This window comes from Gallinula chloropus (assembly GCF_964237585.1).
Source record: "Gallinula chloropus genome assembly, chromosome: 20".
In the NCBI taxonomy this organism is placed as follows: domain Eukaryota; kingdom Metazoa; phylum Chordata; class Aves; order Gruiformes; family Rallidae; genus Gallinula; species Gallinula chloropus.
This window is the reverse complement of record NC_140105.1, coordinates 4,519,797-4,655,552: the sequence shown is the minus strand read 5'-3', so window position 1 is coordinate 4,655,552 and position 135,756 is coordinate 4,519,797. Positions and strand designations below refer to the sequence as shown.

The 135,756-nt window shown below is 56.1% G+C and overlaps 12 protein-coding genes and 1 long non-coding RNA gene across 13 annotated transcripts; 7 read left to right on the top strand and 6 right to left on the bottom strand.

The window, feature by feature from the left end:
- Positions 1-16,436: 16,436 nt before the first annotated feature.
- On the top strand, positions 16,437-18,819 carry LOC311199481 (CMRF35-like molecule 2; the record flags this gene model as incomplete). Its single annotated transcript, XM_084273583.1, has 4 exons — positions 16,437-16,470; positions 17,506-17,841; positions 18,261-18,348; positions 18,579-18,819. 4 exons carry the CDS (start codon positions 16,437-16,439, stop codon positions 18,817-18,819), a joined length of 699 nt encoding a protein of 232 aa, XP_084129709.1.
- Positions 18,820-21,401: 2,582 nt separating this feature from the next.
- Positions 21,402-22,766, top strand: LOC311199606 (uncharacterized protein; the record flags this gene model as incomplete). Its single annotated transcript, XM_084273727.1, has 2 exons — positions 21,402-22,196; positions 22,383-22,766. 2 exons carry the CDS (start codon positions 21,402-21,404, stop codon positions 22,764-22,766), a joined length of 1,179 nt encoding a protein of 392 aa, XP_084129853.1.
- A 5,120-nt stretch (positions 22,767-27,886) lies between these two features.
- On the top strand, positions 27,887-28,723 carry LOC311199605 (CMRF35-like molecule 2; the record flags this gene model as incomplete). Its single annotated transcript, XM_084273726.1, has 3 exons — positions 27,887-27,926; positions 28,041-28,226; positions 28,632-28,723. The coding sequence occupies 3 exons, from the start codon at positions 27,887-27,889 to the stop codon at positions 28,721-28,723; spliced, it is 318 nt and encodes a 105-aa protein (XP_084129852.1).
- Positions 28,724-29,057: 334 nt separating this feature from the next.
- LOC311199603 (CMRF35-like molecule 9) lies at positions 29,058-33,204 on the top strand (the record flags this gene model as incomplete). The annotated part of the gene is made up of 6 exons (XM_084273724.1): positions 29,058-29,562; positions 30,316-30,457; positions 31,230-31,336; positions 31,848-31,900; positions 32,470-32,601; positions 32,894-33,204. 6 exons carry the CDS (start codon positions 29,058-29,060, stop codon positions 33,014-33,016), a joined length of 1,062 nt encoding a protein of 353 aa, XP_084129850.1. The 3' UTR covers positions 33,017-33,204.
- Positions 33,205-38,363: 5,159 nt separating this feature from the next.
- On the top strand, positions 38,364-51,798 carry XYLT2 (xylosyltransferase 2; the record flags this gene model as incomplete). Its single annotated transcript, XM_084273579.1, has 11 exons — positions 38,364-38,498; positions 44,545-45,016; positions 45,481-45,656; positions 45,932-46,134; positions 46,547-46,627; positions 46,783-46,999; positions 47,395-47,571; positions 48,442-48,704; positions 48,818-49,013; positions 49,449-49,782; positions 50,119-51,798. The coding sequence occupies 11 exons, from the start codon at positions 38,364-38,366 to the stop codon at positions 50,439-50,441; spliced, it is 2,577 nt and encodes an 858-aa protein (XP_084129705.1). The 3' UTR covers positions 50,442-51,798.
- Positions 51,799-58,783: 6,985 nt separating this feature from the next.
- Positions 58,784-62,788, bottom strand: MRPL27 (mitochondrial ribosomal protein L27). The gene is made up of 4 exons (XM_084273587.1): positions 62,751-62,788; positions 60,447-60,569; positions 59,665-59,732; positions 58,784-59,221 (listed from the first exon to the last, which is right to left on the bottom strand). Exons 1-4 carry the CDS (start codon positions 62,773-62,775, stop codon positions 59,015-59,017), a joined length of 423 nt encoding a protein of 140 aa, XP_084129713.1. The 5' UTR covers positions 62,776-62,788; the 3' UTR covers positions 58,784-59,014.
- A 6,338-nt stretch (positions 62,789-69,126) lies between these two features.
- Positions 69,127-73,644, bottom strand: LRRC59 (leucine rich repeat containing 59). The gene is made up of 7 exons (XM_084273582.1): positions 73,470-73,644; positions 73,042-73,101; positions 72,392-72,550; positions 71,988-72,092; positions 71,063-71,135; positions 70,450-70,623; positions 69,127-69,925 (listed from the first exon to the last, which is right to left on the bottom strand). Exons 1-7 carry the CDS (start codon positions 73,572-73,574, stop codon positions 69,681-69,683), a joined length of 921 nt encoding a protein of 306 aa, XP_084129708.1. The 5' UTR covers positions 73,575-73,644; the 3' UTR covers positions 69,127-69,680.
- Positions 73,645-78,076: 4,432 nt separating this feature from the next.
- Positions 78,077-115,307, top strand: ACSF2 (acyl-CoA synthetase family member 2; the record flags this gene model as incomplete). Its single annotated transcript, XM_084273580.1, has 16 exons — positions 78,077-78,165; positions 83,388-83,583; positions 84,461-84,589; positions 85,571-85,624; positions 89,117-89,235; positions 89,443-89,605; positions 90,039-90,134; positions 91,016-91,164; positions 91,761-91,852; positions 93,473-93,549; positions 112,208-112,315; positions 112,458-112,609; positions 112,951-113,092; positions 114,620-114,730; positions 114,918-114,986; positions 115,093-115,307. 16 exons carry the CDS (start codon positions 78,077-78,079, stop codon positions 115,141-115,143), a joined length of 1,797 nt encoding a protein of 598 aa, XP_084129706.1. The 3' UTR covers positions 115,144-115,307.
- CHAD (chondroadherin) lies at positions 94,797-103,041 on the bottom strand. The gene is made up of 4 exons (XM_084273581.1): positions 102,253-103,041; positions 98,655-98,818; positions 97,788-97,933; positions 94,797-95,779 (listed from the first exon to the last, which is right to left on the bottom strand). The coding sequence occupies exons 1-3, from the start codon at positions 103,030-103,032 to the stop codon at positions 97,792-97,794; spliced, it is 1,086 nt and encodes a 361-aa protein (XP_084129707.1). The 5' UTR covers positions 103,033-103,041; the 3' UTR covers positions 94,797-95,779; positions 97,788-97,791.
- Positions 115,308-115,754: 447 nt separating the features above from the next.
- LOC311199486 lies at positions 115,755-116,902 on the bottom strand. Its single transcript, XR_014617766.1, has 3 exons — positions 116,824-116,902; positions 116,510-116,575; positions 115,755-116,144 (listed from the first exon to the last, which is right to left on the bottom strand). It is a non-coding gene; the product is annotated as an uncharacterized lncRNA (long non-coding RNA).
- Positions 116,903-121,573: 4,671 nt separating this feature from the next.
- On the bottom strand, positions 121,574-124,889 carry LOC311199602 (tektin-3-like; the record flags this gene model as incomplete). The annotated part of the gene is made up of 7 exons (XM_084273723.1): positions 121,574-121,820; positions 121,964-122,118; positions 122,367-122,589; positions 122,811-122,954; positions 123,102-123,172; positions 123,494-123,577; positions 124,074-124,889. 7 exons carry the CDS (start codon positions 124,887-124,889, stop codon positions 121,574-121,576), a joined length of 1,740 nt encoding a protein of 579 aa, XP_084129849.1.
- Positions 124,890-125,746: 857 nt separating this feature from the next.
- LOC311199482 (Golgi apparatus membrane protein TVP23 homolog B-like) lies at positions 125,747-129,232 on the bottom strand. The gene is made up of 7 exons (XM_084273584.1): positions 129,209-129,232; positions 128,570-128,652; positions 128,120-128,264; positions 127,581-127,670; positions 127,035-127,166; positions 126,819-126,947; positions 125,747-126,309 (listed from the first exon to the last, which is right to left on the bottom strand). The coding sequence occupies exons 1-7, from the start codon at positions 129,218-129,220 to the stop codon at positions 126,277-126,279; spliced, it is 624 nt and encodes a 207-aa protein (XP_084129710.1). The 5' UTR covers positions 129,221-129,232; the 3' UTR covers positions 125,747-126,276.
- On the top strand, positions 129,219-134,781 carry LOC311199601 (tektin-3-like; the record flags this gene model as incomplete). The annotated part of the gene is made up of 8 exons (XM_084273722.1): positions 129,219-129,456; positions 131,371-132,095; positions 132,592-132,675; positions 133,183-133,253; positions 133,401-133,544; positions 133,766-133,988; positions 134,237-134,391; positions 134,535-134,781. 8 exons carry the CDS (start codon positions 129,219-129,221, stop codon positions 134,779-134,781), a joined length of 1,887 nt encoding a protein of 628 aa, XP_084129848.1.
- Positions 134,782-135,756: the final 975 nt, after the last annotated feature.

Sequence of the window (135,756 nt, the reverse complement as noted above, 5' to 3'; positions counted from 1 at the left end):
GCCTCACATCCCTGGAACAAGATCAGGCTCGTTTCTGCACGACAAGCAACTCATCCATGAGCGGCAGCAAAATACCAAGGGAAAGAGCAGAGAGCATGGGACAGGGATGGTTATTAGCCTGGAAAGCTCTTCTACCCAGAGACTTTCCCACCAATGTCATTCCTTGACTGCAGCAGCTCATTGCTGGAGAGGAAAGAGTTAAGGCTTTGCGAAGCATCAAACTTTCTTGAGTCATCCCCAGAGGCATGTCCTACGTACTCAGTGTACTACAGCAATGAGAGTCACTCGTAATTGATATTTTCCTGCTAATCAAGGGCTGGGCACGCTGCCCTGAGTGGAGCAGGATGTAAGAGAGACTGGTGTTTGTAAAGAGGGATCCACACAGCCCCAGCCCTTTCCCCCGCACCCCAGGGGTGTGGGTCCTGCACAGTCACACTGGGGACTGCAGGAAAACACCACGAGGACAGCAAGGAGGAGTTGCAGGGCGGCGTTTGTGAGGAGCAAAAGCTCTGCCCCAGCACAGCCGGAGCCACGCAGGTCTTGCAGGGACAGCGGCAGGTCCGGCCGTGCTCCGCACAGCACAGAGTTACAAAACACAGTCCCCAGGGCCCCGCAGGAGAGAAGGATTTTAAAGCAAGGAGAGCAGGGACAGGCATCTCTTGGGACACAGCTTTTTCATGCCGGGTAAGCACCAGCTCCTTAGGCTGACTCTGGTAATCAGAACCCCGGGGTGTATTTCCCCACCCCATCCCCATCCCCGTCCCCCTGAGCAGGCACAGGGCAGCAGGAGCGGCTGAACGCTGGCTGCGGGCTGTGCTGCGGGGCTGGCGCTTTTCCAGCTCGCTTTGCTTTGGAAACACGGCCGATCCTGCTGCCCTCCTCCTCACCGGCCCCCCGGGAAGTGGCGGGGACCATGGCCGGGACCGAGCCCCGCAGGGTGCCCGGCCGCGGCAGGCACGGGGGAAGGGGGGGGGGGGAGCGGATAGGGGATGGCGAACGGGCCCCGCCGGGGGATGAAGAGCGCGGTGGGAGGAGGACAGAGTTTGCCGCGGAAGATCAAGCCGGAGCCCCGCGCCGGCAGTTGCTCTCCCGCCTCCCCGGCCCCTCGCCCCCCCCTCTGCGCACTTTGCAGCCCCCTCCCCAGTTCCCCCTCTCCCCGAGCACCGCCGCTGCCCCAGCCCTACCTTGTGCAGCAGGGTCTCGTTGTAGCCAGCCCCCCCTTCCATGGCCGGGGCGCATGGGCCGGCTCCGGCCGCCGGGGAACCGGGCCGGGCCGCTCCTGCAGCACCGCGGACAGCGGCAGCGCCGTCTTCAGCACCGCGCACAGCGACCAGCCCCGTTCAGCTCGGTCCGGCCGCGTTCAGCTCTTCCCGGCGCCGTTCAGCTCGGCCCGGCCCGGTTCAGCTCGGCCCGGCCCGCTCCGGGGCAGCGCCGGGCAGCGGTACCCGGTACCCGGTGCCCGTCCCCCCGCAGGATTCTCCCGCCCGCAGGACGGGGCGGGGGGAGGAAAGGCTGGTCCCGCCCGGGGGCGGGGAGGCCGCGCAGCTCCCCTCCGCAGGCGGGACCGCGGCAGCTCCCACCCCCTCCCAGTGATGGAGCTTCCCCCCCCCCGCTCCGCAAAAGCCTGCGGGCTCCCTGCCCCCGGTGCCGGGCGGGACCGGTGCCGGGTAAGCGGGGCTGGCAGGCAGCCCTGGGCACAGGTTCCTGCTGCCGGCTCCCGTCACTCGCCCAGCACGCAGCCGGGGCCGCTGTGCCCCTCGAGCACGCCCGGCTCGTTGGCACTTCCCTTGGGGAGCCCCAAGCCCCTGGTGGGGGCTGACACCCACCCCCGCTGTCAGCAGCTGCTGGGAGTCCGTGGGCAAAGCCCAGAGCTGGGCTCAGCAGGGCTGGCGATGTGTCACCCTAGGGACGGGCAGTGGCTTCTCCAGGCCACGGCAGCTTCTCTGCAAGGCCGGTGCTCGCCTGAGCCTGCCCGCCCGGCGGGTCCCCTTCGGGAAGCCGCTGCCCCCAGAGCCGGGTGAGGAGCCTGCCCGGAGTGGGAGACAAGCTGTGCTTGCAAACAGGGGAATCCCTGCCTAAACCTGGGGCTGAGAGTCAGGATCTCCTTGAGATGCTTCTATTTACAGCCCCCTGTAGAGCAATCTGGTGCTGTTGATTAGGCTTCAAAGAAGTTGATCTTTACTGAGTTTATTGACCAGAGACTCTATTCAACCTCCCTTTCCCTCCTCCCAGATCGGCAGACGGCCCCAAGCCAGAGGAACAGACCATGTTTTCAAGAGCCATCTGCCCCTGCCCGATTGCTGTTTGACTGCCTGGGCCTGACGTTGCTAATTATATCTGCTCGTTACTTCCTCTGACAGCAGAGATGGTCCTGCTGGGCCAGATGATCAGTCTTGGCAACAGCAGCCAGAAATAAAAACTAAAAATCACCCAGAGGGGCAGGGACTATTCAGGCCAAGAAGGTAAACTCAGGCTTGACACAGACCATCCTGCAGCCAGACACAGTCAGTCTCAAGTGCTGGAAGAAGAGCACCAGCACAAAAGTAAATACTGTCATAGGCTACATCATCTGGGGCAGATAATTTGTCAATGGCAAGGCCAGCATCATGGTGCAACACAGTGCACACCCCCCACACCAGGTAGGGCTGGGAAGAGGAAGTTTTAATAAGTCAGAACTAATGAGATTATGACTGAGAAAGTTATCTATATATATATTTAGCTATAAGAGTATCAACTTCAACAAAGCCAGGGCAACTCTGTCCTCTTCAATACATCTAGAGCTTGGCAAAAAGCCCATGGGTGTCAGGAAAACCCTCTCCATGGGTGTACCAGAGCTGTATCAGCCCCTTGAGGGCACAGACACACCTCAAGCCCATGCTCAGCCTTGTTCTGCCCCAGCACCCACACAGGATGGGGGTACAGCCCCAGCACAAGCTGCCTGCTGGGTTACACAGGTCCTGAAACCCCAGGTCTGCTGCAGGCACCAGGCAGCTCCACCTTGGGCACCCAGCCTTTGCTGGGTGAGATGAACCTCACCCCCAGTGAAGAGAAGCCCCCAGTGCACTGCCAGGTCCAAGACTCCAGCCCTGCTTACCTCTGCACAGGGATTCCCAGTACATCCCTGCTGCAGGAGAAGCTCTGAGACACCCTCCAACATTCAGCTCCAGCAACATTCATCTCCCTCTCCCAAAGGAGAGCAGCAAGGAGCTGCTGCTGAGCAAGGAGAGCCTCATGAAGCCAGACTCTCCTTCCTGCTGCAGGTGCTGGCATTGCACCAGAGACACACTTGGCCCCACAGGCTCAAGAAGAAGACAGCTTCCTATCCATCCTGGTATCACCAACATAATGCAGCCTAATGAGACAACACAGATAGCTGGCACAGACAGGCACCAGCACAGCCTGGCACCTCTCCCAGGGCTCTGGGGGACCTGACCCCTTACAGGTCAGTGGTAGGTGCAGATTGATCAGAACCCAGCAGCCTAACACTGGCATCATCCCCTTCCCTGCCCATTTTCCCCCACCATCCAAACCAAACCCCTGCCTCCCTCCCCTGCCAGCCCCCAGCAGTTGATAGCCCTGAGCCATCGCTGACCAGCTGAAATCAGTGCAGAGCAATGAAATCAGAGGAAATGACCCACAAATGGGCAGGAGTGATTGCAAATGAAGCTGCAATTTAGCCTTATTGTTTGATCTGGTTTGCTGGTAGACTGCATCTCTGTCAGTTTAATTCCTTGCCTGTTTGCCTTGGGAAGTACAGCTGTAAGTGCAGAGGATTTACAGCAGCTCAGGAGTCTCTTCTTCCTTACTCCTGCTTCTCTACTAAATCAGAAGGAGGGAAGGTTTAGATGAGATATTAGGGGAAAGATCTTTACTGAGAGAGCAGTGAGTGGCTGGAACAGGCTGCCCAGAGAGGGGGTGGATGCCCCATCCCTGCAGATGTTCAAGACCAGGTTGGCTGGGGCCCTGGGCAACCTTGTGTAGCTCCAGGCCTGGAGGTTGGTGGCCCTGCCTGTGGCAGGGGGGTTGGAGCTCTGTGATCCTTGGGCTCCCTTCCAACCCAGACCAGTCTGTGATTCTATAATTCTTTCAGCCCAGTCCCATTAACCTGCTGTAATATCCCTCTGATCTGCCCTTAGAACACTTGGGGGGGGGGGGGGGGGAGGGGCGGATATCTGAGCCCCCCCAAACTCATCCTCTGAATCTGTTAAATTTCACTTTCTTAATTTCACCATAATACCTGGCCCCTGCCTTAACCCTTTCTGGCTGAGAGTCCAGCCCAAGGCACAGCCTGGAGTAACCCCTCCTCCACCACCAAGTCCACAAGGATTTTTCTCTCTTACCAGCTTTGCTAAGTCAGGAGATCTGGGAAGGATCTGGGTTATCCTGGTTATCTGAGATGGCAGGGAAGGGAGAGATGAGGCAGTGTGGGCACAGCCAGCCAGCACTAAAGGAGCTGTGTTGGCAGTTGTTGTGCTCAGCCTCATCTCCTAAGGGCATTTGCACCAAAGCTTCTCAGGAAAGCACAGTCTGAAACACCCAGATTGATTTTCAGAGGTCCCAGGTTAAATAACAGCATTAGGGGTTGGAAATGTGGTGAAGCCCAGAGCAGAGGATGGCCCTGGACAGGCGGTGGGTAGTGAGGTGGGATGGGAGCTGGAGAGGGTCTGTAGGTGCAGGGCTGTGCACAGAGTGGGTACACACACTGACTGACTCAGTTACTGCCTGTCCCACAGGGACTTTGAGCCTCTTTTGTTACAGCCACCACCAGACACCAAATCCCGAGCCAGAGTCTCACCAGAGCAAAAGCCACATCTCATCAGGTTGGTGCCGGTGCTGGGCAGGGGCTGCAGCAGTGCGGGTGTCAGCTCACCTCCTGCTGCCCTGTGCCCATCACCAGCCACCGCTCTGCTGCTGCCAGGGCAGCTCTGCCCCCTGCCAGGGCTGTGCAGACACACACAGGACCTTGCTCCAGCCCCAAGGGTCACTGACACAAAATGACAAGCTGGTTTGCTCCTGTCAGGATGCATCAGTGAGGTGCTGAGAAGTGCTCCAGCAGTGCTGCTTCCTGTGCAGAGCAGCCTCACCTTGTGTCTCCCGAGCCACTTGCTGCCAAAAGAGATGGGATATTGGCTCAAGAACAGGGCAGGACCCAGCTCTGGGCAGTCAGGACCCAGCTCTGGGCAGGCAGGACCCGGTTCTCCCATCAGACCCCCTAGCCCTGCCCATGGCAGGGAGGGCAACGTCTCTCCAGCCACAGCCACCCCACAGAGATGCTGGTGCCGAGCCTGGAACCTTCCACTACCTTTCCCTGCAGCTTCCTCAGCAAGTGGCTGTGTTGATCCATCCCCCCTCCCAGGGTGTCTGCAGCACCCCAGCACCCATGCCTGTGCCTGGGATGGAGGGTGCCAGGGTAGGGCTCTGTGCAGGGCTCCCTCTGTTTCTGTAGGGGACCAGGCAGTGTGGATCCATACTCTGTGGCAGTGGTTTGACCCAACTGCTCTGCTTCCTTTCTGGTTTCATCACTTCCCACCTGACACTCGCTTTAACTGCGATAAGAATCGCAGCCCCTCTTGTGACAGAACCTCTCACGTGAGAGCTCTGGGGCTCCTTGATTCTGCCTGCTCCCCTCTTGCTCTTCTTCAGGAGCACCACGGGCTGCCCAGTTGGTTTGGGGCCAAGGTGTTGAGCTGGAGCCACTCCCTTTGCAACCTCAACCCCCCCATCAATACCCCCAAGCCTGCATCCCTGCTGCAGCCAGGGAGGACCCTTCACCCAGCCTCTACAAGGAGAAATATCAGGGTAAAAGCCCATCTTGCAGCATTGGTGCTGGACAGCTGTAAATACCTGCAGGGTCTTCAGGGCAGGAAAAACACGTGTCTTCAGCAAAAGTGGTGAGTTGGGAGCTCTCTGGAGGGTGACACAGTCCTGGACCCTGTGGTGATGGGAAGGGTCTGGTCCTGGTCTGTGCCAGGGGTCCCAATCTCTACCCTGGGCTTGGAAGCTATTCATCCTGCCCAGAAACCACACCTGAAACAGCAAAAGGGAAGAGGAAGTGATCCCTCTTATCTGATGCTCAGTAGTACGGATGTGGCTGGGAAATCGCCCACAGCCTTTCTACCCAAGCAGCTCTTCAAAGTAGTTCTGGCTGCTTCTGGGTAACTGAGCTGCTCCTGTAATCCCCAGCCAGCAAAGGCCTTTGTAGGGTCCTTCCCCACACACATTCCAGCTGGAGCCTCCACCTCTAAGCCCCTTCTCCCAGCCCTCCTCCTGCTGCAAGGGAAGGGTGGGAAGGGCTCACTGTGCATTGCTGGGCAGTGGTAGGGATGCTCCTTTGCTTACAGGGTAACCTGGGACCCACCTCTCCTGTCTGGTGGGTTCCTGGGTGGGCTGACACCTTCTTGTTTGTTTCTTTCTTCAAAGAGCTGCTGTATCCCACAGCTCAGCACTGCCCTGTGTTATCAGCTCTCATGTACCACCATCAGGACACCATCACTGGGAGAGCTGGTACGTGACATCCTGCTGGGGAGTGGCTCTCTCACCCCAGCGCCTGCACCCTCGGTCACACCAGGGCTGGTTCTGGGCAGCACAGGCCCCAGGACAGATGGAAACCAAAGCCCAGCTCCTCCAGCTGCTGCCCCTCCTGCACACAGCCCAGAGAAGCCCAACACACGTGTACCAGCCGGAGCAGAGCACAGGTCAGTGCTCTGGAGTGGTTTGGCCATCCTCAGCACCTTTCTCCTTCTTGGCATCAGGTTTCCCCCCTTCAGAAGCTGAACTTAATTCTTCACCAGTCCTGAAACAAACAGAAAGTGAAAGCTGAGTGCAGCCCCTCAAGGTTTTTACCCAAGCTGTCCCTGCTTCCAGCCCCCTTCTCAGTTCACTGGCTGCTGGAGCTGCTGGTGAGGGCAAAGTCATGACTCGGGGTGAGCAAGTTTGGAAAGAAGTGGTGGGTGTGGGTCTCCCTGGCTAAGAGAAGCAGCAGGACGTGGTACCCCAAGCTAGAGAAGTGAGGCAGCATCCACCCCCACCGTTGAGGGCAGGAAGCTGTGGACCAGCACCGCGGTGACGGGCTCCTGCCAGGGAAGTTCTGGCACCACCACTGCCAGACATACAGCTCTGGGGAGCTGAGCCTGCAGCCACCCAGCCAGCAGGATGGGGGAAAGGCTCCTGCTCTGGACCTTGATTCTTCTCCCAGGTGAGAGCGGGATCTTCTTGTCTTGGTGGGTGTGGGTACGGGCTCCCCAGGGCTGTGCTGACCTTCCAAACCCCACAGCCTCACCCAGCAGTGACAGAAACATCCCAGGGATAAATTTCTTGCCTACTTTTCCCTCTGCCAAGACATGTTTAATTATTTCAATCCCAGGCAGAGGTTGGCAACATTCCCCAACTCATGGATCCCTAAAAACACCCCGTGGGAGGCTGCAGGCAGCCTGCAAATCCTGAGACCCCTCCGTGCCCTGAGAGCAGCTGGCAGGGCGGGCAGGGTGGGCAGGGTGGGCAGGATGGGCTTGCTGCCTTCTGCTTGCTGCAGAGATGACCTTCAGAGAAACCCAAATGCTTTGAGGTGGGCAGCAGTGTCCCGGGGGGGGGGGGGGGGATAGGCTTGGGGGAAGAGCAGACGGGATGTTCCCCAGGGGTTTGGGGTGGGGGGGTTGCAGAGCAGGAGGGATGCTTGACATTTCTTCCCATCTTTTAAACCTGGCCGTGGGAAACTCTGGGGGAGGACTGCCCTGCCCAGAGCTTGAAGGGGGCAGTTCTCCTTGGGGAATCCCCCAGCAGAAGCAGAAGTGGCTTTCTAGGCACTGAGGTTTCACATGAAGGCAAAGAGAGACCGAGCAGTTCCCCCTGAGGTGCCCTCCCTCCCTGGCCCCTGGCCCCACACAGCCTCACCCCACCCCAAGCCCAGACCCCTGGGCTGCAGCTCCACTCACTATGGGAGAGGTTTTCCAGGGGGGAGCACGAAGCAGCTCGTGTGGCAGGGGCAGCAGGCTGAGGATGGGCAGGGGGCTTGTGTGAGGGCTTGTACTTGCCCACAGGCTGGCATGGCCTCTGTCCCTGCAGGATGCTGGGCTCTGCAGGGCCCTGAAGAGGTGAGCGGTGTCCTGGGGGGCTCTGTGAAGGTACCCTGCAAGTACGAGCCGAAGCTGGTGGATGCCAATAAGTACTGGTGCAAGGGCAGCACCTGGTATTTCTGCTCCATCCTGGTTGAGACCCTGGCCCCTGGAAAAGAGGTGTGGGGGGACAGGGTGTCCCTGCGAGATGTCCCTGCTGAGCACCGGTTCGTGGTGACCATGGAGAACCTGACAGCGGAGGACGGGGGTCAGTACTGGTGTGGGATCCAGGTGACAGGCTATGACCCCATGTTCCTTCTCACGGTGTCTGTTCTCCCAGGTAAGTGAGTGGGGTGGCTGTTCTGTTCTGAGGTGGGAAGGGCAGAGGGAATGGAGAGGGAGGATGGGGAGAGACGGGAATGGAAGAAATCCCCCTCCCAGCTGCCTTCATCTTCCCCCTTCATCCTTCCCCCTGCTCCTCCCTTACTCCCACAGGGCACACAGCCCCCCTGGGGCCATTCTTCTTGTTTCCCAGCCACCCCCCAACACCTCCCCACCAGCAGCCCCTGGTCCCCAACCTCAGCTGCAGCACAGGATGAGGTAACCCACACCACGGCGCTTTCCTTCCCATCTGTTTACACTGCAGTGACCAAGACAACACGTTACAGCCCCCACACGACACAGGGGGAAGAGGCCACATCTGATCCCACCTTACCATGGACTCCATCGACTCCCCCAGTGCTGGAAAACACTGTGTCCATTCCTGAAGTCAGCAGCCTGTCAACTCAGTGAGTGCCAGGGCCACCGGGGAAGAAAGGGACTGTCCCCAGTGCAAGGACCAGGCAGCCAAGGGTGCAGGGGCCAGTTTCAGCCTACCCACAGGGTTTTGGGGCCAGCAGGGTATCTCTGGAGAAAGCAAAATATGATGCTAAGGGGGCTGCTGTATCCTCACGTGCCATAGGGCTGCAGTGGTTGGGACCTCAGGGTCTTTGTCCAGCTCCCACAGGGACCCCAGCACCCCAGGCAGGGGTGTGCTGCATCTGGGCACTTGTCCTCACAGGTTGGGGAGGAATCTGTGCAACTTGCTCATGCCAAATTGTCCAGACGTTGTGTCTACCACACACGCCTGGATCCCTGGCCAGGAAACCTGGGAGAAATCCTTGGAACATCTTTTCCAGTCCCTGGAGTGTCATTCCTCCTGGGGTTCTGGTAGATACAGGCACAAAAGCCCTCCCTGAGGCACAGGGCTGCAGAGCAGGTAGCACAGAATGATGGCAAGGCCCTTTTCTCCTGTCCTAGCACCCAAAACCTGCTTGTCTCAGTCCTGACTCTCTCCACTACGCTGTTGGGCATCATGATGATCATCAGACACAGGATGAGAAAAGCATCACTGGAGAAGAGCAGAGGTACAAGTGAGCTGGGGGCCCAAGCTGTGGTCCTTGTCTGCAGGGTGGCTGCAGGGGTCCCCTTGCAGGGGTCCCTGTGCTGCTCCCCAGCACCCGTCTCCCCACCCCAGCACCCCATGGGCTGCCCACCTGCTCCCATCCCAGGGGTGAACAGGGCTTGGGGCCAAAGGGGCTGAGCCCTCCCCAGGCCTCCAACCCATTGAGCCCCATGGTCCTGGGTGCTCTTACAAAGTCGGGCCAGACCTAAGGATATACAGGAGCCAATGTGTGCCCCCATGGGGAGGGGCTCAGGACCCCCCAGAACAGTCCCCTTCAGCAAAGGGAGCTCTGTCTTGGTCTGAGCCACGTCTCTTGCTCTTCCCCCAGGAGCCTGGATCATGAAGAAGAAGGGGGACAAGGACCTCCAGGCACCCAGAGTGGGAGGGAGGCTGGGACAGGGGTCTGCTGATGGATCCACTGCCCTCAACACATCTCATCCCCCCAAGGTGCCTGCAAGCCATGAGCAAGCAGACACTTCCAGCAGCATCTATATGAACTGCCAGCAGGAGCTCTGCTCACCTGAGGAGCACTACAAGAACATCCCAGCCAAGTGCCAGGTAACCAGCAGCTTCTGGGGTGCACAACAAGTTACTCCATGGGTGCTCCCAGCCCCACAGCAGGGAGGTAGCTGCCCTGCTTTGGGGTCACACTCCTTTCCCCATACCAGCCTTCCCCTCCCCTTTAACAGCCTCTCCCAGGCAGCAGCTCACTAACACTGTAGGAGCAGGCACTGTGTAGACATGGACCTTCAGTGCTCAGCCCAGGCAGACCTGCAAAGGGCCCCAAATCTTTGCATTTCTTCCCCATTTCAGGACTTTGAAAAGGGAGACAAAGTTTTGGTTCCCAGAGCTGCAGAACAGATCTACATGAACACCTTGACCTTCAGTGCCAGAAAGCCCCACGTCCAGTAACAGGCATCCCCTGCAGCTCTCCTGGCATCCAGGGGCTGGTTCTTCACTGCTGCCCCAGCTCTCTCTGCTTCTCCTGTTGCAATTCCCTCCACCCCACAGAACCAACTCCCACCACATGAGACCAGGGACCCCGATGTGCCACAGGGTCCTGCAGTGTGGCATGCCACCAGGCCAGCAGTGCTGTTTATCCCCACCCTGCTGTGAGGTTATTAAATTAGTTGAGACCAGAAGATTTGGGATGTGTTTAAAATATCCCTTGATCAGGGCTTAAAAACACAGCATCCTTGGTCCAGGCTGTGGAGGACCAGGGGATGCTGTGCCATGGCAGCCCCTTCTCATCCTCCTCAGTTCTCATGCTCAGCAATAAGGAGTCTATAGGGAGGAAGGGGAGGACAGTGTCCTGTCAGAGACGTGACCTCTGTCCTGTCCCTGGCCCCCGTGACTTGATGTGCTGTGTCTGCTGTGGTCACCCCTGTTCTCACTCAGACCTCAGACTTCTGTTTACCTGGTGTCTTGTTCCTTTCCCTCCCGGTCATTGCACAGAGCAAAGGGGCTGAAGGGCAGGGTGGGCTGGCTGGAGGGTCCTAAGGAGCCTGGCTTAGGGGGTCCCACCCTGTTTCCCCCAGCCCAGCCTCCTGTGCAGATGTCAGGATCTCAGCTGCATGTCCCAGAGAGAGCTACCCACCCTATTCATCATCTCCCCAAATATAATCACCCTGCAGTGAAACAGAAACCTCCTCAGCAGGTTTAGAAAGGGGAAGAAAACTCACAAGGATGGGGAGAAAAAGAATTGGGGAGATGCTGCACAAGGGGCTTGTGGACAGCAAGCAGCAGCCTGGGCAGTGGGCAGCCAAGCTGGGGGGAAGCTCAGCTCCATCCCTGCCCTGCCACGGGCCAGAGGAGTTCCTCTGGGTGCTGCTTGCTCCTGAGGGGAACCCAAGCTTCAATTGCCTGCAAGAAGCTTTGGTGCCAAATGGGGACTGGGAGAATCACGGGGTTCCCTGCCTGGGCCACCTCCAGCAACGTATCCCTGCTCCTCATCTTCCCCTGAGCCCCTGGGATTCAACAGCCAGAGGAGGAGGAGGAAGCCCCACATCATCCCAAACACTCTGTCCCCACCACTGGCAGAGCTGAGCCCCAGCTACCCAGCCACATCCCTCTGCACTGTACATCCCTCAGTGCCAGGCAATGTCCAGATCACTCCTGCTGCCACTCAAACCACCCAGTGCTGCAGACCCCAGCAGAGCCCAGGGCCAGGGACCCACACACCTGAGAGCTGGCATGTCCCTGAGCTGAAACACAGCCCTGGGGCTGAGCTGAGCCACCCCCAGCACCCAGGAGGCTGCACCCATCCAGGCATCACTCCTTAGCCTGACCGAGGGGCAGCACCAGGACACGCAGCCTCCAGCACCACCAGGCATGCGAGGTGGGCTCTGCAAAGGTCAAGCAGAGATGAAAGCTTCTGTGCTTAGCTTTGCCTTGTTTTGGCATTGAATCAGCTTCCAACACCAAAACAGGGCAGAGCATCAAAGCTCTGCTCAGCTTGTGTCCTCCAGCATCCCCCTGCAGCAACCGTTTGGGGTGAAGAACCCTACACCTTCCATCCAAGTGGGGTGTATGGCATTCTACATCCCATTTCAGCAGCTGCCCACCTCCCCCTGAACCCCCCCTACCCTGCCCCAGCGTGCTTCAGATGTGTCAGCCTGCAGAGAGCATCTCAGCAGACCTTCCCCTGTGGCAGAACGCTCCCAGCCACACGGCAGAGCCCGCCGGGTAAAAATAACCCAGCAGCAGAGCAGCACCTCACCACCACCACCTCCTGCACAAGCAACAGAGCAGTGACAGCAGCCAGGAGCTCCCATCAGCTCAGCATCCCCCCTGCTTGCTGCCCTGCACAGGACCATGGGGATATTGCCAAGCTGGGCCTGGCTCCTTCTCCCAGGTGAGGACGGGTTCCAGCTGCGCCGGTGATGCTCTGGGTCCCACTGGCACCAAAGGGGCACAGGCTCCATGGTGGGCACTGGCTGAGCCAAAGCCTCCCATCACCATGGCCTCATGGCTGGGGATAAAAGCTGGCAGATGGGGACTCTCCCCAAGTGCTGCTTCCCAAAGGGAGCAGAGATGGGGCTGAGGGGCAGGCTGACTTTGCAGCCCTGTTTCTCTCCAGCGTTGCTATGGGCTTCCTTGCAGTTTGCCAGGCTCTGGTTGTCCCCAGGGAGGTGAGTGGCCAGGTGGGACAGGTGATTTCCCTCAACTGCTGGTACCCCCGGGGCTATGAGGGTTACAGTAAGTACTGGTGCCGGGGGGCCAGCCGGGACTCCTGCACCAAGGTGGTGGAGACAGCGGGCTGGGAAGTGCCCCAGCAGCACAGACGGGTCTCCATCCAGGACAACCACATCTTCTGCATGGTCCTGATCACCATGAAGAACCTCTCTGAGGCAGATGCTGGGAGCTACTGGTGCGGTGTTGATAGGACAGGCTGGGACCTGATGGCACCAGTGACAGTGAGGGTGGTCCCAGGTAAGCACTGGTGTCTGGCTGGCTAGAGGTTTTACTGGCCAGGACCTTTTTGGGTGGCTGGGGAGGGGGCAACAGTATGGGAAAGAGCCCTTGGGACCCAGTGTAATGAGTTTAGTTTCTGATTATTTTTTCCTCCGATGTCCCTCATAGTCTTAGCCTGACAGTGGGTGCAGCTGGAGCAGAGGAGATTCCATGTGAACATAAGGGGAAACTTAGTCACTGTGAGGGTGACAGAGCCCTGGAACAGGCTGCCCAGAGAGGCTGTGGAGTCTCCATCTCTGGAGACATCCAAACCCACCGGGATGTGTTCCTGTGTGACCTAACCTAGGTGATGCTGCTCTGGCAGGGGGATTGGATTAGATGATCTTTTGAGGTCCCTTCCAGCCCGAAACATCCTGTGATTCTGTGATAAATCAGTGACAGAGGCTGGGAGGGGACACTTTGCTTTCTCCTGGGGATGCTGGCAGATGCAGGCAGAGTGTGCAGGACCCCAGTGCCCACAGCTGGTTCTGGGGCTCCCAGCACCTGTGATGGTGCAGGTAAGACAGCGGAGCTGCCGGTTACAGGCAGCAGTGACCACTAACTCTGACCACAGTGCTGAGGCCAAAAATACCCCTGGCAGCCAAATGATGTGAGATCTGAGTTTCTAGACAAGAGAAAAGGGGTAGATCTGGCTCCCACCAGCCCTGGAGAAGCCTCTGAAGTGGGTATGGTGAAGTCTCACCATAGGGATACACAGCCCAGAGAGGTGAGGGGGGCAGCTGGGCAGGCAGGTGCAGGCAGGGTGCTTCCCACAGGGATGGGGCATGTGCTGGAGGGGACATGGGCAAGTATTTGACTGCTGCTGGAGGAGACACAGGGAACACACAGGCATCCCCAGCCCCCAGTTCCCACCCAGACCTATTTTTATGGAGCCATATCATCTACTCTGGCAGCTCCCTCAACCACCCACACCACCTGGACCTCCACCACCATGACAGAGCATCCCACCACCAACAGCACCACTGCTGAGGGGTGAGCATGGGGCCCTGGGGCACAGGGTGGGCACAGGGTGGGCAGAGGGAAGGGCAGCAGCTCTCATGCCACGGGCAGCAGTGGGTGCCCCTGTGCAAAGGGGCTCACAAGGACGTGCAGGGTCTTCACCCCTCAGCCTGGGCTCTTGGGGGTGATGCAGTAGGGTCTGCAGCCATTGCCCAAGCTTTGTGTCCCCCTCTGTGGCTGGCTGAGGAGGGTCTGTGGGAGGGCACCACCACCCAGGGCACTGCAAAGGCAAAGCCCCAGCCTTGGGAGGGAGAGAACAAGCCCTGCTCCTCTCCTCTCAGCCTCAGCATGGGTGGCCCTGCCCTGAGCATCCTGGTGCCCAGCACAGTCATGGTCTCCCTCCTGGTTGCCATCAGCATCGCCGGGCTCCTCTATACCCTGTGCAGGAGGAGAGAAGGTAACAGTGCCTGCATGTGCCCCATCCCATGCACACCCTGCCCCAGGACCTGAGGGACAAACCCACCCTGGGTGCAAGGCTGAGGGGAGCTCCCCCCTCCCAGAAACACGGAAAACATCCCCCCATGTCTCTTCTTTCTGGCATGATTCCCCCTCACACCAAAGTCCCCACTGCCCCCCGTGAGCCAGACACTGCTGTGGAGCCAGACACTGCTGTGGAGCCAGACACTGCTGTGGAGCCAGACCACAGCCCTGTCTACAACAACGAGCTGGAGCTGCTGAAGGTGAGTCCCTGGTGTGGGCAGCACAGGCAGCGTGGGCACAGCCACACACAGTGCAGTTGATGCCCCTGGGCAGCCCCCAGCTGTGGCCCAGGGCTGTGGAGACACGCTGTCCCTCACCAGGGTGGCTACGGTGACATGGAGCAGGACCCCAAGCTGGAGGACAGTGGTCTCTACGCAAACACCCTGTGGCAGGGAGAGGTGACAGGGACACCCGGACAACATTTCCTGGGAGAAGAGGCTGCCTACTTGTCCTAGTGGAGCTTCCCTCATGGGGCCACCCCCACCCATGTCCTTCTGATCACCCCCAGGGACATCCTTGCTGTGGCAGAGGAGGCAAAGGAGCGTTGCAGGAGGCTGCTGCTGTTGGCAGTGTGACAGTCCCAGCCCACACTGCTGGAGCTCAAGGTCCCACTGGCAATGCTGAGTGGCCCATGGGACCCCCAGGGCCCCCTGCCCCTGCATTGTTTTGGCAGACTGACCCACACCTCTCAGCTGGACAGGACACACACCCCTGGTTCCTGTGCAGGCTGAGGGGAGGGATGGTTTCCCAGCTCAGCAGCAAACAGATGGCTTTGGGTCCCAATAAATCCAATCAAGAAACTCCTCTGGGGACACTTGGTGTGGAGGGGAGAGGGGACAGTCTGGTGTGCCCACAGAGCCGCTCTGCTGCTTCATCCTCTTTTGGGGGTCTCGAGGGCACCCCGGTACTGCTGGGGCTGAGTTAGCAGGGGCAATGGGAACCACCACTCAATGCAAGGAAGGCTGGAGAGGCTGGGGTGTGCCTGGAACCCTGGCTGCCCAACCTTTCCTGGAAAGCTTATCTCCAGAAAGCAGATTTACAATCTCCAGCCACTTCTTGTATTTAGACCTTGGTGGTATTTGCAGCAGCTCAGCCCGTGGCTGGTCACCCAGCTCCCAGGGAATGAGTGAGGTTACCTGATGATCAGCAGGAAAATACAGAGCTGCTTCTCCCCATGATGAGGGGACAGGGACGGGACAGCACAGGGGGAAGGAGCAATCTCTGGCAGGGCCAAGGGTTTGTGCTTTTTACTCATTCCAAGGGGCACTGAGGAAGGAAGCAATCTGCAAGGCAGCTGCCAGGGAGGCAGCTTTGCTCTCTGTGTCTGGGCTCCTGCAGCTTTCAGTGAAAACGCCTAATTTCAGGAGGAAAAGAGTGTTGTCACTCAACCCCCAGAGCTGTGCTAAAAAAAGGCGGTTGGGAGGGGGAAATGAGACACTTTCTGCTTGAGAAATCAAACAGAGCAGCCCAGCTCACACTGGCAGCTTGCTTGGGAGCTGGGGAGCAGCACTGATCATCCTGCTCCAGCATCCCGGTCCAGCATCCCTACTGGCCCATCCACAGGGTCTGACCTGCATTCTCATTATCCTGATCTCTGGATACCTGCTTTGTCCTGTTTCCCCTGCAAAGCCCCTTTGGGCTCTGTGCTTGGGGAAGGAGCTGCATTCCCTGCTGGGATGGGCATCACAGAGGGGGAACCCATCGCATTTAGGCATTTTGCTGGGCATCTGTTTCAGAGCAAAACTGGACAGTGCCTCTCAGGAGCCACCCCCAGGGTGAGTCATGGTTCCCTGGTAAAGGGGAAGAAGTAACTGTGTTTAAAAAAGACACTGAGGGTGTGTGGGTAAGCAGTGCCCAAGGAATCAACAGGAGAAGGACGCTTGAGCAGCTCCTGGGGCACTTGGTGCATGTGAACCAGGCTCCATCCCACAGGGTTCTTCATGAGTAACCACAGGGCAAGCAGCACATCTGGACTGAGGAGCTATAAAATGAGGATTTTGCTGGTTTGGACCTTTTTCCCAGGTAAGACCCAGGAGCACAGCTCAGGCAGCTCCCCTGCCCCAGGCTCTGCAGAGCTGTAAGGCCACAGCAAGAGCCCAGCTGATACCATCTCCTCCTTGTGGCCAGTAGATGACTACGGGGGTGATCTCTGGGGTGTCTTTGAAATTGCTGTCCTGTGTACCCTGGCAATAAGGCTTCCTGCTCACTTAATAACATGCATGCTTGATGGGGGAGTGGGGGGTTAATGACTGGGGACATCTCATCTGGTGGGTGACAGGGTGGCCATGAGCCAGCAGTGTGCCCTGGGGGCTGAGAGAGCCAGTGGGATCCTGGGGGGCATCAGGAGGAGTGTGGCCAGCAGGTCACAGGAGGGGAACCTCCCCCTCTGCTCTGCCCTGGTCAGGCCCCACCTGGAGTGTTGTGTCCAGTTCTGGGCTCCCTGGGATAAAAAAGACAGGGATCTCCTGGAGAGAGGCCAGAGGAGGCTACAAGGATGATGAAGGGCCTGGAGCATCTCCCCTGTGAGGAAAGGCTGAGTGAGCTGGGGCTGTTCAGCCTGGAGAAAAGAAGACTAAGGGGGGACCTTGTTAATGTTTATAAATATCTGAAGTGTGGGATGCAGGGGGAAATGGGCAGCCCCTTTTCAGTGTCTGTGGGGACAGGACAAGGGGCAATGGCCTCAAGTTGGAGCACAGGGAGTTCCACACCAACATGGGGAAGAACTTTTCCCCAGTGAGGGTGAGGGAGCCCTGGGACAGGCTGCCCAGGGGGTGTGGAGTCTCCTTCTCTGGGGATATTCCAGACCCATCTGGACACCGACCTGTGCAATATGAGCTGGGGAGCTGCTTTGGCAGGGGGGTTGGACCCCATGATCTCTGGAGGTCCCTTCCCACCCCTGTCATTCTGTGATTCTATGATCTCAGCACCACTCCCTGGCACAGCAGGTCCATGGACACAGCATCCCTTGGGACAGGGTGCCCCTGAGCTCCTGGGGCTTGCTGGTTACCCAAGGTGATGCTGGGATGGGCTCATAGCATCTCTCCCTGTCCTCTGCAGGCAGCTGGGCTGTGACAGGCCCCAGACAGGTGATGGCTGAGCAGGGAGGCTCGCTGGGAGTGTCCTGCAGCTACAAGCCAGCCTACAAGCCCTACTCCAAGTACTGGTGCCGCCAAAGCTTCCTCTGGTTTTGCTTCACCTACATGGCCCAAACCAACGGCTCGGAGGTGACGGTGACACAGGGCAGGGTGTCCCTCACGGATGACCACACAACACACTCGTTCACAGTGATGATGGGCAATGTCATGCCGGAGGATGAGGGCTGGTACTCCTGTGGGATGAGGAGGAGCCTGTGGTTCAATCTGTTTCACACCACCAAGGTGATGGTCTCTGCAGGTAAAGGCAAAGAGGGGGTGTGTGATGGAGCCTGGCACTTGGGTCACAGCTCTGGGGACAGGGCCTTCCCAGACAGGGGAACACAGGGGTTGTCAAAGTGAGAACAAGCTCCTTCTGGGCAGTGAGACCCACTGGAAACTGCCCCAGCACAAATTTGGATGAAGGATGGAGGAGTCTGTACAGAGCTCTGTGCAGAGGAGAGACTCTCCCTCCCTGCTGCAAGGAGAATGGAGTTCCCAGCCCCTCACAATTAACCCCCCCTTTTCCTTCCTCCTCATCCCTAATGCCCATAGACCCCCCCAACTCCACTTCCCACACCTCCACGGTCGATATCTCAGGGCAGAGACCCCCTGAGCAGAGGGCAGGAAAGGGGGGTGTGGGGATTTCCACTTTGCTCTGGCTCTCTGTTTACTTTACAGATGCTTCAACCACAACCAAGGGCAGGAACGTGAGTTCAACAGCCAACAATCCCCTGTGCCCCACGGGCTGGAAGAACCCTCCAGTGCTGTGAGTCAGGGCATGGGGCCTGGGCGAGCCCCCAAGAGCATCTTTCAGCCTAAAACACCTTTTCCCCTGCATGCATCCCCCAGCCCTAGTTCCCCCCCATGGCTGCAGCTGCCCCACGGAGGATCCCGGGGGCACACGGGGTGGCTGGCAGACACGCAGGTGCCCCAGTCCCCATCCTCATTGCTCAGAGCCTACTCAAGCTCTAGCACATTCCCCTTTCTCCTGCCCAGGTCCCAGCTCAACGTCACCCACCTGCTGCTCTGCCTCAGTGTGAAGGTGCCCTTGGCGCTGGCCCTGGTGTGCCGGGCTGCCTGGGTGAGGAGCCAACGCAGGAGCCACGGCCGGGAAAACCTGCAGCTCTTGGAGGTGGCCGGCAGCACTGGGGCACCGGGCCTGCCCCGCACCCCAGAGCCACAGGAACACCCTCCTGCTCCCCTGCCTCCCACCCTGCTGGGGCTGCAGCACCCATAAGGGCCACCCTGTGCCAGGAGCTGCTCTGCTCTGGGTGCTTCTCCAGCATGGCCCCTCCTGGCAGCCCCACTGTGCTGGGAGGAGGGGGTTGAGGCCTGTCTCTGCTGAGCTGGAGCAACCAGCTGAAGACAATTTTGCAATAAAGCCTGAGAATCCTGCAAGTGCCTCTCTGTCTGTCTGTCCATCTGTCTGCTTCCTCTTTGGGCTGCCAGCCCTGCCCTGGTCACTGGCAGCTGCTGATGCTGCTGTGAGGAGCTGTGTGGGGACATGCTGCGGTGTGGCTGGGAGGGACATGTGGTCCCAGGGGCCACACGAGCACCTACCTGCTCCTCCAAGGCCCAGCTGAGCCCCAGTGCAGGGAGAGGAGCCATCAGCCCTGCCAGCCCAGCTCGATGTAACCAAGTGCCCATCTCCAGCTGAGTGACAGTCAGGGAACGGTGTCCTACAAGTGTCTCCCACACACAGCACCTTTCCTCCCCCAGCCTGAGAGCAAAGCTCCCACTGCACCCACCCAGCGTGGGGTCCTGTTCTTGTTGCTCCTATCATTTTCCAAGTTCTTCATCTCCAAAAACCAGGCACATGCACACTGCTGAAACGCTGCTCCTTATGGGTCCTTGTGTGCCACGGGGCAGCTGGCATCAGCAGCCACACTGGGGAGAGCACTGTGGCCACCTCCATCCTTCTGGGGGCTGCGCCGTGTCACACATTTCATGGCACAACCACCTCCAACAGCATCACCCCAGAAAGCTTTGGAGGAGAGTTGCTTCTTTCCAGCTCTGCCTAAGAAACCCAAATGCCCGAGGTCAGGAGCAGGGACGAACCAGGAACTCACAACCAGCTCCAGCCCCACGTGGCAAAGCCTCCACTGCAGACACAGAGGTTTGGCTGTGAAGGAGGGGTTGAGCTGGGGAGCCCAGCCACAGGCCCTGCATCTCGCTCACTCTGCAGCCTTGATTCTGATGACAGGGGCTGGGATGCTGCAGGGAGCACAGTGACCAGGGCTGGGCTTCCTCCCACTGCGGTGCAAACCCTTGGTTTGCTGTCTGGTGAGTTTGAAGGGCCTTATTTTCCTGGGCCTGGCTGGTGCCACCGCCTGGGTGACCACTTGGAATGAGAGAAACTGCAGGGTGGGGATACTGGAGGAGCCAGTGAGACCTCCCCAGAGTGCCCCTCCTGAGGACAGCTCCTGGCTGGCACTGTCAAGTGGGCACAGCCCTGCCCCCAGAGACACCATGTATGGTGGAAGGAAGTCAGTTGAGACCAGAGGAAGCCAGAAAGCCCAAGGTCTTGCTACACCTCCAGCAGAAAAAAAATACTGATACAGGGGGAAGAGAAAGCAAAAGCCCAGAGACACAACGAAGAAGGAGCGTGAGGAGCAGGAGGGCTACTGTGACAGGCGTTCCAGGCCGGCCGGTGCATGCAGCTCCTGACGCTGCTCGCCTGGGCGCTGCTGCCAGGTAGGGCTGAGGGGACCGCAGGGGCTCAAACCCCACGCTGGACCTGCCCACGGGGCAGGAGGTGTCAGTGTGGCTGGGGGAGAGTCACTGCTGCCGGTCCGTGTGTCTCCACAGGCTGCTGGGCGGTGACGGGACCCGGCACCGTGCGGGGATCCCTCGGGGGGTCCCTCTCGCTGAACTGCACGTACGAGGCCGGATACGAGAAGGATCCGAAATTCTGGTGCACACCGGGAAAGGCTTTTACCTGTGGCACTGACATCGTTATCACCTCGGAGCGGCAGCCCGAGGTGCGGTGGGGCCGATTCTTCATCAGGGACGATCGGCAGCACCGGGTGATCACGGTGACGGTGGAGCCCCTGGGCATGCAGGATGCGGGCACCTTCCGCTGCGGGGTGCGAAGGGAATACTGGCCTGACAAGACTGCCGATGTGGAGGTGATTGTATTGGAGCCCCCAGGTCCGTCAAAGCTCGTTCCTTCCCACGCGGCAACAGTGGCCACCACGTCGAGGGACCAAGGTACAGGACGAGATGGTGCCCTGGGTATTGGGGTGTCGGGGGACAAGGGCGGGTCAGTGCCCCCAGGCACCCACTACATCTGTCTCCTCTTTGCATTTGCAGCCACGACCCTCATCCCGGTCACCGCCCTCCCTGCGACCACCCTCCGACCGGTCGCGGCGGCGGCGGACGCTGCGCTAGTAGCCTGGCGCTACTTCCCGGCGCTGGCCGGGCTGCAGGTGCTGGCGCTGCTGGCCATGAGCGCAGCCGTGCTCTGGCTCAGCCTGCGGGGCTGAGCCCCGGCGGGGATCCCACGGCCGCGGCCGGTGCCGCTCCGCACCGGGACGCCCCGGCCCCGACGGCGAAAGGGCTGGGGGGGAAGGGGGGCGGGACGGGGCGTCCTAGTAGGCGGTCCCGGCGCCGAAGGCGTCTGCAATAAAGCTTCTTGAACACCGCTCCGCAGCTCCGAGTCTTCTTTCTACCAGCCCCGGGGTCGAGCAACAAAGGGGACCCCGTGCACCGCCCCGATGGGCCGGGCGTGGGCGTGGGGGCGGCCCCGGGGGCGGGTCGGACCCTGCGAAGGGGAACCGGGCGCGGCCAGACGCCGAGCTGCGCCGTCCCGGAGGCGCCATGCAGCTCCTGCCGCTGCTCGCCTGGGCGCTGCTGCCAGGTAAGGCCGGGCCGGAGCCCCCGCGTCCCGGCGCAGCTGCGGGGGGCGGCCCCGACGGGCGGGGCGGGAGCGGCGGCGGTAGCAGCGTCATTGCCGCGGCTCCGAGTGTCTCCGCAGGCTGCTGGGCGGTGACGGGACCCGGGACCGTGTGGGGACCCCTCGGGGGGTCCCTCTCGCTGAACTGCACGTACGAGGCCGGATACGAGAGGGATCCGAAATTCTGGTGCACACCGGGAAAGGTTCTTTTTACCTGTGGCACTGACATCGTTATCACCTCGGAGCGGCAGCCCGAGGTGCGGCGGGGCCGATTCTTCATCAGGGACGATCGGCAGCACCGGGTGATCACGGTGACGGTGGAGCCCCTGGGCATGCGGGATGCGGGCACCTTCCACTGCGGGGTGAGAAGGGAATATCGCCTTGACAAGAGTGCCGCTGTGGAGGTGATGGTATTGAAGCCCCCAGATCAGTCACCTCTCCTTCTTCCCAATGCAAGAACAGTGACCACCACGTCGAGGGACCAGAACCGTGTTACAGGACGAGACGGTGCCCTGGCCACGGGGCTGTCGGGGGACAAGGGCGGGTCAGTGCCCCCAGGCACCCACTACATCTCTCCCCTCTTTGCATGTGCAGCCACGACCCTCATCCCGGTCACCGCCCTCCCTGCGACCACCCTCCGACCGGCCGTGGCGGCGACGGGCGCCCCGCGGCAGCGCCCCGGCGCCTGGCGCTCCTTCCCGGCGCTGGCCGGGCTGCAGGTGCTGGCGCTGCTGGCCATGAGCGCAGCCGTCCCCCAGCCCTAGTTCCCCCCCATGGCTGCAGCTGCCCCACGGAGGATCCCGGGGGCACACGGGGTGGCTGGCAGACACGCAGGTGCCCCAGTCCCCATCCTCATTGCTCAGAGCCTACTCAAGCTCTAGCACATTCCCCTTTCTCCTGCCCAGGTCCCAGCTCAACGTCACCCACCTGCTGCTCTGCCTCAGTGTGAAGGTGCCCTTGGCGCTGGCCCTGGTGTGCCGGGCTGCCTGGGTGAGGAGCCAACGCAGGAGCCACAGCCGGGAAAACCTGCAGCTCCTGGAGGTGGCCGGCAGCACTGGGGCACCGGGCCTGCCCCGCACCCCAGAGCCACAGGAACACCCTCCTGCTCCCCTGCCTCCCACCCTGCTGGGGCTGCAGCACCCATAAGGGCCACCCTGTGCCAGGATCTGCTCCGTTCTGGGCGCTTCTTCCCCTCGGCCCCTCCTGGCAGCCCCACTGTGCTGGGAGGAGGGGGTTGTGGCCTTTCTCTGCTGAGCTGGAGCAACCAGCTGAAGACAATTTTGCAATAAAGCCTGAGAATCCTGCAGGTGCCTCTCTGTTTGTCTGAGTATCCTGCAGGTGCCTCTCTGTTTGTCTGTCTGTCCATCTGCCTGCTTCCTCTTTGGGCTGCCAGCCCTGCCCTGGTCACTGGCAGCTGCTGATGCTGCTGTGAGGAGCTGTGTGGGGACATGCTGCGGTGTGGCTGGGAGGAACATGTGGTCCCAGGGGCCACTCGAGCACCTACCTGCTCCTCCAAGGCCCAGCTGAGCCCCAGTGCAGGGAGAGGAGCCATCAGCCCTGCCAGCCCAGCTCGATGTAACCAAGTGCCCATCTCCAGCTGAGTGACAGTCAGGGAACGGTGTCCTACAAGTGTCTCCCACACACAGCACCTTTCCTCCCCCAGCCTGAGAGCAAAGCTCCCACTGCACCCACCCAGCGTGGGGTCCTGTTCTTGTTGCTCCTATCATTTTCCAAGTTCTTCATCTCCAAAAACCAGGCACATGCACACTGCTGAAACGCTGCTCCTTATGGGTCCTTGTGTGCCACGGGGCAGCTGGCATCAGCAGCCACACTGGGGAGAGCACTGTGGCCACCTCCATCCTTCTGGGGGCTGCGCCGTGTCCCGCATTTCATGGCACAACCACCTCCAACAGCATCTCCCCAGAAAGCTTTGGAGGAGAGATGCTTCTTTCCAGCTCTGCCTAAGAAACCCAAATGCCCGAGGTCAGGTGCAGGGACGAACCAGGAACTCACAACCAGCTCCAGCCCCACGTGGCAAAGCCTCCACTGCAGACACAGTGGTTTGGCTGTGAAGGAGGGGTTGAGCTGGGGAGCCCAGCCACAGGCCCTGCATCTCGCTCACTCTGCAGCCAAGATTCTGATGACAGGGGCTGGGATGCTGCAGGGAGCACAGTGACCAGGGCTGGGCTTCCTCCCACTGCGGTGCAAACCCTTGGTTTGTTGTCTGGTGAGTGTGAAGGGCCTTATTTTCCTGGGCCTGGCTGGTGCCACCCCCTGGGTGACCACTTGTAATGAAAGAAACTGCAGGGTGGGGATACTGGAGGAGCCAGTGAGATCTCCCCAGAGTGCCCCTCCTGAGGACAGCTCCTGGCTGGCACTGTCAAGTGGGGACAGCCCTGCCCCCAGAGACACCATGTATGGTGATAGGAAGTCAGCTGAGACCAGAGGAAGCCAGAAAGCCTAGGGTCTTGCTACACCTCCAGCAGAAAAAAATTGATAATACAGGGGGAAGAGAAAGCAAAAGCCCAGAGACACAACGAAGAAGGAGCGTGAGGAGCAGGAGGGCAACTGTGACAGGCGTTCCAGGCCGGCCGGTGCATGCAGCTCCTGACGCTGCTCGCCTGGGCGCTGCTGCCAGGTAGGGCTGAGGGGACCGCAGGGGCTCAAACCCCACGCTGGACCTGCCCACGGGGCAGGAGGTGTCAGTGTGGCTGGGGGAGAGTCACTGCTGCCGGTCCGTGTGTCTCCGCAGGCTGCTGGGCGGTGACGGGACCCGGCACCGTGTGGGGATCCCTCGGGGGGTCCCTCTCGCTGAACTGCACGTATGAGGCCGGATACGAGAAGGATCCGAAATTCTGGTGCACACCGGGAAAGGTTTTAACCTGTGTCTCTGACATCGTTATCACCTTGGAGCAGCAGCCCGAGGTGCGGCGGGACCGATTCTTCATCAGGGACGATCGGCAGCACCGGGTGATCACGGTGACGGTGGAGCCCCTGGGCATGGAGGATGCGGGCACCTTCCACTGCGGGGTGAGAACGGGCAGATTCCGGTCTGATGAGAGTGCGGCTGTGGAGGTGATTGTATTGGAGCCCCCAGGTCCGTCAAAGCTCGTTCCTTCCCACGCGGCAACAGTGGCCACCACGTCGAGGGACCAAGGTACAGGACGAGATGATACTCTGGGTATTGGGGTGTCGGGGGACAAGGGCGGGTCAGTGCCCGCAGGCACCCGCTGCATCTGTCTCCTCTTTGCATTTGCAGCCACGACCCTCATCCCGGTCACCGCCCTCCCTGCGACCACCCCCCGACCGGCCGTGGCGGCGGCGGACGCTGCGCTAGTAGCCTGGCGCTACTTCCCGGCGCTGGCCGGGCTGCAGGTGCTGGCGCTGCTGGCCATGAGCGCAGCCGTGCTCTGGCTCAGCCTGCGGGGCTGAGCCCCGGCGGGGACCCCACGGCCGCGGCCGGTGCCGCTCCGCACCGGGACGCCCCGGCCCCGACGGCGAGAGGGCCTGAGGGGAAGGGGGGCGGGACGGGGCGTCCTAGTAGCCGGTCCCGGCGCCGGAGGCGTCTGCAATAAAGCTTCTTGGACACCGCTCCGCAGCTCCGAGTCTTCTTTCTACCAACCCCGGGGTCGGCCAACAAAGGGGACCCCGTGCACCGCCCCGATGGGCCGGGCGTGGGCGTGGGGGCGGCCCCGGGGGCGGGTCGGACCCTGCGAAGGGGAACCGGGCGCGGCCAGACGCCGAGCTGCGCCGTCCCGGAGGCGCCATGCAGCTCCTGCCGCTGCTCGCCTGGGCGCTGCTGCCAGGTAAGGCCGGGCCGGAGCCCCCGCGTCCCGGCGCAGCTGCGGGGGGCGGCCCCGACGGGCGGGGCGGGAGCGGCGGCGGTAGCAGCGTCACTGCCGCGGCTCCGTGTGTCTCCGCAGGCTGCTGGGCGGTGACGGGACCCGGCACCGTGCGGGGATTCCTCGGGGGGTCCCTCTCGCTGAACTGCACGTACGAGGCCGGATACGAGAGGAAACCGAAATTCTGGTGCAGACCGGCAAAGGTTGTTTTAACCTGTGTCACTGACATCGTTGTCACCTCGGAGCGGCAGCCCGAGGTGCGGCGGGGCCGATTCTTCATCAGGGACGATCGGCAGCACCGGGTGATCAAGGTGACGGTGGAGCCCCTGGGCATGGAGGATGCGGGCACCTTCCGCTGCGGGGTGAGAAGGGAATACCGGCTTGACAAGAGTGCCGCTGTGGAGGTGATGGTATTGAAGCCCCCAGATCAGTCACCTCTCCTTCTTCCCAACGCAAGAACAGTGACCACCACGTCGAGGGACCAGAACCGTGTTACATGACGAGACAGTGCCCTGGCCACGGGGGTGTCGGGGGACAAGGGCGGGTCAGTGCCCGCAGGAACCCACCACATCTCTCCCCTCTTTGCATGTGCAGCCACGACCCTCATCCCGGTCACCGCCCTCCCTGCGACCACCCCCCGACCGGCCGTGGCGGCGGCGGGCGCCCCGCGGCAGCGCCCCGGCGCCTGGCGCTCCTTCCCGGCGCTGGCCGGGCTGCAGGTGCTGGCGCTGCTGGCCATGAGCGCAGCCGTCCCCCAGCCCTAGTTCCCCCCCATGGCTGCAGCTGCCCCACGGAGGATCCCGGGGGCACACGGGGTGGCTGGCAGACACGCAGGTGCCCCAGTCCCCATCCGCATTGCTCAGAGCCTACTCAAGCTCTAGCACATTCCCCTTTCTCCTGCCCAGGTCCCAGCTCAACGTCACCCACCTGCTGCTCTGCCTCAGTGTGAAGGTGCCCTTGGCGCTGGCCCTGGTGTGCCGGGCTGCCTGGGTGAGGAGCCAACGCAGGAGCCACAGCCGGGAAAACCTGCAGCTCCTGGAGGTGGCCGGCAGCACTGGGGCACCGGGCCTGCCCCGCACCCCAGAGCCACAGGAACACCCTCCTGCTCCCCTGCCTCCCACCCTGCTGGGGCTGCAGCACCCATAAGGGCCACCCTGTGCCAGGAGCTGCTCTGTTCTGGGTGCTTCTTCCACTTGGACCCTCCTGGCAGCCCCACTGTGCTGGGAGGAGGGGGTTGAGGCCTGTCTCTGCTGAGCTGGAGCAACCAGCTGAAGACAATTTTGCAATAAAGCCTGAGAATCCTGCAGGTGCCTCTCTGTTTGTCTGTCTGTCCATCTGCCTGCTTCCTCTTTGGGCTGCCAGCCCTGCCCTGGTCACTGGCAGCTGCTGATGCTGCTGTGAGGAGCTGTGTGGGGACATGCTGCGGTGTGGCTGGGAGGGACATGTGGTCCCAGGGGCCACACAAGCACCTACCTGCTCCTCCAAGGCCCAGCTGAGCCCCAGTGCAGGGAGAGGAGCCGTCAGCCCTGCCAGCCCAGCTCGATGTAACCAAGTGCCCATCTCCAGCTGAGTGACAGTCAGGGAACGGTGTCCTACAAGTGTCTCCCACACACAGCACCTTTCCTCCCCCAGCCTGAGAGCAAAGCTCCCACTGCACCCACCCTGCGTGGGGTCCTGTTCTTGTTGCTCCTATCATTTTCCAAGTTCTTCATCTCCAAAAACCAGGCACATGCACACTGCTGAAACGCTGCTCCTTATGGGTCCTTGTGTGCCACGGGGCAGCTGGCATCAGCAGCCACACTGGGGAGAGCACTGTGGCCACCTCCATCCTTCTGGGGGCTGCGCCGTGTCCCGCATTTCATGGCACAACCAGCTCCAACAGCATCACCCCAGAAAGCTTTGGAGGAGAGTTGCTTCTTTCCAGCTCTGCCTAAGAAACCCAAATGCCCGAGGTCAGGTGCAGGGACGAACCAGGAACTCACAACCAGCTCCAGCCCCACGTGGCAAAGCCTCCACTGCAGACACAGTGGTTTGGCTGTGAAGGAGGGGTTGAGCTGGGGAGCCCAGCCACAGGCCCTGCATCTCGCTCACTCTGCAGCCAGGATTCTGATGACAGGGGCTGGGATGCTGCAGGGAGCACAGTGACCAGGGCTGGGCTTCCTCCCACTGCGATGCAAACCCTTGGTTTGTTGTCTGGTGAGTTTGAAGGGCCTTATTTTCCTGGGCCTGGCTGGTGCCACTGCCTGGGTGACCACTTGGAATGAGAGAAACTGCAGGGTGGGGATACTGGAGGAGCCAGTGAGACCTCCCCAGAGTGCCCCTTCTGAGGACAGCTCCTGGCTGGCACTGTCAAGTGGGGACAGCCCTGCCCCCAGAGACACCATGTATGGTGATAGGAAGTCAGCTGAGACCAGAGGAAGCAAGAAAGCCCAAGGTCTGGCTACACCTCCAGCATAAAAAAAATACTGATACAGAGGGAAGAGAAAGCAAAAGCCCAGAGACACAACGAAGAAGGAGCGTGAGGAGCAGGAGGGCTACTGTGACAGGCGTTCCAGGCCGGCCGGTGCATGCAGCTCTTGACGCTGCTCGCCTGGGCGCTGCTGCCAGGTAGGGCTGAGGGGACCGCAGGGGCTCAAACCCCACGCTGGACCTGCCCACGGGGCAGGAGGTGTCAGTGTGGCTGGGGGAGAGTCACTGCTGCCGGTCCGTGTGTCTCCACAGGCTGCTGGGCGGTGACGGGACCCGGCACCGTGTGGGGATTCCTCGGGGGGTCCCTCTCGCTGAACTGCACATACGAGGCCGGATATGAGAGGTATCCGAAATTCTGGTGCACACCAAGAAAGGTTACTTTTACCTGTGGCACTGACATCGTTATCACCTCGGAGCGGCACCCGGAGGTGCGGCGGGGCCGATTCTTCATCAGGGACGATCGGCAGCACCGGGTGATCACGGTGACGGTGGAGCCCCTGGGCATGCGGGATGCGGGCACCTTCCTCTGCGGGGTGAGAACGGGCACATTCCGGTCTGATGAGACTGCCGACGTGGAGGTGATTGTATTGGAGCCCCCAGGTCCGTCAAAGCTCGTTCCTCTCCCCGCGGCAACAGTGGCCACCACGTCGAGGGACGAAGGTACAGGACGAGATGATACCCTGGGTATTGGGGTGTCGGGGGACAAGGGCGGGTCAGTGCCCGCAGGCACCCGCTGCATCTCTCCCCTCTTTGCATTTGCAGCCACGACCCTCATCCCGGTCACCGCCCTCCCTGCGACCACCCCCCGACCGGCCGTGGCGGCGGCGGACGCTGCGCTAGTAGCCTGGCGCTACTTCCCGGCGCTGGCCGGGCTGCAGGTGCTGGCGCTGCTGGCCATGAGCGCAGCCGTGCTCTGGCTCAGCCTGCGGGGCTGAGCCACGGCGGGGATCCCACGGCCGCGGCCGGTGCCGCTCCGCACCGGGACGCCCCGGCCCCGACGGCCAGGGAGCTGGGGGGGAAGGGGGGCGGGACGGGGCGTCCTAGTAGGCGGTCCCGGCGCCGGAGGCGTCTGCAATAAAGCTTCTTGGACACCGCTCCGCAGCTCCGAGTCTTCTTTCTACCAGCCCCGGGGTCGGCCAACAAAGGGGACCCCGTGCACCGCCCCGATGGGCCGGGCGTGGGCGTGGGGGCGGCCCCGGGGGCGGGTCGGACCCTGCGAAGGGGAACCGGGCGCAGCCAGACGCCGAGCTGCGCCGTGCCGGAGGCGCCATGCAGCTCCTGCCGCTGCTCGCCTGGGCGCTGCTGCCAGGTAAGGCCGGGCCGGAGCCCCCGCGTCCCGGCGCAGCTGCGGGGGGCGGCCCCGACGGGCGGGGCGGGAGCGGCGGCGGTAGCAGCGTCACTGCCGCGGCTCCGTGTGTCTCCGCAGGCTGCTGGGCGGTGACGGGACCCGGCACCGTGCGGGGATTCCTCGGGGGGTCCCTCTCGCTGAACTGCACGTACGAGGCCGGATATGAGAGGGATCCGAAATTCTGGTGCACACCGAGAAAGTTTGTCCGTATCTGTGGCACTGACATCGTTATCACCTCGGAGCGGCAGCCCGAGGTGCGGCGGGGCCGATTCTTCATCAGGGACGATCGGCAGCACCGGGTGATCACGGTGACGGTGGAGCCCCTGGGCATGGAGGATGCGGGCACCTTCCGCTGCGGGGTGAGAACGGGCAGATTCGAGTTTGATGAGAGTGCCGCTGTGGAGGTGATTGTATTGGAGCCCCCAGGTCAGTATTTGTTGCTTTCCCAGGTTCCTTCATGTGTCCCCCTGCCATTCCTTGGAGGAGGGGCTGCAGGGTAGGGCAGCTTGGAGGAGGTGGTTTCCCAGGCACCGTGGGGCAGCCCCAGGATGTCACTAAGGCTCAGCAGGGTGCTGCCTTCACCCATTCCCCACACCTAGATTTCACCACAGCCCCTTCTTGGTACCCCAGAGTCATTCATCGCTGGGACACACCAACCTGATCTCCATGTCCCATTTCCCCCATAATCAGAATCTGCTAGCCCTGTCTTTGCTCTCCTTGCCTTATTTCATAACACCAGCATGTTCCTTCCCCCCTGTGCCGCCCCATTTCCTGCTATGGGGCAGTCAGTGTCTGTGGGCACCAGGCCCTGGGCTTAGGGAATGTCCCTTCCTGTCACCTTCCTGGAGGGACCAGCCCCTACGGTGAGACACATGTGGCTGTTGTGTTGGTGCTGGGCTGGGCTGGAGTGCCCAGACCCCCTTCCTGCAGCAGGAACTCTGCTGCGTGTGTGTGTGTGTGTGGTCTGGGGGAGGACCGGGACTGCAAAGAACCTCCCAGGCAGAGGCAGGGGATTGCAGCCCCCCCACCTAGAGCAGCGTGCTCTGGACCTGGCAGAGGGGACCCAGAGTCTCCTGGCATGACAGAAAGGGGATCAGTTCTGGCTCACTGCAACACCTGTAGAAATTTTTCCCTGCAGAGGCAAGGACCCTTACCAAGCTTCTCCTCTTTTTGCTGCAGGTCCCTCCAAATCATCAACGTCCCAAGCCACAACCCTTACTCCCTCTAGCTCTATATCAGCCCCCATACAGACAACTACCCAGGGAAAAAGTGTGCAACCGAGTTCAGATTTCTCCAACCAGAAAGACTCCAGGTCTTCAGAGTGAGTAACAGCCCATCATCCAGAGCAGCCACCTCCATCATGAGCTCCCTCCCTGCAGCTCTTCACATCTCCCCTTTGGGATCCTGCATTAGCCTTTAGAGAGCAGCATTTCATCCTCTCAGCCTGGAAAATAATCGCAGCAGCCCTGGCAGCTTGGCCCTGCTTGTTCCTGGTCTCACAGCTTAAGCAAGGCACAAGTTACCGCCATGTAAGAAGCGGTTTCTGACTGTAGTGCTGAGCCCATTTCCTTCCCCAAAACTCAGCGGGACTGTTCACTTGTGGGAAATGAAGGGCTGAGCTGGGTCCTGGTCTGCTTTCTAGTCACATGCAGCCCCACAGAGATATCTCACAAAGCTGAGACCGGACCAACAGAGCTTCCTCCATCCTCTTCCTCCTCACTGTGTCGCAGGAAGTGGGCAAAGCTGAGGCTTCCCATCAGCACGCTCAAGGGGTGCTGACACACCAAGTGTGCCAGATTCCCGTTACAACGGTGGCAGCTAATAGTGGAGCTACATCAGAGCTAAATTAGGCGCAGGACCCGATCCTTACAACAGTTGAAGACGCAGCAGCTCTCAGAGCCGTTTGCTTCTGCACTTTTTGGTTTGCTTTGCCCATGCCCAGCTTGCAGCTTGACAACCCCCCACCTGCCCCCCTTCCTCTCAGGGCAAACCCCATCATGCCCAGCCCCTGCCTGCGGGCACTCTCCGTGCTGGTTCCTCCCCAGCCTGCTGCTGAGGAGCCAGGTAAGAACAGCAGCTCTTTTTTCTTGCAGCTGGAACAAGGTTGAGTTCATCCTCGCTTTAGCCATCGCAGCGGTTCTTCTTATCCTTGCAGTTGCTGCTGCCTTTCTGGTAAAGCTGTTCAGGAAGAGGAAGAAGGGTAAGCAAAGCTGTCACTGTCACGCACACGCTGGTTCTGCACCAGAACCTGGGTTCTGCTGTGTTTAGTGTTTCCTCTATATTTCTATTTCTTTTCCTCCCCCGTTCCCTTCCCTGAGTCATCCAAATCCTGGGTCTGTCACTGAAACCTCAACCAAGGAGGCCTCCTTGGGAGTGGGACTGTCCCACAGGTCTGATCCCAGCAGATCTCGGGATGGGTGCTGCCTGGCACAGCACCCACTCGGGTTTGCCCAGGCAGTTGGCTTCCCCAGAGGTTTTTGGTTGCACTGGGCTTGTTGTGACATTGAAGGCGAGTGTGAAGGACAAGGAGGGACAGAAAGGGGAAGTCAGTCACCAGGTGGGACCTGGTTTTATTTGAGGAACTGCTCCAGATTAGACAGCTGATGGGGTAGCAGGTTCCCTTCCTGCTTTACAGGGAGATTCACAGGTTTTTAATACATTTCTTTTCCTCTGGCTTCGCTCCCATCTAACCATGTCCGTGCTCTCTGCAGCCCTCTCCGGAGCAGCCGTAGAGATGGACAGGATACGCAGCATGTCACGTACAGTAAGGCAAACCTCATTAGGACTTGGGATGGTGAGCCCTGAGCTCACCCAGGGAGGGGAAATGTTACAGCCCACGCTGGGAGAATGAGCTGCCTGATCCATTTGCCTTCAGCTAGGTTCTTCACCCTTTTGGGTGGGGAGGGATCCTTCAGGCTTCGTTCACCAACAAGAAGACCTGACCAGGGATTTTGTGTGACTATCACAGAATATTCCTGGGAAGGGAATTTAGGATTGAGCTGAGAGGTTTCTCTTCAAGCCTCTCCAAGCAGGGCACCTGCTTCTCTGGGCATCGGGAACCTCCAGCAAAACTCACAACTGCAGGCAGCTGTGGAGCAGCTGCTCTTGGGAAGCATTCTCCAATGTTTTCTGCCAGTTTATGGGTAGGGGCTGGTGTCACTAGCCAACTTTCCCCTGGGAAATGTCAAGCCAACCCTTGATGTGGGTTAAATTTCCTCCCCATGCTTTTGGAGCCGTCGCAGCTCTCATCAGGGAAGATGTTCCCATCCCTATGGGCTGGAGGCAGGGCAGTGACAGGAAGTTAAGAGTTCATCCCTCTCCTTCATGTGCTAGGGAGAGGACACCTTGAACTACGCCAACATTAACACGGGCACAGCTGAGAGCCACTTGTACAGCAATGCTGGGACTTTCCACTGCTTGGCAGACAACGCTACAGAATACACTGAGGTCAAGCAGAGCAATAAGGTAGGAGGATGCAAAGCTTGGGTGGAAAGATGAGGTGGGGGGGGTGGGGGACAGTGTGGGATGGGATGGGATGGGATGGGATGGGATGGGATGGGATGGGATGGGATGGGATGGGATGGGAGGGAATGAGTGGGTAGGGAGGGAGCTGCAAAGGCATGTACCAAGCTGGGGTGCAAATGACCCTGGATAATGTGGGTGACCTCTACGGTCTCCACGGCTGCTCCTGGGTGCTTAAAGCAGCTGAAAGAGGTTCCAGCAGACAGTGTTGGTGTTTGTCCTCCTCCCTTCCCAGCGTTCAGAAGACATGACACGTGCCACCGTGAAGCAGCACGGGCTGGAAAATCAGATCTACGCCAACGTGAGCTCAGCCCCAGCACCCAGAGAAGCACTCTACAGTACAGTGCAGAGCGTGTGAGCCGGCCCCCTGCGCTGCTCCAGCTGCTGGCACTGCTGGCTTTCTGCTCAGCCAAGGAGCTGGCTTGGGAGCAGAGCTGCTACTCTTGTAGGCTCAGACGTTTCTTTGGAGCAGCCTCACAGAAGATGAGGTTGAGCAGGAGGTGTGGAGTGGGAGGAAGATGAAATCGTCCCTCTGCGTTTGGAGGCTTCACCCCTATACCAATGGTGCTGGGAATAAAAAAAACCACTCAGTAGCACAGGCAAGAGACTGGCCAGGCAGGGTGGGGAAGAGCCTGGCAGTGGGTGAGGGTGGGCTGGGGGGTGGTGGGTGAACTGCCTGGCTCTGTCCACCCAGTGCCCGCTCTGCTTATCCCTTTTGGCTGCATTATTCACGTGGGCTGAAGCTCCGAGCCCCAGCCTGACTTGTTTTCATGCTGATGCCAGGCAGCGCTGGCAGCTCCTGAGAAGAGTGACAGGGAGAAATGTTGTATCCAAACACCTTGGTTACAGCCAGATATAACCTGGATGAGGTGCCTTAGGGTCTCGGTGCAAAGGAGACAACAGAGGTGCTCCCATCCCTCCTGCATGGGAAGTGGCTCCCCCACCCCCCCCCCCCCCATTCTCCCAGAGCCCCCAGGGACCTTTGCTTCTGCTCTCCCCCCTCCACCACCCCCAAGCCCCCCGGGCTGGGAGCACACAGGTGGGCTGGCTCATGACCCTGCTCACCCTCTTCTCTGCTGATAACTTACTCTCTGACCCCAGTAAACAGGTCTGGTGTGAAGTGCTGCTCTGTTAGCAGCGAGCAGCCAAGCATGCAATAGAACCTAACCCTGTGTCTGGCTGCACTTGCACAGCGATTTTTCCACCCTAAAGGGTTCATTGCACTTCTTTAAGGGACCCACTTCTTTAAGGGCAGCGACTCTGGACTCTGCTGCTCCAGTGTGAACCCTCAGCCCCACCCCACGGTGCTCCCCACGGGACATCCCACGGGCTGTGTGTTAGGGAATGCTTTTTCCCTCTGCATGCTGGTACCCTCCTCCATACATATTCCCTCAGCTCCTGCCCAGCGCCGGTCAATTCATCCATCCATCCCCCAATAAACCAGCTCAAGGGGTGGGCATCTATTGGTGAGGCTGTAGAGTGTATTTTCCAGACTTCATTTGGAGAGAATTTTGTTAACTTTGTTAAGTGCTGCAAAGCTTTGTTTGGTATTTTTGTACTTATTTTGTTCAAGAAGCCGTGGGGAGCATCCCTGTTCTGTCAAAACCAGACAGCTGGAAGTAAATGTCTCTGGGTGACAGTTGTGGTTGTTCCTATGTAAGTTTATATTCCTGTGTAAAGTAAAATTCCTCCTGTGTTTGGTTGGGTGCTGGGATCCATCCTTTCCCACCCTGCATGGGGCTGGGCACCAGAGGAGGGAGCACACAGGGAACAAATTGGTGGCAGCACAGACAAACATCACTTGATGATGAGCATCCAGATGGATTCCAGCCACTGCTGGGAAAACAGGGAAAGCAAACCCACCCACACACACCCACACGGACCAACTTCTGCCACAAACTTCATGTGGAACAGGGGGAAAAGAAAGGGGAAAAAAATCCCATATTGCTCCTCCTGCTCCAACGTTTATTACTAGAGATGATAGGAATCAGGAGGAGGAATCAGTTGGGGGGTTTTTTAGGTAACAGGGTCCCTTCGTGCCGTATCTGGAGGTAGTTTTCAGGCTTTAAAAAAAGGAACTAAATGGTTTCCTCAAATTAACCCCCTGCCAGGGTGCTGAGGCAGAAATAGCTGCCAGCTGCATGATGTGGCCATGCAAAGGGCACAGGGTACGGGTCCCTTGGGGTGTGCAGCACCTTCCGCACGAGCCGTTTTAAGCACTGAAGCTGATGACTTTCAGGCTTCCTTGGGTAACTTCAGGAGCACAAGAAATGTGCCTTTTCTCCAGAAATGACAGAAATGACACCTGGCAGTGAAACCTTCGTGCTTTCGGCACTGGAAGAGCTGACCCACGATGGAAAAGGGGCTGGGAGCAGAAAACCTGAGCTCTTCCACACATGTGGTCCCATGCAAGTGGTTTTGCCCAAAGAGAGGAGATTTCCCATGCCACAGGACTCCGGGCACTGTAGCTCAGAGCAGCTGGGCTGGTGTCAAGGATGGGGGTACCGATTTGCTTTGTGAGGGCAGCTCTGCCCCAAAAATCATGACCTGCAGGACTCAGCTCAAAGTGGTTTTGCCCTTTACATGACCAAGCCACGTGTTTTCCTGCCTGAAGCTCACCTTTGTGTTGGAGCAAGCAGTGCTGAGGGAGCAGTGCTGGGGCAGAGCTCACCCCGTGCTCGTCCCATCCCCAGCACTGGGATGCGATGGGTGCACGGGGCTGTCTCCCAAGCAGGCTGGCTGCTTGCTGCCTGCATGGAGGTCCCCCTTCATGCATGGTGAGCCTTTTCCTGCTGGCATGGAGATGCTGAGGAGGTCCTGCCACTCTTGGCCTTTACAGGCATGGACTAAACTGCACCTGTACAAGGGGGAAGCCCTGTCTGGAGCTCAGCAGGCTGCACAGAGCCCTCCTGCAGCCCGGGGAGTCCTGAGTTATCTAAACTGCTTGCCCTTAAAACCCTTAGGGCCCACAAGCATTCCTTGCCCTGTATCTGCAGAATCTCCCCAGGAAATGACAGAGCTGCCAGAGTTGCTATCATCACCCCCACACTGCTTCCGATTTCCCCTGCTGAAACAATTCCACCCCCCCACCCTCCCCGGCTCCCCAGCAGCTGTTAGAGGGGGTGAGGTTGGCTGGCAGAGCCGTGGCTTTGGTGGTGATGGTCTGCCCCTGCCATACCTTCATTGCAGGTGCTCCCTGCCATCTGGGCAGTTCTTGCTTTGACCATTGTACAGGAATAGGATGGTTTGGGCTGGAAGAGACCTTTAAATCTCATCTAGACCAACCTCCTGCAATGAGCAGGGACATATTCAGCTAGATCAGGTCTATCAGGGACCTGTCCAATCCAATTGTGGATGTCTCCAGGGATGGGGCATGTACCACCTCCCTGGGCAACCTGTGCTGGTGTTTCCCCAGCCTTATTGTAAAAAAACCTTCCTTTTATCTGGTCTAAATCTATACTCTCTGAATTTAAAACTGTTCCAGTGGTCCTGGGGCAGCAGCAAACTTGGTACTCACCCCTGGGCTCCCAAAAAGTCTCCTCTGTCAGGGCAGGGGGGCAGTACCTGTTGCTGCTGAGAGCTTCCTGAGCAGCATTGCACCCAGCAAGGGCACCAGACCCTGTACCCAGCCCCACACCTGGCTGCAGGGGAACCAGGGAACTCAGCACCTGCGGCTGGAGCAGAGCAGACTCTTCCACGGGAAGCACCCAGCACCTCCACACGCGTGGATGTGCCTCCATGCACACATGGACACACGCCTGTGCACACCCCCTACGTTCACAGGCATGTGCCCAGGCACCAGTTCACACACAGCCCTATACCCCAGGGCACGTGTGGGAACATGCTCACATACACACCCCTGCGCACACACAGGTGTGGACACAAACACCCCGAAACAGGTGCATGCACACACCCCCAGGCAGCCCTGCACACCCCGGTCCCTGTGAGCGTGTACGTGGCACATCGACCCGCAGCCGTGCACAGCAGTGTGCACACACGTGTGGACACCCAGTGGGCACAGGCACACACTGCAGCACACCCCGCTCACACGCACAGCCCCGCACGCACAGGCACACGCGTGCCCCGGTGTGCACGTCTAGGGCCATGTGCACACCCCGCCGCTCACAAGCACAGGCACACCCAAGGCCACACGTGCACACCCGGCGCGCTCCAAAGCCTGTGTAAGAGTATGCACACACACACAGAGGCGTACACCTACCTGCATGGGTATGCTCATGGAATCATGGAATCATGGAATGGTCTGGGTTGGGAGGGACCCCAAGGGTCACGGAGCTCCAACCCCCCTGCCACAGGCAGGGACACCAACCTCCAGGCCTGGAGCTACACAAGGCTGCCCAGGGCTCCAGCCAACCTGGCCCTGAACACCCCCAGGGATGGGGAATCCACCCCCTCTCTGGGCAGCCACGTGCGTGTGTGTGCACATGTCCATGCATGCACGTGCACCTGCACGCTGGGGATGTTGGGGTGTGCTTGAGTGTGTCTGTGGTTGGGAGTGATGATGATCTCAGTGAGATCATGGACTTGATCTCCAAGGTCTTTTCCAACCTTGTGATTCCATGAGCCACCCAGAGGGATCTTGACAGGCTGGAAAGATGGGCCCGGGTGAACCTAATGAGGTGCAACACTCAAAGTGTGAGGGCTGGCCTTTGGGCCAGAGGAATCCCAGACATATTTACAGACTGGGAGAAGAGCTCCTGGAGAGCAGCCCTGCTGAGAAGGACCTGGGGGTTCTGGTGGATGAGAAACTTAACATGAGCCAGCAGTGGCTCTTGCAGCTTGGAAGAGCAATGGGATCCTGGGCTCCATCAGCAGAGGGGTGGCAGCAGGGACAGGGAGGGGATTGTCCCTCTCTGCTCTGCCCTCATGAGGCCCCAGCTGGAGTCCTGTGTCCAGAGCTGGGGCCCAACACAAGATGTGGGACTGCTGGAGAGGGGTCAGAGGAGCCACGGAGATGATCAGAGGGCTGGAGCACCTCCCCTGTGGAGAGAGGCTGAGGGAGCTGGGCTGGGTCAGCCTGGAGAAGAGAAGGCTGTGGGGGGACCTCATTGCAGCCTCCCAGTCCCTGAAGGGAGCGGAGAAACAGGAGGGGAATCAGCTTTTGAAAAGGATAGACAATGGCAGGACAAGGGGGATGGAGTGAAGCTGAAGGAGGGAAGGGTTAGATTGGATATTAGGGGGAAGTTCTTTGCAGAGAGAGTGGTGAGGGGCTGGAACAGGCTGCCCAGAGAGGGGGTGGGTGCCCTGTCCCTGGGGGTGTTCAGGGCCAGGCTGGATGGGGCCCTGGGCAACCTTGTGTAGCTCCAGGCCTGGAGGTTGGTGTCCCTGCCTGTGGCAGGGGGGTCGGAGCTCTGTGACCCTCGGGGTCCCTTCCCGCCCAGCCCGCTCTGTGCCTCCGCGGTTGGCTCTGTGCCCACACACGCAGGATCACGCGCACCCCCCGGGACACGCACCCGCAGGGACTCACACCCAGCCCAGCCCGATGCCCGCACCCGGGGGCACACCCTCCCGCCATCACCCCCCATAATCCCAACCGGGACCCGGGCCCCGCTCCTCCCCTCCCTCCCTCCCTCCCCGTTCCCGCCCCCTCACCCCCCCCGCCCCCCCCCCGCGGGCCCCGGCGGCGCGTGCGCGCGGGAGGCGCGCGCCGGCGCAGCCCGCCCTGCCGCGGCGGAGCCGCCGTGACGATGGTGGCCAGCGGGCGGGCGCGGAAGCTGGCGCGGCGGTACCGGCTGGCGGTGGCCACGGCCCTCGCCATCCTCCTGCTCCAGGGGCTCGTCCTCTGGACCTCCGCCGGCCTCGACGAGGAAGGACCGGCCGAGGTGCGCCGCGGGGGAAGGCCGGGCCGCCGGCTCGGGGCCTGCCGAGGGGGGCGGTGAGGGGCGGGGTGAGGGGGGAAGGGGAGCGGTGAGGGGGCTGGGGGGGGTGCAGGGAATGGAGGGGATGCTGAGGGGGCTTGGGGGGGGGGATGAGGAGGCTGGAAGGATGCAGGGACTCGGGGTGGTGAGGGGGCTGGGGGGATGAGGCGGCTGGGAGGCGGTGAGGGGCCTTGGGGGATACAGGCGCTGGGGAGGTACAGGGACTGGGGGCGATGGTGAGGGGGGTGGAAGGATACAGGGACTGGGGGGGGCGTGGGGGCTGGGGATGGTGAGGGGGCTGGGGATGGTGAGGGGGCTGCAAGGATACAGGGACTGAGGGGGGGCGTGGGGGCTGGGGATGGTGAGGGGGCTGGGGATGGTGAGGGGGCTGGAAGGATACAGGGACTGGGGGGGGCATGGGGGCTGGGGATGGTGAGGGGGCTGGAAGGATACAGGGACTGGGGGGGCATGGGGGCTGGGGATGGTGAGGGGGCTGGAAGGATATGGGGGCTGGGGATGGTGAGGGGGCCGGGGGGTACAGGGGCTGAGGCGGTACAAGTACTGGGGGGCATTTGGGGGGATGAGGGGGCTGGGGTGTGTTCAGTGGGCTTGGGGGTTACAGTGACTGCAGGGGGATTACAGGGAGTGGGGAGCGGTGAGGGGCTTGAGGTGGGCGTGGGGGGTCATAGGAGGGGGCTGGGAGGGGTGTCTTTAGGGGGAGGAGGCCCTTGGGGTGAGGGTCATTGCTGGGGATGGCATCTGTGGGGGGGCTGGTGTGTCCCCTAGTACTGGAGCTGGGAGGGGATGTGAAAGGGGTGCCCTCCCCCCAGGGTGTCTGTGTGGGGCTGGTCAGGCCCTGTCCCAGGCTGGGGCCCTGGGGCTGGAGCCCCTCAGGTGGCTGTGGGGTGGGCAGTGGGCTGTAGCCTGTGAGGGGGCTCCAGCTGCAGCAGAGTGGGGTCATGGCACCTGAGAAAGGGGCTGTGTGGCCCAGGGGGTGTCAGCTGGCATGGGGTGGGGGGCATGGGAAGCTCGATGGGTGTCTTGTGCTTCTCTGATATTTGGGGGTCGTTGTGGGACGCTGGGGTCAGGGCCACTCAAGCCAGAGAGTATGAAAACATCAGTAACTAAGAGAGCTGGGGAGAGCGTGCTCCGGACAGGGAGTTTGTGGCATCTCCTGCTTAGCTGGCCTGGTCAGGGATATCCCTGTGGAGTGTGAGGGCACAAGGTCCTTTTGCAGTCACTGGTTGTCTTTATACCCAAACACTCTGCTGAGGCCAAAGGTGTCACCTCTTTATGTGTGGGGAAACTGAGGCAGGGGATGGTAAAGGTGTTTGTCCAAGGTCATGCATGGAGCAGGTGTTGAGGAGGACCCAGGCCTCTGGAGAGCACTAGAACACTGCTTCTGACTTCTAACAAAGCTGTTGGCCTCTGGGTTGATTATTTGAATGTATTTATTTGTTGTGAGCTGCCCAGCCTGTGCCCAGGCCCACTGCACCTGGGTGAGCCAGTGGCTGAAGCTGGTTTCTCCAAGAGCACTGGGGAAGGTCTGAGAGTCTCTGCGTGGTGAAGACTTGCTTGGTGAACATCTGTGTGGCATCAAAGCCCCTCACCTTGGGCAGGACTCTGGTGCTCCAGAAGCTGTGGAGACCCTCTGTGGGCTGCCGACAAGCCCTGGGGTGATGGTGAAGCCAGGTTTGGCAGAAGGAGGGCAGCACGTGGCAAGAGCTGGGGCTGTGCAGGCGTGGGGTGAGCATGGTAGCTGGGACAGAGCCAGTGGCTGTGAGGTGGGGAATCTCTAGAGGGGTGAGTATTTCCCCATCCCATCATGGGGTGCCTCCCTGGTGTGGACGATGACCCTGCCTGTGGCCAGCAGGTCTTTTCACAGGGCTAGGAAGTTTTCTGTGAGAGCAAAGAGGTGAGAAGGGGAATTGGGCAGCCCCTTGCAGGGGGGAAGGTCTCCAAGGCAGATTAATTTCCAGCCCCAGGCCTCATGTAGGGTGTTGGGAATGGCCATGAGCACTCTCATGTGCTGCCATATATCCAAACAGAACCAGGGAATAAATGCAGCAAGGAGAGGGGCCATGGAGTTGCTTGCTATTTGGAGGCACTGGGATTGTGAGAGCAGAGCAACCTGGCAGCCAAGAGTGGCTGGCTGCCCCTGTCCCATGACCTTGAGCACATCCCTTTACCTGCCCTGGCTTCCCCTTCCCTCTCTGCGCTGTCCCACGTTGCTGCTCTCTGCTTTTCTCTTCCCTTGCCCTGCCTGGTTTTAGTGGGTCTTTCCCAAAACCTGGCTGAGCAGCTGACAGGTTTATCCATGGGTTCCATCGTCTGGAAGGGGAATGGTCCAACACCAGCAGCCCCAACTCCAGGGCTTGGGAACAGACAAACCACTTCAGGTGGTTGCAAGGGCAATCCTGAACTTTATGGGACAGCCCAAACCCATTAGCAAGCTGGGAGAAGTCCAGTTAACCTTTTAATTCTCATGAAATGGTGAAGCTCTTGTGTTCTGTGCCCCCCTGCAGCTTCTGATTTTGGCCAGACCTGGAGGAGCCACCGTTTCCCAGGGGTATTTCTGGTAAAGCTGGAGGAACCCTCCCAGGGGAGCCTGACCTTGCAGGCACGGGAGGATTTGGGGAACCTTGGGATCTCTTAATCACTTGAGTAAATGGCTCCTTCCCACTAATGTACAGAGCTCTCACCCAGCTTGTCCCCAACCACGAGCCCTCTGTGGCTCACTGGAGGGAGCTAAAGGGAGACTTTAGTCCTGCAAAGGCTACAGAGTGTCTGGAGCTGGGTGATCTCACTTTCCCCTCCAGACCAGAGCCTTTGGCTGGGGCATCTGCAGCACTTGGAGGCTGTACTGCAGCCCTGTGCTCCAGGCTGGCAGCTGCCTGCACTGCCTGGGTATCCTGAAAGGGCCTCTCTGATCTCTGTTGGTGGCAGCTCCTTTTTCTGTCCTGCTCAGCTCTTCAAAGCTTTCTGGTTTCCTTTTCTTCCCTTCTTAGGGAAGAGCTTCCCCTGCCTGGCAGGCTCCATCCCCTGAGCTGAGCAGACCCTGAAGAAGGCTCTCTGCCCTTCCCTGGAGCAGGTTGTGAACCCAGCCCATCCCAGCAGCACTCACCTCTGCAAAGGGCTGCAGCCACGTGCGAGCCAGAGTGCTCCTTGAGAAGGCTGTGCTGCTTGGATCATGTCATTTCTCTTTGGAAGCCCAGGGTTGGGGTTCTCCAGGCTCCCTTTACTCCCTGAGCAGATGCTTCCTGGCCTGCAGGCCAGCAGAGGTTGGATCAGTGTCTACCACTGAGTTTCCTACCTCCAGGAGTCCGAATTACCTTGTTCCCCTGGGCTCAAACACCACAATCCTTGTCCAGACTGACTGATTGGAGAGGACATTCCCCTTGGTGCCTAACCCTTTGCTGACAGCATCCACGCTCTAGACAGCACAAGCCTGTCTGTGCACAAAGGTGGGACCCATGGGTGCTTCACCCTGAGGGGACAGAACATCCTGCCACTGTCATGGTGGCACCAGCAGCTCCTGAGCAAGCATGAGAGCTTCCCAGGGTGCTTTGTCTGTGGTGGAGCTGGCACCAGGAGTGTGCAAACCACAGTGTCCTCGTGGGCAGAGAGGAAGATCTGTCAGCTGGGAGAAGTGTTCCAGCCCAGTCACATCTCTTCCCCCTGCTTCATCTCCTGTCTTCCTCCTTCCAGGCAGGAGGTGGCACCTGTCTGGGGCCTGTGTGTTGCTGTCCTCCATGTGCTGCAGCTGCCAGAGAAGCTTCCTATGAAACATCTTTTCTTGCACCTCTGCTAGGAGTCCCTGATTTTTATTTCTCCCCCCAAAAAGCTTGTTTTTAGGGCTCTGTCTCCAGCCATTTTCACTGTGAGGTTTAAAGCTCTGCTGCTGCCCTTAGCAATCGAGTGTCCAGGTTGCTCTGGTGACTTGGGAGCATTTTGGCACTGATTTTGCCTGATGAATGCTCCTGTGTGGCAGACACCAGAGTCAGACAGTCAGAGGGGGAGTCCTGCAGGACCCCAGATGCTGTTAGCCCTGCTCCTTGCAGTGGCAGAACTTTGGACCTGTGCTGGGGTTAGGGTGCAGGTAAATACCCTGCCCACAGCCCGTGGCACTGTCGGACTGGTGGTGTCACTTCAGGGGAGGCAGGACAGGAGAAGTGACCTTCAGCTGGTGCCTGGAGTCATCTGAGTGTGCTGGAAGGAGAGGGGTGGGGAGGGAAAATCCTGTGCACGAGTCCTAAATACAGCAGAGCAACGTGGCCAGAGCCATTCCCTGCCCGTCTGGGGTGGAGGGATCATTCTGCTGTGGTGCAGTAATTAGAAGCCATTGGGTTAGTTAACTGCCAGCTCTGGAAAGGCTGGTGATGCTTCCAACAGCATCCCTACTGAGGAAAGCAGCTGGGTGTGCCTGTGAGCTGGAAGCAGGGCTCCTTTTTTTGGGGTGGGGGGGTGAGCAGCACCGTTGACCCAAGATGGGGAGCAGAGCAGGGAGCAGAGCCAGCAGGTCTCTTCCACGGGCTCAGACCCATCCCGGCAGGAAGAGATTTGCTTGTTGCCTCCTGTGATGCTGGGCAGAGAAGGCAGGTTTATAACTGGAACAGATGGTCCTGCCTGGTGACTAATGAAGGGCTTGCTGCCTGTCTCGGGCCGCCTGTGACGCCTGTCTGGGAGGAAGGGGCTCAGCTGATCCACGCCAGCCCCTCGGAAGTCAGATGGTGTCTTGGCCCCTTCCTGGCTAGCCATGGTTTGCAGGCTGTGCCACCGAAACGTGGGTCCTGCAGGGACACTGGAGCAGGCAGACCGTGCCGGATGCTTTCCAGCCTTTGCACAGTGTGGTTTCTCCTGGCTGCGACCTTGCCAGCAGCTACGCCCACAGCAGGGCTTGTGCAGGGGGTTGTTTTGGTCCCTCTGTCCTTGTGAGGCCTCTGCCTGTCCTCGGAAGATGCTGCTGCCCAGGAATAGCCCCTGGTGTGCCTTGCTGCCTCCTGTGGTGCCTGGCACAGAGGCTGGATGGGCAGGGTTTTGGGGTGCTGTGAGACAGCCCTGGGAGGCCTGGCTGGGGCAGGCAGCTGCTTTGATGCCTGTTGGCTGGGAGCACCTGTGATGGGCTGGGGACACCCGTGGGCACCACGGGCTGGGAAAGTTCTTTCCCACAAGCGTGGCTCTTGCAGGCATCCAAACTTCCCAGCTCTCTGCTCTCCCCAAGGCTGGCTGGTTTCTGCTCATCAGCCAGCCTGGCAGAGGTAACGAAGTGTAATTAACTGCTCCCTTTACACATCCGCTTGGCTCGGCAGGAGGGTTTGTTAAAGGGATTTCTAGAGAAGCTGGCAATTGCAGTGCCTGCTTCAGCCCAGTGCAGGGAACTGGGGCCTTGGGAAAGGAGTGTGAGCAGGACCTTGTTCAGTGCCTCTCCAGTGCTTTCAGCCCCAGAGAGCACAGTGGTGGGGCCCCAGCTCCCAGGTGGGTGTGCTGGGCTTGGGCTCACAGCATGATCTTGGCAGGGAGGACCCCATACGTCTGCCTCCTGGTAAAATAACCACTGCCAGCCAGAGCAGCCCTAGGCTTGTCTCCACTGTCTGGGGGTGCCTGTGCTCATGCAGGACCCCAGAGGGTGGCTGGTGCAGACACAATCAACCTTGGCCAGTTGGTCTCGCAGAGAGCAAGACCCTCTTTGTGTCTCTGGGTGCTGTGATGGCAGGGTCTGCAAATTGGGGTCTCCCTTGCTGCCATATGGGGGGCTGTCCCCATGAGGATGGTGTAGAGCTGTGCAGGGAGGTGCTGTGGGATCTCAAGTGGCGGAGGGGTAGTGTCCTGTCCTCGGCTGCAGTGTCTGCTCCTGGATCACCTGCTGTTTTGTAGCACTGAGCAACACGGGGACAGAGGGAGCATTGAGCTCTGGGAACAGGGGATTCCCTGGGGGATATGTTGGCAGAGCTGGGGGGGGAGCAGGCCTGAGTTAACGCTGTCTGTCCTCTCCTCTGCATCCACCTCTCAGGAGCGGCAGAAAAAGGCCAGGCTGCCTGAGAGCAGCGACGGCTCCAAGGACACGGACAGCTCTGCCGGGCGCCGGGGCAGCGCCAGCCGGAGGCACGGGCGATGGCGGGGACGGCCGGACAGCCCCGGGGCGCTGGTGTCCAAGGTGGTGAGAGCCGTCACGGCGAGGCACAAGCCAGGACGGAGGCTGCCGGCAGCACCGGACTCTTCCAGCCGGAGGAACCTGACGGAGCTGCGCGGGGAGGCCCAGCTCTCCATCTTCCAGCAGGGCGACACGGGCAGCGTGGAGGGGGCTCCCCAGCCCACCGAGAACAGCTTCACCCCCAAGTGTGAGATCACAGGCAAAGACGCCCTCTCGGCGCTGGCTCGTGCCAGCAGCAAGCAGTGCCAACAGGAGATCGCCAACGTGGTGTGCCTGCACCGGGCTGGCAGCCTCATGCCCCAGGCTGTGCCTCGCCACTGCCAGCTCTCGGGTGAGCCCCTGCGCACCGGGAATATCCCATCCAGGCACAGGAGCCACCTTCCTTATGTCACCAAACTGTCCCATCTGGCAAAAAGCAGCCTCAGTCTGTCACCGATTCCCAGATTACTGCTGTCGCTGTAATCCAATCAAAGCTGCGCCAGCCTCCTTGAGATGGGCTGTTCATCCCAACCTGCAATGCCTGCAGAAGTCAGAGCCAGGCCCAGCTGCATCTCCTGTTTCGAGGGACCAAAGGAGGGCACCCCCTCCTCTCCCAAAGCAGCCCTGGAGATTTAACTCAAAGGGCTGTGTGTATCACCGTGCCCTGGCACTGCAGCGTGATGCAGTGTGCCCCAGGCTGAGCTCTTACCTGCTGTCATCCCCTGCCTTACTTGGGTCTCCCTGGTTTATCAGGAGCTCTGGGGTGGTGGGTGCCAAAGCCGGGGGTGGCTGACAGCCCTTTCCTTCCCTGCACAGGCAAAGTCAGCCCTGTCATCCAGTGGGATGAGAGTCGGCTGCAGCAGGCACCCCCCAGCAAGCCTGTGCGCATCGCCTACATGCTGGTTGTGCACGGCAGGGCCATTCGCCAGCTAAAGCGGCTCATCAAGGCAGTGTATCACCAGCAGCACTTCTTCTACATCCATGTCGACAAGGTATGTGGCAGGGCTGAGGTGAAGGGATGCTGACGGTGCCCAGATCAGTCACTGGGACAGGGTGCAGAGCTGCAGCTTGGGTGGAGGAAGGGGCTGGGTAGGATTTGCCCTCATTGCCACCCTTATTTCTGCAACCTTGGGGAAGCAGAATTTATTCCCCCTGTCCAGAGCAGCCTTGTCTTGCTGTCCTCCTCCCTGTGGAGGCTGCTGTGAGGGCTGGGCAGGGCCCTGGGAAGACAAGCTGCCTGCTGATGGTGAGCCATGTTCCCTGGCAGCGCTCCAACTACCTCCATCATGAGGCAGTGGAGCTGGCCCGACACTACCCCAACATCCGCGTGACGCCCTGGCGCATGGTGACCATCTGGGGAGGTGCCAGCCTGCTGAAGATGTACCTGCGTAGCATGAAGGACTTGCTGGAACTGGCTGAGTGGCCCTGGGACTTCTTCATCAACCTCAGTGCCACTGACTACCCCACAAGGTGAGGACCAGGTCGGAGAGGATGTTGGAGATGTTTAGGCTGCACGATGCTGCAGCAGCCTTGAGGGGTGCAGGGAGAAGGAGTGAGCTGAGGGAAGATGGGGCTGGAGATTTCCCCCATGTGCTGGCAGTGATGCTCCAGGGCCAGGCTGGTCCCATCTCTGCAGAGGAGCCCAGCCAATACCTTGAAGGCTGTTTTCTCCTGTGGTTTGGGTGTTGCAGGTGAATGGGCATGTGAGGCGCCAGACTGCAGAGAGGCTGCGTCTGTGGCTCCCCAGCCATGGGACCAGACTTTGAGTCAGCACCCACCAAGCAGCTCTAGGCTCCTTGTGTCTCATGGCTCTTGCAGCATAAATGTTTACTGGGCTACTTCACTCCAGGGGCCATTAATACTTGGCTAATTTGTATCTCAGGACAAACGAGGAGCTGGTGATGTTCCTGTCCAAATACCGAGATAAGAACTTCCTCAAGTCCCATGGCAGAGACAACGCCAGGTAATCCCAGCTCGGGGCAGAGCTGAGCTGGAGTAACAGAAAAAAGAGGGATTTCAGGAAAGAACTGAAGCAGTTGGGGTAGGGGGACAATGTTCTGGCTACAGTTGCACCCAGCAAAGTGGATGACTGCCCTAACCCCTCATCCCTGCACCCAGGTTTATCAAGAAGCAGGGCCTGGACCGCCTGTTCCATGAGTGTGACTCCCACATGTGGCGGCTGGGCGAGCGCCACATCCCCGAGGGCATCGTGGTGGACGGGGGCTCCGACTGGTTCTCGCTGACACGCAGCTTCGTGGAGTACGTGGTCTACACCGAGGACCAGCTGGTGTCCCAGCTGCGCCAGTTCTACACCTACACGCTGCTGCCAGCCGAGGTGGGTGCTGGCTGTGGGGCAGGGGCTGGGTCTTCTTCCCACTGTCCCGCTCCATCCCTGCCTGCGAAGGGCACGGGTGGTTCTGTGCAGGCAGCTTTGTGCCTCCCCTTTGTCCAGACCCAGGTTGAAAAGAGAGGAGCAGATAGGCCAAGGGTCTTGTTTATACCCAGCCCTGCTTTAGGTCCAGGTGTCCCTCTGGGCTCAATAAGAACTGATGGGGAGGGCACAACCTGGTCCCTTACATGTTGCCCTGTGCTGGGGACCAGGATAGGTGTCTGTTTGGGAGCTATCGAAACCTGTCCTGTTCCTTGGTGGAGGTTGTGTGTGGGGGGGATCTCCTTTAACCACCCATCCTCCATCCCCCCTGGGTCTCCTGTCCCACCTCTGCCCTGCAGTCCTTCTTCCACACGGTCCTGGAGAACAGTCACGCCTGCGAGACGCTGGTCGATAACAACCTCCGAGTGACCAACTGGAACCGGAAGCTGGGCTGTAAGTGCCAATATAAACACATAGTCGACTGGTGCGGGTGCTCCCCAAATGACTTCAAACCCCAGGACTTCCTCCGGCTACAGGTGAAAAAGATCCTCCTTTCTCCTCCTGCTCTCTCCCCTCCTCCCTGTCTCTCTCTTCTCTGAGTCCCGCTGTGGGTGCACCCATGGGTGCTGTGCACGCCCCCACAAGCCTCACCCCAGCCTGAAAGGGGCAGGAGTGGGGCTGGCTCCCCAGCTGCCGTGGGGCTCGGCACAGACATGTCTGTGAACGCCCAGGCGGTGTGGTTACACTGACTGTTCTGCCCAGCAGCCAGGCTTTTGCTTGCAATGCTGCTCCTCTTCCCAGACTCTCCCATTTTCCTGCTCTTTCCCTGCGGACCTGTTGGGCAAACACCTCGTCAGTGAAACCACTCCAGAGCACTGTCCTCTTCAGCAGGACATAATGCCCTATGACAAACCTGCCTTTCATTCTCTTGAGTGTGAAGGGCCAAACACCAAACGAGAGAGGTTTGGAGGAGATGCACCCAGCCCTGAAAAGAGAACCTGGCAGGGTTTTCAGGCAGTCCTGGGCTTGATCCTGCAAGCTGTGCCACGTGGCTGGGGCTCCGCAGTGGCTCTGCGGGGTGGGGGCCCATCTGAATAGAGATTACAGGGAAGGAGCTGGATGACACATATGGCTGCTGCTGAGCACGGAAAGGGGGAGGCAGTGGGAGAGCTGGGAACCCATCTGCATTACCAGTAACTGCACTGTGTGCTCCCACTGATCCTACCATAGAGGATCCCACGTAGAGGCTGGCTGTGCTTTGCTGCTCTTTAGCCTGTGCTGTCAAAGGGGGCGGGATGGATCCCAGCATGTTTCTTCCTGGTCTGTCTGTTTCCCAGCTGCCCTGCTGAGGTGGGAGGGCAGAGGGGCTGCAGTCAACGCTGTTAGAAATCCCTGTGCTCTTCCAGCAACTGTCCAGACCGACCTTCTTCGCCCGCAAGTTTGAGTCGACGGTGAATCAGGAGGTGCTGGAGATCCTGGACACCCACCTGTATGGCAGCTACCCCCCCAACACCCCAGCCCTGAAGGCATACTGGGAGAACGTCTACGACCGTGTCGATGGGCTCAGTGGCCTCAGCGATGTCACCCTCACCTTCTACACAGCCTTCTCCAGGCTGGGACTCCACAAAGCCGCGTCCATGCCAGCAGCAAAGGCTGACAAGCTCTGCAGGTGGGGTATTGGCTGCGGGCTGGAGCCAGGCTCCGAGGGGTGGCCTGTGTCTCCTGCTGGGAGGATGCTGATACTCAGATATGGAACCTCTCCATCTGTCTGTCTCTCTCCAGATTTGAGCCACAGGGCTTCCCTTCCAGTGTGCACTTATATTTCTATGACGACCGTTTCCAGGGTTACCTGGTGATGCAGGAAGTGCAGAATTTGGCAACTGGGCGGGCAGAGTCCCTGGAGGTGTGGATGATGCCCCAAGGAGCTCTGAAGCTGGCAGGTCATGGAGGACAGGCAAATCGCTTACAAAACCTTGAGGTAAATGTGGAAAGGTTGCATCACTGCACCCACTTCCCTCCACAGCTTTCCCACAATGAGTTGCACTTTCTCTTTTCCTCCACCCACACGCTGTGGGGACAGGGAGCATGTCATATCTGACCTCAGCCTTTGGTCTGAGCATTTGTGTGTGGAGCATGACAGTGAGCTGTCATGTAAGGGAAAGCCTGAAAGGGATCTTCTGGAGGAAGCTGAAGCTGTGGTGCCTGGTGCTTGCAGCTGCAGGGGACACAGGCACAGTTGGCACTGGCATGGTGCAGGCAGGAGGGCAGCAGAAGGGGGGTGTGTGTGTGTGTGTGTGTTGCTTTGTGCTCCAAAGCTTGTGCCTTCCCTGGTTTGGTGAGGTGAAATGCACAGCCTGAGCCTATAGCATCTCAGTGCCCAGCATCCCGCTGCTCATGCCTCTTGTCCCTTCAGGTGGGCACAGAGTGGGACCCCAAGGAAAGGCTCTTCCGGAATTTTGGAGGCTTGATGGGGCCTTTTGATGAGCCAGTGGCCATGCAGAAGTGGTCCCGGGGCCCCAACCTGACCGCCACGGTGGTTTGGATCGACCCCACTTACGTCATCGCCGCCTCCTACGACATCACGGTGGATGCCGAGGCAGAGTTCACCCAGTACAAGCCCCCCCTCAACCGGCCCCTGCGCCCTGGTGTCTGGACAATCCGCCTGCTCCAGTTCTGGGAGCCCCTGGGGGAGAACCAGTTCCTGGTGGTGCCCCAAACCTTCAACCGCAAGCAGCCTCTCAGGAAAGGTGAGAGGAGGTTGGGGGTGGATGGAGGGGGTCTCCTTGCGGGCACTCTGAGTCGCTTCCCCCTGGTGCTGGCCTCTCTGGGCTGCAGGTGGTGGCAGGGCAGGAGCTGTCCTTCCCCCCTGGTGTCCCCTTGTGCCCTCAGACCAGCCCAGGACAGCTGCTGAGGGCTGGTTTGTAGCTCAGATCCATTGCTCTGCCCTGCAGCTGCACCCCTCTCCTTGGGCTGGGACTGTGAAGGGCCGGGATGCTGAGCCCTACAGGGAGGGAGGCGTTAGGAGGGGCAGGGTGCTGGAATGTTGCTGTGCTGCTGATCCTTTCTCTCTCTCTCCTGCCCAGATGACAGTGGCTGGCTGCACGGTGGGCCCCCCCGCAATGAGTACATGGAGCAGAGCTTCCAGGGCTTGGGGGGGATCCTCAACCTGCCGCGCTCCGAGGAGGCGGAGGAGGACGCGGTGCGGAAGGCGCAGCTGACGGGCAAGGCGCTGGAGGACTGGGCGGATGGTGCCATCAGCACCTTCTGGTCTGTGGCAGGTGTCTGCATCGGCAGCCCGTCTGCCTGCACCTCCCTGGAGACCTGCAGCAAGACCTCCTGGAGCTCCCTCTCCCCGGACCCCAAATCAGAACTGGGGCCCGTCAAACCTGACGGGCGGCTGAGGTAGCAGGAGCAGCCAGGGGGGCGGCCTTGGGAGCGAGGAGCGTCCTCCATCACTGGAGATGGGGGGGGGGGTCTCCAGACTGCATCACCCTGCGTGATTTGCACCGTAGGCACTTAAGGAAGAGAGAATGGGGACCTCTGGGCTGAGGAAAACCTTCTCCTGTGGGTATTTTGAGCGGAGGGGGAGGTGTGAGGTCAGTTTTGCCCACCTCCCCCAGGAATGGGCACTTGTTGGCCGGGGACAGTGTGCTCATCACTGCGGAGACACAGACACAGCTGGGAGGAGCTGCGTGCTTGTTACTCCAGGCCTCGGAGCCTCGGGGAGGGCTGATGGAGGAGGGGAGGCTGGTGGTGGGGCAGGCTCTGGACTGGTTCAGCCCTGCCTGGCTGCCCCTGGGAGGGCTGGCGAGGGCCTGGGCGCAGGCAGGAGCAGCGTGGGTCGAAGCCTGCCATGTGCACGGAGCTGCTGCTGGCCCGGGGCTTGCATCTCATCCCCTCCACCCCTGCCCTTTAGTTTGTATTTTTATAAATAGCTATATAGAAATATATACGATGCAAAGTGCAATAGAGACAAGGCCCTGTCTTGGCTGGGACAGCCTTGTGTCTCCATCTCCCCTCAGACTGTAACATAACTCGTTCTCTAGGGTGTCCTGGTGCTACAGGACAGGGTGCTGGGTTGTTTACGTTGTTTTTTTTTTATCATTACTGTTGTTTTTTTTAAATTACTGTTGTTTTTTTATTATTATTTTGCTGTTTCCCCATTTCCTTCTGGGTGCTGCTGGGGAGCTGCACGCCGTGCTGCCCCTCGGGCAGGGTTGTGGCGTGCTGCTGGCCCTCTGAGGCCACTGCCTGACTGTGCCAAAGGGCTGGAGCTGTGTTACAGTGAGCAGAGGAGCTCTTGGTTCATGGTTTGAGCTGCTCTAGAACGTGCCGCCTCCATCTCCACTTCAGCAAAGGGACATCCCAGTCCCCTGCCAAAACACCACGGTGCAGTGTGCCCTGGGGGGCTGCCCTGTGCCACGGCCCCTGGGCTCAGCCTTTTCTTTTACTCCCGGGTGGGCAGAAGCCCTCGGGATTTGCTGTGCTTCCCTGGCCAAAAAGCAGAGAGGTTTAAGGGTGCTGGTGCTGCGGGAGGCGCGATGTAAAGCAGAGGGGATGGAGACCTTGGGGTGTGAGGGCAGGTACCTGCTGGCCCCCTGCTTCCCCCCTGCCTGCTCTCTCACAGGGCAGGCTGGAGTTTGGGAGGGGTGTAGGGTGAGGGGCCGTGCAGGGCCTGGCCCTGCTGCAGGACGCCAAAACTGTGTCAGAAGTATTATGTAAAGTTGTCTTAAATATGCAACATCACCACAAATATATCTATATCTCTACGGTGCTGTGTGTCGGGTTTCTGCAGCCTGTGCTGGGTGGGGAGGGGGGTGAGGGGAGCTCTGCTGGCTTTGGAGGGGCTTTGCCTCTGTCTGCCAGCTGGGTGAGGGTGTAAATTGGTCCTGGGCACCAGGACGGGGGCTGTTAGAGCAGGAGTGGGTTTGTTCCTCGGTGCTGGGTGTCTTCCCCGCGGCTCAGCCCGGGTTAGGAGCCCTCTCTTCCCCCGCTGAGCAGCGGGAGCTGCCCGGTGCGTTTCCGTGCAGAGACCGGCCCCGGCAGCGGTGCACTGCGGGTACCGCCGGTGCGATTACTTGACGTTTACACGGCAATTACGTTAACGTGTTAATTAGCTACCGAACGGGCACCTCCCGCTGCCTGCAGGGCCCGGGCAGAGGGCGGCGCTGGGGCTGCTCCCTGCCCCGAGCCCGGGCAGCGCCGTGCGGGGTAACCCCGGCACGGGCCTGCGGCAGCCGCGGGGGAGCTGGGCGCGTCTCCGCCGGGTACCGCGTGTCTCCAGCGGGGAGAGGCCGGGAGCCCGTCCCCCGTCTCCCTTCCCTCCCTCCCTCCCGGTCCCGGGCCGCGCTCGCCACGCATCCCGCCGCGCGCCGCGTCGCCACGGCAACCGCCGGCACCGCCTTCCATCCGGAGGCCAATGAAAGCCGGCGAGGGGCGGTGCGACAGCCAATGGGGGCCGGCGGGGCGGGGCTGCTCCCGGTGCAGCGGAGGCCGCCCCTCCCGGTCCGGCCCCGCCCCGGCCGCTGTGGCGCGGGCAGCGGGCAGGGGCTGCCGGCGGCGGGCGGCGGGATGGCGCACTCCGGAGAGGCCTCGGCGCACACGGCAGCCGCCGGCGCGTCCATGGACAGCAACGTGCTGGCCATCATCATCGCCGCGAGTGAGTGGGGGGCGGCGGGGCCGGCGGGGGCGGCCGCCGAGCGGCATCAGCCGCCGCTGTCGCCTCCCGAGGCGGCTTCGGGCTGTGCTGGCCATACGGACTCCCTGCATCCCGGGGGCAGCCCGGGGAAGCGGTCACTGCAGCTCCCGGTCCCTCCCCGGGTCTCGTCTGGCTCACGGGGCTGGGCGCACGGGCGGCGGGGTGAGGTTGGCGGTGCCGGGGGGGCTCTGCCGAGCAGAACGTGGGCTGGGTGGGAGCCGCGGGTGCCCGGCACAGGGCGGTGGCGAACCGACACCCTGCCGCGATGCGGAGTGTGAGCCGAGAGCTCCGGGCAGCGGGGCCCGGGGGTGCCGGGGCTGTCGTCTGTGCGGGGGCCGGTCCGTGCTGCAGGGGTCTGTCCGGGACGGGGCTGAGCCTTTCTGGCCCCGCCGCTGGTCCCTGATCTCGTGGGCAGCGGGAGGTGTGGGCACGGTGGGGCTTTTGGCATCCTCGGGACGGTCAGCGGGCAACCCCGGTTTCTCTGGGGCTTTTCCATGCCGCTCTGTGCTGAGGCACCCGGGGGTGAAGCGGGGAGGCGGCAGGGAAGCCCACGGGCCCGCTGGGTCACCGGCTCATTTGCCTCTTCTCCTCCTCCCCCCTGGCAGCCGTGTCCACTTCCGTGTTCATCGTGGCGATCCTCATCCTGCTGCTGCTCCTGTACCACCGGGACCCCATGTGCTGCCAGTTCCTCTGCTCCTGCCGCTTCTTCCAGACCCCCAGCCAGTATGTGAGTGTCTTCCCTCTCCTCCTCCTCCTGCCTGCGAGTCCCTGGCTGCCCCCCCAGCTCTGTTCCCTTGCGCTGGGGTCTGTGAGGGGGGCTCACCGGGTTCCCCTCCTGCAGCCTGGCTGGGCTCACTGATGGATGATCTTTCAAGGTCCCTTCCAACCCCTAACATTATGTGATTCTGTGACATGAGACCTCTGAGCAAAGCCAAGCTCTGCCTCCTCCTTGCTCCCGCTCTACCCAGATCCATCTACCTGACCCTGCCTGGCTGGGGGTAATACCTGCAAGGCTTGGCACTAGCAGGTTCCCCACGCAGCTCGGGAGGGGAGTCCTCCTCCCCCAGCACGGCTGTGTGTGGGGCCGAGCTCTGCTTTACTGGGAAGGGGCCCAGCAGGGAAGGGGGCTGGAGGCTCAGGGCGAGGGCAGACAATGCTGCTCACCAGCGCTCACATCCCCAGCAACTGGCTCTCTTGTGCACGGCTCCCGAGCTAGAGCAGCGAGAGACAAAGCCCTTTCACTCACAGCTGTAATTTCCTGGGGTTGGCTTTCAGGCAGGGAAGCTGATGGTGGAAAAAGAGCAGCGTGTTCAGGCAGAACTGTCTTTGTGGTGGTGGCTGCCTGGGGAAAGCTTGGCCTCCGAAGGCTGCTCAGGGGAGGGCTGCAGGTACCGCTGCAGAGTCCCCAGGAGAAGAGGGGCTGTCCAGGCTTGTCTAGCAGAGGAGAGAGAGACTTGTGCCATGAAAAGCAAAGTCAGTATTCCAGGGTGCAGGGTGCGAAGCAGAAATCATAGTGGGAATGAGCTGGCTGCTGGTGTTCCCTGCCCACCTCGCTGCATCAGCTCCTTTCCCTCTCTTCCTCCCCGCTCCGTGGCACACGTGGGGCAGAGGGCTCAGACTCTCTGCTCCTTGCCCTGCAGAGCCGCTCCCCGAAGCTGTGCGGGATGTGCCATGAGCCACAGTCTTTGCTGGGCTTGGGCCTGGCTCTTGGGTGGGTGGTGAAAGGCATCTTGCCTTTAGCAAAGGGCTGCGTGGACAGATGGATGGGGATGCAACGAACTATATATAGAAAGGGAACGTCCATGGGATGTATTTCCATCAGAAAAAGCAAAGCTGTTGTAGTGGTGTGAGCAGCTTTCAAGCTGGTTGTGCTGGTTTTGCTAATCATTTATTAAAACAAATAGTTGCAGCCCAGGCTTCCTGCAGCTCCTGTAATTGTGTCGTAGGGCTGAGACAACTGGTTCCTCAGTTGTTAAGAGCAAAAGTAAATCTGCTGTTTGTAGTTCCCCCTGCACATCCCTGGTTTCTCTGTGAGTCTCTGGACTGATTTCTGCTGGCAGAGATGGGGCTTTTCTGAGAGAGAGGAATGGCCCATGGCTTGAGCCCTGGCTCTGGCTCTAGCGGGATCTCTGCTGTTGCTCAATGCTGCGACAGGGAGTCGAGTTTAACTGGACCAAGACTGCTTGGAACAGGCCAGCTATGGCTCTGCAGGTTTGCTTGCAGCATTATCATGAAATGCCTACGCTGGTAGATAAGCACTGACAATTTCTGTAACCCCGAGCATGTGATGAGCTCTTATCGGCGCTAGCGGAATAGTTGAGTCGGTCTTTTCCTGTCCCGTGAAGAGAGACGGTTCTGCTGAGTCTGAAGGAAACCCTGCCCCGTGCTGGGGCTGCCGTCCCTCCAGCCAGGCTCTGCAGCGCTGCCAGCTGGCCCGGGCTCTTCCAGCCGGCCCTGCACTGCCCCGTGAGGATGAGCTGTCAGCACCCGTGCACAGGCAGGGGGAGGTTGGCTGCCACTGGTGAGAGCCACGGAGATGAACAGGCAGAGGTAGCAGCTCTGCCCAGAGTCCTGCTTCCCAGGCTGTCCAGTGTGAGCCGGCTGAGCTCTGCCCGCTGACAGGTGGGATGTCACAGGTTTCGGCTTTGCTCACACCCTCTCCCTTCGTTACAGGAGTGCCCCCCACCCTACTTCAGCAGCAGCCAGCGGCTGGTGGGCCCCCAGAGCGGAGTGTCACGGATGGAGAGCGCTGCTGAGAACCCCGGAGTGCAGGTGACGGACGGGAACTGGGCGGGGGAAATGGCAGCAAAGACCCTGATGGGCTTGGGAAGAGACCACGGTTGTGGGGACCTGGGGAGCTCCTGGGGCACAGGGAGAAGGTGCAGGAGCAACTTTGGGAAGTGGGGAGGGCCAGGTGCGTGGGCATGGAGTGCCAGGCAGATCCCTCAGCTTGGGATCTTGCAAAGCAGGTTGGGGTGTAGTTACTGTCTGGGAGGTGAATTTCCTCCCTCAGGGTTCAAGGAAAGGCAGCCACAGCTTCAAAGCCCCAAGTAACTCAAGGTGAAGTAACTCAAGGTGAAGTAACTCACGTGAACTCCCAGCACAGGGAGCCACCGCTGCACTGACCTTTACCTTCGGGGCTGGGTGTTTCTAGGGGGATGAGCTGTTCTGTGTGGGACCCCCCAGCACCTACCAGCTCCCTTCCTGGGAGCAGCCCCGCTTGCCAAGCTACGAGAGCGTGCGGAAGAAAGATCGGCAGCGGGAAATCCACCAGATGATCGCCGAGAGGTTTGGGCTGTGGGCAGAGCCTTCCCAGGAGGTGAGTGCTGGTGGGGAGGGCTGGGGCAATCCCCTCTGCGGTCTGTATCTGGGTCTTGCTTCAGCAGCTTGCAGCAGTTAAGGACTCTGTTCTCTGCCATCGCCTTTCTCCGATAGCTTTATCTCCGGGAAGGGCACAAAGTGTACCAGGAGGCTCCTTTGGTGCACATCCGCGCTGGTTAATGATCCATCTCTCCTGCTTTGCAGAAATGCCTGTGCTGGGAAGAAGGGCAGAGCTGCCAATGGAAGGGCAGAGCTGCCAATGGAAGGGCAGAGCTGCTGCTGGCAGGGCAGGCCCTTCAGATCATCTCTTCAGCACAAGGCTGAGCTGGGAATGTTATTTTTAGGTCCATAAGGCTTCCACAATTTCTTGCTCTGTCCTCCCTGCAGGAGGCTTCTGGGAGGTCACTCCCTATTACCTGGAAGTGTTTGTGGCTTATTTATGAGCAGGAGGCTTTGCCTGTTACAACATCTAAGATTTGCACTCCTGCAATAGAGAAAAGCGAGTGCATCTGCCAAGCAGGTCCTGTGGCAGCGGCCCAGGAGGCTTCTGTCAAGCAGAGACCTCACTGGCTAATGCAGGACAGGAACATTTGAAATCCTGAGTAGGGCACTGAAAGTACACTGATTTACTTGGATTTTGGGTTCTTTAAGCTGCAGCTTCAAGCTGCACTGTACAGTTTGGGACAGTCAGCACGTGCTATTGGGTGTTAGGGGCTGGAAACCAACCTGAAATCAGCGCATGGAGGGTACAGGAGAGTAAAGCCCACCAAGGACGAGCAGTTGACGAACCACATCCCTGCGCTGCTCCTGTTGCTCTTTGTGGGGACAAAGCTAGCCCAGCTCTGCCAAAAATGACAGCCTGGGGGTTCCTCTCTGCTGCATGGTGAGACCCCCTTCCAAAGCCTGGTTTGTAGGAGCTTGCCTAAGTCCCAGTGATTTAAAGGAAAACAAGCAGCCCTGTTCTAACACAAGTCAGGTCTCTTCTGGCCTTGTGACATGTAGTGACAAATCCTTGAAGGGGGAGAGCAGGAACCTGATGCAGAGTGTGAAGGGGGAGTGGGGTGCATCGTGCCTCTCCAGTGGATTCTGATAGAAGGGGAGGGAAACACTCGCTTTCCAGGCGTTTATCTGGCAGCAGCTCGCTGCTCCGAGGGCTGCAGGCATTTAGCTTCAGGCTGGCGGTGGCTGTGAGCCCCGTCATCTGCTGTTAGAAGAGGTGGGCTAATCTGGTTATTTCTGATCTGCTGTAACGCTCTTCCTCTCTTCCCCCTCAATAGATGCCGCCTCCCTATGAACATGCTCTGAGGCATCCCCCAGCTTTGTCAGGAACAGTAATAAGCTCAGAGACCTTGGACAGACGTGGCATTCCAGACTCTTTCCAAGCCCCTCTCAGCTACCAAACTCAGCGAAACACAGCTGTGTAAGGCCTCGGCCTCCACGTACTGCTGCTTCCCATGGCATCAGTGACAGAAGTGCCTGTGACATTGTTCTCGACCATAGGGAACAGCCGAACCTCAGACCTCCACCCAGATTCACAATCAGCCGACACACAGGCAAGTCAGGCCCAGCCAGGGAAATCATCCCTCCTGCAGCACTGGGACAAGCCACAGCCTGGTACCACGTTCTGAGTGGAGCAGCCAGGGATGTCTGCTCACTCTTCTCCATCACCAAATGCAACAGACCAGCTGCTCGCTTCTACACAGGGGCAAAGCCAAGGTGAAAGCTGGCTCAGCCAGAGCTCCTCAGGGCAGCTGGTGTATCATACCTCTGTGAGGCCAGCGCTACCCAGCGTGCCAAGGATCAGACCTCGGGCAGCAGTCGTGTTGTGCTGTTTCACTCATTTCTTAGGTTATAAAATGTTTGACTTTATGGATGTATCACATACCAGGTGGGATTCCACCTTCTGTATGGACTCCAGACAAAGATTTGGGGAGTGTCCAGGGGTTGTGTCACCTGCTGTATGCAAATCCTGACCACCCAGGTGAATTGCAGGGCTGGATACACAAGCTGGGAAAGGACAGGAGAAGTGTGGACAAAAAAGCTGCTGGTCTCCATGGAGAACCCAAAGCAGAGCTGGATGGACCTGTGTGGCTGACCCAGTTTACATGGTTCCCTTCAGACAGTCTAATAACGTCAACCCCGGTGTTCTCACACCAGTGATTTTATAGCCTGTTTTCTACTGCAGAGCCAATGTTTCAAATTGTTTACAGACCTGTAGCTAAAAGGAGATGGGTTTGGTGACAAGGCATCTGGGCTCCTTTCCTTTCAGCAGCACAAGCTTGCACGCGTCATGGAACAACTCGGGGAAGACCAAAGGATAAGCCTGCTGGATTATGGCTTTATGATACACCTCGAGCTGCTGAGCTTCAAACGCCACCCCAGACTTGTGGATCTTACCAGGCACTCTGAAATTAGTCATGAGTTAGCTTTATGAGCGTGAAATTTGCTTCACGTGGCTGGTAAACGAAACACTTTCAGATATTGAAGTTAATCATTCAGGTGATTTAGATAAGAGGAATAATCCAGCTTCCTGGGATGCAGAGTTAGGTGCAAGGGGAAAAGGATCTGCCCTCTTCTGCAGTATTTGGAATTAAGATACAATGTGTGGAAATAGACAGACTTATTAGTGGGACAAGTACTGACTGCAGAGAGAACTCGTCCAGTGGCACCATGCAACCAGTTCTCCAGAGGAAGGGGCAGCTGAGCACTAAATGAACACAAGTACCACGTTCTGTGAACAGTCTGGACCTTTAGCAGCCCCACAGCATTTATTACACACTACAAACGTCAGCAGCGATCCCAGTGCCTCAGCAATGACCGTGTGCTTTAGGAGCAAGAAAACAAGACACCTAAACCGGTATGTTTGGAGTTAGAATATTCCTGTCCTTCCGATACCAGTCCTGATGCGGAGGTCTGTTCCAGCTGCTCCATCCCATCTGTTCCTCGCAGAGGCAGGAGGCTCACAGCATAGTGACCAGTTTAAAGCTTCCTACTTCTGTGGTAGGGACAACATTGATGAAAGTTTTATAAAGAACTGCTCCTTTGGGTAGACGACAGATCACTTCCCTGCTCTCGCTGCTGCGGGGTGGAGGTATGTAGACCTCTTTGGTGTATCTCACAATCCCATCCTCCAGGGCATAGAGTGTGTTGTTACGGCCCATCCCCACCTGGAAGAGGATGAGAAGCGTTAGAGAGGAATGGCTGGAGGTCCACCACTAAAGCAGATCTGACAACTGGTCTGCCTCGTTTGGTATCTTGGCTTCAACAGCATCTGTTGCTTTGTATTTTAAAATAAAACCCTGCTATCTGCACTATGGTGCTCATTACAAGGGAGCAGATTCCACCCTGAAGCACGAGAATGCAGTTAAGTCACGGAAGTGTTTGGGGATATCAGTAACTCTCGGGCCTTTCTCAGTCACATGGGCACAGGTGTGACTGAGCGGGCTCTGCGACTAAGAAATACCAGGTAATGAAACCCAATTTCAGGAACATAAAGAATACTGGGAAAAGCATTAAGAATGAACTTGAAAGAGAGGAGGTACTGAGTACAGGACTTCTTGTAGGCTGCTGTTCTCCAAAGAACCAAGGAAGAGATGGAAAAGCAACTTACGTGAGCCCCTGGATGCCAGCGTATCAACCGCTGCGTAGCCAAGATGTTGCCTGCGTGCACAAATGCACCTGTAACAAAGTGACAAGAGTCAGACTGCAGAGAAACAGAGCTCCCTGAAGCCCTGGCAGAACACAAATGGTTCCAGGACTTATAAAACCCAGCTTTCTGTGGGAATTTCCTAAGGAAAAAAAAAAATCACTTCAAATGCTAAAAGCATCTATACAAAAATGCTGTTAGCAGGAAATAAAAGGCAATTGATACACAATGGCAAAAAGCAATTCTAGTTTTTAAAAAGGTTACTCCTGGGGTACAAGGCACTTTCTGGTGGCTGAAAGCATTTGTTTTATTACATTTTACATGGATATGTTTTCATCAGCAAAGGTAATAATTATTAAGCACTCAGCTGTGAGAATCTGTACTTTGGCTGCTGTTAAGCCTCATAATTCTCCCCTCTGTAAACACCTAAACCACCCAGCTTTTCAACACCACACGGAGGGGAAGTGCACTTAAGTTATTAGGTGTCCCACAGTGCTCCCTCCTCCCAGGAACTCCAGAGAGGCAAACTCAGAATCAAAGTACTTCTGTAGGCAATTTTGGCTGGCTGCTCGTGGACCCATCTGGGAGGAGGCTGATTTGCCCTGCCCTCCCACCAGCTACCCCTGGTCCTAAGGTTTCACTGAACCTTTCCTTCTCTTTCTCTTGGAACAGCACCTTAGCCACATCCTGCTCAACAACTGATGCCTGCACCAGGGGAGAAGCTGGTACTCCACTTTCAGACCTACCTTCTACTTTCTTGTATCCGTAGCGCTTCCCAGGACTGCGGCCACCTAAATTTTTGGAGCTGCCCCCAGTTTTCTTAGAAGCACATCTGACAGCAACCAGGCTTGTTGGTGGAGTCGTTAGAACTAGGTTTGGAGCAAGAACAACAACATCGGTTGAAGCACATTTATTAAACACACCTTCCTTATTTTGGGTTTAAAGTATGTCAGTGAATGCAGGCTTTCAAACTAAAGGCAAAAGAAAGCCCTGAGGGAGAACAAAAAGTACTTCCATAATTAGACCACTGTGGCTCAAGTCCCCTTCTGAGAGGGCACATCTCAAGTCCTGCTGCTGCCTGGGGAGAAATACAACTCTCAGCTACAGTGCTAAAGATCAGGCACAGGTTTCAGCAAGGCCCTGTAAAGTGAGGTACAGAAGTTCCTGCTTATTGTGGATTGGCTTTGTGCTGCTTTGAGAAAAGACAAGCTGTGATGCTCTGTTTCAGTTGCCCCTTTGATCAAATGGCATTTATTTATGCAGTAATATTTTGAAATCTTACAGATAGGGTCACTCCACTTCTGGACAGTAGAGAAGCACCTATAGATTTGCTAACCTGAAGCATTCTGTGCAAATTCCTCAGTTATGAACTGGGTGAATCAAAGGAAAAAACCAAACCAACCCAACCAGTTACTGACACTGATTGTCTCTGGAACAGAAAATATCATACACATCACAACCTCTTCCTTAAACAAACACAAGACACTGACAGAAAACATGCTGGTTTTCATCTCAGGAAAGCTGACCCTCATGTGAGCTTCTCTCTCTGTTAAAAATGCTTTAGATCTAATTATGATCTTTAAAAAAAAATCTTAAAAAAACCCCCACCTCTTCAGCACCTCCTTCTGTGCAGTTAGCCAGCAAATCCAATTTTCCTGAATCCTTCTATTCAAGCTCTTAAGCAGCAGGTTAGTAAGGAAGAATGGCTATCACTGCATCCTTCCTTATCCTAAGTAAAACCACTGGGTTAATTTTATGTTAATTATCATAAGATAGTCAGGTAGAAATATTGTTGAGAAAAGAGAAATTGCTCTACCAAGAAACACTAATTTCAGAAGCTTATCCATTAAGTAAAACTACAGGGAAGTAGGCAAAGATGAACAAGAGTTACAGTTTCATGTACACAAATTCCATTAAGTTACAATCCAATTAACTTCTACCAAAAAAAGCTGCAACAGGTTGATTCCAGGGTTATGCTTTGTGTTTAATAATAACAAAAAAAAAGAGCCTCAAAGCATCAGATACTTAGGGAAAAGCCATTATCTAGAGGAGACTGAGACAGAGACTTTGTAACTGGTTGAAATCATAATGAAAACGGAAAGTGGAAAAACTTAACAACACTGGTATCCTACCAAGGAAACCATGAGGATACGGACACTTCTGTCACAATTCTAGACTAAAAAATGGGGGATATTTAAATCCTCCAGACTACAGCACTGCAAAAGGGAAGAGCAGCACCCTCAGTGATGGGCAGCGATAGGACGAGGGGCAGCAGGTGCAAGCTGGAGCATGGAAGTTCCATGGGAATATACGAAGGAACTTTTTCACTGTGAGGGTGATGGAGCCCTGGGACAGGCTGCCCAGGGGGGTGTGGAGTCTCCATCTCTAGAGACATTCAAACCCACCTGGACGCGTTCCTGTGTGATTTAGTCTGGGTGATCCTGCTCTGGCAGGGGGGTTGGACTAGATGATCTTTTGAGGTCCCTTCCAACACCTAATGTCCTGTGATTCACCACCTGGTCTCTGCACAGTGTACGTTAACACAGTTTTCCAAAGATGCTGACCGTGGCAGGGGGAGTTGGAACTTAAGTGGGGAGGGAACTTAAGGCTCCTCCCAGCTCTAACCGCGCTGGGATTTAGTCTACCATGAGGGCAGCCAAGCGGCAGCACGGTGCCCATCCCTGGAGATGTGCAGGTCCAGAAGGGATGTCACCTTCAGCCCCTCAGAGCTGACCCTGCTTTCAGCAAGCCGCTCCATGCACCCGAGGGCTCTACCCGTATCAATAACCCCGCCCTGCGGGAACACCAAGGCCTGAAACACCCCCAAAACACACACACACACAGACACAGACACACAGACCCGCTTCACCACAGCACCGCCTCAGGCCTGAGGCAAAGGCGAAAGCTTCCACTCCCCGCTACCGGCAGCGCCCCTTTCACCGGGGCACCCCCATCCCCAGCTCGGCTCCACCCACCCCACCACCACCACCGAACCCCTCTTCCCCTCCGCGGGGAGGGAAGGAAGCTGGAAGAGGTCACCCTTCACTCACAGAGCCTCCGCAGCGGCGCCGCCATTTTCCCCACCGCCGCTTCCTCATCCTGAGGGGGAAGGAGGAGCGCGAAAGCGGGCGGCGGGGATTGGTCCGAACGCTCGCGTGCGCGAGCGTTCGGACCAATCCCCGCCGCCCGCTTGTTGAGGCGACCAATCCCCGCCGCCCGTTTGTTGGCGGGATGTCAGCCTCTCAGAGCTCGCTCGCTAAGCTCGGGTCGCTGCTGCCTCAGTGGTTCTGGCGGGCTGTTTGCCCTCAGCTCCCTCCCGCCTACCCCACAAAGGCCGTCGCAGAGCGCCCGGCCCGAGGGTTAAGGGGCGGCTGCCGCTCCCCGCAGCGTTTACCTGGAGGAGAAAGACAATGCCGTCTCAGGAGGGCCAGCAAAACCTCGATGTTCCTGCCGTTTTCTCCCTCTGTCATTTGCGCCCCTTAGTGATTGTGTTGAGCAGGCCAAGGGAGTGCTCCCTGATCTCCCCTCCCTGCCTCAGAGGGCTGAGCAGGAGCACCGGGTTGAGCCAATTATAATCAGGCCGTTGGTCTGTGGGTTTGTTTTGTAACCTGAGTAGGTGGTAGGAGGAGATGAATGGACAGAAGAACCAAATGTCCTGGTTCTGTTTAATTTGGAGGAGTATTTAGTCATAGAATTATAGAATCACAGACTGGTCTGGGTTGGAAGGGACCCAAAGGATCACAGAGCTCCAACCCCCCTGCCACAGGCAGGGACACCAACCTCCAGGCCTGGAGCTACACAAGGCTGCCCAGGGCCCCAGCCAACCTGGCCGTGAACATCTGCAGGGATGGGGCATCCAACCCCTCTCTGGGCAGCCCATTCCAGCCCCTCACCACTCTCTCTCTAAAGAACTTCCCCCAAATATCTAATCTAAACCTTCCTTTAGATACAAGCTATTTCCCCTTGTCCTGCCATTGTCTATCCTTTTCAAAAGCTGATTCCCCTCCTGTTTCTCTGCTCCCTTCAGGGACTGGAAGGCTGCAATGAGGTCCCTCTGCAGCCTTCTCTTCTCCAGGCTGAACAAGCACAGCTCCCTCAGCCTCTCTTCATAGGGGAGGTGCTCCAGCCCTCTGATTATCTTTGTAGCCTCCTCTGGACCATCTCAAGCAGTTCCACATCTCTCTTGTACTGGGCCCCCAGACCTGGACACAGGACTCCAGCTGGGGCCTCTTGAGAGCAGAGCAGAGAGGGACAATCCCCTCCCTGTCCCTGCTGCCACCCCTCTGCTGATCGAGTCCAGGATCCCATTGCCCTTCTGAGCTGCAAGAGCACACTGCTGGCTCATGTTAAGTTTCTTAGCCACCATCATGGTTTGCAACTGCAAATATGTGTGTGCTTATGACTTTTGTGTTCTTGAACATGCCTTGCTGTTCAAGAAACCAAGGTGCACCCAGCCTAATGCCACAGGCAAATACCAATGGCAAATCCCTGGGGTGGAGCAGGGAGTCCCAAGTCTTACTTCAATCTTTGGTTTCTCAGGGCTTGGTCAGCAAGTAGGAAACAAGAACAGGAACAGGGCAAACTGAGAGGAGAGGAATGATTTTTACCTGGGCATAACCAGAACAGACTTGCAAGAAGTGAGCAGCCATCATCACTTCTCTGCTGTTGCTTGAACCTTTGACCCAACCGCACACATTCTTGGATGGGGGTATTCAGCCTTTCTCAGTGTGTCTGGGGTTGGTTCCCCACCATTCTCCCATGGACTAAGAGGTCTCTTTCACTTTGATCCTGGGTAGTGAAGGGTCAGCCTCAGTCAGCAGCTCTCACCCTTCGTGTCCCGCTGGCAAAGCCCATCACTGCTGCCCTGGGCCAGGTGGCCCACCTTTATCTAGAGCCTGCTGCTGAGGAGCTGCAGTGGCTTAAATGCCACCAAATGGATCTTAATCAACCTGAGACCTGCTGCCCCTAATATTGCAGTACCTTAAATTACTGTTCCCAAAACAGAGAGAAAATAAGATGTCCTGCCCCTATTTTTGGGAAGGTTTTTTTTTGTTTTGATTTTTTTTTTTCCAGACAAAAGTAGGGTTTAATGTGAGAAGATTAATTGTTCCATCTGTTGTTTCCAATGTTGTTTACATGCTCTGGCAAATCTGCAGTTCTACAAACAAATTCAGCTCATCTTATTTGAGACCTGGAAGCAGTTTGAAGAGTTTGTCACTATGTTCACAAAAGCTATAGCTGAAGCTGTAGCTGAAGCCCCCTTCAAGTGAGTAAGCAGATGAGGTTTGGCCATATTTTTTTCACAGTTACTGGGGAGGAACAGCAAGTACACGACTGCACTTCAGTACAGCGTGGTGCAATGATTTTTAAAGGAGTGAATAACAAAGGGCAGCTGGTAATGCAGCTCCTTCAACACAGCCTTAGCTTTTGGAAGCTCAGGTCCTGCTTGGGGAGGGGTGAGGACAGACACTGGTTTCACATTGGAGTCTTGACATCAAACAAAGCTCCTGTTCCCAGTATGATTCTAGGAATGGGAAAGGAGTGCAAGTAGCATTGGGATTTTGCAGCACCAGATTTTCTTCTTTGGTGTGTAACCAAGAGACGCTACCCAGGAGGAACCATGTAGCTGTTCCCACTGATAAGGAAGGACAGCAGCATGTTACATGATGATAGCCATCTTGTGCAGCCTCACACAATGCTAGTGTTCCTAGCGCAGCAGCTGCTGCACTTTACATCTCAGCCATGAGAGGAGATGAGGTGGCATTAAAAATGCCATGTAAAAGTGTTTTATTGTGGTAGACAGCCAGAAAGTGAATTCTTGTTTACCACTTTGTATGCTCGTTGGCTTGTGTTGGGGTTGTTTTGTTTTTAGTAGGAAATCTGGGCCTTAAACCAGGAAACTGGCAATGCATGTAAAGAAAATAAGGTCAAATATTTAGCATTTCCTTTGATGCCAATGGTGTCTGTGACAGCACAGGGTGAGAAATGGCTCTGCCTCTGGCTATGTGGCAACAGATGGAGGGATGGGATTTTCTTTGCAGCCTTGTTATCTCATTTTGCTTTCCCATTCTTAGTTCTCCCTAGGCAAGAGCCTTGGAGAAGGGGCAGTGCAGAGTGGTGAAGGAGGATGATTCTGGAAAGCATCTCTTGGAAGCCTGGAAGAAGCAGCTAGAACAATTTCACTGTGTCCTAATCTGGCTGAGGCTGTTGTGACTGTGTACCCTTCTCATCTGCAGAACCTGGTGAGGATGCCCAGTACTGTGTGCAGACAGCCAACTAATGTGAGGAGCAGAAGAAATCCATGATTTGGTATGAATTTTGACACACTGGTTCTACGAGGTGTTTAGTGAGATAGTGAAGGAACTGATTCCTTGCCACCTACTGCTTTAGCTTTAGAGAGCAGGACTGAGGGAGCAGCGTTGTTCTAGGTCAGCTTGTAAGCTCCCAAATGAGATCTGGGAAGAGACCCAGCAACAAATGAGTTTACTCTGTGGCAGGGCAGAATAGCCACAGGTGCTCAGCTTTGATTATTATATTTCCCTTTGAGCAATGGGTGCACATGGGTGATACCCTTGTGCCTTGGTGCTGCTCTCAGGCAAGCTCTTCACAGTGGGAACAAGAAAACCTCCAGGCTAATACCACTGTGCACCATGGGGACAGTGTGACAGACACCTGCTGGTGGACTGGACCAGAAGCCTCCTGACAAATCGACCTGCAGATGACTTCCTACAGTCTTTATTTGAATTTCACTGGTTAACTTGTTTGCCTGGTTTAATTATGCAGTTTCTGGGAAGGATTGTTTAGATAAGAGAGCCATTAATCTTGATTTGAAGACTTAAAACACATTTAGAATCTATTGTAGTGGCAGAAGATTGGAAACCATTGGTGAGTGGCTGGAGTTTACACAAGACAGCTGGTGGACATCTTCCAGAAGAGCACGAATCTATAGGCTGGAGAGCTGGGCAGTAATAAACCAGATGAGGTTTAATAAAAGCACGTGTAGAGTCTTGTACCTGGGAAGGAATAACTACTTGTACCAGTACAGGCTGGGGGTGACCTGCTGCAGAGGAGCTCTGTGGAGAAAGGACCTGGGGGTCCTGGTGGGCGACAGGGTGGCCATGAGCCAGCAGTGTGCCCAGAGGGCCAAGAGAGCCAGTGGGATCCTGGGGGGCATCAGGAGGAGTGTGGCCAGCAGGTCACAGGAGGTGATCCTCCCCCTCTATTCTGCCCTGGTCAGGTCCCACCTGGAGTGTTGTGTCCAGTTCTGGGCTCCCTGGGATAAAAGAGACGGATCACCTGGAGAGAGTCCAGAGGAGGCTACAGAGATGATGAAGGGCCTGGAGCATCTCCCCTGTGAGGAAAGGCTGAGTGAGCTGGGACTGTTCAGCCTGGAGAGAAGAAGACTGAGAGGGGATCCTGTAAAGGTTTATAAGTATATGAAATGTGGGACACAAGGGACATGGCCAGCCCCTTCTCAGTGGGCCGTGGGAACAGGACAGGGGGCAATGGCCTCAAGTTGGAGCACAGGAAGTTCCACACCAACGTGGAAGGACTTTTCCCCAGTGAGGGTGAGGGAGCCCTGGGACAGGCTGCCCAGGTGGTGTGGAGCCTCCATCTCTGGGGATATTCCAGACCCATCTGGATGCAACCTGTCCTAGGGACCCTGCTTTGGCAGGGGGTTGGACCCGATGATCTCTGGAGGTCCCTTCCAACCCCTGTGATTCTGTGAATTGGAAACTTACAGTACCAAAACTGAAGAGTACTGAAAGCTCTTTATTTTTTAAGGGGGGCAGGGGAAGAATAAAATTGGTGTTTTAATCTCCCCAGAAAATACTTTTGAATAATTGAGTAATAATCATGGCCTTTGCTTTTTAACATGCTGCCTGGAATATAGACAGGTATATCACCTGTTGAAAGGAATACTTTCTACTGCTATTTTAAACTATGAGTAGTCACCTCTCTCCAGTGTGAAAAATCCTCACACTAAGGCTGGGTGGTGCTGGCCCCTCCAGCACCTGCCCCAGTGAGGTGGAAGAGCTTTACCTCACAGCAGAGACTGGCAGTTTTCTGCTGTGGCAGATGGGAATGAGTAAGACTAATTTTCAGATATAAATTTAGACTGTCCTGAGTCAGTCTCCAGACAGCTTAATCTATAATGGGTCTTGAAATCTGATTATATGTGCTGGAATTATGAGGTCTAAACAGTTGGCAGAAAATGCTCTCTTTTAATTAGGTTGGGGAAGGCATTTGCCTGTCCATGAAGCCATTAGCACTCACGGGCACGTCAGGAAGGTCGAGTTGCTGCGACAGCAGCACTTAGTGAGATGAGTGCTGAGTGTGAATTGAACTGCACCCAGCATGTGGCAGTTACCCCTTGGAACACGCTGCCTCCAGGGAAAAATTACCCCCCTCTGTGCAAGCGTCAGGCATTCGGCAGGAGCCTTTGCCTGGCCAGGAGCGTGTGTCTGACCCCAGCTGACAGACTTTACTGGCCAGGCAGCTGCCAACTTCATCAGCCCTCTCTGAGGTGGCAAAGCAGCAGGCTCCTGTCAGGTGCCAGCAGGAAAACCTGCAGAGGAAATGTGGCTGTGAATGGTGTTTGCTGGTTTGTCTGAGAGTTTCTGCAGAGGAAGCCAGGACCTGTTATGGAATGGGATGAGTTGGGGACCAAAAGCAAAGCTGAAGGCTGTTTCAAGGCAGCTCAGCAAAGCCATGCCTTGAGAAGCCAGAGACAGGCTTTCTCTCCTTCCTCTCATCAGCTATGCATGCTGCCTGTGACTTTTTCCTGCGTGGTACTCTGGGAACCAGAGTCTCATCATTAGGTTACAAAAAGGTGAAGGCTTATTACTTCAATGATGACCTTGGTACAAAATGCTAGAGATTATTTCCTCATGGAACTGCTCTTACAGCAATAATGGCAGGTGTTAGAAGAGAGGGAGTGATTCTGGGGACTAAGGTGTGGAGTCTGTAGCGTGGGTCTTCTCTGACACCTGCACCAACAGCATATGCAGAGCCCCTAAGGCTATGTCACGCTTCTCTTTGCCTTTCTCTGTAAGGAAATGAGAAAGAATTCCCAGGCGCCTTTCGCCAAACCTCCCAGCCTTCCCCACAGCCCCAGGCCCAGCCCTTCTCGGCCTGCCTGCCTCGGCGCTGCCACAGTGCCACCCAGTGCTGCAGCCAGCAATGGCCCGGCAGCTCCCCTGCTGCCTGTCCCTGGGTCTCAGGGACACAAACCCAGCCCCCCGACTGCCCAGAAGCCCTTCTTAAACTGTAGCAGCTTTGTTGGCACTGGCTAGTTAAAATAAGCATAAGTTAGAAACCATAACTCCATGGCCTCAGAAATAACTTTGGGCTGGTTTTAAAAGACCTCAATAAAATGGTATTAGCAACATAAACATCCAGTTCAGACAAAATTGCTGTGAAAACTTTTGTATTGAAAATTTTCAGCTCCTTTTGATAGTACATCAGCTTCTTCACTCCAACATAGGGATGCACAGCCGTCCTACACACCTGTAATTGGTCCTGCAATAGGCCTTAATGTATTATTCCCATACAGCCTTCTCTGACACCAGAGCCAATTTTAGCACGAACAGAAATGACAGCAAGGAATAATGGGTATGTATTGAAACCCTTCCACCTCCAGAGCTGTAGGTACCTAGATAATGCAAGGGCTGGGTTTTTTCCACTCCTATAGATCAGCAGCTTTCAGTATCTCACAGTCTAGGTAAGAAAAAATTCCCCTGGAACTAAGAGGCGTTAACAAGTTGAGGTGGGCAAATAATGGGGGGGGGGTTACAGGCCAACTGTGAAACATGCACAGCAAAGATGATCTGAACAATAACTCTGCTCTGAGGGGAGTGGACCAGCAAACCAATGCTGACTGATTAAAAGCAGTTTCATCAGAACACAATTCCATAGGAATTCTGGCTGCGTAGCTGGTGGAGGGAGATGCTGACGAAGCAAGCGCCCGTCCAGGACAATCACTGCTGCGAGTTCGGTTGTAACATATTCTGGAGGGTTTTGTGGTTTTGCAGAGCAGCCACCACATCTTGGTAGAGAGTGTTCACGCTGATGCAGAGAGGTTGATGTTGCAGCTCTGTCAGCTTGCAGGCGGCCAGAGTACAGAGGACGCACAGCAGCAGGAAGAGCAGGACCCTCAGCACCGACCGCGACCAGGAGTGCTTGTGCCGAGGTGGCTGAGGGGCACGAGAACTGGAGGCAGGCTCTGCAACAAGAACGTGTGCAAGGCAGAGAAGGTGAGGAACTAATCAAATATCTTTTAACAGTCAGCATTCAGAAACAAGCTGTTTGGTTAAGGTACTTCAGCCTACGTGGCAGTTGTCTTTTGTCATGGATTTTCATCACCAAACGCTGGTTAATAAGCAGATGCACGTGATCTACCCCTTCAGGATGACAAGTTTCTGATTTAGTTTCATGGGAAGCACAGGCTGTAAGGACACCTCTGTGTTGCACAAGACCTGTTTTTGCACCTATCGTTCAGGACACTTCAATGAGTGCATGGAAACTCTCTGTACAAGCAGCTGAAGAACTTCTGAAGCTTGTAGCTCAGCTGTTCACCAGGAACACAGATGAAGGAGAACAGGGTGGAGCTTATTAAAGGTCTTACCAGTTCTCCACTGCCTCCCACCACCTCCCAGTATCCAAGCTGCATAAAAACAAACCTGGCAGCATCCAAACACAAAGAAGACGAATTCTGACACAATCCCACCCCCAGAGGTCACTACTTACTTCGGGTCTGCACGCTCTCTTTTTTGGTTTTCTTCTCCATCTCCTGTTTGGCAGCTTTCTGAGCATCGTACTCCCGCCGTCTCCGCTCCTTCTCTTCCGCCTTCTCTCGCTTCCTCAGCTCTCTCTCTTGAGCCTCCTTTGCTCGCTGTTCTGCTTCCCGCTTCTTCTCCATTTCTGGGGGTTAACATCAAGTTTATTTCCTTTTATGTAAAGGGCTCTCAATGCCCTCTTCCCTTATCATCTGCTTATCTGCTCCCAGTTGGAAGGAGGAAACAAATCAAGTAATTACCCTCATTTTTTTATCTCTTTTTTTTAATATCACATACCTTGTAATTTGCTCCCTCAGAATTAGGCTTCCCTTAAAATAAATCCTGTGCTTTTCTTTCACGTTTTTATAGGTAACCTAGAGCACATCCCACCTAAAGATCTATCATTCCTGCAAGAAATCATATAGTTATCCCCAGCTCTTTCACCCTCCAGCCCTTCTACCCTACTACTCCAAGAGTCCTCAGGATTTGGATAGTTACATGTATTAGACATCAATCAGTATGTTTGGGTGTGTAAATAATCAAGAACAGTCAGCAGAGAATACGTGAGGGCTCTCTGTGCTTACCTCGCTCTGCTTGGAGCTTCTGTTGCCGTTGTCGATCCTGCTCTGACTGGATCGCTTTCATGTGCTGCAGTACCTTCAAGGGCCAAAAAAACAACCCCTGAGATCTCTGCAGGAGACTCGCTGCACTTAATCCAGAACAGAACAGGAGGAATGTAGCTGAGGACAGTCAGCTGGGACTGACCTCTAACCCTGCCTTCTCCTACAGGTATGGCTCTGAGGAGAGCTCGCACCTTCCCGTGTGAATCTTTCCAGTTAAGATCAGCTCTTTCCATTAAAAAACCAAAACGTGGCAAACTGGGGTTAGGCAATACAGGGGGTCACAGGACACTTGGATTTCTGGGAGCCTGTAGTTTGCCAGAGCTTCTCCTGAGATTTTTGTACTCTGGACTATACACACCTAGGCATGGATGATTTTGTCTGATTGTGCCTCTGCTTTCCTGGCAACCAGCATTTAGTCCTCTCTAAGCTCTGCTGATGGAAGAGAATCCTCCTCAGCCCAGTGTCTGCTCTCTACAGGCACCAAGTATGCAGAAATTATGGGTGTAAGCTAGAGCAGAGGAGGTTCCATGTGCAGATAAGGAAAAAAAAACTTTCACTGTGAGGGTGACAGAGCCCTGGGACAGCCTGGCCAAAGAGGTTGTGGAGTCTCCTTCTCTGGAGACATTCAAAACCCACCTGGACGTATTCCTGTGTGACTTAACCTAGGTGATCCTGCTCTGGGAGGGGGGGTTGGACTAGATGATCTTTTGAAGTCCCTGACCCTCTGTGATTCTGTGAAAGTCAGTGCAGTGAACCTGCACCTCCCAGCTGAAGAAACTTCAGTCTGCTGCAGCAGCTGCCCAGCTTGCTAAGCAAAAAGAGGAAGAACCACCACCAAAAAAGCCAAGAAAGGGGAAAAAAAAAAGAATAAAAGCAGGTTCCTTACCTTGACAGCAGCCTGTTTGCACTGCTTCTCGTCCAGGCAGTCTCCTGCTACTTTAGCCAGGGTAGGATTCAGGGGATTGTCCTTCAGATCCAGCCACTTCAGGTTCTGCAGAAAGGAATGACAAAGGGCAGGCTGTAAGAGCACAGGAGTCTGCAATTATTCCAGAGATCCACAGCAGAAGCAAAGAACTAAAAACACCACGAGTGGGGGAGACAATGCTTGGGCAGAGGCATTCTCAGCGGATGTCTGATAATTTCCCCTGAGCTGCGGTGCAGAGCCAGCTGAATTTTGGAATGGATCATCAGCAGGATGGATGCTTTACCAGGGAAATTAACTTGAGAAGGATCACAAGACCCTGGGCTGCATCCCAAAGCTTTACGTAAGTGCCCAGCGAACACTCTTACCTTGAGCTGTGCAAAGCTGACGGGCAGGGTGACCAAACGGTTGTTCAGAAGGTCCAGATGCTGCAGGTTGACCAGGCGGCCGAAGTCCAGGGGCAGCTGTTGAAGCCGATTTTTACTCAAATCCAGTTTCACCAGATGCATCAAACTGCAGAAGTCCGACTGAAAACCCAAACATACAGCCCAGAAAAAGCCTGTCAGCACCTTTTACACCTCAGTGGGGACTACGTGGAGACAGCCTGCGCCTTACATAAGCCACACATCCATAACTTACTACAACTCTGATGGAGGAAAATCACTCTCCTCCTTTGCCTTGGGAGATGGGAGGTGGAAAACAGGGGGGCTGGTGAGACAGACTGACAGGGTGACGCGTGGCAATACAGCAGAAGCCAACCCGAGTCCCTGCTGCTGCTGAAGGTGGCTGTATTCACACAGGGCTCCTCGGGCAGGCAGAGACTGCAATCCTCACGCAGTGCAACCCTCTCCTGCCTCAGCACCGACCCACCCCGACAGCAGAGTCACTCAGCCCCCCACCCCAGGATGAGGAAGGGGCCAATTGCAAACCTCCTGGTGAACCTTTCCCAAAGCACTAGTTATCTTTCCTGAGTATTTCCCAGCAGACTCATCCCTGCAAAGGTTCTTTAGCACCTTACCGGCAGGGAGATGAGGTTGTTACAGGACAAATCCAGCACAGTGGCTTTCGGAAGGGCAGCCTGAAAGAGACAAAGGGTTAAATCGGCACCGAGATCCACCCCACCCCAACCCCCCTGGCCCCTGCCAGCTCTGCTTCAGCCCCTGCGGCTTCTCCCGCCTCAGTCCAACCGTCCCCCCACACCTGCCCCCGCCCTCACGTCACATCTAGAGGGATTTCTGGCTCCCAAGGCGAAACCCACCCTGAAATAGCCGCCAACACCGGCAGCCGCCCGGCCACGGGGCCACCCAACCCTCCTCCGCCGTCTGAAATACCCGCAGGCCAGGCCACAGACACCTCCCCGCGCAGCCCCCTCCCCAGGGACCCAGCTGGCAGAGCCGGGCCCCGAGGCTGCGGGCCCTGCCCCGCCGGCCGGCCCCAGCCGCTCACCAGCTCCCGGACCGGCACCTCGTTGAGATCGCAGAGGCTCAGGTCCAGCTCGTTACCGTCCAGCTTGTCCTTCAGGCTCAGACCCTTCCCGCCGCCCCGCGACATGGCCGCCGGTACGGCCGGGGCCTCCCCCCGAGAGCCGAGGCCAAGGGGCTGAGGAGCGGAGCGGGACGGGGTGGGGTGTGGGGGGGGCTGGGCTCGGCTCGGCTCAGCGCTAGGCTCGGCTCGGCCCTGCCACCCACTTCCGCGTCCACGTCCGCGTCCACGTCCGCGCGGGGCCCGCCAGCCGCCTGCCGCGTGGCCAAGCGCGCCCCCTGGCGGCCCGGAGCGCCCCGCCGCTTGAGCCCCAGCCCGGCCCCGGTACCGACCCGGCCCCGCTTCAGCGCGGGCTGCGGGCCGCCTTCCCGCCGGCAGCTCAGCAGCTCTGCGCACCCCCCCCCCTCCACCCCGGCGTGAAGCCGCCCTTCGAAGGGACACAGAACCGTGCGCCCGGCGCCGGGTGGGCAAGACTGGCACCCAGGGACACGCCGCTCGCTGGGTGCCAGCCGGGCGGTGATCCCAGCCCGGAGCCCAGCACTCCCTTCCTCCCGGGATGGGGACGTGTGCTGCGGCCGTAACCCCGGCGGGGGCGAGTCCCCTTCTTGCTGGTGCCCTTAGACCAAGATGTTTCCCTTTGCTGGGTGAATCGTGCAATAAACACCCCGTGGCAGGATCCCCGGGCGCTCTTGTCCCCACCACACCCTGCTCTTGAGAGGGGAAGAAGACGCTGAGGCAGAGCCACCTGGTAACGGGATGGCACCCAGGACTAACCTTGTGTTTCCCAACCCTGACACAAATCCTGCTGTACAGGGCCTGGCAGAGATGCTTTTACCTACTGCAGCACATCTAGGCTGTGAGGTGCCGGCAGGTCTCTTCCTCGGTTGGGCACAGAGGGAGCGGGGGCCTGGTTAGGCACCCCAAAATGGCGCACAAGGATTTGCCTCACGTTTAGTAGATCTGCCTGGGGTTAACAGGCTCTCGTCCCAGAGATGATAGAGGTTACTTGGAGCGGGTTATTGTTCCTCCCAAGGCGGGATGAAATTACAGAGCCCTCACTTGAGAGAAGAGAGGTCTGGTTGTGCAAGAACCTCTCCTGCCCCTCAGCTTTTCACAGCAAGGTTTGGAGAGGCGGGATGGGCCAAGGCACAGCCTGCTCCAGGGATGGGGTGGGGAAACCTCACGTGTCCAGATCTCCCAGCACGGGACACCAAGGGAGCTGAACGCCCAATCCCCCCAGTACCTGGAGGCAGCGAGGGATGTGGGTGAGCTGCTCCTTCCCCAGTCCTGCTCCTGACGGCTTTTGGGGGATATGGTGGTTTGACCCTGGCTGGAGGCCAGATGCCCACCAGAGCTGCTCTATCACTCCCCTTTTCAGCTGGACAGGGGAGAAAATATATATTGGGAGGCTCAGGAGTGGAAGTAAGGACGGGGAGAGATCACTCTGCAATCAGTGTCAAGGGCAAAACAGACTCACCATGGAATAAAGGAAAGAAAACTCTTAATTTATGACACTGCACTGTGCACCCAGTGACACCAGAGTCAGATCATGAGAAGTACCACCAGATCTTAAAGCGCCTCCCCCCACCCCTCCCTTCTTAGCTGACTGCACTTTAGTCATTATTTTGCTCCCTCCTTCCCCCCTCTGTTGTGGCACAGGAAGGGGCAGGGACTGGGGAATGGGGTCAGTTCCTCATGAGCTGTTTTCTTTCACGGCTGGGAAGGAGGGGCAGCCATTCATTCCTCACACCCCTCCCCTGCTGCACTGTGGGGTTCCACCCACAGCAGACAGTCCTTCACGAACTTCTCCAATGTGAGTCCTTTCCCACAGGGCTTCAGCTCCTCCCCAGCTGCCCTGGCGTGGGTCACTGCTACAGGTGCAGTCATAAATCACAGTGTCTCTCAGTCCCTCAGGCCCAGACTGTTCCAGCCTGGTCCTCCACAGGGTCAAAAGACCCCTCAGCAAATGTGCTCCAGAGTGGATATCTCTCTCTCTCCATGGGCTGCAAGTGCTGGCAGGGGCTTGCTCCAACATGGGTCACAGCATCTCCTGTCTGTCTCCCTCTGCTCCAGTGTGGGGCCTCTCCACAGGCTGCAGGTGGGGTCTGGGCCTTTTCCATGGGCTGCAGAGGGACACCCGCTCCACCATGGGTTTCTCCAGGGGCATCTTTCTCTCTGGCACCTGGGGCCCTTCTTCACCCCCTTCACTGGCCTTGGTGTCTGCACAGCTCCTTAACATCTTCTCACTCCCTTCTCTGGGGGCAAAATGCAGCTGCCTGCAGGTTTTTTTCTCCTAAATGTGATTCCCAGGGGCGCTGTGACCACTGCTGATGGGCTTGGTGAGCAACGACTGTGCTTCTGGCTGCTTCTTGCACAAGCTGCCCCTGCAGCCCCCCCTTCTCCACCAGAACCCAGCCATGCAAAACTACAACAGGGCACCTGGGCAAGAAGACCCTCTTCCTCTCAAAGGCCTTTGTCTGAGCAGTGCTGCAGGGCCTGAAACCTGCATTCCTGGGCTTGGAGTTTACACAAGTCCAAGGGCCTTTTGCTCTTGGCAGAAGGCAACAGGGGTGTAGGTCAGGCACAAAACCTGCCCGCTGCTTTGTGGTTAGCTGTAAGGTTTAGCTCAGCTGTGTCTGAAGTGTTCCTGGTTCAGCCCGCCTTCGTGCTGACAACCTCAAACAAACATACCCAGATGTCAAGGTCACATTAACTTCTGCATAATCCTTGGATTAATACCTAACCCAGCTTCACCCTCATCGGAACGTGGGAAGATCAAACTGGAAGTCAGCTTTATTTTTATTTAGGAAAGGTGAAGGGTTTTGGGTCACAGATATTTGGGTTCCCTTTTTTTCCCTGCTTGTGGTTATACAACACTGAGCTCTGATGCCCCTGCAGCGCAAAGATAACTGTGCTGTGCTGAAATGGGGAAGGGGCAGGTTCTGGCCACTGATGTCATGCAGCCTTTACATCATCTGTGGAAGTGCATAAGTTCTCCTAGCTACTGATGTCAGCAGGACTGACGTACAAGCAGAGCTCCTGTGCGTGTCTAAAAGACTTCAAACCTCTGCAGACAGGCAGACAGACAGACCATAACACGGGGCACGTTTCCAGGCTCGCTAGAGGAAGGCTGTAGGGACATTAGGAAGGAGAAGAGCGCAGGAGCTGCTGAGGGAGGCGGGATGAGGCACTGTCAATCTAATGCTGATGTAATGATCCTTACCGTGTCCTGCAGATCTCAAGCTGGCCACAGTCATTCCCGGGCTGGAGATGTTCCTGGACCCTCCGCAGCGGCTGGCCTGCTTCACCCCATGTTTCCCTGTGCAGCTGCCACCAATTTTTCGTGTTTCAAAACCAAAAACATCTTCTTCCCCCAAGCAAAGAAAAGCTGTCACCAAACAAACCCCTTGTCCTGTGTGACAGGGGGAAAATCCTCCCCACTTCTAAAGCCGGGTCCCCAACGCAGCGGTCTGGCTGCATTCAGCATTTGTTTGTGCAGCTGTTACAAGCTCATTTATGGCTTTGCTGTCAGATACACCCCTTCCAAGGCCTGTATCCATTAGCCCTTGCTCGTCACCGCTGTCATGCTTGACATGGTACAGACACACACAGGCTGCCCTCCGGCTTCTACTCGAGCAGAGCTGTAAATCAGGGATGGCCCCAGCGCTGTTTGCTTAATGCCCATGTGGTATTTAAAACACATAGACTATTTCCCAGGCTCCAATTTACACCCCAGCCCTTGCACGAGGATTAATTAACTTCTGGCCAACGCTGCAGACGATGCCCAGAGAGGCTGCCAGTCATTTCATACGGGGAATGATGTGTGTGTCATCTCTTTCCCTCCAGCATGGGTTCTGCTGCAGCAGAGCAGCGCTGCTCCCATGGCTGGGTGCTCAGCCAAGCTGAGTGCTGCAGTGCTGCTGCCTGGGTGCCTGCCCATGCCTCTGCCCTCTCAGGAGGGGGTCTCAGCCTGCCCTGGAGTAGCTCTGCAGCTCCTAGCTGGCCTTTCTTCCTACCTCATCAGGGTACAGGCAGCCAGGAAGCACCTAAAGCAATTGGTGAGGTGGTGTCTGTGATAACTCATTAAGTAGATAGGGCTGGAAATCAATCAGCGATTCCCAGGGCTTGGATGCAGATGGGGAAAACCACTACCGAAGTCCATCTCAGGGTGTGGGGGTTCTCTGGGGTCCACGGGGAGGCCAGGGCTGGGGTTAGGAGCACAAAGGCTGGTGGGCGGGTCTGGAAGAAGGGATAAGGGAGGGGGGAGATAGAGGGATGGAGGAGCAGCGCAGGGGCTTGGGAAGGCAGCGGACGGGGCAGGTGCTGGGGGGGGCCTCCGCGCTGTCGGGCATGTCCTGTGGTGGTGATGGGGGGTCTCACCCCACTCTACCCACCCCACACCCCCATCCCAGGCAAGGCGGGGCCCTTCCCCGCCAGCGCCCCAGCCCGCGGAGGGCTGTGAGGGAGCCGCAGCCCGCCGAGGCGGGGCGGGAGCGGGGCCGGGACCGAGGCGGGTACCGCCCCCGCGTACCGAGCGTGTGCCGGCCCGGGCTGTTGCCGCCGCCGCAGGCATGGCCACGGTGCGGCTGGCAGCGCTGCTCCGCCGCGGGCTGCCCGTCCTGCGCCGGCCGGGCGGGCGGCGGGCAGCCCCCCCGGGCAGGTGAGGACGGGAGGCTCCGGGGGAGGGAGCGGGTGGGGACGGGGGAATTGCTGGGGCCGTGGGTTAGGGGAGATGGCGGGGGGGAGGCTCTGGGGCTGGGGGCTGTAGAGCGGCTGCGGAGCCGTGTGTTTGTCCAGGGCAGGTTCAGCTGGAGGTTTGGCTCTCGCGGTGTGTTGCTGTCCCTTGGCTCCGCTAAAACCCCTCCGAAGGGGCCGAAGGCGGCTGCATCCCCTGCTCCTGTCCGCCCCACCCTTCACCCCGGCCCGGGAGGGGACCGGGCCGAGACCCGCGCAGGGCGCGGAGGGATGCGGTGCCCGGGGCTGCACAGCTCCATCCCGACCGCACCAAGGCAGGAAGTACCCAACAGCTCCGTCCTGGGGGCTTTCCTCAGGCAGGGCCCCCATCTCCCGTGGCTGGGCGGACCCCGGGGCGTGCAGGGTGGTGGGGGCTCTTGGGTGCAGCTGGTCCCAGGCACCCAGGAGCTCCAAGGGACTCAGGGGGGTCAAGCTGTTTCCTTTTGCTTTGCTTGTGTTTAACGCTGCCTCTTGGAGGAAGTTGATGTGGTGGCATCGGACAGATGGTTGGACTCGGTGATCTTAGAGAACTTTTCCAACCTTAAAGATTCTCTAAGTTTGCAGGAAAGACCAGCAGTAGGAAAGCAACTGGCTTTGGGAAAGGCTTTGAAGTATTGGCTGATATTCAGAGCCTGATACTCACCAGGAGGTAGAACTTCTAGGGAGCTCCTCAGACCCCTGGGGAGCAGCCCTGGTTTTACCACATGTGAGGTCCGAGTGTCTCTTTTCAGCTGGGCTGAGGTTAGGGGTGAGGTGACTGACACCTTTGCAGGAGCCAAGATTGCCATGCTGGAAACCATTTTTAGGAGACAGGGTCAGAAGGGAAGCACGACAGAGTTCACTGCAGTTTGGACTCCAGCCCAGAAGTGAAACTGGGGCGCAGGGACACAAAGCACTCAGAGAAAAACACAGCGTATTTGGAAGACTGAACTCTTTCTAGTAACATTATAAAGAAGTTAATTAAATTCCATGAGTTAAATTCCATTGGTGCTGAGCAGAAAGTGTGGAGGGGAGAGAGGTGGAGTGGGAAATGTACCTGAGAAGTGTGTTGCAATAGGAGCCCGAAACAGATCCTTCCTCAAAACAACCAAACAAAAAATGAGAACCCTTGGGCAGCAGGGTTGTTTTAAAGAGGAAATAAGAGATAAGGGTAGAGCGGAGCAGGGTTGACTTTCACCGCCCTTTTATTGCACTCGTGCTGTGTAAAAGACCCAAACACTCTTGCTTTGGGGACAGAAGCTCCTGGTAAGAAGGAACTGGCTGTGGGGGGGGTCCCTGAACCTCTCTGAGTATGAGCTGTGTGGTCAGGATGGTTCCCAAGCCCTGGGAGGGCAGGGCAGGGTCTTTCATCCATGTGTGGAGGTGGATGGCACTGCAGGTCAGGTCGATGTCCCGAGCTCGCCATAGGGTGCAGGAGGTTATGCTGATGCCTCTGCCTTGTGTTTGTCTCTCATCCCTTCTGATAAAGCCTATGGAGGCTGTTGAAGAGCTAGAGGTGATAAAGTGAGCTGGTTATCTTACATCAACAACTGTAGAGGGTGAGCTGGGGCTCTCAGAGCTGAACACGCAGAGCTCCTCTGGTTGTTGGGAGTGCTGGCTCTGGGCTGATCATTCTGCCTGCTGCCATGGGGCTGCAGCACTCTCTGGGGCTGCCAGTGCTTGGCTGCCCACCTGCCTTTCCCATGAGATGAAAGGGGGGATGATTTCCCCTGGGTCCCTGAGGTTTCTCTGTGCAGTTGTGCTGCTGAACCCCTGGTTACAGAGTTTTGCAGGAGCAGCTGGGCGCTGAGATGGCTTGTTTGCAGGCACCCAGGCTATCTTGCTGCTGGAACGTGTTGCCTGCAGAAGGCATGTGCACTCCCAAAGGTGTGTTTAACCGTCTCCACATAGACCAAACAGCAGAGTTTCATTTTCTCTCCTCTGGCCAAGGCAGGGAAATTAGAGCTGCAATAACATCAGCTCACCAGACTGTTGGTCTTGTTTTATCCCCAGCAGTACCAGATGCTTCACAGGAAGAGGTGGAGGGTGAATTACTTGTTTTCTTTCACAAAGATGAACAAAATGATTATTTCTAAATCCTTTGGACGCTTTCTTTGTAGAGGTCCCTTGATAACATCCCTTCAGGTCCCATGCATACACTAGCTGGTGCCTGTAGGCATGAGGGAGACTGACCCTTTGTTATTTCCAGCTACTGATGACATGTGTCTTGTTTCTTCCCTGTTCCCTCCATTCCTGACCCCAGTGCTTCCCACAGCCTGCTGTGTTTTATCCCACACCTTTTGCTGCTGCCGTGGCCAGGAGATGAGTGACGCAGAAATGCTGAAGCACACGTGAACCAGAATTCAGGGAGCTCTTAGCAGATGGCAGCTGTGAATTTTGCTTTCCTTAATGCATTTGAAGAGACCACATGAGGAAGGGCTTGGAGAGGTGTTCGTACACCAGGTTGCATGAATGAGGTGTCTTAGGTCCTGATTTCAAAGCTGCTGATGCTTTCATTTGAAGATGTGAATGCTTGGGACCTTTGAGAACGTGCTATGCATGTTTTCATGCCGGGGGGAACCAGCAGTAGAGACATCTTTTACTGCTCTTGGATGCTCTTCCATCCCCACATTTGGGGTAGGGAGGATGCCACTGCCTTGAAGATTGGAGGTGGACCTGTCGTTTGGCTCTGGCTTTGCACCTTTGTGAGTTCAGTGTGAAAGTCTGGCTCCTGCGAGGTTGGTGAAGCCCTTTGGCATTTCAGGCCTGGAAAAACAATTGAGAGGGCAAGACCAAAAATCTTGGTCTGCCAAGGGCTTTGCTGAGGCACAGCAGTGTAAAGCATCATCACCCTTTTCATCAGCAGTGTGGGGCTGTGTGAGTACCTCATGAAGGCTGACTGCAGAGAGCAGGGGACTCTTTCAGCCAGACGTTTTGGGTTTTGATTGGATTTTTCTTGCAATCTGAATTTTCTAATCATTTTTCCTCCCCTCCCCAGTCTCCTTTTGTGGTGTGGTTTGGGGTTTGTTTTCTACCCAGGGCGTAGAAGAATGTGTTGGAGCCTGAGCTTCAGGAGAAGTGCTCTGGCACAACCAGCTCAGCGGCAGCTCCAGCCCATCTCGTGCTGCGGGAGCGAGCTGGGAGCTGGCAGAGACACCCGGAGCGTTGAGGGCTGAGCTCTGCTGAAACCAGGCGTGATCTGGCTATAGAGAGATGTGAGTGTGACTGTCTCCATTCTGCAGAACTGTTTATGTTCTGCCCTTTCCTTGTCCACCCACATGAGCAGCTGGAGCTGCTCATTTGGGACCATACGATGGTGATGGGACAGTGCTCTGGTTCCTGCTTTGAATGGCAAGTGGCCATGGCAGTGGCTTTTCTGCTTTCCTAGGAGTGTTCATCCTCCCCTGGGGTTAAGGAGAGCTTTTTCAGCCTTTTTTTTATATAACTTACATTTGTAAAGGCTTTCTTTTGTATCCTAGTTTATGTATGTGCCTTGCCTAGGAGCTTTCAGGTTATAAAAGATAGTTCAGTTCAGAACTTGTCCTCTTTTCCTTCTCCAGCAGCCCTGGCAGCCTTGGTGCCTTGCCCAAGATCAGGGCTTTAGGAGGGGCAGCAGCAGTCAGTGGGAGTTGCACAACCTCTGTCTGCAGAAAAGCTGGTCGCTCAGTTCTTGGAGCAAAAATCGTCTGGAAGATGAAGTCTTGGTTTGTGCTTATCTTGAGGATGAACTCCACCCCTGGGAGGAAGTAAATTCATCTTAGGCGCTCTATTGTGGTAGATAGCACTGAGTCTTTACTATATTGATCCTGTAACAAAAGAATCTGGGTTCAGGCTGATCTGTTTTCCCTCTCTGGGGCAGGGACCCCCCCCAGTTACACACTGAGTCTGCAAACAGGAGGGAGGCATCGCTGCTGGGCTGTGCACCCTGCCAGCATCCCTTTGCCCTATCCTTCCTCATCATCTCTTGAGGCAGGAACAGAGGAGCAGGGAGGAAGGCAGGGGAGAAGTGAGGAGGGGCAGAGAAAGCGGGGGGCTGCCTGGGAAGGAGAGTGGTGAGGTGGGGGCGAGGGGAGGCAGAGACGAACTCGGAGGAGGTGGAGAGAGAAACCAGGGGCAAGAACCACAGTGTTCGGGTGGCTGGTGAGGAGGTCTCTGCCTTGCCACTGAAGATCAGAACTTGGGGAAAGCCTTAAGGATTTAAAAGCTGTCCCCTTCCCACATCTCCTTGCTGCCTTTCCAACATCCCCCCCTCCTGCTGGGCCTCCAGAATGAGACCTCCGTGCTGCTCTCGAGGACCCTGCCGTGCCATTGCTGCTGCTGGGGCACCTCCCTGCTCCATCTCCCATCCCACATCTGTGGTGGGTGCAGTCTGCTTCCCCCCCAACATCAGCCTGCCACGTTATTTCCCTGCTCCCTCTCATCTCCTGGGTACTTTCCCCTTTCCCTGGGGCTGCCTTCAGTACCATAAGCTCTTTGTGGTCCGGCTGGCGAAGGTTGTGCAGCCCCCTCGCTGTGTGCACAGACCACACGTGTGCTCCTCTCTTACAGCTCAGCTGCTTTGAACAATTCTAACCAGTTCTTATTCTGCAGGATTAGTCTCTCCTCTGCAGGCCTTTGTGAAGACAGATAAAATGGCAAATTAACTGTATTTGGACCTTACTGTTCCTCAGTCTGCCCTTTCCAGCAGAGAGAAGCCAGTTGGGGGAATTGCCCTGCAAACTGTTTTGATGGGGTTCCTTCTGAGTTATTTGCACCACTTCATGTAGCAGAAAGACCAAAGCCAGTTGCTGTCTTTCAGCAAACTCTGCTACCCCAAAAGGCCCAAGGAACCCTTCACCCTGAATGAACAACTTCCTGCAGGCTTTGTCCCCCTCAGCGAGCAGGGTCCAGGTTCCCAGAGGAGGGATGGAGTGCTGGTGCTGCTTGCTGCTGTGGGGAGGTCTGGGGGGTGCACTGGGGTTATCAAGGTCATCTGCCTGCCCCATGCCCCCCCCGCAGCTGCTTTTGGAGGACTTTTGGATTTTGACCCACTCATCTGGGTGCCTGTGGTCCCCACCAGTGTGGGGATGTGCATCGAGTGCTCCTGGTACTGTTGGCAGGTTAATAATCCTTCCAGATGGAGAGAACCATATTGCTGGGTTAACAGATGCTTCTCTCTTGCTTCCACAGTGCCCTGCACACAGGGATACCCTCAGCCTCACACAGGGTGACTGACAGCTATGTCCAGGGCACCTCAGACATTCCTCTTCTTACCAAAACCATGGGGCAGTGCCTGGATGAGACTGCTGAGCGGTTTCCCAACCGCGACGCCTTGGTCTTCTGCCGCGATGGGGTTCGGAAGACCTTTGCTCAATTCAAGGAGGAGGTGAGCGTGTGGTACACGGGGTGGGTGGGTAGTGGCACCAGCAGGCATGATGGAGAAATGGGCAGTGATTTATTGCTCAGCTCAGGAGTGGGGTTTGTCATACGTGGATCTTCATCCTGGCCTGGAGCAAAGGGTGGTAGCACCTCCCCAGCACGCACCGGTGGGCGTGCACTACCTCTCTCCTCCTCAGAGCCTTGAGATCAGAGGGAGAAGGCAGTGTATGCAAATGCATGCTGAACATCTCAGGATGCACCTTCATAGTTAACCCATCAGACAGTGGAGATAACTTCTGTTTGCTGAATCACAGTGTTTTCCTCCACTGGAGTAGGTGCCACCTCTCACATTGCCTGCTTGGCTCTGCCTGTCAGAGTGTGCAGAGGTTTCTAGTCCAAGGACAGAGGTGATGGAGCAAGGTCAAGGACTTGGTCTTGATATAATGTATGGGAGTGTGGGTGTATCTGTGCATGTGTATGTACCTGTGCATATCACATACAGATACATGCTCCTGTGTGTTCTGAGTGGAGGGGCAGTGTGTCAAGGCTAACTACATGGGATGCTTCTACCAAGCGTGTGATGTGATCTTGAATAAGAAGATTTGGGTTTAGATTCACTAGTTTTGGTTGCAGCCATTGGGATAAATAAGATCAGCTGTGTTCACCTCAATTTTAAGAAGTAGGCTGCAATCCAGGGAATAGCTGTTCCTCAAATTCAAGTCTCCATTCCCCAAATTCATTAGAGAACAAAACTATGCAAACTTTATGAATACCTCCAAATGTTTAAAACATGATGATGATTGTGTTTTCCCCCCCCCCCAGAGATGAACATCCCCAGCTCCATCCTGAATGTGATTCCCAAGCTCTTCTCTTGTGTTTGACAGGTGGACCAGGCAGCAGCTGGGCTTCTGGCTCTTGGCCTGAAGAAGGGAGACCGGCTGGGAATGTGGGGTCCCAATAAATATGAGTGGGTTCTCATGCAGTTTGCAACTGCTCAGGCAGGAATCATCCTGGTAAGGAGTTTGCTGTGTCTGGGGTTTTAATGGCCTGTTGGGAAAGGCAATGGAGGTAAAGAGCAGTAGGAGATACTGGGGTCACGTTTGTTGTGTGACTCTTCTCCAGCACACTAGCTGTGGCTGAAGCTGGTAACTAAAGGTCTGTGCAGCCCTGTCCCTTGCTGTGCAGGAAAGAGAGTGCAGAGCTCGGGGAGAAGCAGCAGGAGACAGACTGCTGTGAACTGCCTTGCAGCAGCTGATAACAGATGGAGATGTGCTTTTGCCTGCACACCACTTTTCTGAAGCCAGTTGTTTAGATCCCTCCTAAGTAGGACCTGTAGTGCTTCGTGGTGCAAATGTTCACTTAAAAAATCTAGTCCCAGCTGCATATCCCCAAAAGACAATTTCTGTTTGAGAGTATGAACTGGTGTATCCACCAAAACTCATCTTATGTAGCCAGTGCGCTGGGAAGGACTGCAAAGAACCTTCTGGTCCTCCTTCTTTATCATGGTTCATCCCAGTGCCTGCTAAGAGATAATGCCAGGGTGGATGAGTGTGGCTCAGTGTAAACTTCATGGTGAACTTGTCTCCAGTGGCCAGTACTGCTCCTGTGGAGAGATGGACAGGAGAAAGCTGGTATTGTCCTGGTTGTCTGCAAGTCTGTTGACTTGCTCTTGAGTTCTGAGGCTTTGGTTCAGTGGATTGTCTGCCTGGGGAACAGGTCTGGTTTCAGTTTGTGAAATCTGTGGTGATTATCTGACCTCACATAAGTATCATCTCTGCTGGATTGTTTTCTTTAGTGCAAACATGGGATTCAGCTAATGTTTCTGGTGAATGTGCAGCCCCTGTGGTGGTGAGCTCCTGGGTCTGTGTGTTGGAGGAGAGGCTTTGTGTGCAGCCTGTCCCTGGGAGAACTCTTCTGCTGAAATATGTGTTAGGGGGGAAAGGTTTCCAGTGTGAGGATAACTCTGATTGACCTCCTTGTTTCTCCCTCCTCAGGTATCTGTGAATCCAGCCTACCAGGCCCTCGAGCTGGAGTTTGTCATCAGGAAGGTTTGTGCAGCACTTGCCAGTGGTGTGAATTGATTTGCTGTGAGAGCTCGTGCAAGCTCTGTTTAAGGGGGTGGTAGGGCTGGTACAGAGGAGCTGCTGGTTAAGCACTTGGGCCTATGAAGGAAAGCTGGCCAGAGAGCCAGGCTGGTGGTGGCCATGTAGAGGGGCCACCACCAGACAGTGAGCAAGCGGTCGCATTTGTTGGAGTTCTCTGTGGCTGCCACCCTGCCTGTCTGATGGAGACTCCATCAGACAAGGGCAACCAGGCTGGGGAAGGGGCTGGAGGGCAAATCCTCTGAGGAGCAGCTGAGGGAGCTGGGGGTGTTCGGCCTGGAGAAGAGGAGGCTGAGGGGAGACCTTATCACCACCTACAACTACCTGCCAGGAGGGTGCAGAGAGGTGGACGATGGCCTCTTCAGCCAGGGGACAGGAGATGGGACAAAGGGCAATGGGCTCAAGCTGTGCCAGGGCAGGGTCAGCTTAGATGTGAGGGAAAAGTTCTTCTCTGAAAGAGTTGTTGGGACCTGGAACAGGCTGCCCAGGGAGGGGGCTGAGTCACTGTCGCTGGATGTGTTTAAAAAAAGCGTTGATGAGGTGCTCAGGGATCTGGTTTAGCTTAGGATGGGAATGGTTGGACTTGATGATCTACAAGGTCTTTTCCAACCCAGTAACTCTGTGATTCTAATTCTTGCATCCTTCTCCCTGTGCTAACAACCACAGACTGCCAGTATCCCACCAGAATCCCACCAGTAACAGCCATGTGTGCCAGCAGCCCTTTGTGAGGGAGTGAGGAAAACAAAGAAGGCCCAATACCTGACCCAGGGCCTACTGGAGAAGCTGGCAGCCTGGACAGCAGAGGCCCTGCAGTCACAGGGCATGGCTGTGAGCTCTCAAATCGGTTCTGAACTCGCCCTGCTCGTGCTCCAGCCTGCACGGGGTGGGGAGAGCACCATGGATGTGGCTGCCCTACCTGGCTTGGTGCCATCCTGCCTGCTTCCTGATCAGGAAAAACATCTCCACCCCATACCTTAACTGACATTAGTCAATCTATGAGGGGGACTGCTTGGGCAAGCCAGGCTGTTTAGAAACACACCTAGATCCTGAGAGATACTCAACTGCTGAGACCTTAACCTTGAAGGTAGAAAGGAGGGAGGCTCAGAAAGGACCAGCCTACTTGATTGCTTGATGGTTCCTTCCCAGACTCGTCCTAGGCTTTGCTTGCTTTGAACCTGGTTTAAGTCCTAGCTATTGCCACGACTGCTTGATGTCTTTCTGCTGGCTGATCCTTGCTGCCTTGTCTGTCTGCCTGGGTTTGAGTTTGCAACCTGCAGAGCACCACCGATCAGTTTAAACTGTTCTGGCTCTTTAGCTCCAGTAACACGGAATTTGGATTATTAAACATTTGATGGCTAAAGATTAATCCAAGGATTAAGAAGTTAACTGCTCATGGGCGGTTTGTTCAGCTTGATTCTAATATCAGAGTAATAGAGGGAACCACTTCTGTGTCTTCCTAACCCCACCCAAGTTTTTGCTTTACCTTGAAAGTGGGTAATTTCTAGGAACAAAGCGAGGTTTTTCTCTTGCATCAGTAACTGGAATTCGGTTGCTGGGCTGCAGTTTGAGTTCCTGTGTCATCCTTCACTTCATCCTCTCCTAGTAGCAGTTCCCGTGCGTGCAGATCGATGGCAGCGCCGCAGTGCAGCGTGTCTCTCCCGGCGTGGATGTCCTCCTGCTTCTCTTGCCAGGTGGAGATGTGCATGTCAGTGCTTTCCTTTTTCCTTGGCTTTTGTTCTCCTCTCCATCTCTTTGTGTCAGAGTCTGCTCTGGTTTTCTCTTCCAGTGTAAATTCACAGAATCGTAGGGGTTGGAAGGGACCTCCAGAGATTGAGTCCAACCCCCCTGCCAAAGCAGCATCCAGATGGGTATTGAGTATCTCCGGACAAGGAGACTCCACACCCCCCTGGGCAGTCTGTAAATCTGGAGAGTTGGTGGGGTGAGAGTAGAAATGTGCTTCAGCTCCATTGGGGGTTACTCCTGTCTCACTTCCCAGGTTTTCCAGCATTCCTAGCTTTTCCATATACCTTTGGCACTGGGATCTCTGGTGCCCTTCACCCCCCTAATAGTTAATTCTGTGTTTGGGGTTTTTTTTTTTTTGCACCAAAACCCCCTGAAGCCCTTTGTGCTTTGCCTGTTGGATCCTGTCAGCCAATGTGGTCCCTCCCTTGCCCCATCAGGTTCCCTCCCTTCGCTTTACACAGTAATACGTACTCAACAACCATTCTTCTGATTCCTGGTGTGCTTCCAGGGCTTTGTAAAGACAAACTGATGGCAGCTTTCCTATCACAGATCCTTTGAAGTTGGATCTGCTCCTATTCAGGTTGAGACCAAGCTGCCTATCTGGAGATGCCTATCTAGAGACCCTTATCTCATACAGCATCTCTGCAAGCTCCTCTCCACCCATAGCATCTGTTTCATAAAGCTGGTTTAACCAGGACAGTAGTTAAAAGGAACTAAAAATCAGAAGCTACAGAAGCCCAGAACATCCCAGAACAGACTCAGTCCCTTGGGTTCTGGGCGGTCTGTTCCAGAAAACAGTGCAAATGTTTGTCTTCCCTTCTGACAAACCCCAGAGGGTACTTAGAGCGAATTTATTGGCACAGCTTTGGTCGCCTTATTTCACAGACCTTGGGAGAATGATGAGAACAGCCGAGTAAATCATTGATGTAAATAGTTTGTTTGACAAGAACACATGTTTTTGGAGGATGAAAGTGGCTTGCAAATCTGGGTCAAATTCATCAGAGCTCCTCTGCTGAAAGAGAAATTCTTGGAGTGATTAAAGTGCTTTGTTTCGGGATTACGAGAAGGTTGAATGGAAAAGGTTTTCATTTTCAATCCAGCTAGTGCTTTAGAAAAGAAGCAGCAAAAAAAACCAGGATCTTGGGAAACTGAGCACCTTAAAACCCCCCCAACAAAACCTTGGCTGGACACGGATGGGGACACACACACACACACACACACACACATTTTGGCACTGAGTTTCTGTTAGCAGCGGGACTCCTAACCAGAAGAATGGGTTGTTTGCCATGTGCTTGCACCAAGGGGCGTTGATCCTGGGAGAAGGGGAAACCTTGGGCTCCAGCTCTGCGTTCTCACCCAGCAAAAGGCCACCAGCCTGTCCTGAGGTGAACGCTGGGGAGGAGCAAAGCGCTGTTTGCACACGTGGACCAGGCCCTGGCGTGCTGGGTGTGCGGTGCCAGCACCCTGCTGTGGCTCTTATTTGGAAGAGTTACAATCTCCAGGGTAAACTTAGAGATTTTTATCATGTGCTTACAGAAACAAGCCAGGGAGAAAAGCCTGGTGCTGTGTTAATGGCCAGCACTTGCTGTGTGAGGTCATGGGGCTGTGTGCATTCCTCTGACTGCTCTTTATCGAGTCCTGAACACCAACCGTGATGCTCATGAGTGACTCATGAGTTTCTGCCTCTCTTTCCAGGTTGGCTGCAAGGCACTGGTGTTTCCCACTCAATTTAAAACACAGAAATACTATGAGATTCTAAAACAGTCGTGCCCTGAGCTAGAAAAATCAACTCCAGGGGGAATAAAGAGCAAAAGGTGAGTCAGGAGCACGTGGTGTCTTTGTGCTGACCTCACAGCTGTGTCCTGCCTCGTGTCCTCGCAGCTGCACAGGAGGACCTGCACAGGTTGCACCTGAAGAGGATGGGTTAGGCTGTTCTGGAGGTTTGCCCTGACCAGCATACACATATCCAGGCAGTTTTCTCCTTGCCTCGTTATTACTGATGAGATTTTTCCTTCTACCAGGCTACCTGACTTATCCATTGTCATCACGGTGGACTCCAAGCTGCCTGGCACCTTCCACATGGATGAAGTGATGCAGGCTGGGGACAGCAGCCACATGAAGCAGTTACGAGCTGTGCAGGAGACCCTCTCCTGCAACGAGCCCATCAACATCCAGTTTACTTCAGTAGGTGCTTCTGCCTGCTCTGTGCCTCGTGGTTTCCTTGCTGGGGACACAGGGAAGGATGTGTGCCATGCTGAGCATCCCATTTCCTTTGTCTCTGGTGCATTGAGACCAAGCCCTGGTTCAGTGTGGGATGGAGGAAGTGTTCTAGGATTTCCCCTTGCTGCTTCTGTTCTCACTGCTCAGCCCTTTCCCAGGGGCTGATGGAGATGGGAGGGTGTCATGGGAGTTCTGCCCAACTGAAGCTGGATTGTTTTTTTGGTGCAGTTGGGGATTAAAACGCTGTTAAGGAAGGAAAAGAAAGTCTCCCAGGTCTGAGTGGAGAATGAGGTGCAGGATCAGCCCAGAATCTGCTGGGGATATTGACCCAGAGAGCACATACAGCTCACCCTCCCAAAAGGTGACACATCGCTGCCCAGTGCCCTGTGTCTTTCAGGGGACGACAGGGAGCCCCAAAGGAGCCACCCTCTCTCACAGGAACATCGTGAATAACGCCAATCTGATTGGCCTGAGGCTGGGCATCACAGAGCAGGTGGGTCTCCCTGGGAATGGTTTGGGGGGGGGTCTCCACTGCCCCAGAGCAACCAGGTGTGTGCAGCGTGTCGGTGCTCGCTCGGCAGAAGGGCAGGGTGTGTCGTGAGGGATACTCACACGTAACATCTGTCATTCCATTGACCTTTTGTGTGAAGTTTGGGGTGGGTTTTTTTTTCCTTTTATAGGGGGGGAAAATTGTGAAATGAATCACTTTTCATTTTGGTGAATGCTCATTTAAAAGAATTACAAGAGTCATCTTTGCATTCTGTTGAAAGAGGCTTTAATTTACTTTACGTGGCTGCCTTTGTGATCTCGTTACTCCTGTCAGGATCTGACCTTCCCATTTGTAGGTTCTTCTGAAAACTGTGAAAGGCAACTGCTGTTCTGAAGCAGTTATTCCTAACACAGCAGCTTTGATCTGGGGTGGGGGAAAGGTGGGTTGTTTCAATCAGTCTTCAGAGCCTTTGGTGGGTTTAAAACACCCAACAAAATGAATGGCATGTGTCAAGTCCTGCAGATTCCATGCCTGTCACAGCACTGAATGATATAGAGCCCATAGCACTGCTGTTCTTCTCTTCTGGCATACCATCAAATAACCAGAGCTCTGCAATACCAGAGCAGAAAGTCTAGCAAAGAAAAACCAAGACATTGCATGGGATTTTTGGCATTAAAACCCTTCCCCAAGTGATTTTCATTAGGGTGGGAAGCATCAGGGTCCTGTTTCCACCTAACAGGGCCACAGGTGAATGTCAGATTTCCAGCAGGTTTTCAGTGAATCAGGGAAAACTCTGCTCAGATCTGGGCTCCTCAGCAGCAAGGTGGGCTAGCCACGGGCTGGAAGGTCTCCTCTCCTCACTGTTGTCTTTGGCTTGATCCCAGGACTATCGCATTGGCCTCCCTGCACCCCTCTATCACTGCCTGGCGTCGGTAGGAGGCTGCGTGGTGATGGCCCTGCACGGGTCCTCCTGCATCTTCTCGTCGCCGAGTTTCGAGGGGAAGGCTGCTCTGGAGGCAGTGGCCCAGGAGAGGTGAGGGTTGGTTTGTGTCTCACTGCAGAGGGGTTCATCACCTCATGGTAATGCTTTTCCTTCCCTTGCCTTGCCTGCCAGGCCATTGCTCACGCTCTTCCTTCCCACGATGGGAGAGGCAGGTTTGCTGGTCCATGTGCACAGGCACTTCAGGAGACCAAATCCAGCCTTTTCAGCTGGGACTGGGAGACTGTCTCACTGCTCCCTTCCCAAAAATGAGGGATCCTTCAGATCCCTGCAGGGCTTTGGCTGGAAGTGCAGCAGTGGCTTGGTTTGCTGTGGCCAGTGTGTTTTTGTACGTAGCCACTCGTGCCCCTTCTCCAAGTCCTGTCCTGCAGCTGAGAGTTTCCTTTCCAGCTTGTTCTTCGTGGGTGTAGCTTGTCAGACAAAAGCACTGTCATTGTGTGCACACAATGCACACACAGATGGATATTTATGTATATTTTCAGACATATGTACGTGTGTGTGTGTGTGTGCAGGGATGAAGGCATCCCTGCTGTGCCTGCCTGCACGTGATGGGACAGGGTGAGGTGCTGAGCTGGGGCTGCCCCTGGTCCCAGCTCTGCAGCTTTGCCTTTTCTCTCCCCTCCCTGAAGATGCTCCTTCCTGCACGGCACGCCAACCATGTTTATAGACATGCTCTCCCAGCCGGACTTTGACTCCTATGACCTGTCGTGTCTCCGGGGAGGTAAGTCTGGCCTCAGATGGGAAAATCCCCAGGGACTGGGTAGTGCTGGTTCCTTGCTGGGAGGCTGTATTGAGCTTTGCAAGCTAATCCCTCTTCTGGAGAGGAGAGTTCTCGTTCTTCACTCTTAATCAGACGCCATGTCTCCTTCCCTTGGGGTTTCCTTCAAGAATCATGTATTTGCAATATTCTTTCCATCTTAAACCAGAAAGGCCCTTCCCAATCTGCTTCATCAGCTACAGTGCAGAGCTGATTTTGCTCAGCTCTCCTCCCGCCAGCCACCACGGTGTGGCAGCAGATGCTCAGTGTGCTTCGGGCTGGTGCGGTCCCCAAACCAGAGACGGTGCTGGGATGTCTCTGTCTTGAAGTTTTCTGTCTGTTTTTTGAAGTCATTCAACAATGGAAAGGGTGTGATAACGTGTGCTGGAACTTTCTCATCTCTGACAGCCTTGGGAAGAGCTGAGCTGGAATGGGGAGACCACCAGCCCTTTTGAGGCAATGGCAGCGGGGAGATGATGGTGCTGGAGCATCAACATTTAAATAGGGTCACAGAATCAGAGTGTTGTAGGGGTTGGAAGGGACTTTCAGAGCTCATCGAGACCACCCCCCCCTGCCAAAGCAGGGTCCCCAGGACAGGTCGCACAGGTTGGTGTCCAGACAGGTCTGGAATATCTCCAGAGAAGGAGACTCCACACCCCCTGGGCAGCCTGTCCCAGGGCTCCCTCACCCTCACTGGGAAAAAGTTCTTCCACATATTGGTGTGGAACTTCCTGTACTCCAACTTGAGGCCATTGCCCCTTGTCCTGTCCCCACAGCCCACTAAGAAGAGGCTGCCCATTTCCCCCCTGTGTCCCACACTTAAGATATTTATAAACATTAATTGGATCCCCTCTCAGCCTTCTTTTCTCCAGGCTGAAGAGCCCCAACTCACTCAGCCTTTCCTCACAGGGGAGATGCTCCAGGCCCTTCATCATCCTTGTAGCCTCCTCTGGACTCTCTCCAGGAGATCCCTGACTTTTTTTATCCCAGGGAGCCCAGAACTGGGCACAACACTCCAGGTGGGGCCTGACCAGGGCAGAGTAGAGGGGGAGGTTTCCCTCCTTTGACCTGCTGGCCATGCTCCTTTTGATGCACCCCCGGTTACCAAATCATCTCTGATATGTGAAAAATGGTCCTGTCTCCCTTGTTCTCCACTCTTTTGCTCTGTTGTGGAACAGATGAAAAACGTCATCTGGCCTCTCCCAACAGGGCAGGCTTGGGCAGGGCAGGAGGAAAGGCTTTTTGCTTCTGTTAGAGTGTTTGTCCTGCTAAAAATCCATGTGCTTTCTGCTCTCAAACTTTCCTTTCGGGCACTGCAGCTTGGGCTGGGTTTCTGCTATAGAGTTTGTTTTCCTAAAGGGTGAACTCTGCCAACCCTTAATTCATTCAGGAACACTGGCCTTGCTGCAGCCTTTGCTTCTAGAATAACTAGGACCTGTATCCACAAAACCAGAAAGTATTTTGACAAGAACCGGTGTATCCCAAAGGTCTTGCCAGCATTTAAATCTGGGAATGCAGAACCTTCTGGGGGACCACTGGGAATAAGCAGATGGTTTCTGAGATAGTCATCATCTCTTCTTCCAGGAGTCATTGCGGGTTCTCCTGTTCCCCCTGAGATCATGAAGATGATTATCACCAAGATGCACATGCCAGAGATTGTGGTAAGTCGTGGTTGCTGTAACCAGAGCTACAAGTGCTGTTTGTTGTGGTGAAACTGAGTTTGGGCATCTCTGCACCACGGTGGTACCCGGTGGTGCTGGAGCTGCTGGGACCAGGTGTGATGGGACTGTGGGCACCAGGCCAAGCTAAGGAGTGAAGATGTGGAGGGGCTGGGAGGAAGAAAGGGGATCCTGCCTGGCTGCTGGTGGGGTGTCTGGGGAGGAGGCTTTGTAAGAAGAGAAGACATTGCATTCAGTGTGGTACACTGAGCTGCTGCTGGCGTGTTCCAAAGCTTACAAACCCTTCTGTTGTACATGCTGCAAGGATGGACGCTCGTGGAAGAGACCTTGCTGGTTTGTATCCGTGTGGGTGGCTGCACATGTTTGTTTTGCTGGGGAGCTGTCAGACTTCTTCACCACCCTGGGTGCATGTGGGTACAGCACCCTGCTGCATGCTGCGTGTCGGAGGCTGAAGGTGGGAGCGGCGCCATCCACGTGCGTGGCACCAGGCACTGCCATGCCAGGGGGGTTGGAGCTCCTAGACTGCTTCTCCATCACGTGTCCCCCTCACCTTTGGCCTGTGCAAGAGCATCAGCATGTCGTGTGTGTGGAATGGGACAGGGGGTCGCTGGCACCACGGGTGACACGTGTCATAGGCAGGTCCTGCCATCCCCACGTGTGTGCCAGTGAGTGAATGGCTGAGCCAAAAAGGGTCATTTTTTTTGTTCCTTTAAAGGAAACCACTCCAGTGCCACCCTGCTTGCAGGTGCTGAGGAAGCAGACTGCTGTGATGGATAAATGTGTGGGGCTGGGGGTCAGCTTCAATGTGTTATCGTTGGCAGACCTGGACCTCACCAGCACCAGGGTTTTACAGGGGCATCTGTGTGCTGTGCTGTGGACCAGGGGAACCCAGGGCATCTGTCCTGGAGCCGTTGTGGAGGTGGCCAAGGTTTCTTCCTGGCTGTGATGCTCTTAATGCCAAACTAAAGCACTGGGGACAGCCCTGGGTGCTGCTGCCTGGACTCTGCCAAGTGACAGCTCTCTATTTTTATAGCAGGTTTGAGTTTGGCTGAGGACTTGTTAGGTGTTACGTGTTCCTGCTGTGTAGAAAGAGAAATAATAAACCCCTCCCAAACAGTTGCTCTGCCTGTAGGATAAAGAGGATTAAGTCTATATTTGTACTGCTGGTCTCATGTTCCTCGTGCTCCTCCAGCCCTCAGACAGACACAGGGAGACTCGTTGAATTCATCTTTGCAGCAAGAGCTTTATACAGAAGATGTACATAAGAAAATATACAATTTGATTTCTATATAGGAGACAGAGGAGTTTTCATCCTCTTAAAGGTCATTTACACTCAGTTACAGAGGAATAAATATACATATATTTATATAACTCTTTAGGATTAAAAACCAGAGTTAAGTTGCAACTGTGGTATCGTGATAGCCGTGACAATAAACCACAGGCATCCTGGTGTCCTGCTAGATCCTCTGGAGAATGGGCAGGGAGAAGAGGAGGGTGCCCCAGGGGTGCGTGGTGCACACCTCTCCTCCTGGACAGACACGTGCTGTGGTGGACCCCACCGACTGGGAGGGAGCCCAGTCCTGGGGTGGCTTCAGTGTCGGGGTTCCCCAGTACTGCTTCACTTCCAGGATTTCTGGCCAGCCTAGAGAGATCACTGCCTTTTGGCATGAAAGGGCAGCGTGGTCTCGGGGCCACCGGTTCTTGGCCATCGCTTCGCCTGGTCCCCTCAGCCCTGGCCTGCAGGGATCCCCTCCATGGGAAGGCAGAGGAGTCTGTTTGAGTGGGTTGGGACCAATTCTCCTGATCAAGCAGCTGGGGGAGGGATGCTCCTACCTTCCCACTTCGCTTCCACTCCACTGGAAGGGGAGAGACAGCGACCAACTGGTCGGTTGGGGCTGTGGGTTGCGTTGCCTCTGGGAAAGCTGACTGTGTTTCACCAGCAGGATCTAGGGTAGCTTGTCTTAGTAGGGTCATGCATAGTTTAGTTCTTAAAACTGCCTCTTTTAAAATACATAGGTGTCGGAAAAGGTTGGAAAGGTGGATTCCATCCTGCGATCAGCAGAGAAGCGGGGAGTCGGAGGAGGCTGGAGGTGTTGGGATAGATCAGAAATGTTTCCTGACAGGTAGGAGAAGCTTAAGGAAGGACTCAGAAGTCAGTAGTTTTCTGATGGTTGAAGTGACCGGTCACCAGGACAGGCCGTACCGGGGCCTGCTAGGGAAAAAAAGAGAGGAGTCTGCATGTTTTAAGGGTTTTTTTTCAAGCTGCTAGTGTTTGCCTGTGTTCCTTTATGCTCAGGGAGTGAATGAAGCTCACACTTGGAAGCCTAGAGTCAAGAAGCCCTTAGGAGTTCCCACAGTGGAGGAGGTGGGTCATTCCTGTCTCTGAGCTCTTCTCCCAACTCACAGCTTGACTCTTGGGTATCTCAGCCAAAATGTTGATGGTCAGCGAGTGCTTCCTTCATAAAGGAAGAAACCCAAGAGTGAAACTTCAAAGAGCAGTGAATTATTTTGGTGCCCTGGTTCTGGAAAGGTAGTTAAATCTTTAGAAACTGCCAAGCAGCTTTCAATCTGACTTAGTCACTGGCCATCCCTGACATCCAGACCCCCATAGCTGACACCTGAGGAAGCTGCCTGGCTCTCAGGAGGAGTGCAGTGAAGTCAGAGGCCCTTTATACTCCTTAAATTGGTGTCACCACACTGGAGTGGGTCACTGTGCCTGTGTTTTGGCACTGGCACATGAAGGTATTGAGCTTTGTCTCCTGCAAGACTGGATGGATAATTTTCCATTTCATTAATACTTGTAAACCTGTTTGGGTTGGGTGGAAGGTGCTGTGGAGTAAGCAGGCAGTTATTGTCATGGTTTTCTTACTGTCATCATGGAGGAGTGAACTGGAATTGAGTTCAGGCAGGGAGAGAAGAAGGTTAAGAAGGGCCAGGCCTGTATATAAAATATGTTTCAGTGTCGTGGTTTAGAAAGCTGAATTTTTTCCATCCTCAGAGCGGAACTTTACCCGCCTGACATGGAACGACTGGTATTTCCACCTCTAATCCATAAAACCTCTGGCACTGCAAGAGAAGCAACTGCTTTAGGAAGGCGCAGAGCAGCTGGCATCATCCCTGACACCTTGGTCATAAATCTACTTTCTCCATCCTGTTATGCGTATCCTTAGTGAACTGGGGACCAAACAGCCATAACTGGGCTTCAGGCTTCTGCCTCATCCCTTCTGTTGGGCAAGGGCACAGTGGCAGCCCTTGTTCTTACAGTGCAGCACAGGGTTGCTCCACTTTAATTAACAAAGGAGCAAAGGTCCCTTTCCCAAGTGCTTACAGACTTGCAGGCTCATCCCAGGTCCTCAGGAAGCCAAACAAGCTCCAGACCCATTCCTGGGGTGGGAAAAAAGCAACATGCTTGGGATGGAGTGATGGCAGTTGTGGTTTTCTTGCTACTCTATGCCCTGAATTTAATACTCTTGGTAGCTTCCAGTGGTGGAAGGTATTTGTGTGATAGGTTTTCAGAGCTGGTGTTTGGATTGGTAGGTGTCAATAAGCTCATTGCTCAGGGGAAAGTCAGCACTGTCTCTGAATCACCTTCTGGCTCAGAACCCTGTATTCAAAGAATATTTGCTGTCTCAAACCTTCCTCTTCTGGGACACTCATTTGAAGGCATCAGCCCTTGTTTTTAAATACCTGAGTGTCTTGGATGGGAATTGTAGTTGCTGAAAGGCAGGTACTGGACCAAGAACTGCTCCTTATGGAAGACATCTCTTTCTGTGTGGGCTGGGCAGCCTGGGGCCAGACTTCCCAGCAGTGTCTGGCCCTGGATTTCAAACCAAACCCAGAGGACCTTTACTGGGGCAAAAGGCTGAGCATCTGCAATGGGTTAGGAAAGTAAAGCATGTGTGATCCCAGCTCGGGGTTGATTTGACACTTAATTATGTGTTTCCCTCTTTTGTTGCTGCCCCAGGCCTGTCTTTGGCCCCGTGTTTGTTTTCCAGGGTTGACTCCATCCCTGCTGCTCCTGGCAGCTTCTCTCTCTGGGAGCCCATGGAGCTCAATATTGCCAGGAGCTGGATGAGCTGTTTGGAGCCAAACCCCAATGTCACTGAGGTCAGAGACAGAAGTCCCTGTACCTTTGGTGACATCAAGGCTTGCTGTAGGGCTAACTCAAAGCTACCAATATGGCTCTAAAAGCTACCAAGTGGCTCTATGAACCATCTTACGTGTTTAATGGCGGCTTCCCTTCTTGGACCTCTTGGTGGGGAGCTTGCAGGTGCGGAGGGCCGGGGTGTCTCTGATGGACTGGCCCCGGTACTGCGTGGGTGTGGAGCAGGTCTCCTCAGCACGGGTGCGATTGCCTTTCAGCCACCTGGGACATGGAGAAGGAAGACCAGGAGCTTACAAGAGGTACAAATCACAGAATGATAGAATGCTCTGGGTTGGAAGGGACCCCAAGGATCATAAAGTTCTAACCCCCCTGCCACAGGCAGGGCCAGCAACCTCCAGGCGTGGAGCTACACAAGGTTGCCCAGGGCCCCAGCCAAGCTGGTCTTGAACATCTGAAGGGATAGGGCATCCACACCCTCTCTGGGCAGCCTGTTCCAGCACCTCACCACTCTCTGTAAAGAACTCCCCCCTAATATCTAATTTAAACCTTTCTTCCTTTAGCTTCACTCCATCCCCCTTGTCCTGCCATTATCTCCCCTTTTAAAAAGCTGATTCCCCTCCTGTTTCTCTGCTCCCTTCAGGGACTGGAAGGCTGCAATGAGGTCCCCCCACAGCCTTCTCTTTAGGCTGAACAAGCCCAACTCCCTCAGCCTCTCCTTTTAGGGCAGCTGCTCCAGCCCTCTAATCCTCTTCATTGCCTCCTCTAAACCCTCTCCAACAGTCCCACATCCTTCTTGTATTGCATCCCGGACTAACACTCATACAGCGAAGGGACAGGATGGGCAGGAGAGAGAGCTGCTGGGCATGCGTGGGGGCCTTCAGCAGCATCCTCTAGCCTGCTACAGCTTGGGGTGGGCCCCTCTCTCTCTTTCTCAAGGGACCCTGGGCCCACCCCTGGGGCGTGGGGAGGGCAGGGGCCGTACTTGCGCAGGTGTGCCAGCTGGCAGCTGCAGTGCCAGGCGTTGCGGGCCAGCGTCAGCGTCTCCATTTTGTCGAAGGGGAAGCTGCGGGGCAGCTGGGTGAGGCGGTTGCTCTCCAGGTGAGCGGTCTTCAGCGCGGTCACGCCCGCGAACGCGTGGTCTGCAAACTGAAGCACAGGGGTTTCTGCTGAGCAACACGGCCTTAGGGCAGGGGGCTTCAAACCTGGACGCCTCTGCTCAGGAGTTGCAGTGGCATAAGCGTGGAAGGAGCAAGGGAAGGAATGGTGGAGGTGGGTCCTGGCTTGCTGGGAGCTCTGGACAACCTAAGAGGCATCAGGCTGGTGGGTTTATGGATGGTGGAGTCTCCTTCCTATGTCCCAAATCTGTGTGGGATTCTCTCTGCAGCCACATCCCTAAATAAAGTCTGTCAGCCCTCTTTATTTTTGAGCCATACTTCTCCCTTCTAAATTAAGATCTTTTCTGGGTGTATTCCTTTCCAAGGCTGGAAATCCTTCCAGAGCCTGTTGCCTTGCCTGTCCTGGAACGGCTGAAGGAGGGAGTGTTTGTGGTGTCTGAAGGGGCTGTAGACTTTGGCAGTGCCCAGGGGCTCTGAGTGGAAAGTTACACTTGGCATCTGAGCAGTGTAGAAATAGAGGCAGGTTTCCAGCACCTCAACCTCCTCTGTTTTCTCCCAGTGGGTTGTTTGCAAAGGATGCTGCGAGGTTTCTCTCTTCTCTATTAACAGGCAGGAGAACCTCCCTTAAAAAAGCTGCCAAGGAGAGGAGGGAGTCTGTAAACCCAGCTCTGTAGCCCTCTCCTCTCTTCCCTGAGGCCTCATCCCTGGCTCTTCTCAGCCCATGGTTACTCAGGTTGGAAAGTTTCTTCTTGAAAGCAAGCCCTTGAACACAAACTTCCTTGGTAGTGCTGAATTGGAGAGTCACTGGCAAAACACAGAGCTCCTCTTGGCTATGACAAACCACCTCTTCCCCCTTCTCAAAGCAGGGGAAAGCTTTCTCAAAAGGGGTGGAGAGGAGGTCCAGGTCTACCAGAACCACCCTCAATCAAGGCTCTGTGCTCCCTTTTGTGACCAGAAGCTCTCATTCAGATAGGATCATCAGGTTCACACTCTCTGAGCTTGACAGAGGTGATGCATTATTTTAAGCTGTGAACTTTTGTCATCTTCCAAGTGATGTTGGATAGGATTAGAGCTTAGCTGCAACACTCCTGGGCTCCTGTAGCTGCTGGGCAGTCAGTGATGCAGAACCCAGCCGGCTGTGGTAGGTTTTGCTGTGCTGATAAGGGCTGCTCAGAGCTGCTGCTGTGCTGTGCAGCGGGGCGGTAACCTGGCCACGCTCTAGTTTGGACAGTGCTGTACTGTCTCAGCTGCTCATTCCTCTCCTGGCCCCATGAGGAGAGCTCACATCTGCTGGTAACAGCTGCTGTGCTGCCTGCCAGCGTGTGTGCTTGTGAAGAGACCCGTGATTTCCCCCTTGCTTAGATGGAGGATCACTGCTGTGATTGATTTTCTAATAAATCAGTAGGAAGGGGCCCACATCCAGCTTCCATCTGCATTGCCTGGTTGTCCACCTTGATCATTGTGGGTCCTAACCCGTGCAGCGTGGCCCCACGGGTGAGCAGTGTGGGTCTGTGATGCTGGTGGGGAAGGGGAGCCAAGTGCTGGAGCTGTGGAGCAGCCTGGGGCTCTCCTCGTTCTGCTCAGGCTGGGACAGCTTCATGTGGGGAGGGTTTTGCACTCAATCAGCTTGCAAAACCTTCCAGCCATGCAGGGAGCAGCTAAGGGACAGGGTGGTTGTGAAGGAGGAAAAGCCGCCAGCGGCATTTGAAGTATTTGGTAGTGATTTCCTAGGTGGTGAGGCCTCTCTGGTTAGATGTCTCCCAGCAGTGCACAGTTCACACCTGGGCTGTTTTGCCTTTGAGCATTTGAAGAGCAGGGATGGGAGGGTTGTTTTCCTGAAAAAGAATGCAAGCCCTACAGCTGCAGAAGCCGCCCCTGTTAGTGCTGATCCCATAAACTGGTGTCTTACTGGGCTGGTGGGGAGGAAAGGAGGCATCTGGCTGCAGAAGAGCCTTTTAAGTTCCTGTCCATACCTGGCTGCTGAAAAGAGAAAGTCTCTTCTGCTGGCTGCAATTACTAACCCTTGCTTTTTTTGGCTAGTCCAAGGATGCTTAAATCCCTGGAGTACCCCAGCATCATGGGTTAGCCTGACTTCCTCAGTGTGTGACTTGGGATGCTGATGTCTCTCCAGCTGCAGCATCATTTAAGCTGTTACTTTTGTTTTGCACATGATGAAAGTGCCTTAAAACTGAGTCTGCAAAAGTGCTGTGGCAGCATGTCTTAAGGTCTTGCCTAGAGAGGTCAGTAGATTGTGTTCAAGAGATGAGCTTGCTTACTCCTGTCCTGGAGAGGTTAGTGCTGAGGCTAGACTTGGGCTTAAATACTGACTGGGTGCTGCTGAAGTGCTTTGGGTAGCATCCTTCTCACCTGGGCAAGCTGTGCTTCCAGTTTTTGAGCATTTTGGGATGCTACATCCTCTTGAAACCTCTGGTGTGCTCTATTCCTGGTAGCTTTCAGGTCATTTGCTCATCCCTGTGGTGCCCTTCGAGTTTTGCTCTTTGATGCTAAGAAATTCTCCTTTCCATCACGTTTTCCTGCACATGGTGGGTGTTGCTTTGGTGTGAAGTGCCAGGCTGCCTTACCTGGATGCCCTTTGTCTTTGGGCTTCCTGACAAAGCATCCTCCCAGGGTGAACTGTTCTGCTCCACCTGCAGCACCCTCCTGCTCAGGGTGCACCTAGGGAGGGTGTCAGGCTGTGACAGGGTGTTTCTGTTCCTGTGCTGTCTGGCATTGTAGGGGTTCTGATGCAAGTGATTCCCTGAGGGTGATGCTCCTGCCTGTGGATCGTGCTTTCCCACAGAAGAAGGGGGGTGGTTTTGCCATTCGGAATACCTGAATGTCCCTCCTCTCCAGTGGGAACAGGGGCCCTTTGTAAGATGCTGCAAGAGTGGCTGTTGAGAGAGCATCAATAAACAAGCCTTTCTTTATAGCGTGTAAAGTTGGAAGGCCCAGGGGGAGGTGAAGGTGCAGCTCTGCGTGCCTACCTGTCTGCAAGGTGTGGGTAAGAAGCCACTGTGACTCATGGCTCCTCCTGAGGAGTCTTCTCCTCCCAACCTACAGCAGGTACCCCGGCTGAATGAAGGAAGCAGGGCACTTCAGCCCCTTGAGTAGGGGTCAGATCCTCACCTCTCATCCCATGCCTTGTGTGATGAAAGGTGCCTGATTGTCCTGGAGCATCCCAAATACTTTTCTGGATGTCACCTCCAGCTTGGGAGGTAATGTGCTACCTTTCCAGGGAGTTTGATCAGCTCGGGATAACTTTGTTTTGTATAAATATCTCAACAGAAAGGTCCACATCAGGAGTGTTGTCAGCTGGCCAGTGCCTCGCTTGTCTGCAGAGCCTGCAGACCTACATCCCCCCTCTCCTCTGTGAGGGAGGGACAGCAAACTGAGGGCTTTGTAAAGGAGAAGAAAATCAACCCCTGTGTCTCTTATTTTGAGCAAATGGAAAGAGAAAGGACTCACCCTCTTGAGTTTCATGTTGTCCAGGCTGAGTGTCTGCAGGTATCGCCCGAAGGACTGGAAGGCATTGTCAGGGATGACCTCAATTGGGTTGTGGGAAAGCTTCAGTTCCTCCAGCACTCTCAGCTTGCTCATTGCATTCACAGGATAGCTGCTCAGCTGGTTCTTGTCCAGGTGCAGGACAGCGAGGTTTTCTACGTCCTCCAAGGCCCCGGGCAGCAGGTTGGTGAGGGAATTGTCGGAGAGGTAGAGCCAGCGCAGATCTTTAGCCCCAGTGAAGGCCCCTGGTTTGAGCTCCCGGATTTTATTGCTGCCTAAATGCAGGATGAAGAGGTTGACAAGAGGGGAGAGGAGCCCTTTGGGTAGGTCTGGGATCTTGTTCTGATCCAGGTACAGGTAGGTGAGCTCAGAGAGATCATCAAAGGCTCCTTGCTTTATGACACTGATCTGGTTGTCAGTGAGGTAGAGGTAGACCAGGCTCTTGAGCCCCCGGAAGGCTCCAGTTGAGATCTCCTTGATCCGTGAGCTCTGGAGGTGCAGGGACACCAGTTTCTTCATGTCCCGGAAGCCGTTGGTGGGCAGGACAGGGAAGTTGTTCTTCTGCAGGTTGAGAAGCCGCGTTTGCTCAGGCACCTTGGGGATCTTCTTCAGCCCCGCGTTGTCGCAGATGACGTGCTGCAGGTCTCCGCCGTGGCAGTGGCAGCTCGGGGGACATGCCTGAGCCATGGAGGCAAGGCATGCCAGGAGGCTGAGGACACTGAGGAAGAAGCCTGACCGATTCATGGTCAGATCAGGAATTGGTGTGGTGGGAAGAGAAGCAAGGAGGAGGAGGAGGGAAGATGGGTGGGAGGGAGAGAGTAACTGGGTTTGCAGCACGCTGAACACAGCCCTATTTATAATGTTATTAAAAAGCAAAATCCCTTCCCACAAACCGCAGGCAGCAGCCAGTTGGAAGCAACTGGCTTTGGGAACTCACTGTGAGCTTAACCCCTTGGCACCAGGCAGTGTCCACAGTCCTGCCCGGCCCCGTTGCCGAAGCAGCTCCACAGATCCATCAGGAAGGACAGACATGGGCCTGCTCTGTGGGAACCTCTCCGGGCCCAGACTCATCAGTCAGGGGGCAGAGGGGAGGAGAGGGGAAACATGTTTCATGTGAACGGTGTAGCAGGGACCCCCCCACCCCACAGCCCCCCGGGAGCTGTCAGCAGGCTGTATTTAACTTTGGCTGGCTTGGGGAGAGGAAGGCTTATCACAGAGGGACTTTTCTGGGGGGTCTTGCCTGGCTCCTTTCAGAGGAGCTTGCCTGAGCACAGAGGGCAGTGGTAGCTGATCGTGCCAAAGGCCAACAGTGCTGCAGTTGCTCTTAGAATGCAGAGGTTTTTGTCACAGGCTTCCAGATCTGAGCTGCACCCTGGAGCTGGCCAAGGATGGCAGACAGCCTTTAATCTCTGCTGAGTCTTTTCTTACAAGCAGCACAGTGTGATGTACCCGTGGTCATGGGCAGGAGACCTGTGTGAGGGGTCATTTTCTCAGCACATGGCACTGATGCCTTCCCACAATATGTTATTGACACCCACAAAATCCCAGGCAGTAAGGCCCCATTAGATTCAGCCCTCTTTTCAGGATGGGGCAGGGGCAGAGCCCACAGGAACACGGTGTGACAAGGTGGTGGCTGAGCGATGCTGGATGGTGGCATCCCGCTGTGTTCCCAGGTCAGAGGAGGGGGATGGCAAAGCCTATGACAAAGCTGTGGACAAGGAAAGGTGTGAGCATCAGTAAAGGGAGGGTGAAGTTGCAAAGCAATAGCTGCTGGAGCTGGGAGTAGGGTCTGCCTTGGCTCTTGGCTTGCAGCAGCAGTTGCAGAGGATGTCTCTTGCTCTCCTAATAGAGAAGGCTAAAGCAAAGCAGTTAAAAGCCCCAGCGCCCGCTTCTGTGAGAGCGGAGAGAGAGAGAGAGAGCTCCAGGGGCTGTGGGGTGGGGTTTGGAAGTGGAACATTTTGAACTGATTTCCAGCCAGTTCCTGGCTGCAGCGAGCAGCCGAGCGCCGCGCACATAACTGTGAGCTTGTTGAGGCTTCTGCTCCCCAGGCTGGCTGCAGAGCCGCCCCGCAGCTTTTGCAGAGGCGAGACGGGCTCAAGAAAGGGAGGAAATCCAAGGGCTGCCTTAGGACACAGGCTGGCTTATTCACTGAGATTTCTGGGTTTTTCCATTGTTGCAAGGAGGAGCTCGCCCGCGCCGCTGAGCGTGCTCTGATGGTGTTATGCAAACTGCCTGGCTCTGGGCAGCAGCTGTCAGTCCGAAGGGTTGTCATTGTGTGACTAATATGGGGAGAAATAGGGCCTTTTGGGGTGTCAGTGTAGGTTCTGGTGAGCCCGTGGGGTCGATGGAGTTGGCTGAACAACAATGGGGCTTTGGTGTGGGCCAGGTCATGTTAGGCTTCCAGTGTTGGTCACCTCGGCACCGAGTGCTTCTCCTGCCTCCTCTCTGGAGGGATGCTCTGAGCGTAGGAGCTCCACACTCCTGCTGGAGGGACCTCCTGTAGTTACCATAGGACTTAAAACTCTTGGATCAAAACAATGGCATTTTTGCTTATGCCTGAATCAGTTGGCACCACAACAGTCATGCACATGCTTTCATCTCTGGAACAGCTCTTTGAATGTCTTGGTCAGGACTCTTGAGACAGCAGAAGAGGTGGTAGACAGAAGAACCCTCTGTTTTCCTCCTGTTGATCAGGACTGAGAATGCCCCTTCAGCCTGCTGCTTGTAAAGCTGAGGGAGCTGGGCAGATGTTTGGAAAAGGGAAAAAATCAGCTCTAAAGCATCACCTATCCACTGATTGATTTTTATTTTTCCTTCCCCTGAGCAGGTTCAATCCCCTTGCTCTTAGTTTTTGATGAACAGTTCCTGCAGTTATGTACCAGCCATCCTGTGGCAAGAACAGCTAATGGGTGAAATTTAAAGTCCAGCCTGTTTCTGCTGCCTGCTGTAGCTAGGCAGCTATCTGTGCTCCCTCCCAGAGTGCAGCTGATGGCTGATACTTGGTTTGCCCATCCCCTTGCAAAAAAATAACCAGGTAACAGCTTGCTGCTTCTGCAAAGGTTTCTGCCAGCATGGGTCAGGCTGGAGCAAAGTGCTGGTGAGAGCCTTGCAACCTCCATCCCTAAATAGATCCCAGCCATACATATTTCTGGAACAAGACCCTTTTCAGAGGTTAAACCAACTAAACCTCAAACTACCTTCTCATCTTTCTTGCTCTGAGGATAGATTTCCCCTTCTTCCACCCTTGATCTCTTTGCTGGCAGAGGCTGCCGATTTTGGGGGGACAGGGACACTGGCCCTGCAGGGGTGTGTGTGGTGTGGCTGGGGCGGGCAGGGGGTGAACACAGGTAAGACACATAAGTTCCCTCATGAGGGTGCTGTGATGTAGCTCCAAGATGCTGATGCAGGGTGGGCTGGTGTCCCTGCCCCAGGGCTCCCTGCCAGCCCAGCGCCTGCAGCAGAGGTGAGGTGGATGCCGGGTTGTTTTCGGTCCCGCCGTGGGGTGGTAACAGGGCAGTGCTGCTGGGGGAAAGGTGTCTGCTGCCCAGCTCTGTTTCTCCAGGCACAAACGTTGAATAAAAGGAAGTTCTTTCCCCTCATGTTTTTGATTTCCCTGCCTCGGTGAGCACATTCCTGTGGCGGGAGCCGGTTGGCATCTGCCACAACTGGCACCTCGCCCCTGGGCTCCCGGCTGTTTGTGTTTTGAGCTGCTTGCTGGTGGGGTCTGTTCTTCCCACACTGGGCTCTGCAGCCCTTGGCTGGCCAGCAAACAGCCAGTGATCCTCAAAAGCTCACCTGGGTCCCGTGGGTCCCACTCCTGGGTGGCTCACAGTCTGGCAGTGACAATGGCAGTAGTGTCGGTGTTCCCTGTGCCGCGGTGGGATACCACAGTCAGCTGGGTCCTGTCCAGCCCCTCACCTCACAGGTCCCCCAGGACTGGTGCTGCCAGGACATGGCAGAAGAGGCAGGATTATCCCACCACCTTCTCTTTCTTAATTGATTAACAGTTCTGCAAACATTCCCGGTGCCTGGTAATTTGCAGACGCTGGACTCCCCTCCTCTCCTCCTTGGAGGCGTTGTGGGCTGAGCAAATAAATGCAGCTTTGGAAACAGTATAAATGTAGATAATTTGGGGTGTTTCTGTGGTACCACAGGCCAGAGCTGTTTTGATACACCACCAGAGATGGTTTTTTTCCATGTTTAATCTTTGTTTTTGTTAACATTGGAAATTCTGACCTATTGATACAGCTACACATGCAGCACTCTGTGTTTAAAATATTCCACTGCTCCCTTAAACCTGATTCTGTAGCTTAAACCTGATTTTTTTTTTTTGAGAGGACCCAGATCTGGTTTTGCATGGTTGTGCATGCTGGTGATCACCTTCTTGAGGTGGCACTGGTGGAGCTGGCCTTGGGGTCCAGGCTGGAGGCGGGGGCTTGGACTGCTTTGGTGTGGGGGTCATGGGGTACATGTTCTGTCCCCATTTGGAGCCTGCACAGCCCCAGCCTTGGTGGAGCTGTGTCTTTGCCTGGCACTGGTTGCTGGGGAGGGAGAAGGGGCAAGCTCTGCAGTGTCCCAGGGGTTGTCCCAAGCATGCAGCACCCTCCAGGCAGCTTTAAGGAGCCCCGGGGGGGGTGTCCTGGTTATTCCAGGCAGTACCTAAGAATGCCCTGGCTTTTGGTGATGTGCAGGTATCCCATCAGGGACAGCAGCATCGGGGCTCTGAGTACAGGCCTGAGTTGTTGTTTCTACTTTATGTGCTTGAAGGGTACCCATCCCTGCAGGGGCCCAGGTCGCTCGTTGAGCTGTTGAACCATCCTTCCTTCTGATGTTTTTTCTTCCACTGTAGCATGGCCTCCACCCATTGATATGGAGCCAGATTGGCTCCCCACTGATGTCCACCCAACTTCCCTTCCATTCAATCCCAGCAGCTGCTGCGTGATGCTCTTGGCCTCTGCTGTGAAGCTCACCCAGCCCTCACTGCCTCCAGCCCCACTGTGTCCACCCTGTGCTGGGCATCCTCCAGCAGCCCTGTGCTCTGCCCAGGGCCACTGTCCTCTCTGCAGCTCTTGCAGACTGCAGAAGAGTGGAGCTTTCCTCCCTAGCAGAACCCAGCTGACCCCTGTCAGACTTCTGGCTTCCCTGAGTGCTCCCCAGCCAGGAGTCCCCCCTGTTATCAAAATGGAAACTCAGCTCCTCTTGGTGACAGCTTCCCTGCATGCCCTTGGCCAAAGGGAGACCTCCCCATCCCACCTTGTTATTGTGGAGGACCTAATGAGTAGGTGGCTTCAGCAGCTGCAGAAGCCATGGGAATGTGCCAGGAGAACATTTAAAATGCAGCATGGAAGCAACAAGACCCAATCCACAGAGATGTCACCTTTGCACCAAGGTTTTTGCTGCCTTTCCTGCTCCAGCAGCTTTGAGCATTGAGGTACCCCCAAACCAGCAGCTTTCCACCCTTGTGATACTTCATTTCTGCACGTTTCCATTTAATCCCACTTGTTCTAAGCACGTTGGCACCCAGCAGCAGGGAGGATGGAGTTAATGACATGGCAAAGACCTTCTATCAAGCTGTGGATAAACCAGCAAGTGACTGCACATGCTGGTGCTTCTGACACGCTGGCAGGGCTGGAGAAATACTTGCAAGCCTCAAGACTTCTGCTCAGCGTGAAGAGAAGAGAGGCAGCTTTAACTCCAGACCACGAGGAGCAGTTTGTCCTGGCTGTAGGGTAACAGAAGGTTGATTTTCAGAGACACTTTTCTTGCCTGGGCAAGCTTGGGTTGCCATTTTTTGCAGTGGTCTCCTGCTGAGGCAAAGCCCTTGCCTGCTAAACACAAAGACGGTGCTTTGGGCACCTGATATTTTTGGGGATTTTTTTTTTTTAAGCCCCATCCAAACTGGGACTTGTCTGGCAGCTCTCTGGGTGGGGGAGAAATGCCAGCAGGGTGGCCACCCTTGGAGGTTTGTCCTACAAGACCTACTTGTTTGTGTCCTGATGTTTTTTGACACAAAGATGGTTCTGTTGCTGGGGAAGGAAATGAAATCTCAGTGTGACACAGGCTGGACGGGAGTGGGAGTTGGGGTTTGTTTTTTAACAGCAGCAAAGTTGACCTGAAGGTTCAGGAGTATTCCAGTACAATTTGGAGTAGTGGGACATGTCCAAAGCAATGAGACTCAGGTCCCCAGAGGGACGAGCTTGTGGGGGCATCTTGGCAGAAAGCAGCTAAAGGGGGGTTGGGCTCAATGCTCTCTGGAGGTCCCTTCCAACCCCTGTGGTTCTGTGAGTCTGTGAGGGAAGATTGTTGTTCCATGGAGAAGGATTGGGAGCTGCCTGCAAAGGGAGGGGCTGGGGTCAGCTTTGGTGGAAATATGCCAGGCAGACAACACACTCAGCACAGGTTTAGGGGTAATTAGATGTTACACTGAGAGGAGTTCAAAGGGTCTCCTAGAGGTCCCTGAGCACATCTCCTGGGTCGCCGGGCTGATTTCTGCTCTTCATTACGCCGCCTTTGAAGTCTGAAAATCCCTATTATTTCACAGTCAATTTGCTGCTTTTTCCCAAGGCCAATATTGTCTTCTTCAGCAGAGCTCCATTTCTGTAGGTTTTAGTGTGGTGGTTCATGCCCTGCCTTCATCCTCCAGCGTGGCATAACCAGAGGGTGGTGATGAGGGACACTGAGCATCGTTCAGGTCCAGAGGGATGTCTTCTCCAAGGACCTTGTACTGTCTGGCAGCCCTGACTTCCTGCTCCAGTCCCACCCAGTGTAACCCCACTCAGGGTACCGGTGGTCCTGCAGCCAGCCTTTTCATCACAACCTTCCAGCAGCAGCTGAATGTGGAGGGACAGGGAGGGGGCATTTATTGTCACAGGACACTGGGGAAAGCTGAGGAGCAGAGAGCAGATGTGGCTCCTTCCAAGTCCCGCAGTAAATAAGTGGCACAGTTGGGAAAAACCCAGGGTCTTCAGAGTCCCCACGCTCCCAGCCACATCAGTCTGCCTCCTGAATGTTTACTGGGGAGACTGGAGTCTGATTGTTTTTACTTTATAATTTTTAGACACCTCCTTCTCCAGGCTGTTTTGCCTGTTCCGTAGCGGCCGGTGTTTAAACAGCACTGGCAGGAAATGTTTGTGAAGCGTGCTTTAAAAAACACAGCTCTGCTTGAGATGGTCTCTTTATTCCTGGTTTAGACAGAGGCTCAGGATTCCCAGAGAATGAAGCTCTTGTGGGTAGGAATAAGTTAGGTGGCAGTTTGGTTTGGAGCTGGCCTTGTCGTGGCTGAAGGAAAGACTGGTTTGCAGGCTGGGTGTTGGGGTTGGGGGTCACTTGTGGGTCCTCACAGTAAAACTAAAAAGGCTTTACAGTTGATTCTGTCCTGTACTCCTGTAGCTCCTCTCAAAGCCAAGAGGCCAAGCTGGACTCCTGGCCTCTGAAAAGCTTTGCTTTGACATGAGATACAGCTCCAGTTGGAAATTATGGAGCTGATGCAGAAATTATTGGGTGAGGTTTTCCGGACTGAATTACACCAGATGACAAGGCTAGATGATGCTAAGTGTCCCTTTGGGTCTTGAAAGCTATCAATCTTTGTGGATATCTCCAAGCTTAAATTGGTGTGTGGGGTTTTGTGGAAGCATCATTTCATCTCGTGTATCAAGAGCTGCGGCTGGGCTGGGACGATGGAGCTGCTGGAGGATGCTCCACGTGTCAGATGAGGGTTGGGAAGGACAGCAGTGCTGGCACAAGGGCTTGCTCCAGCCTCTGCCTCAGTCTTGGATGTGCTAGATGGGGAAAACAATATCCCAGGGGAGAAATGGTATCTTGGAAAGGTCGGGAGTGACATTCTGGTGTGTGGCTGCAGTGAGCGGTGCCAGCGCGGGCAGGTTGGGAGGCAGTGGTCAGGCAGCAGATGGGGAGGTTCAGACCTGTGTGGCTCTCTGGGCTGATTTGGGAAGCCTGTTATTGTGGGTGTGAGGGTGTTTATGGGGACAAGGCACCGGCCAAGGCACGGCCAGCCGGTGCTTGGGGCACACGGCACGCTGCCAGGCATCTAGAGGAGCCTGGTGAGCCGCGGCACCCACAGCATCGTCCTGCCAGGGAGCTGCCTGCTGCTGTGTCCAATTAAGCTGCTGGAGTGACCTGGGGAGGCTGAAAGCGTTGACTCAGGGCTTGGCTGGGATCCTGGGACCAACATTGCAATTCATCCCGCAGAGGAAAACAAAAAAACAAAGGCACTGGGATTTTTAATAAGTGTTTAAGATCTTGGATTTGTGTCCCGTCAGTCACTTGATCCAGCCACAGGACTCCCATTAGTGGGTGGGAGAGAAATCCTGTCTGAGCATTAGATGCTGTAGGTTTCCACCCCGGCTGGGAAGCTATCGTTGTGTCTGGTAGGAGAAGCCTGTTTGCAGTCGCTCTCCCTGGGCTGCCAGGCTCCTAGCAGAGCAGTTTGCACCAGATGGTCCCTGCAGCAGCCTGAAGACTCTCTCCTCTGGATTCCCAGCTAAGCGGTGGCTCCTGCAAATCTCCTGCTCGGATTCATGCTGACCATGGTGTAGTCAAACAAGAGCATCAGCTGTTAGGACAGACCGTGCCCAGTGTGAGATGCTGCAGCAGCCACGAGCGGCAGAAAGCACTGTGTGCTCCTACAGTGTTATGTGTAGCTTGCTTGGGACACGTGTGTGTGTGTGTGTGTGTGTGTGTTTGGAGAGTTCCTCATCACTGCCCTTTGCAAAGCCACCTGTGAATGCAGGGGTGGTGCCTGGAGTTGGCTGGGCACCGTGCAGAAGCCCTGACCACGGAGATGAGCCCTTTGTAGCTGGGGCGTTTGCTCCAAAGGCATGACCCAGATCTGAGGGCCAAGGCTGTAGGGAGGTGTGGAGCCCAGTTGTGGTCCAGTGGGTCTGAGCTGCTCGCTTGGAGCTTTGAAGATCTGATGGAGAAAGGAGAAAGCAGCATTAGCCCTTTCCCAGCCACGCTCTGCCAGCAAAGCAGCCACTGGTGACATTAATGGAGAGGGACACTGCCTGGTGACACACGATGTCCTAGGCAGCTGAGAGAGAGCAGAGTGCTGGTCTGGGATGTCCCACCACTGAAACGCAGCTCCCAAGAGCCGAAGCTGAAGGAGCCGTTCCAGCATCGGAGCAGCTCAGGGCTGCCAGAGCACCTCCTGTCTCAGCAGGCCACTGAGCTGGGCACAAAGAGCTGGAATTTTCCTCCAGGAGAAGTGACCTTCAGCTGAGGTGACTCAGAGCCTGCTGGTGGGATTAGCGGCGAGGGAGGTTTAGCAGTGAGAAGCTTGTGTCCTGCTGTGAGGCTTTTGGTCTGAAAGTGCAGCTGCACCGAGCATCGTGCAGCCTCGTGATGCCTTTGGAGGGTTACAGGAGCTGATGTCTGCACAAAAGGATCTGGAGCAAGCAGCCATGCTGCAGGACCTGCAGTGTCCCACAGGAACCTGCTGCTGGCTCCAGAGTTTTTCCAAAGCAACATCTGATGGGCTCTGAGCTGTAGAAGATGAGCTCAGCACCTTGAGTCGATGGCTGCAAGGGCACCGAGGCAAGATTGGTGTCTGGTAGGGAGTCAGTGGGACAGGGTTCAGAGAGACCTAAGTTGGGAAAGAGGAGGGTGGGGTGTCAAAAGTATGTGACACCCAGAGTGTTGTGAGTGGTGGGTGTCTGGAGCACAGACATGAGGCTGAGAGAGGCTGGGGTGGGCAGGCGCAGTGCTGCTTCAGCTCCTGCCTCTCCAGGATTGCCCCATCCATGGGCAACAAGAGCAGCACTTGCCTGTGACCCAAGTGATGTGTGAGAACATCCTCCTCCCACCCCGATACCCCTGTGCTCATCACCAGCATCATCTTCCCTGTGCCTAAAGCTGTGCAGTCCCCTTTCCCTTGAGGCATGTTTCTCCTTTATGTCTGCAGGTTGCCTACGGGACCACTGAAAACAGCCCTGTCACCTTCATGGGATTCCCCAATGACAGCATTGCCAGGAAAACTGAGACAGTGGGATACATCTTTCCCCATACAGAGGTGACTGTGACTCTCCACACCTTCTCCAGGTCCTCTGTGTGCAGTAGACCTTGGCCAGTCCTCCCTGTCCAGTGCTGGAGGTGGGGTGTGCTGTCACATTGGGCTCAGACATCCCCTCCTAAACCCTTCTCATGAATTGCAGGCAAAAATCGAGGATCCAGAAACAGGGAAGCCTGTGCCTCTGAACACACCTGGGGAGCTCCAGATCCGTGGCTACTGTGTCATGCTGGGCTACTGGGACGACCCCACCAAGACAAAGGAAGTGGTCACTGCTGAGAGCTGGTACAAGACAGGGTGAGTCTGGAAACAGCCCTGCTCCTCCAGGCTGATCTGTCCATGGACTTCAGAACAGCTTTTAGCACAGAGCCCTCGATGCCAAGTGCACCTGGAGATGGGGACAGTCACCTCACTACTGGTGTGATGGAGGGGCTGTGGGGCTACGCAGCGAGGACAGGAGTTGCTTCCATCTAGACCCTGACAGCAGTGTTTGGCTGTAGCAGGAGCTGCTTAATCTCTTCCATCTCAGCCATATTTCCTGCTGGATACCCTGAGGTGGCCTCCAGACCGGGCTGGGTGGGAGCATCAGCCCTTCTTCCACCCAGCTGGGACAGGGCTGGGAGTTGGTGTCGTTGCAGGGACCTCGCGATGCTGGATGAGCACGGCTACTGCAAAATTATAGGCCGCTGCAAGGACATGATCATTCGGGGAGGAGAGAACATCTACCCAGCAGAACTCGAGCAGTTTCTTCACACCCATCCCAAGATTGAGGAGGTCCAGGTGAGCGGGAGGGAGGTGGGTGGGTGAGCAGTGATGGGAAGCTGTGATGGGAAGCAGAGCTGTGGTGGGAAGCTGGTGGGACTGCTGCTTTGGGAGCTGGCTGCCTTCCCCTGTTTGCTGGCTGCCTTCCCCTTTTGTGGACCATTGGTTGGTGAGCAGAGGGGAAAGGCTCGTGGAAGGGACAGGCAGAGCTCCTGGCATGGGGCACACCTGGTAGGCAAGCCCCTCGTGCAGCACCTGCACATCTGGGGAGTGGTGACTGTTGTTCATTTGGGTTTTTAGGCTGCCTGTCCACTCTCCCAGCTGAAATTCTTCCTTGGAAAGCAGCCTGGAAGGATGGCTTTTGCTGATAATTAATTGCTAAACTATAAATCCAAAAAGTCTCCTCCAACCAGTCCCAGGTGGTGAGGAACGAGACGTAGTTTCATCCTCTCCCAAGACAGCAATGATTTGCAGTGCTGAGCAGCTGCTCCCAACCTGCTGGGATTGTTCTCCTCCAGGTTTTGTGCCAGACAAGTTTCCCCATAAATAACCCAGTTGTTTAGTCAGTGCTGTGCCTGTGCCAGGCCAGCATCTCTCCCTGGAACGGTCCCAGTGCAGATGGGTTGCAAACCAGCCCTGTTTATGTAGTTTCTAGGGCTTTATGTCACTGCTCTGGACTCAGAAGGATCGACGTGTCTCTGGGATGTTGAGATACCAGTTCAGGGCGGGGAATGACAGTGGGATGCTTGTGGAGTGCTGCGAGTGAACTTTAGAGAGGGATCAGGCTTGGGAAGCCCATCTCCTGGTGTCATAGTCTACTAAGATCTGCCATTACAAAGGTTTCAATTAATCCTTTAATTTGACTTCATCCCTCTCCCACTGTTTCATCTGGAGATCCCAAAGCACTTCACGGAATCACAAGGTTGGAAAAGACCTTTAAGATCGAGTCCAACTGTTCCTGTCCTAAGCTAAACCATACCCCTAAGTACCTCATCTACCCTTTTTTTAAACACATCCAGGGATGGTGACTCAACCACCTCCCTGGGCAGCCTGTTCCAGCCCTAACAACTCTTTCAGTGAATATTTTTTCCCTCCCATCTGCTCTGACCCTGCCCTGGGGCAACTTAAGCCCATTTCCCCTTGTCCCATCTCCTGTCCCCTGGCTGAAGAGACCATCACCCACCTCTCTGCACCCTCCTGTCAGGTAGTTGTATGCCTCCCAAGCAGTGAAACCTGCTGCCTCTTTTTTTGGGAAGCAGAGGCAGGCAGAGGGATAACAGGAGGGTCCTGGTGTCTGCTCTGCCACCTTTCCTCTGGGGAAAAGGCTGGGAAGCCCTTCTGGGAGGGCTCTGTGCCATGTGGAAAGCACGGTGAGATGTTTGAGCAGCTCAAGCTGCCTTTACACATCCCTGCACTGCGAGTCCAGCGCCCCGTGATGCAGGTCAGGGCTTACACCCTTCTTCCAGCATGTCCCCCCTGTGGGAGGAGGAGGAGGAGGAGGTGGATGTCCTGGGGAGGGTCACACCATCCTTCTGTCCCAACCAGGTGGTTGGTGTGAAGGACCCACGGCTGGGAGAAGAGATCTGTGCCTGCATCCGCGTGCGGGCTGGGCAGGACTGCACCGAGGAAGAGATTAAAGCTTTCTGCAAAGGCAAGGTGGGTGTCCCGCTCCTCCCAGCCCAGTAACTGACACATTGGTGCACCCAGGAGCTGCTGGGGATGTGCAGATGAATGTGCAAAAGGCTTTAGAGCAACTGGGGGCCCAGCCCTGGCTTGGGCAGCGCCGGCCAGGCAGGAGATGCTGTTCCTGCTGGTCGTGTAGCGGTTGGTTCTCTCTTCCCAGATCTCCCATTTCAAGATCCCACGGTACGTTGTGTTTGTGGGGCAGTACCCCCTCACCGTCTCTGGGAAGGTAAGAGAGGGGCAGGGCAGGATGGGGTGGGCAGCCCCAGTCCCCGCTCCTGTCTCCTAAGTCTCCCTCCCCTCCTCCTCCTCCTCCTCTCTGCACTTTATTCCAGATTCAAAAATACAAGTTGAGGGAGCAGATGGAGAAGCACCTTCAGCTCTGAGCTTGGGAAGGCAGAGCGAAAAGAGAGACTAAATCAGCCCTACTTCAGCCAGCTTTGCCTCTGCTTTTCACCTGTGCCTTGGGCCATGCAGCAGAGACCTTCTCTCCCTGGCATCAGGCTGGTGGCACTTCTCATTAATAAAACAGAGAGCCTTTTTTTTCCCAGTGGGGTTTGTTTCTTTGCCAACAGAAACACCGCAGTGTGAGGGAGGGATGCTTATTTCTGGAGTTCTCTCCTGCTCCTGAAAGACCTCAGGAAGGTTTTCAAGTCTTGTGTCTCCATGAGCCATTTGGCTACAGCCATTTCAGAGCACTTAAACAGACACTGGCAGCTATTTTACTGGTATTTTTCAGTCCTGACAGCCTGGCCTGGCTTCCTAAGGTAGGTGAATGCCTTCTCTGGGCGTTGCTGAGACTCCTAGCTCATAGAACAGAGCTGGTCACCTTGAAATGAAGAGCAGGGGCTTTAGAGAGTGCGACTTTGCACGGGACAGACCTCCTTAAAGCTGGCTGGAAAAGCTCAACCTGTAACCCCCCTCCTCCCCTGGGCCTTGTGGCCCCCCAAAGAAACTTCCCCGAGGTAGACTTGGCAAGGTTTATTTTGTTGTTTTGAACAAGACAGACAGGATTATGCAGAAATACCAAAGCTCCTGTCCCACTGGCAGTGTGAAGCAGAGAGCGGCCCTGGGACAGTGTTTTACGGGAGTTGTTTGGTGCCTCCCAACCATGACACACTCTGCTGAGAAGTGGAAGGACACGGTTCCTCTTCGTTCCCAGCAGAAGTGTCCCACCCCAGCTGGGAAGCAGGTAACGTTGCTGCCGACTCTCACCGACCTCCCAGGCATCTCCCTCCTGCTTCCCTCCCAGCGGGGCCTCTCCCCTCAGCGCTGGGAGAGGTGAAGTGTCAGCGAGGTCTCGATCCTGGATCTCCCAGCTGGACGGTGGGCTCTACCCATGGAAGCAGACCAAGTGGGCAACACACCCACAGTTTGTGTCTGCTTTCTGAAAGAAAAGCACAGGGGATGGTTTGGGGCAGAGCCTTTCCCTACAGTGTCCCTCCAGCAGCTTCCTGTGCTGTTCCCTGCTTGCAGGGCTGGCGTGTTTCACCGGCTTCACCTCTGCCCACCCCAGAGGAAGGGGGGTGTCTGGGAAGCAAAACTTGGGTCTCCTCCCTGCCCTGGTTTTAGGCAGCCAGCAACCTTGGGGATGCTGCAAACTTCTGGTGTCTAGGGCATCTCCCTTGGCTCCCCCCCACCCCAGCACTAACCCAGGTGCAGGACAAGCCTGCAGGGAGAGGAGCTTCTCCTCTAGGTCCTGTCTGATGCCTCCCCACTTTGGGCAGACCCAGAGGTGCTCCATGTACTCACCGTCACTGGGCCTTTGCTGGTAAAACATGGAGGTGAAGTCAAGCTGGGCTTGCAGGGGTAGACACACTGCGGAGAAACACAGCAAGCATGGTCACAGCCAGGACTGGGGGGGGTCCCTGTTGTCCCATCCCAGCCCCCCATCCAGCTCTGCTCCTGTCCCAGGAGTGGTGCTGCTCCATCCACGGGTCTGAGCCCCAGCAGAGCCTGGGTGCCCAAGATGCTTTCCCTGCCCTCCCCAGCCAGGACACCTCTGGAGGTGTCCCCGTGGCCATCCCGGGCACCTGGTGTAGTGCAGCCCTGGCTGAAATACTCACGTGAGGGGAAGGCTGGATGCTGGTGGCTGGCAGCATGGGCTCAGGGTGTGTGAGGCTGTCAGCAGACTCCAGGGGCTCCTGCCCTTACCCCATCTGGGTCCTGCTCTTTCTTATAGCACTCGCTGCCAGCTCGGAAAGTCCCGGCACCCAGGGGCTCTTCCCACCGTGCGAGGGTTACGTCAAGGATGGGTGACTTGGTACCACGCACTTCTGGCCTCGGAACAGGAATCTGTGGCCACTGCTTCTGTCATCACTCACTTCTCCAGGGCTATTAATAGTGACACTGGTGTCTGGGGCTGTCAGTGCTGGGTTTGCACAACCCTGTGTGGAGAAACGCCATGGCTCCCCTCTCAGCATTGCTGAGACCAGGAAACCCCCCTCCAGCCCTGGGAGCGGTGTGGGGGAAGGTCCCCAGGAAGTGCTGGAGCAGGTGGAGACATACAGGAGATTGTGACTCATGTGGGAACAAGCCCCTGCCAGCGCTTGCAGCCCATGGAGAGAGAGAGACACAGATGAGCGAGGGAGAGATTCCCACCGGACCAGGTTTGTGGGCAGGGGGGCGATGACTGGTGACCCTGTGGAGGGCTGGGACTGAGAGACATTGTGATTTATGACTGCACCCATAGCAGTGACCCACACCAGGGCGGCTGGGGAGCAGCTGAACTTCACATTGGAGAAGTTCGTGAAGGACTGTCTGCTGTGGGTGGGACCCCATGGTGCAGCAGGGGGAGGGTGTGAGGAATGAATGCTCCCCCTCTGGTCAAGAAGGAAAACAGCTCATGAGGAACTGACCCCATTCCCCCAGTCCCTGCCCCTTCCTGTGCCACAGTGGGGGGACTAAGGGAGTGAAATCATGACTAAAGGGAAGTCTGCTAAGAAGTGGCTGTGGGTGAGGGGGGGTGCTTTAAGATCTTGTACTTCTCATGATCTGACTCTGGTGTCACTGGGTGCACAGTGCAGTGTCATAAATTAGAGTTTTCTTTCCTTTATTCCATGGTGAGTCTGTTTTGCCCCTGACACTGATTGCAGAGTGATCTCTCCCTGTCCTTATCTCCACTCCTGAGCCTCCCAATATATATTTTCTCCCCTGTCCAGCTGGAAAGGGGAGTGATAGAGCAGCTCTGGTGGGCGTCTGGCCTCCAGCCAGGGTTGAACCACCACAGCACATACCATACTGCCCGTGCCATGCTCCTGGCCCCTGGCTTCCGGCACAACAAGGTCTCCCATTTTGCGAGGAAGGTGGGTGCCCCTCATGCTGTACCCTCCCCATGCCACCCCCCAGCAGGCTCAGCATCCCCCTCACCCTGTGCAGTGCTCTCCCCAGGGGTGCCCTTAGCTCCCACAACCTCTCGTACTGCTGGGCTGAGCAGTACGTCGGCGTAGGGCTGGGTAAGCTGGGATGACAGGAGGGTTGGCAGGGGGGGTGTGCGTGGCTGTGTGTGCCCCCTGAACTCCACTGCTGAGGGAGCTGGGGCTGTTTAGCCTGGAGGAGGCTGAGAGGAGACCTTATCACTACCTATAATTTATCTGACAGGAGGGTGCAGAGAGGTGGGCGATGGTCTCTGCAGCCAGGGGACAGGAGATGGGACAAGGGGAAATGGCACTAAGGGCAGGGTCAGAGCAGATGTTATGAAAAAATTCTTCCCTGAAAGAGTTGTCAAGGCCTGGAACAGGCTGCCCAGGGAGGGGCTGAGTCACCTTCCCTGGATGTGTTTAAAAAAGGGTAGATGAGGTGCTCAGGGGTATGGTTTAGCACAGGACAGGAACGGTTGGACTTGATGATCTTCAAGGTCTTTTCCAAGGCAATAATTGTGTGATTCTGTGACTCTGTTCCCCCCACAGCATTGCAGGGGCACAGGGGCAGTTCCACGGGGCAAGGGTGGCTGCGGCCGGGAGGCCTGTGGCCCGACTCTGGAGCCTGAGGCCTGGACGCGGGAGGTGCAGGGCCGAGGTGACGGCACCAGGAAGCGGATGGTGCTGAGCCCGCTGGAGCAGTAAGTAGGGGGCTCCCCCCATGCCCCTTCCTGCTTTGGCAGGGGGGTTGGACCCGATGATCTCTTGAGGTCCCTTCCAACCCCTAAGATTCTGTGATTCTGTGTGATTCTGTGATTCCCCTGCCCTCTGCTGCCCCACAGCTCCCCGTGTGCCCACAGGCTGGAGGAGGTTCAGTTATTGCATTTTCTTCTGTCCTGCTTTGTATGTTCAGTAGGAGTGGCCTGTGAGGGACAGTTGGAGGCTTTGTCTGAAACCCCTTTCCTTTCCTCACCGTCTGAACAGTGCTGTACACTCCACCTGGATTGTGATCCAGGAAGAGCTGGCTGCCTGTTTCCAGGGTCACAATTTGTGAACAGTACTTGGAACACACACCGGGGCTCCAGCAGGTCTAACAGCCTGGCTGAGAAGCCTGCACTAGAGCTTTCTGTCTCCACCTCCTGGTTCTTCCAGAGACAGGGACAGGAAATTCCTTTTCCTCCTCCTCACTTGTGAAATCTGACTCGATTTATTTCGGGGGGGAGACCAACAGCTGAACATCTCTCTTCCTCCATGTCTTCTGACCCGGTTGGTTTTTCTCACCTCACCATCACTGCAACAAACACACTCTTTTTTCACCTTAGAATCCTTCCAACACAACCCCCCCTTTCTGGGATTACAGGTACAACACAAACATTCCTTTTCCTTTCCTTCTTTGCCTCACTTCAAGCATATATTCTCTTCTGGCATTCCAAATCCACATTCCAAATCAACCACATCTCTGCCTAATATTCAAATCACCTTTGAATGCAAAGAACAAACCCATGTGTGCTATCTCATCCCCTGTTACAAAACTGCATCACCTGAAATATAGCATGATATTTCAAGGTCCCATTTTCAGTCCATGTTCACCACTGACCAAGTGATATCGGGGGCACCATTCATTACAATACCATTTTCATTTCATTTTTTAATTTCCCTAGTCAGGGGCAGAGCTCAAGCAAAGAACAACTCACACTGCTTCCTGAAAAGCCTTGTTTTCCTCCCCATTTCTGTCCCTGTGAAGTGGAAACTTCTACTTTATAGCTACCCCGCCTGCCCCTGGGGAGAGTCTTGACATCTCTGTGATCACAGGGGCCATTTTCACTTCTGGGTGCCAGCCCAAATGTCCTGTGAGAGACAAAGAGCAGGAGGATGAGGTCATCTTGTGGATTTCCTTGGAACAACAGAATTTTGAAAGCCCTAGAATTTGGTAGCAGTTACTCAAAGGTTTAGAATGGTTAAATTGAATGGTGGTAGAGCCGAGAAATGACAATGGGGCACTGGTAGGACTGTTCCCTGGGAAGGGAAAGCCCTGAGCTCCTGGGTCAGAGGGGCTGCTTGTGGGTTTCGTGCAATCCTACAGGTGGATTTGCCTTTGCTCAGGGACCTGGGTGTACTTGGTGGGTGGTGCAAAATGATGGGGAAATCCAGTGTATACCACAAGGGGATTTAATTTTAGGTGAGGATAGAATTTACTTGGTGTATAAAATCAGTCCGTGATAGATGTTCTACCTAATAGATAAATGATGTTATGAACCTTCCCCAGTACTCCAAAAATGTAAGATCTTGGCATGATGTAGATAGTGTGGAAAAGGGGGTGGATAATGTCCTGGTTCTGGCCAGGCCAGAGTTAACCTCCCCAGGCAGCCAGCACAGGTGAGCTGACTCAGCCTGGGCTGTTTCCACATCACCTGACATTACCTCTCCACAAAAGCAGCTGGTTGTGGAAAGGTGTGGGCTAGTTGCCTCCAGGACATTCCCTGGAAGAGGAAAGCCCTGAGATCCAAGGTCAGGTGCTGCTTCTGGGCTCCAAGGGGAGGATTCAGGTCATGTATTATCTTTCAGTCCTGGCTCTTTGTTTTGGGATTAAACTGCTGGATGTTTTGCATGTTTATAATTGAATGCATGTGGAGCAGAGAAAAACACTTTGGGAAATATTAGGAGTGTTAACTGGAAAAGGAACTGCTTGGAGCTTGGCATGTTTGGAATCGAATGCTGGTACAGCCAAGAAGGGGGGGAACCTCATTGCAGCATTCCAGTCCCTGAAGGGAGCAGAGAAACAGGAGGGGAATCAACTTTTTTAAAGGCTAGACAATGCCAAGACAAGGGAGATGGAGTGAAGCTAAAGAAAGGAAGGTTTAAATTAGATACTAGGAGGAAGTTTCTTTACAGAGAGTGGTGAGGGGCTGGAACAGGCTGCCCAGAGAGGGGGTGGGTGCCCCGTCCCTGGAGGTGTTCAGGGCCAGGTTGGATGGGGCCCTGGGCAACCTTGTGCAGCTGCAGGCCTGGAGGTTGGTGTCCCTGCCTGTGGCAGAGGGTTGGAGCTCTGTGATCCTTGGGGTCCCTTCCAACCCAGACCATTCTATGATTCTATGATCATTAAAATACATCAGGGATGGCAACAGCTAAGTACTCTCAAAACCAGCTCGACTGACTTCCCTTGGTGCTTTTTCCACATCAGACTTACTCAAAAGGAGAAAGACACCACAATGTTTCTCCTAAAATCACAGCCTGAAAGGGTAGGGATCAACACCTGTGGCTGCACTTACTCTCAGTCACTGATGGGGTATTTTCAGCTCCTTCCTGGCACACTGTGCAGGAGCAGTGGAAAGGGAAGAAATAAAGGGGAAAACAAATACTCCTGGTAGACTGTGTAACACACTAACTCTAATAATTTATTTTCAAACAAACAATCTAAAGAAAACAGGGAAGGAATCCAAACGAAACTGGGACTATCTCAGGTGCTGTGAGTGCAGCTGAGCCCAGCCTGAACATAACCCAGCAGCCGCACGGTGCTGGGACAGGTCTTGCGCATCGCCAGGCACTTCTCCTGGTCAATGAACAGCGAGTTGGATTTCACCACCAGCTCATGCTCCAGGACTGACTTGTTATGGACCAGCCTCTGCAGCACGTCCTCGCTGTCTCTCAGCCGCTGCTGAAGGGTCTGGATTGTTTCATCAAGTTCACAGACCTCATTGACAAGGCTGGAAAACAACAAAACACCCTGTTAACAGTCCCCTCAGAGGGGTGGTTTCTAGCATGCTGCTGCTGCTGGGCCCCTTGGGCACAGGATCTCCACCCTCACACCCCCCATTTGTGGCTGCTGCTGGGCACTCTGGGCACTTACCGGAGCTGGGCAGGGTCCCGGCACAGCTCCATCTTTGGCCTGCGGATGCGCTTGTCCAGCCGGGTCTGAGCCACTTTCAGGGGAAACCCTTTGCCCCGAATGGCTCTCTGAATGGCTTCGATGCTCCTCTCAAGGCTGAAGATTTCCTGCAGGGTCTGGCAGGAGAGAGACACGTGGGCATCAGTTAAAAACTAGATTCTCAAGTGACCACATCATTTCCCTTTCCCTCTGTCTGCAATACACCCCAAGCTGGATACGTGGGCTCAGACTCCTGTCGCTCTGCCACAGACAGAGGCACAGGTCCCTCAGCTGGGTCTCTTGAGGGAAAAGCCCCTCTCTGCCCCTGCTGTCACAGCAGAGGTTCCCGAGCAGTGTCCCAGCCAAAGGGAGAGCTTCAGGCTACCTTGCTCAGCTGGGCCTGAATCTTCCTCTTGGCATCAGCTGTCTCTGCGATGCGCTGGGTGAGGGCGAAGTTGACAGAGTTGAACTGCTGCCGCATCTGATTGTCGGTCCCCACCAGCAGGTTCTCGATGCCGTCCCGCAGCTGGGCAGAGGCTGCCCGTTCGCTCTGGGAGCGCAGGATGTTCTTGTTGGTGAAGTTGGCCCATGACTCTGGCACTGAGATCCTGGCAGACAGGGGGAGGAAAGGAGAGGTCCCGGCTAAGCCCGTGCTGCTGAGGGCATGGACCCTGCCAGGGAGCAGCAGGGACTGAAGGTGGGGTAAATCTGTGCTCTTTGACCCCCCTCTGAATTTGAGCATCAGTTCTTTGCAATTCCTTTGCCTGGCAGCTCCCTGCCAGGGACAGGCACCGCGCATGCTGGGGACGTGCAGCCCTGCGGCACTCACGTGGCATCCACGCGCTCAACCCCGCGGAAGTAGTTGATGCCCGTGGAGCTGTTCCTCAGCTGGTGGCACTGCTGGTCGATGCGGTGAGCTGCCTGCTTGTTGGCCAGGTCTCTCTCCACATCGTGCTGGGCCAGCCTGTTGGACCTTCAACACACAAACAGCCACCGTCACAGGGGATGAGGGTGCCACCGTCACCTCCCCCTGCTGCTTCCCTGCAGCACCCCTTGGGCAGCTCATAACAAGGGCAAGTGCCTGTGTGCCCAGAGCAGGGGACAAGGAGCTGCTCCTTACGCGAGCTGGGCTTCTGCCTGCTCCAGGTGCCGCCGCATCCTCTCCTGGCATGACCGGATCATGTCCAGCTCCTGGGCAGAGGCAAAACACCAGCCCATCAGCATTTTTGCTTTCAGCTCCCTTCAGCACACAGCCCTCACATTGCTGACGCCCCAGGTGATTCGTACTCAAACCCACTCATTTTCCAGCCCTCCTGCCAGCTGAAAAGGACAGCCAGAGTGTGTCCCCAATACTGAAAAGCCAAACAGCCATTGTGGACATAGCTGGTGGGGTCATTATCATTTCTTAGGGCCCGACTGCTAACACAAAATGTCCCAAGGGAGTGGTGGCTTCACACTCCCAGGGCTTAGGTACAAGTCCCTGGAAGGCCTGATCTGCATGGCCAGACTTACCACAAAGAGCTGTTTCTCGACATCATCACACACCAGGTCAATGCCCATCCGCTTCTCCCGATGAAGCAGACACTCCTGGGTGACCTGTTGGGGACACAACGTCACTGCTGTGGCTGCAGGGACAGGCTTCCAGATAGGGACGGTCCCCACCTCAAGTGAGCTAAGAAAGGTGGGCACAGAGATGACAGCAGGGGAAAACAGGGTGAGTTGCTGAGCTGCAATGTCAGCACTGCAGCACCAGGAGGGAGCACATGTGCCCCTGGTGCCAGCCCAGCTCAGGGTCAGGCTCGGCTCTGACCTCCCCAGGGCCTCACAGTAAGACCTGGGCTTTTGTCTTCAGACCCGGGGCTGTGGGTAGAGCGCTTCTGGAAACATTGGCTGCACCAAGGGCTGCTCTGATGTGCTCAGCGTGTGCTGACAGGGGATGCAGCAGGTATCAGGGCATTTCTTTGTTAACAACTTTTGTAACTAACATTTCTAAACATTACAGAGCTGCAAGAAGGCTTAAGGAGACATCTGAACAGCTGCAGATGTGTCAGCAGCAGGCTACAGCTCGCAGCCCCCTGCACAGACCCCTTACCTGGAGAAAGGCCTCCGTGGTGGCCAAGGCTCTCTCCAGCCGTTCCTTCATGCCTGTCAGAGCGTTGGTCTCCTCAATCATCTTATCCTGCTCGTGGCGCAGCTCTGACTTCCAGAACACGATGTCATTGACACGCTGCCCCAGGTTTTTGGTGGTCTCTACCTGGGTTTTCCGTGTCTGCTGGTATTTATCGTGAATCAGGCGGGAGGTGTCAGCTGTCAGACACTCTGCAGTGTTCCTGTAGGTCTCTGACCTTTTGTAGTTGGTCAGGTTGGACTTGTGCCAGTCACCAAGAGTGTATCTGGTGAAGACGGCTGTTTGGTGGGAGATAGCAGGGAGTGTCTCTCTGGGGGTGGGCCTCTGAGAGCCTTTGGGAGATGGACCCAGAGTGGGTTTGGCCACTCTGGGCATCCAGGGGGAGCTGAAGCTATTAGGCAAGGGGGAGGAAGGGAAGCGATTGGAAAGGCTTGAGGCCATGCTGATGGGAAGCAGAATCTTGGGGGGGGTTGATCTTGGGTGGGTGTACATATTCCTCAAGGGAGAGCTGTGCAGCTCTTCTGGGGTTTTGGGGTGCTCCTGGAGATGCTGCAGTCGCTGCTGCACTGCCGAGCTCCGTGGCAGCACTGCCAGGGGCCCGGTGCCGTCAGTGAGACAGGACCAGTGGGCCGTTGCCACGGGCACAGGGTGCTCAGCAACCCCATTGTTCCCTGGAACACTCCCTGCAGCTGCCAGGGCAACAGGATGCGGCCACTGCACAACCCAGGGCACTGGCAACCCAGTGAGACCCCTGGGCAAGAAAATACCCTCCTGGGGCATCCTAGTTCCTCTCCTGCACCACTTCTTGCCCTCGCTGGGCAAGCAGGTACAGCTGTTGGGCAGCTCTTAGGCATATGGTTTAGTCTTTGGTTGTCTTGTACGGAGCAGGGAGCTGGACTCATGAACCCTTCTGACTGGAGAGGGTCTCTGATAGGAACCCAGTGCCCTCAGTGGGCATCCCACTGCAGATTCCATGTAACCTAATGCCTTTTCTGGGCCACTTCATCCTGTCCCTGGACAATCCCCAGTGCCCTTAATGGGCAACCCAGTACAGCATGCCAGTGCAACCCCTGGGCAAACCAGGATGCTCACTGGGCTGGACTCTGTGCCGCCCCTCCAATGGCAGCAGCATTGGGGCCTTGCTGGAGCTGGAAGAATTCCCCTTCCATCATGCTGTGTGGGTCAGATGCTGCACTTGCCCATCACCATGTCACACAGAAGCACTCTGAGGTCAGTGACTGACTTCACTGTGCCTCTTTCCATTCATTCCTTTGAAATAAACCATCCATTCCATGGACATGGGGACCAGATGTTCCCACTACGCAGTGGCAGCAGCACTGGTGGCAATCTGCTGCTGTCCAGGAGCAAGCCAGGGACTGGGGAGAGCTCAGGAGATCTCATGCACCCCAGACAGCCTCAGGGAGTGACCAGCACTCCAGCTCTGCACACTAACAACCCCAGGCTGCTTACAAAGAAAGTGTTTGCACAGGCAGGACTGTTTGAGAGCCCTGGCTGGAAGGAAGTGTGCCAGAGCTCATTCAGCAGCAGCATTTAACTTGCCCCATGATTCTAACAGGGCTTCTCCAGGACACGGGATAGAAACAGAGCTCAGCTCTGGGTCACAGAGGGATGTCTGCTCTAGTCAAACAAAGCATTCTTTTAATTTCAAGAGTGTATAAACAGCTATGTACAAAAGGAAGGTATCAGTCCCAACAGTTAACCAAGGGAACAGCTCCCAGGTCTTGCTGGGGGTATATCCCAGGCAAAGTCCAGAAGTGAAATCATCTGAATCACCAACTGCTGGAGGAGTCAGGGGGTCCTGGGTAACCAGGCTGGAGCTGTGCAGGGCTCTTCTGAAGGCCAGCCAGCCACTTGCTTGTCATGCAGCCAGCAGCTCTAAACCTGCAGGACACTCACCTTGGATATTCGTTTCATTAAAGATTAGGCAAGTTCACTCTAATCAATCAAACTAAAGGAAGGACTGGAACACAAACTGCCAGTGGGAACTGGAATGGAGATGGCTGAGAGCAGCAACCTGCAGCCTGGCACCATTTCTTTGCTCCTCTGAATTCAGCCCTCACGCTGGCAGCTCCCAAAACTCAGGCTCAGAGCAACATCCCTGCTGCCGCCACGGGGAATCCGCTCTGGCTCGAGGCTTCTGCCACTCTCAGGACGCTGCCTGGGTCTCTTCAGCCACCGTCTGCAGGAGGCAAAGGAGCAAAGGTGGTACAGGAGAACTGCCAGTGTTTGGGAAGGACAGTACTTTCTGAGAGGGACTGAGCCTGGGCCAGGTCTCTGGGTAACAGCCACGGTGGCCAAAGCTGCCAGAAGCAAACCCAGCTGCAGAGGAGCACAACCCTGGCATGGGCTGGCAGTGAGGGGGGAGCAATCCCACTAACAGAGCAGTTCCAGCAACGAGCTGTGAACCTCTGGCAGCCAGACCACCCATCCCCAGAGCTGCCTCCCAGTACAGGACACTGGGGAACTTCAGTGACAGCAGCAGTGGAAGGATGCCCAGAAGTGGGGCAGGGCAGGGCTGTGCTCACTGCTGCAGGAGGGAGGAAAACCCAGCGCTGGGGTGGGGAAGGATCATCTCTTGCAGAGTTGGGTGGGAGTGAGCAGCCCTTTTGCCATCTTTTTGTCCAGTGAGGAAGCTGATGGACAGAAACAAACATCACTGGTGGATTTCCAGCCCCCTGGGGATCTTACCTGCCGCAAGAGCTGCTTCCCCAGGTAGCTGGTCGCCAGGCTGGTCAAGTTCTTTCTGCTGCCAACTTTACACCTGATGTAACCATAAAGATTGGCTCCCTGGAGCACCACACCCATCACAACCACTGCCTGTGGCACAGGAAAACACAGTCGTTAATGTACAGCCCTGTGCCTGTAAGGCACCAGATCTGCTGCTGCCTGGAGCAGCCCACTCACCAGCCACTTCACTTTGAAAGAGAAGAGAGCACTGAAAGCAAATATCACCCAGATCATGGGGCAGGTGATGAGACCCAGCCAGAAGATTCGGGACTCTGCTTCTGATGAGGTTCTGCTCCCTTGTGCTGATGCCTACACACAGAAAGGACACAGAGATTAACAGGCTGCTCCATTGGACAGATCACACTGCCTGTCAGGAATCTACAAGCCTCTGGGTTTTTACAACCAAGTTCACACCAGAAAACCTGTAGAGGCTGCTGACATGAAACAAGAACCTTTACTGCATTTTATGGAGAACTTTCACACTGCTGGCTCTAAGCCAGATCAACACATCATGGGAATCTGGAAATAATTCAGCAATCAAAAAGCTCACTCAGTGCCTGTAGGAAACAAGCACAGACACAGATCTCTGCCTGGATATCAGTGTCAACTTTGCACAATTCACCATCGGGAGCAGAACCACTAATTAATAGAAAATGATATTCTGCTTCATAAAAAATAAACAGTTAAAAAAGTGGGGAAAAAATGCTAAGAGAAGGAATTTACCTTCCTGGCTTCAAACACCCAGTGACTTCTGCCATCATCATCCACCTGGTTCCACCAGCGAAGGCCAACCATCAGCCGTCCTGTCACATTCTGCAACAGAAGAAACCAGCTTCACATTTCCTGCTCCAAGAAACCACTGGCCAAAGCTCAGCTGGTTGGGGTGCTGCTCTCAGTGCTGCTCAGTTTGCCTGCCAGCTGGGGAAACAAGAGTAGAAAGCTCTTGTATCTGCAACAGTCTGATTTTTGCTGTATCCAGTACAGTACCAGGGCACTGGGAGGCACATTGCTGGTGATCTGAAAGGGAGCTGATAACAAAGCCTGTGCTACCTTAAAAGGGAAACCCAACACAGCTTCTCCATTTGACCCTCAAAAAGAAATCAGATTTAGTATTCTGTAACATGCTGCAAAACATCAGAGCACTTGAGGATATTCTGGGTATAATTTTGTGGGAAGCTACTGCTTTTGTGTAGGAGCATCACTCCCTTCAATTATTCTTACCCAGGAAGATGGAGATAACCAAAAGCTGAAGAGGAACTTACCTTTACAGCCCAAAAGTCGCAGGACAAGAGGAGGATAATTGTCACCATGCAGGCAATGAAGCTGCTAGTTAAGAGCTCACAGAGCACATAGACAGCTATGGCACTGACTCGGAAGAATAAGTGGAAGAAGGATGCCACTGGATGCCTGGAATGAAGCAAAGGACAGTCCCAGATGGGGCAGAGAGAACAGTCTAGCCCAGAGGCAGCACCAGGCACGGTGAGAGCCTCACACCACACGGAGTCACTGGCTCCCTGAGAGCAGCAGGACCAGCACACCCAGCAGCTGTCCCAGAGCTCAGAGTCCCAGCTGAGGTTCTGCCATGGGCCGTCACCCTGGGCTCCCTCTAAGCAGAGAGGACACTCACACTGCAAGCTCTGCTGGCAGCTGTCTGTCCTTCCTCCCCCCACTGTCACCCAGGACTCACCTGGAAACTCTCTACAGCCACTGACCTGATCTTTGCCTTTTTTGCTCTCCTGGACAGATCATCATCTGCATCAAAGAGAGACACATCCTCGATGTCCTCACTGCTGCCCTGGAGCGAGGGACAGGCGCAGAGTTACAGGGACAGGCGAGGCTGCTCGGGCGATCCCGGCCGCTCCAGCAGCACCTCCCGCCCAGAGCTCACCGGGGAGGGGCTGGGGGCACCCGCAGCCCGAGGGGAAGCGGCGGGGAGCAGAGCCCACTGCAGCCGCTCGGGGGGCGGGGTGGTGCTCAGAACGGCGCCAGATCCCGGGGGAGCCCCGGGCCCCTCCCGCCCTCACGGGGCCCCCCCAGGCTCCTCACCGCCCCCCCGGGCCCCCTCACGGACCCCCCGGGCTCCTCCCGCTCCCGCTCCAGGCTCCGGCCCGGCCCCTCCCGCGTTTCGTGGCCCCGCTGGGGGCGGGTCTGGCGCTCACCCCGCCACGGGCAAGACCCTCGCCCCCGTCTCAGCGCGGCCGACCCCGACCCCGACCCCGACCCCGACCCCGACCCCGGCCCCGGCCCCGGCCCCGACCCCGGCCCCGGCCCCGGCCCCGGCCCCGGCCCCGGCCCCGGCCCCGGCCCCGCCACCGCCACCGCCCGGCCCGGCCCGGCCGGAGCCGCCTCACCTGCCGGAACATGTTCGGAGCCGCCTCGCTTCCGCCTGCCGCGTTACGTCACCGCCGCACGCCAATCCCGGGGCGGGGCGGGGCGGGCGGCGAGCGTGACGTCCCCGCGGGGCGGCGCGAGGCGCGGCGGCCGCCGCGTGGCCGATGCGGCGGGGCCGGGGCGCTGGGGCCGCCCCCTCGGCCCGGCGGAGCTGGGCGGGGCGGAGGGGCCCTGCTGACGCCTCCCCTGCACCCCGACGGGCCCGGCAGTCCGCGGCCTCTCAGCGGGTCGCGGCTCCGCCCTGGCCTTGAACACCCCCAGGGACGGGACATCCACCCCCTCTCTGGGCAGCCTGTTCCAGCCCCTCACCACTCTCTCTAAAGAGAGATAATACGTAATCTAATATGAAATCTAAACCTTCCCTACTTCAGCTTCGCTCCATCCCCCTTGTCCTGCCATTATCTACACTTTTAACAAGCTGATTCCCCTCCTGTTCCTCTGCTCCCTTCAGGGACTGGGAGGCTGCAATGAGGTTCCCCCCACAGCCTTCTCTTCTCCAGGCTGACCCAGCCCAGCTCCCTCAGCCTCTCTTCACAGGGGAGCTGCTCCAGCCCTCTGATCATCTTTGTGGCTCCTCTGAACTCCTTCCACCACTCCCACATCTTGTATTGTGGCCCCAGCTCTGGACACAGGACTCCAGCTGGGGCCTCCCGAGGGCAGAGCAGAGAGGGACAATCCCCTCCCTGTCCCTGCTGGCCTAAAAGGGGAGAAAATAAATACTGGGAGGCTTAGGACTTGAGATAAGGACAGAGGGATCACTCTCCAGTCACTGCAATGTGCAAAACAGACTCAGCACAGAATAAAAGACAGAAAAGTGTTTTATTATTACTACAACCCACTGAACTTCGGGCCTGGCCTTGGTGTCTGCGCAGCTGGTTACATCTTCTCGGTCCCTTCTCTGGTGGCACAATGCCTCTGCCTGCAGGTTGTTTTGTGTCTGAGCTCAAATGGTCGCTGCTCGGGGACAAACTGTGTGTTGTGGTTTTGTGTGGCAAGGTTCTGGCAGAGGAGGGAGGGCTGCAGGGGTGGCTTCTGCAAGCAGCAGCCAGAAGCTCGCCCTAGGCCCGACAGAGTCAACACCGGCTGGCTGAAGGCCGGGCCTGACGCTGATCAAGGCCTCAGCACACGAATCATATCCCGAGCCTCTGTAAATCAGATTTAAGAGGGAAAACAGTGCAAGCAGCTGCTTTTTGCCAACAGGGAGTGGGAAAATGTGAGAAACTGTGAGACACCAAGGCCAGTGAAGAATAGGGGGAGGACGTACTCCAGGCACTGGAGAGAGAGAGATCAATCCCCTTGCAGCATGTGGAGCAGACGTGTTTGAAGTGAAATCAAAGCATATTAAACTTTGTATACATGAAACAGTTTTAATTATGGTTTATGTCAGAGCTTTGGCAAAAGAGGCACGGCTTTCCTAAGCAGGGCAACTCTGTGGATGTGTGTGTACATGGAAAGCAGGTGTGGCGGGTCAGGGTGCCTTTTCTACATGTAAAGCCTAGAAGAACTGGGAAAGGGCCCTCCCCCAGGAACCATTCCTGACTGGGGCACAATGGCATGGTGCTGCGCAAGGCTTTGCCATGATAAAGCTCTTGGGGATGCTGGGAACCTCCTCACCTGGGGTGCTGGCACCAACACCCTGGTGGAGCCTCCTGCCCCAGCGAGGTCTCTGCTTGGCCACAGGGTAGCCCACGGCCAACAGTGCTGGCAAACTGGTTGCCCAGTGAGGATCCTGGTTTGCCCAGGGTTGCACTGGCATGCTGTACTGGGTTGCCCATTAAGGGCACTGGGGATTGTCCAGGGACAGGATGAAGTGGCCCAGAAAAGGCATTAGGTTACAGGGAATCTGCAGTGGGATGCCCACTGAGGGCACTGGGTTCCTATCAGAGAGCCTCTCCAGTCTGAAGGGTTCATGAGTCCAGCTCCCTGCTCCTTACAAGACAAGCAAAGACTAAACCATATGCCTAAGAGCTGCCCAACAGCTGTACCTGCTTGCCCAGCGAGGGCAAGAAGTGGTGCAGGAGAGGAACTAGGATGCCCCGGGAGGGTATTTTCTTGCCCAGGGGTCTCACTGGGTTGCCAGTGCCCTGGGTTGTGCAGTGGCCGCATCCTGTTGCCCTGGCAGCTGCAGGGAGTGTTCCAGGGAACAATGGGGTTGCTGAGCACCCTGTGCCCGTGGCAACGGCCCACTGGTCCTGTCTCACTGACGGCACCCGGCCCCTGGCAGTGCTGCCACGGAGCTCGGCAGTGCAGCAGCGACTGCAGCATCTCCAGGAGCACCCCAAAACCCCAGAAGAGCTGCACAGCTCTCCCTTGAGGAATATGTACACCCACCCAAGATCAACCCCCCCCAAGATTCTGCCTCCCATCAGCATGGCCTCAAGCCTTTCCAATCGCTTCCCTTCCTCCCCCTTGCCTAATAGCTTCAGCTCCCCCTGGATGCCCAGAGTGGCCAAACCCACTCTGGGTCCATCTCCCAAAGGCTCTCAGAGGCCCACCCCCAGAGAGACACTTCCTGCTATCTCCCACCAAACAGCCGTCTTCAGCAGATACACTCTTGGTGACTGGCACAAGTCCAACCTGACCAACTACAAAAGGTCAGAGACCTACAGGAACACTGCAGAGTGTCTGACAGCTGACACCTCCCGCCTGATTCACGATAAATACCAGCAGACACGGAAAACCCAGGTAGAGACCACCAAAAACCTGGGGCAGCGTGTCAATGACATCGTGTTCTGGAAGTCAGAGCTGCGCCACGAGCAGGATAAGATGATTGAGGAGACCAACGCTCTGACAGGCATGAAGGAACGGCTGGAGAGAGCCTTGGCCACCACGGAGGCCTTTCTCCAGGTAAGGGGTCTGTGCAGGGGGCTGCGAGCTGTAGCCTGCTGCTGACACATCTGCAGCAGTTCAGATGTCTCCTTAAGCCTTCTTGCAGCTCTGTAACGTTTAGAAATGTTAGTTACAAAAGTTGTTAACAAAGAAATGCCCTGATACCTGCTGCATCCCCTGTCAGCACACGCTGAGCACATCAGAGCAGCCCTTGGTGCAGCCAATGTTTCCAGGAGCGCTCTACCCACAGCCCCAGGTCTGAAGACAAAAGCCCAGGTCTTACTGTGAGGCCCTGGGGAGGTCAGAGCCGAGCCTGACCCTGAGCTGGGCTGGCACCAGGGGCACATGTGCTCCCTCCTGGTGCTGCAGTGCTGACATTGCAGCTCAGCAACTCGCCCTGTTTTCCCCTGCTGTCATCTCTGTGCCCACCTTTCTTAGCTCACTTGAGGTGGGGACCATCCCTATCTGGAAGCCTGTCCCTGCAGCCTCAGCAGTGACGTTGTGTCCCCAACAGGTCACCCAGGAGTGTCTGCTTCATCGGGAGAAGCGGATGGGCATCGACCTGGTGTGTGATGATGTCGAGAAACAGCTCTTTGTGGTAAGTCTGGCCATGCAGATCAGGCCTTCCAGGGACTTGTACCTAAGCGGCCCTAAGAGGCTTTTGCAGCCCCGTTCCCTCTCTGGCTCCTGGTGAGGCGGGATGGTCACATCCAGAGAGGAGTTGTCAATGGCTTGATGTCCAGATGGAGATCTGTGACAAGTGGTGTCCCCCAGGGGTCTGTACTGGGACCGGCATTAATTAGTATCTTCATCAATGCCATTGAATTGTAGCCCTGGGAGTGTGAAGCCACCACTCCCTTGGGACATTTTGTGTTAGCAGTCGGGCCCTAAGAAATCATAATGACCCCACCAGCTACGTCCACAATGGCTGTTTGGCTTTTCAGTATTGGGGACACACTCTGGCTGTCCTTTTCAGCTGGCAGGAGGGCTGGAAAATGAGTGGGTTTGAGTACGAATCACCTGGGGCGTCAGCAATGTGAGGGCTGTGTGCTGAAGGGAGCTGAAAGCAAAAATGCTGATGGGCTGGTGTTTTGCCTCTGCCCAGGAGCTGGACATGATCCGGTCATGCCAGGAGAGGATGCGGCGGCACCTGGAGCAGGCAGAAGCCCAGCTCGCGTAAGGAGCAGCTCCTTGTCCCCTGCTCTGGGCACACAGGCACTTGCCCTTGTTATGAGCTGCCCAAGGGGTGCTGCAGGGAAGCAGCAGGGGGAGGTGACGGTTGCACCCTCATCCCCTGTGACGGTGGCTGTTTGTGTGTTGAAGGTCCAACAGGCTGGCCCAGCACGATGTGGAGAGAGACCTGGCCAACAAGCAGGCAGCTCACCGCATCGACCAGCAGTGCCACCAGCTGAGGAACAGCTCCACGGGCATCAACTACTTCCGCGGGGTCGAGCGCGTGGATGCCACGTGAGTGCCGCGGGGCTGCACGTCCCCAGCATGCGCGGTGCCTGTCCCTGGCAGGGAGCTGCCAGGCAAAGGAATTGCAAAGAACTGATGCTCAAATTCAGAGGGGGGTCAAAGAGCACAGATTTACCCCACCTTCAGTCCCTGCTGCTCCCTGGCAGGGTCCATGCCCTCAGCAGCACGGGCTTAGCAGGGACCTCTCCTTTCCTCCCCCTGTCTGCCAGGATCTCAGTGCCAGAGTCATGGGCCAACTTCACCAACAAGAACATCCTGCGCTCCCAGAGCGAACGGGCAGCCTCTGCCCAGCTGCGGGACGGCATCGAGAACCTGCTGGTGGGGACCGACAATCAGATGCGGCAGCAGTTCAACTCTGTCAACTTCGCCCTCACCCAGCGCATCGCAGAGACAGCTGATGCCAAGAGGAAGATTCAGGCCCAGCTGAGCAAGGTAGCCTGAAGCTCTCCCTTTGGCTGGGACACTGCTCGGGAACCTCTGCTGTGACAGCAGGGGCAGAGAGGGGCTTTTCCCTCAAGAGACCCAGCTGAGGGACCTGTGCCTCTGTCTGTGGCAGAGCGACAGGAGTCTGAGCCCACGTATCCAGCTTGGGGTGTATTGCAGACAGAGGAAAAGGGAAATGATGTGGTCACTTGAGAATCTAGTTTTTAACTGATGCCCACGTGTCTCTCTCCTGCCAGACCCTGCAGGAAATCTTCAGCCTTGAGAGGAGCATCGAAGCCATTCAGAGAGCCATTCGGGGCAAAGGGTTTCCCCTGAAAGTGGCTCAGACCCGGCTGGACAAGCGCATCCGCAGGCCAAAGATGGAGCTGTGCCGGGACCCTGCCCAGCTCCGGTAAGTGCCCAGAGTGCCCAGCAGCAGCCACAAATGGGGGGTGTGAGGGTGGAGATCCTGTGCCCAAGGGGCCCAGCAGCAGCAGCATGCTAGAAACCACCCCTCTGAGGGGACTGTTAACAGGGTGTTTTGTTGTTTTCCAGCCTTGTCAATGAGGTCTGTGAACTTGATGAAACAATCCAGACCCTTCAGCAGCGGCTGAGAGACAGCGAGGACGTGCTGCAGAGGCTGGTCCATAACAAGTCAGTCCTGGAGCATGAGCTGGTGGTGAAATCCAACTCGCTGTTCATTGACCAGGAGAAGTGCCTGGCGATGCGCAAGACCTGTCCCAGCACCGTGCGGCTGCTGGGTTATGTTCAGGCTGGGCTCAGCTGCACTCACAGCACCTGAGATAGTCCCAGTTTGGTTTGGATCCCTTCCCTGTTTTCTTGAGGTTGTTTGTTTGAAAATAAATTATTAGAGTTAGTGTGTTACACAGTCTACCAGGAGTATTTGTTTTCCCCTTTATTTCTTCCCTTTCCACTGCTCCTTCACAGTGTGCCGGGAAGGAGCTGAAAATACCCCATCAGTGACTGAGAGTAAGTGCAGCCACAGGTGTTGATCCCTACCCTTTCAGGCTGTGATTTTAGGAGAAACATTGTGGTGTCTTTCTCCTTTTGAGTAAGTCTGATGTGGAAAAAGCACCAAGGGAAGTCAAGCTGGTTTTGTGAGTACTTAGCTGTTGCCATCCCTGATGTATTTTAATGATCATAGAATCATAGAATGGTCTGGGTTGGAAGGGACCCCAAGGATCACAGAGCTCCAACCCCCTGCCACAGGCAGGCCCAGCAACCTCCAGGCCTGGAGCTACACAAGGTTGCCCAGGGCCTCATCCAACCTGGCCTTGAACACCTCCAGGGCCGGGGCACCCACCCCCTCTTTGGGCAGCCTGTTCCAGCCCCTCACCACTCTCTCTGTAAAAAAACTTCCTCCCAGTATCTAATTTAAACCTTCCTTTCTTTACTCCCCCCTCACTGCCAGCCCGTGCCAGGGTTGTGCTCCTCTGCAGCTGGGTTTGCTTCTGGCAGCTTTGGCCACCGTGCCTGTTACCCAGAGACCAGGCCCAGGCTCAGTCCCTCTCAGAAAGTACTGTCCTTCCCCAAACACTGGCAGTTCTCCTGTACCACCTTTGCTCCTTTGCCTTCTGCAGACTGTGGCTGAAGAGACCCAGGCAGCGTCCTGAGAGTGGCAGAAGCCTCGAGCCAGAGCGGATTCCCCGTGGCGGCAGCAGGGATGTTGCTCTGAGCCTGAGTTTTGGGAGCTGCCAGCGTGAGGGCTGAATTCAGAGGAGCAAAGAAATGGTGCCAGGCTGCAGGTTGCTGCTCT

Excerpts from the sequence above, each read along its gene's own strand:
- MRPL27 (XM_084273587.1), bottom strand. The coding sequence starts at position 62,775 with ATGGCGGCGCCGCTGCGGAGGCTCT. Across the intron at positions 59,733-60,446 it reads CGGATACAAGAAAGTAGAAG|GTGCATTTGTGCACGCAGGC; the intron begins GTAGGTCTGAAA and ends ACTTTGTTACAG. Across the intron at positions 59,222-59,664 it reads GCTGGCATCCAGGGGCTCAC|GTGGGGATGGGCCGTAACAA; the intron begins GTAAGTTGCTTT and ends ATCCTCTTCCAG.
- LRRC59 (XM_084273582.1), bottom strand. The coding sequence starts at position 73,574 with ATGTCGCGGGGCGGCGGGAAGGGTCTGAGCCTGAAGGACAAGCTGGAC. Across the intron at positions 71,136-71,987 it reads GCAAACAGGCTGCTGTCAAG|GTACTGCAGCACATGAAAGC; the intron begins GTAAGGAACCTG and ends TGGCCCTTGAAG. Across the intron at positions 70,624-71,062 it reads GAAGCTCCAAGCAGAGCGAG|AAATGGAGAAGAAGCGGGAA; the intron begins GTAAGCACAGAG and ends GTTAACCCCCAG.
- CHAD (XM_084273581.1), bottom strand. The coding sequence starts at position 103,032 with ATGAATCGGTCAGGCTTCTTCCTCAGTGTCCTCAGCCTCCTGGCATGC. Across the intron at positions 98,819-102,252 it reads ACAACATGAAACTCAAGAGG|TTTGCAGACCACGCGTTCGC; the intron begins GTGAGTCCTTTC and ends CCTGTGCTTCAG. Across the intron at positions 97,934-98,654 it reads CAGCTGGCACACCTGCGCAA|GTGGCTGAAAGGCAATCGCA; the intron begins GTACGGCCCCTG and ends TCCATGTCCCAG.
- LOC311199482 (XM_084273584.1), bottom strand. Across the intron at positions 127,671-128,119 it reads GCGACTTTTGGGCTGTAAAG|AATGTGACAGGACGGCTGAT; the intron begins GTAAGTTCCTCT and ends CTTCTGTTGCAG. Across the intron at positions 126,310-126,818 it reads GGAAGCAGCTCTTGCGGCAG|ACGGTGGCTGAAGAGACCCA; the intron begins GTAAGATCCCCA and ends TGCCTCCTGCAG.